At 41.5% G+C, this 144,179-nt stretch overlaps 3 protein-coding genes across 5 annotated transcripts; 1 reads left to right on the forward strand and 2 right to left on the reverse strand.

The window, feature by feature from the left end:
- Window positions 1–12,094: 12,094 nt before the first annotated feature.
- On the forward strand, window positions 12,095–53,991 carry LOC134026243 (interferon-induced protein 44-like). Of its 3 annotated transcripts, XM_062468787.1 has the most exons (9): window positions 12,095–12,270; window positions 50,890–50,927; window positions 51,019–51,555; window positions 51,666–51,720; window positions 52,092–52,287; window positions 52,451–52,603; window positions 52,836–53,007; window positions 53,252–53,352; window positions 53,446–53,991. In XM_062468787.1, exons 3-9 carry the CDS (start codon window positions 51,075–51,077, stop codon window positions 53,632–53,634), a joined length of 1,347 nt encoding a protein of 448 aa, XP_062324771.1. In that variant the 5' UTR covers window positions 12,095–12,270; window positions 50,890–50,927; window positions 51,019–51,074; the 3' UTR covers window positions 53,635–53,991. The 3 variants fall into 3 exon arrangements, with proteins under 3 accessions (XP_062324771.1, XP_062324772.1, XP_062324773.1); XM_062468788.1 differs by lacking the exon at window positions 50,890–50,927 and having other exon boundaries at window positions 51,023–51,555; XM_062468789.1 differs by lacking the exon at window positions 50,890–50,927 and having other exon boundaries at window positions 51,037–51,555.
- map1sb (microtubule-associated protein 1Sb) lies at window positions 53,980–75,538 on the reverse strand. The gene is made up of 10 exons (XM_062468782.1): window positions 75,335–75,538; window positions 74,680–74,778; window positions 60,767–60,849; window positions 60,544–60,681; window positions 59,932–60,445; window positions 58,894–58,980; window positions 56,218–58,760; window positions 55,878–55,998; window positions 55,412–55,629; window positions 53,980–55,271 (listed from the first exon to the last, which is right to left on the reverse strand). The coding sequence occupies exons 1-10, from the start codon at window positions 75,495–75,497 to the stop codon at window positions 55,116–55,118; spliced, it is 4,122 nt and encodes a 1,373-aa protein (XP_062324766.1). The 5' UTR covers window positions 75,498–75,538; the 3' UTR covers window positions 53,980–55,115.
- Window positions 75,539–76,024: 486 nt separating this feature from the next.
- On the reverse strand, window positions 76,025–76,976 carry LOC134026246 (cocaine- and amphetamine-regulated transcript protein-like). The gene is made up of 3 exons (XM_062468793.1): window positions 76,745–76,976; window positions 76,505–76,588; window positions 76,025–76,299 (listed from the first exon to the last, which is right to left on the reverse strand). The coding sequence occupies exons 1-3, from the start codon at window positions 76,871–76,873 to the stop codon at window positions 76,192–76,194; spliced, it is 321 nt and encodes a 106-aa protein (XP_062324777.1). The 5' UTR covers window positions 76,874–76,976; the 3' UTR covers window positions 76,025–76,191.
- Between the last annotated feature and the right edge of the window lie 67,203 nt (window positions 76,977–144,179).

Here is a 144,179-nt window from a genome sequence, read left to right on the forward strand (position 1 = left end):
ATACAGGCGGGATACGTTAGCATTGCTAATAACTGTTAGCGACAACATCATACTACAGCGGTTGTGATGAACATAAGGTCGGACAGCACAACTTTTCAGCAACAGCTTCATAGCAAATCATGCTATACATTGTCCCAGGTTTTCAAAACAGTCCTCGGTGAAATGTAGGTAAATGTATGTAGTTAGAGCAAATGTGTAATTGAGGGTCGAACTGCACAGGGATTTTGTCATAGACAAACATCACAGCCCGTCGAGTGTTTGGTTCCTTAGGAAGACTCTGAAAAGTGTCAGCCTTCCCTGTACCGCCTGCAACACTGCATTTACCACCATTGTCCATTTTCAATATGCTAGAAAAACCTTCTTTGTAATTCTGTGGAAGTACACAGAACAGCGCGCAGCAAATTTTGGGGCGTGACAAAGGTACAGACCAGAGCCAAAAAATGTGGAGCCTTTTCAAAACCTACCGTTTTACAGCTATATTTTTTAATTGTGAGATTTGCATATGAAAGAGGTGTCAATGGACTTTTGGGTTCACTGTATGTCCATTTTACCCACTGAACTGTCGTTATTCAAGTGTGACAAGGTAAATTTGGTTCTGCAATCAATGACCCCTTTAACAGTTTATGTTAGCTTTTGTATAGGGAAGTGTGTTGCCAGTGTGGTGATGCTATTTAGGGTTCCTCCGGTAGGAGAACCCTATTGTTATTGGTGGTATTATTATTTTTTACCCATGGGAGTCAATGGCAGCCCCTAGACCAGTACCGTAAAAAGTTGTGAAATTTGGCATGTTGAAACTGCAGACCATTAGTAACTACCATACCAAACATGGGCCATGTGAGACAATAGGTGGCGCTACAGGCCACGCCCCAATATGTCAATTTTCAAATTGATGCCATTTGCAGGCCATAAGTCCCAAAATTCTGAAATTCATTACATATGCCTTATTTCTCATGAGGAATAAAAAAGCCTCAAGAAGCTATAACGGCCACCATATTGGATTTGTCTGTACAATAAAGATTAAGGAAACGCGTTTTTTCCCTACTCCTCCTACATTTTTGGTCGAATTTTCTTCAAAATTGCCATAGATGATATCCAGACTGAGCCTCACAAAAGTTATCGTAGGGATTTCTGATTTTCAAAACCGTTTGTCCGGTAGAGCCAATCAAAATCTGCAACAAAGCAACCAAACAGGACGTTTGGTCAAATCTCAGCAAATCTTTGAGATATCAACACCAAACTTGGTATGTCACGTGGAAGACACTACAACATGTTACCATGTGCAAAGGCAACTTCATACCTCTAAAAATGATTGATATAAAGCAAATTGAATTTATTGCTAATGCTAAAATAATGCTTTACACATCCGCCGGCCAAAAACTGATACTCTGATTCAATCACTAGTTCATATGAAGACTCTTGAGAATGTTGAGTACACAAATCTGAGAAAAAGTTGACTGTAACATGAAAACTCGATTTTTAGTGAATATTTGAAACATGCATGCTTGGCTAATTTCTAGGGCTGTTTCCCCAAATCCTCTCTCCCTTTGCTCCTGTGCGCGCGTGCTCCACATTCTCTCACACACAAGGGGCCAGAGCCCCTTGACACACGCATGCTTTCTTGAAAATGTGTGCTGACCAAGCCCCCACCCTCGTTTTTTAGCCCCTGTTTCATTTCGCTTCCAATCGCAGCTCGCTGTTACGAATACAAATTATTTTTCGGCGGCCATTGTTGTTTCCCGTGTCCCGTGAAAGTCGTCTCCCGTGAAAGCCGTGTTGGAGGCAGCCACTTTCGGTAAGTCCTGGTTTTACACATTTTAAGCTAGAATTAATGATTGGGTTTGTGAAAGTACACTACTCTTGAATTATGGTGAAGGTTTAGCACTTTTAGACCTTATAGATCGTGATTCTGAAGTGACGGAAAACCAAACTCGAAAAGTAGCTACTGTAGCTCTAGCTTTTTTCCTCTGTGTTTTTAATTAGTGAGTCATTTTGCATCTCGGCGAATTGTTCATCAAAAAGGTCGAGGAGAGCAGCCTTTAGGAGAAAAAGCAATTCCCCACAGACCTGTCGGCTCATAATGGTGATTTTTGGCGTGAAAGTCTTTGTAATAAGCCTATGCGGCAGGGAGACTTTTTCAAGGCGAGCCTGTTTCATTCGTCATATGCCCTGAGAAAGCGACCTACGTTAGCCAGGCTAGTTTTGCCAATTTCGGTAAGTCAGGCTATTTAAAGGTCTCTTACAGTCAGAATCACTGTTTACAAGCAAAGGTCGAGCTGGTCTTTTGTCAGATGTGTATATATTGACCAGTTTAGAGGTAAATACTCTTGCCAGAGCCTGGAATCGAACCTGTGTTTTGAGTGACTGCATGGGTCTCCATGACGTCAACACATTTGGATTCAAGTTCAAGTAATGACACTGCATTTCACAGTCAAAACTGAAGTCTGTATCAAGTGTAGATGGGAAAAGCTTCATTTTTCACAACTGACATGGACCCTTTCTTCACTTTGACAGGTCTGGAGGGTCATGCAGAGGCCTGCTCAACAGAGTTCAACAGAGGATGCAACAGACTCGAGGATGGTGAGATCCACACAGACCCCTTGCTGGACTACCCCTCTCTAGCTGGACAGCTTCTCTTCAGCCCTGACCCCAGAACAGCTTGATCCAGCTGGCCTGCCTGCCTGCCTGCAGGCCCTGCTTGCCCCTGCCTGCCAGCCCTCCAGAGACAGTCACCCCACAGACACAGTAGCTCTGCAGCCTGCTTTTTTGAGGACATTGATGAAAAAGGACAAGCCAGCATTACTTTGATGAAAGTCTAAATGTTTAATCCTTTCCATGTGCCAGTATGCCAAGCTGCTGACTTTGTGTCTTAAGTGATGAAACTAGTTCAAGTGATAGACTTTTGACCTGAATCCAATGATTATTCATCTGAATAAAAACCACTCAAGAGAAGTACTGCTTCTTGGAGCATTTGTGCTCCACATCAGTACATCTCACACATTTGCCTTTGTTTCCATGGGATTCATGGAATTGTTAGTTTCTGCTCCACCATTTCCACCCTAGTGTAATAATAAGTATAATTTAGGACAGCAATTACATTTTTGTGTTATCCTTCCGCATTACACACATTTAGTCAATGTTCTTAAACTCAACCGATTATTGTCATTTTACCATACTGTTCATATTGAACAGACATCAGTGTTTACTTGGAAAGATGACTGTATATTTCCACTTTTGATTTGTATTTCCATCGTAAGTTTGGTCTTTAATTTCATTTGGAAGTGGTATTAAAAGGTCTTACATTTAACTTGTTTATACCTGTAGACACCCTGTGAAGCCCCCACTGCAGAGACAGTTGGTGACAGAGAGGTGCAGACATTAAGTTAAACATGCCTTAAGAATAGAGTAACAAATAGAGACTAAATGTGTAAATGGCTGTTGAAACTGAGTTGGTGCATGTCAGTTTAGGCAAAGGTAACCTTTTAAACCTCTAGGTTTAAAACAAATTCAGATTTGATTGGAACTCTCTTTTATACATTTATAGTTGGATTTGACATTTAATTCATTTAGCAAGTTGTTTAACTCAAACAACCATAACACGGTACATATGGTATACAATGCTGCAGTCAGATTTGGCGAAATTGTTAGCTTGGATGTTATCTTTACATATAGATGGGGTCTTGTTGATGCGCACGCAGCTTCAAGGCAGAAAGACGCGTTCCATTTCACTTTTACTGTACCTACACCTTTAATGTTCCCGCCATCCCCCCATTTCTGAATAAAGTTCGACTGATCTGATTTGTTGATTTCTGTTGCTATGAAAACCAGTTTAGCCAAGCTAACTAACATTGTTTTTAGCTAGCTTGCATTACCATTCAATTGCTAACAAAACATTAGTAAAAATAGCTTGCTAATCGGGCAGAACTTGAACTCGGGCAGGAGACTCTGAGACCTCAGCGCACCACTAGCATCTCGTCATATCACGCAGTCAGAGCACAGCTAGATAATCAGCGTCAGCGCTCTTGGGTACCCAGCATGCAGTGCGGCATGTTAAAAAAACAACAGCTACGCAAGGGATTTCAGTTGTTGTGTTCGTTCAGTTAGATGTTTGTAATGTTATTGGCCGGGTTTCCCAGATTCGTTAAGAAGCTCTTAACGCTAAGAGCTTCTTAGGAGCGTTCTAAGAGCGTTTTAGAGCGTTCTTAGAACGCTCTTAAGAAGCTCTTAAGAGCTTCTTAACAAATCTGGGAAACCCGGCCATTGTTTGTTAGTTAATATAATCTTGTTGGTCACCTTGAGTGTGCATGCTGTGTAGTTTAATGGGAACAGAGAGTCGGCCATTTTACTATCACAGGCTATACTTGCAAGGAGCTGAACGTGGGCTGTGCCCTAGACCAGACCAATTGCCTATGAGGCTAATCTTGATTCTGGATTGACTGAGATTCTGGAAAGAGATCTACTCAAGAAGAGAGTCAATATCTGTGGTTTTCAAGCCATCTTTGAGAAAGTTTGAAAACAATGTTGCGGTTAATATGTTTTGATTGTGGGAGGCAACTTTTGGACTACACCTAAACCTCATGCGGCCACCGCACCACCCGCACTGGCAAAGAGGGAAACAGCATGGATGGGGAAAGTGTGTGGGCAGAGCAAGCAGTAGTAGTACATAAACTACACACGTCCTTTACTAAAGTGTATTCTGACTTTCATAAAGTTATTGTTGTAATCAAAGCTTTTAAAGAATGGATCTCTGCATGATGGGCCTGACCAGAGCACAGGTGGCCTGACAGAACACGCTTCAAAGTTGTCACTTTCAAAAGGGTGGCATTTTAACCCTGTCAGTCCAAAATGTCTAAAAGTTGGTACGCATGCCTTATTGCCAATGGGGAACAAAGAAGTCTCAAGAACCCATAATGTCGGCAGCATGGATATTTCTCTACAGTGACAATTTGTGAAGAATTTCAAAAAATGACTTCAAATCAGCCATTGATCCAATTGTATTGAAATGTTGTGTACATGTATGAAATACATGTCTGTGTCATGTCAATTTTGTAATGGTTTGCAATGCTGAGGAGGAACCCGCCATTGCTGCCTGCAGCTATATTTGGTGGTATTATTATTTTTTACCCATGGGAGTCAATGGCAGCCCCTAGACCAGTACCGTAAAAAGTTGTGAAATTTGGCATGTTGAAACTGCAGACCATTAGTAACTACCATACCAAACATGGGCCATGTGAGACAATAGGTGGCGCTACAGGCCACGCCCCAATATGTCAATTTTCAAATTGATGCCATTTGCAGGCCATAAGTCCCAAAATTCTGAAATTCATTACATATGCCTTATTTCTCATGAGGAATAAAAAAGCCTCAAGAAGCTATAACGGCCACCATATTGGATTTGTCTGTACAATAAAGATTAAGGAAACGCGTTTTTTCCCTACTCCTCCTACATTTTTGGTCGAATTTTCTTCAAAATTGCCATAGATGATATCCAGACTGAGCCTCACAAAAGTTATCGTAGGGATTTCTGATTTTCAAAACCGTTTGTCCGGTAGAGCCAATCAAAATCTGCAACAAAGCAACCAAACAGGACGTTTGGTCAAATCTCAGCAAATCTTTGAGATATCAACACCAAACTTGGTATGTCACGTGGAAGACACTACAACATGTTAACATGTGCAAAGGCAACTTCATACCTCTAAAAATGATTGATATAAAGCAAATTGAATTTATTGCTAATGCTAAAATAATGCTTTACACATCCGCCGGCCAAAAACTGATACTCTGATTCAATCACTAGTTCATATGAAGACTCTTGAGAATGTTGAGTACACAAATCTGAGAAAAAGTTGACTGTAACATGAAAACTCGATTTTTAGTGAATATTTGAAACATGCATGCTTGGCTAATTTCTAGGGCTGTTTCCCCAAATCCTCTCTCCCTTTGCTCCTGTGCGCGCGTGCTCCACATTCTCTCACACACAAGGGGCCAGAGCCCCTTGACACACGCATGCTTTCTTGAAAATGTGTGCTGACCAAGCCCCCACCCTCGTTTTTTAGCCCCTGTTTCATTTCGCTTCCAATCGCAGCTCGCTGTTACGAATACAAATTATTTTTCGGCGGCCATTGTTGTTTCCCGTGTCCCGTGAAAGTCGTCTCCCGTGAAAGCTGTGTTGGAGGCAGCCACTTTCGGTAAGTCCTGGTTTTACACATTTTAAGCTAGAATTAATGATTGGGTTTGTGAAAGTACACTACTCTTGAATTATGGTGAAGGTTTAGCACTTTTAGACTTTATAGATCGTGATTCTGAAGTGACGGAAAACCAAACTCGAAAAGTAGCTACTGTAGCTCTAGCTTTTTTCCTCTGTGTTTTTAATTAGTGAGTCATTTTGCATCTCGGCGAATTGTTCATCAAAAAGGTCGAGGAGAGCAGCCTTTAGGAGAAAAAGCAATTCCCCACAGACCTGTCGGCTCATAATGGTGATTTTTGGCGTGAAAGTCTTTGTAATAAGCCTATGCGGCAGGGAGACTTTTTCAAGGCGAGCCTGTTTCATTCGTCATATGCCCTGAGAAAGCGACCTACGTTAGCCAGGCTAGTTTTGCCAATTTCGGTAAGTCAGGCTATTTAAAGGTCTCTTAAAGTCAGAATCACTGTTTACAAGCAAAGGTCGAGCTGGTCTTTTGTCAGATGTGCATATATTGACCAGTTTAGAGGTAAATACTCTTGCCAGAGCCTGGAATCGAACCTGTGTTTTGAGTGACTGCATGGGTCTCCATGACGTCAACACATTTGGATTCAAGTTCAAGTAATGACACTGCATTTCACAGTCAAAACTGAAGTCTGTATCAAGTGTAGATGGGAAAAGCTTCATTTTTCACAACTGACATGGACCCTTTCTTCACTTTGACAGGTCTGGAGGGTCATGCAGAGGCCTGCTCAACAGAGTTCAACAGAGGATGCAACAGACTCGAGGATGGTGAGATCCACACAGACCCCTTGCTGGACTACCCCTCTCTAGCTGGACAGCTTCTCTTCAGCCCTGACCCCAGAACAGCTTGATCCAGCTGGCCTGCCTGCCTGCCTGCCTGCAGGCCCTGCTTGCCCCTGCCTGCCAGCCCTCCAGAGACAGTCACCCCACAGACACAGTAGCTCTGCAGCCTGCTTTTTTGAGGACATTGATGAAAAAGGACAAGCCAGCATTACTTTGATGAAAGTCTAAATGTTTAATCCTTTCCATGTGCCAGTATGCCAAGCTGCTGACTTTGTGTCTTAAGTGATGAAACTAGTTCAAGTGATAGACTTTTGACCTGAATCCAATGATTATTCATCTGAATAAAAACCACTCAAGAGAAGTACTGCTTCTTGGAGCATTTGTGCTCCACATCAGTACATCTCACACATTTGCCTTTGTTTCCATGGGATTCATGGAATTGTTAGTTTCTGCTCCACCATTTCCACCCTAGTGTAATAATAAGTATAATTTAGGACAGCAATTACATTTTTGTGTTATCCTTCCGCATTACACACATTTAGTCAATGTTCTTAAACTCAACCGATTATTGTCATTTTACCATACTGTTCATATTGAACAGACATCAGTGTTTACTTGGAAAGATGACTGTATATTTCCACTTTTGATTTGTATTTCCATCGTAAGTTTGGTCTTTAATTTCATTTGGAAGTGGTATTAAAAGGTCTTACATTTAACTTGTTTATACCTGTAGACACCCTGTGAAGCCCCCACTGCAGAGACAGTTGGTGACAGAGAGGTGCAGACATTAAGTTAAACATGCCTTAACCCTCGTGCTGCCTTCGGGTCACATGACCCAAAGGTTCATAACGAACCATCGTTGTGTTTACCCAATTTTACCCAATACAAAAACAAATTAAAATAATTTTCTTTTAACCTTTGCAATGTGGGGGGTCTGAGACAGCCCAACGGTTAAAAGAAAATGCTTCACTTTGTCTTTGTATGCGGTAAATCTGTCGCAATACGACGGTGGGTCACAATGACTGATGGGTCAGAATGACCCGAAGATAACACAAGGGTTAAGAATAGAGTAACAAATAGAGACTAAATGTGTAAATGGCTGTTGAAACTGAGTTGGTGCATGTCAGTTTAGGCAAAGGTAACCTTTTAAACCTCTAGGTTTAAAACAAATTCAGATTTGATTGGAACTCTCTTTTATACATTTATAGTTGGATTTGACATTTAATTCATTTAGCAAGTTGTTTAACTCAAACAACCATAACACGGTACATATGGTATACAATGCTGCAGTCAGATTTGGCGAAATTGTTAGCTTGGATGTTATCTTTACATATAGATGGGGTCTTGTTGATGCGCACGCAGCTTCAAGGCAGAAAGACGCGTTCCATTTCACTTTTACTGTACCTACACCTTTAATGTTCCCGCCATCCCCCCATTTCTGAATAAAGTTCGACTGATCTGATTTGTTGATTTCTGTTGCTATGAAAACCAGTTTAGCCAAGCTAACTAACATTGTTTTTAGCTAGCTTGCATTACCATTCAATTGCTAACAAAACATTAGTAAAAATAGCTTGCTAATCGGGCAGAACTTGAACTCGGGCAGGAGACTCTGAGACCTCAGCGCACCACTAGCATCTCGTCATATCACGCAGTCGGAGCACAGCTAGATAATCAGCGTCAGCGCTCTTGGGTACCCAGCATGCAGTGCGGCATGTTAAAAAAACAACAGCTACGCAAGGGATTTCAGTTGTTGTGTTCGTTCAGTTAGATGTTTGTAATGTTATTGGCCGGGTTTCCCAGATTCGTTAAGAAGCTCTTAACGCTAAGAGCTTCTTAGGAGCGTTCTAAGAGCGTTCTAGAGCGTTCTTAGAACGCTCTTAAGAAGCTCTTAGCGTTAAGAGCTTCTTAACGAATCTGGGAAACCCGGCCATTGTTTGTTAGTTAATATAATCTTGTTGGTCACCTTGAGTGTGCATGCTGTGTAGTTTAATGGGAACAGAGAGTCGGCCATTTTACTATCACAGGCTATACTTGCAAGGAGCTGAACGTGGGCTGTGCCCTAGACCAGACCAATTGCCTATGAGGCTAATCTTGATTCTGGATTGACTGAGATTCTGGAAAGAGATCTACTCAAGAAGAGAGTCAATATCTGTGGTTTTCAAGCCATCTTTGAGAAAGTTTGAAAACAATGTTGCGGTTAATATGTTTTGATTGTGGGAGGCAACTTTTGGACTACACCTAAACCTCATGCGGCCACCGCACCACCCGCACTGGCAAAGAGGGAAACAGCATGGATGGGGAAAGTGTGTGGGCAGAGCAAGCAGTAGTAGTACATAAACTACACACGTCCTTTACTAAAGTGTATTCTGACTTTCATAAAGTTATTGTTGTAATCAAAGCTTTTAAAGAATGGATCTCTGCATGATGGGCCTGACCAGAGCACAGGTGGCCTGACAGAACACGCTTCAAAGTTGTCACTTTCAAAAGGGTGGCATTTTAACCCTGTCAGTCCAAAATGTCTAAAAGTTGGTACGCATGCCTTATTGCCAATGGGGAACAAAGAAGTCTCAAGAACCCATAATGTCGGCAGCATGGATATTTCTCTACAGTGACAATTTGTGAAGAATTTCAAAAAATGACTTCAAATCAGCCATTGATCCAATTGTATTGAAATGTTGTGTACATGTATGAAATACATGTCTGTGTCATGTCAATTTTGTAATGGTTTGCAATGCTGAGGAGGAACCCGCCATTGCTGCCTGCAGCTATATTTATGTTTTATTTTTTGTCAGGTATTGACTACCTGAGTAAAAGTTGTTAAAATAAAATAGCTTTTTTCTTTAATTTGCGGTCAAATTTACTGATTTGTAAAATCTGTAAATCAACACTTGAAATGCACCTGCTAGTCAACAGAAAGTTTGTTAAATGCATGGTACTTGTCTGTTGACACTGTGTTGAACGTCAACTGATACATTGTTGACATGATACTGAGTAGCTGCTTACAGCTTATAGTGTGCCAACAGATGCACTATCAAAATGCAACACACAATCTACAGACAGTCAGTTGAATATTGGTTTATGACCTGTTGAAAACAAGCTTTAAAAAGTCAGCAGACACATTCAGTCAAATCTGTAGATCAACACTTGAAATGCACCTGAAAGTCTACTGACAGTTGAATGCACAACTACATATCTGTTGAAACAGTTTTGTTGAATGTCAACAGATACATTGTTGACATGCTACTGAGTAGTTACTGATAATCTACAGTGTGTCAACAGACGGACCATCAAAATAAACTGTTACCTATTTTTTGTTTTGGAAACTCTTCAACTTTACACTGAGTTTATTGTCTCAAACAGTTCTAAAATCATGATTTGACCCGATGGTATTGGTAAACGAAGACTATCACTCCCGTATTCGATACTGAGCCATCTGCTTTGCAGGACGGCAATAACGCTCATCCACAAGGACCCCTATTTAAACCCCATTGTTTGCTATGGTACGTCAGTACAGCTCTGTTAAATACCATTTACGCGCTTTTTGTCGAGGCGTTTTTGAGGCAGACGCTTTTCAAAATTATTGTTAGGCTATGGGTTTTGATTTTGGTGTGACACCCCAAGATTTTCCCTTGTAACCATCTGGCCACTATGACAAATGTCTGGGGGCGCGACTGATCCCTAGTGATACCTACTTTCACTTTTACTTCGACGTTTGGTTGACCAACTTTCGTTTCTGACACCCCTGCTGTGAATTGGCTGTATTCTAGGCAAACAAAATATAATTAATTCTTTGGTAAATTGCTACAGCATCTTCACTTCAGAACGGTAGGACAACTCACCTTGTCTTCAATAGTTCATGTGAACGATATAGGTACTGTATTGTGACCTAAATCTATCAAATCGAAATATATTGATTATTGAAATAATTACATTTATTTATTTCAAAATGAAGTTTTTGAAAAAACAAAATGTATTTATTTCAAGGGACTTTTATTTCGTAATGCCACATTTATTTATTTTTTGAGACTTTTACTTCCTAACGCTGCCACATATTAGAGGGGCGTGGTTATCTTCAGACCAACGCAGCTGCACAAGATCGAAGACAGATAGGGACACCTAGATTTGGTAGATCAGTGGTTCCCAAACTTTGTACAGTCCCGTACCCCTTCAGACATTCAATTTCCATCTACGTACCCCCCCAGTTTTGTTTCTCATGTTTGTAACCCCCGCCCCCCCTCCCCCCGCGCATATATACAGCCTATAAGACTTGAAACTGTGAAATTGTCAGGGATTTCAGGACTCGGATGGAAGTTTTGATCAAACAGAGTTTTATTAGCCATACAACAAGGAGGTTGAACTAACTCACTCAGTTAGTTAACATTGTTTAACACCACAGGTTAATGAGACGGGTGTGTTTGAGAGGATGCACATAATTTTGCAATGTCTGGCTGAATTGGAGAAAGCCTTAGTCTTAAGTCGTCTTCTACACACATATGCCTGTATTTAGTTTTGTGAGAACCCACTCTCACATAAATATGTGGTTGCAAAGGGCATCAAGTCTTGACAGCGCGTTTGGCCAGTGCAGGGTACTCTGTGCACAGTCCTATCCAGAAATCTGGCAGAGGCTTCTGATTGAATTCTATTTTAATGGCTCCATTTGTTGCGACTTCAATGAGGCTCTCCTGTTCATATGCCGGTAAGGGAGCAGGCACAGCAGAAAAGGGATAACGAATCCAACTGTCCGACTCGTCAGTTTCGGGGAAGTACCTGCGCAGTTGTGCAGCCAGCTCACTGAGGTGCATTGTAATGTCGCGTTTGACACTGTCACACCGAGGTGATTTGCACACAAAAAGTCATGCAACGACGGAAAGATCTCTGTTTTGTTGTTGTTCATGCAGTCTTCCCAGAGCTTCGACTTCTTTATCATAGCCTCAATTTTATCTCGTACATTGAATACGGTTGCGGAGAGCCCCTGTAATCCGAGATTAAATTCATTCAGACGAGAAAAAATATCGCCCAGATAAACTAGTCTTGTAAGAAACTCGTCATTATGCAAATAATGTGAAAGGTGAAAATTCCATCCATCCATCATCTGCCGCTTTTCCACTATGACAAATGTCTGGGGGCGCGACTGATCCCTAGTAATACCTACTTTCACTTTTACTTCGACGTTTGGTTGACCAACTTTCGTTTCTGACACCCCTGCTGTGAATTGGCTGTATTCTAGGCAAACAAAATATAATTAATTCTTTGGTAAATTGCTACAGCATCTTCACTTCAGAACGGTAGGACAACTCACCTTGTCTTCAATAGTTCATGTGAACGATATAGGTACTGTATCGTGTTGTGACCTAAATCTATCAAATCAAAATATGCCGCTGTCGAAATAGTTTGGTAGAATTACGTCACTATATAGTCTACGCTCTTTATAATAATGTATTTGAATCATAGCAGACGGTTTTATTTAAAGCGAGGCCTATAGAACATTTGAAGCTGCAACCTTTGTCAAGTTTTCAAACTATTGAGCTATCCGATTCGTAGGCCTACATTCCGTACATTCATTTTCCTATTATGCAACGGCCATTTAAAACAAAGTATTGCCAGAGCCGGTCTACGGAGAGCCTGTCCACTCCCTATTAAAGTGGTTATTTTTTGGGGGTATTTCACATTGTTCCTTAAGGCAGGGCTCCAGACTAACGTTTTTAATGGAGCACAGTAGCCCCTGACTGAAAATTTTAGGAGCGCAAGCAGAACATTTAGGGGCACATCTTAAATCGACCTGCAATGCAATTATTAATGTAAAGAGAGGGTACAAATTCGGGTTAAATTGTGGGGTGTACTTACGGTGGTTGCAGATGGGTCCGTTTTTTTACCAGACATCCCAAGTCTCTGGGAAGTTCCAGGAGTCTCCTGCATTTCAATAGCGGCTCCCTGACGCACGCAAATGCAATACAACCTCCCGGAAATCGGGGATTTTGTATTTAGAGCGAGCGAGGGACTGTCCGGATCGGTAAATAAATAAATAAATATGGCTATGAAATAAACCCTGAAATAAAAAAAATTGTCAATAAAGATATAAATATAGCATCATATAATTATATAGCTGAATCAATTTACCTACATCAACAAATAATTACATTTATTTATTTCAAAATGAAGTTTTTGAAAAAACAAAATGTATTTATTTCAAGGGACTTTTATTTCGTAATGCCACATTTATTTATTTTTTGAGACTTACTTCCTAACGCTGCCACATATTAGAGGGGCGTGGTTATCTTCAGACCAACGCAGCTGCACAAGATCGAAGACAGATAGGGACACCTAGATTTGGTAGATCAGTGGTTCCCAAACTTTGTACAGTCCCGTACCCCTTCAGACATTCAATTTCCATCTACGTACCCCCCCAGTTTTGTTTCTCATGTTTGTAACCCCCGCCCCCCCTCCCCCCGCGCATATATACAGCCTATAAGACTTGAAACTGTGAAATTGTCAGGGATTTCAGGACTCGGATGGAAGTTTGGATCAAACAGAGTTTTATTAGCCATACAACAAGGAGGTTGAACTAACTCACTCAGTTAGTTAACATTGTTTAACACCACAGGTTAATGAGACGGGTGTGTTTGAGAGGATGCACATAATTTTGCAATGTCTGGCTGAATTGGAGAAAGCCTTAGTCTTAAGTCGTCTTCTACACACATATGCCTGTATTTAGTTTTGTGAGAACCCACTCTCACATAAATATGTGGTTGCAAAGGGCATCAAGTCTTGACAGCGCGTTTGGCCAGTGCAGGGTACTCTGTGAACAGTCCTATCCAGAAATCTGGCAGAGGCTTCTGATTGAATTCTATTTTAATGGCTCCATTTGTTGCGACTTCAATGAGGCTCTCCTGTTCATATGCCGGTAAGGGAGCAGGCACAGCAGAAAAGGGATAACGAATCCAACTGTCCGACTCGTCAGTTTCGGGGAAGTACCTGCGCAGTGCGGTTGTAATGTCGCGTTTGACACTGTCACACCAAGGTGATTTGCACACAAAAAGTCATGCAACGACGGAAAGATCTCTGTTTTGTTGTTGTTCATGCAGTCTTCCCAGAGCTTCGACTTCTTTATCATAGCCTCAATTTTATCTCGTACATTGAATACGGTTGCGGAGAGCCCCTGTAATCCGAGATTAAATTCATTCAGACGAGAAAAAATATCGCCCAGATAAACTAGTCTTGTAAGAAACTCGTCATTATGCAAATAATGTGAAAGGTGAAAATTCCATCCATCCATCATCTGCCGCTTTTCCGGGGGTCGGGTCGCGGGGGCAGCAACCTAAGCAGGGAGGCCCAGACTTCCCTCTCCCCGGCCACTTCCACCAACTCTTCCTGGGGGACCCCGAGGCGTTCCCAGGCCAGCCGAGAGACATAGTCCCTCCAGCGTGTCCTGGGTCTTCCCCGGGGCCTCTTCCCAGTGGGACGTGCCCAGAACACCTCACCAGGGAGGCGTCCAGGAGGCATCCTTATCAGATGCCCGAGCCACCTCAACTGGCCCCTCTCGACGTAGAGGAGCGGTTCTACTCTGAGCCCCTCCCGGATGACCGAGCTTCTCACCCTGTCTCTAAGGGAGAGCCCGGACACCCTGCGGAGAAAACTCATTTCGGCCGCTTGTATTCGCGATCTCGTTCTTTCGGTCACTACCCACAGTTCGTGACCATAGGTGAGGGTAGGAACGTAGATCGACTGGTAAATAGAGAGCTTCGCCTTTCGACTCAGCTCCATTCATCCCTCAATCATGAACAAGACCCCGAGATACTTGAACTCCTCCGCTTGGGTCAAGATCTCATCCCCGACCCGGAGATTGCACTCCACCCTTTTCCGGTCGATAACCATGGACTCAGGTTTGGAGGTGCTGATTCCCATCCCAGCCGCTTCGCATTCAGTTGCAAACCTCTCCAGTGAGAGCTGAAGGTCACGGCCCGATGAAGCCATCAGGACCACATCATCCGCAAAAAGCAGCGACCCGATCCTGAGGTCACCAAACCGGACCCCCTCAACGCCCTGGCTGCGCCTAGAAATTCTGTCCATATAAGTTATGAACAGAATCGGTGACAAAGGGCAGCCCTGGCGGAGTCCAACCCTCACCGGGAATAGGTTCGACTTACTGCCGGCAATGCGGACCAAACTCTGGCACCGGTCGTACAGGGACCGGACAGCCCCGATCAGGGAATCCGGTACCCCGTACTCCCGGAGCACCCCCCACATGAGCCCCCGAGGGACACAGTCAAATGCCTTTTCCAAATCCACAAAACATGTGTAGACTGGTTGGGCGAACTCCCATGCATTTTATCTGCTCCTTGTCAATGAAATAACGAACTCCCTTTATGAGGGAATAACATACACCTGGCCATGGAACAGCTGAGCAGCCAATTGTAACAGTAAAATATTTCACAGCGAGTACAAGAATTTGAAACCATTACAACTAACCAACAAGAGCAACAAGTCTCTCAATATGAGTCATTGTGATCTTGGAGGAAACTAACATCAGGTCCAGCCAAGCATTCCTAAGTGCCGTTGTACTCCCGGAACAAGTGCGTCTTGAGCCTTTTCTTAAAGGTGGGCAGACAGTCAGTGTCCCTGATGGAGGTGGGGATTTGATTCCACCATTGGGGGGCCAGACAGGAGAAGAGCTTGTGTTGGGGCCGGGCGCTCTTGAGCGGTGGGACCACCAGACGGTTGTCAGAAGAAGACCGTAGGTGGCGGGTGGGGGTGTAAGGCTGGAGGAGAGACTTGATGTAGTCAGGTGCAGTCCCGTTCACCGCTCGGAAGGTCAGTACCATAGTCTTGAATCTGATACGGGCCGTGATGGGAAGCCAGTGGAGGGAGATGAGGAGCGGGGTAACATGGGAGCGTCTGGGTAGATTGAAGACCAGACGGGCCGCCGCATTCTGAATCCTCTGGAGAGGGCGGGTTGCGCATGCTGGGAGACCGGCGAGACCGGTGATCTTACGAAGGTGTACAGCATTCTGAAAATGTCCTCCCCAGTTGACCTTGTTTCCAGTGGTTTACAGAAGAGCATGTCCTCCTTAATTGACCCTTCGTGAATGTACTGGACATATACCAGGAGCTGTGCCAGGCCGGCTACGTCTGATGACTCATCCAGCTGTAGTGCATAGAATTCACTGGCTCGTGTGTGTAGTAGCTGTTTAGAAACGTCCTCTGCCATGTCACTGAAACGCCATGAAACAGTGTTGTTGGATGAAGGCATTGTCTGTACAGATTTTTTGGGCCTTTTCCCCCAGCATTGCCCCAACCACGTGCTGGTTGAGGGGGTACATCATGCGTGCGGATTGCGTCACACCTTTCCCCTACCCCCGACAAGGAGAAAGGGGGTTTTCCCCCTTGTCCTTATCTCCAGAGCAGGAGCTTCAAAGCTTCTGGCCCAGCATGGGGTCAGACGGTAGACCAAAATGGCCTTACAGTATGGAGACAAAGGATTTTAAGGAAGAACTAACTTTTCTGGATTTACAAACATATTCTCAAGGACTACATGGCTCATGGACACTATTACAATGACAGTAGTTGATGTGTTATAATGTATGCTTTCCCTTTAATGCTGTGTTGATATAATTTGATGTTTTAATATAACTTCCTTTCCTGTTATGATAAATCAGTCAATCTTGATATCAAAATTATTTTAATCTACAAACTAAACCATTTATTAATGTTGTATTGTTATATTTTGAAGTATAAGCAATACATGGACATTTGAAATAGCTGAACTCTGAAAAGTTATCAACCACTTCACACCAATACGTCAATCTCAGGATGGACGCCCAGGTGGGAGTAACTGACCAATCAAAGAGTTCACCTCCAAAAGGATACCCCCCTTTCGCAAGGATTATAAAACCTCGACGCACAAGCAAACCTTGCTTTTTCGTAAGGATTCACCGGAAGTGTTCGCGACACATCTGACCTATCCTTCTCAATCAGCAACTCACTGGACCACTAGGAACTTGAACGAAAGATTCCTTTGCTCTAACCGTTTGACAACAACGAACAGAACTTTGACTCTTCTTCTTCAAACTGACAACAGTAACTGCGATATTGCTACATTTCTTACTTGTGAACATTGGCATATTGTGATTTAATTTGTTACGTTTGATTTTAGTTTGCAAATGATTTAACCTAACCTTCGTTAGGATTAGTTAACATACTCTCCCATTGTTCTCCAGAAGCCTATCTCTCTCCCTTCCCCCTCCCCACGCGCTCTCAACCTACCATCTTGTACCAACCCTCATCATAGTTTAGGACCTACTGTATACAGTTCAACTCAACTCTCTCAACTAACCTATAACTTCTCCGGTATTTGTTCATTATAATTACATTTCCTTAAATAAATAATTGTTTATAATACTCGCGTTATCCCTCACGTTATCTGATCTGCTCTACTTTCATAGAATTCACTACTTAAGATTAGACTGATTATTACGAAGGCTATTATTCAATAAGGTTTCCTCTGTCCCTTTAACAAATAAGAGGTGGTGCCCCTAAGAACTACATACTTAATTATAAATTAAGTATTGCTAATCTTAAACGAGCAAACCACGCTACATCGTGTGCAAGATGTACAGGTAGTGGGGGGTGATTAGTGCCAGGTAATGTTAGCTAACACAGCTAGCAACTGTACTCAACACCCAAACCCAGATATTATAATTTATGTAATTCTTCAATATTAAATCAAACCACTACCACTAGACTCGTTTTAATGACCAGTCAGTGACAAAACAGGTTTGGCTGTTCAGGTCTGTGCCAATACAGCACAACACTAGCTAGCTGAAATGGCCACACTGATGTCGTCCTTTTATTATTTTTCCAGCTAGCTAGCCGGCTAGCCAGCCACTTAGCCTACAGTTGTCGACTTGAGACCGGTGATAGCCAACATACCACCTAGGAAGACGTAGTGGTGGCAGTGATTGTTAGCTTTGCAGACGAGTTACACGTCACACAAGCTAAAGCAATAGGCGCGTTCGACATGGACTGCGGCTGCATGAAACGACCTGCAAGAGTAGCCACTTGCAGTCGGGGAGGAGTTCTTTATTTATAATTAAACGTAGTCTTTCCGTTAGTGAAAAGGCGGACTAAAACCCTTTCTTCAACACATTTTAAATTCAATTAAACTGTTTGGCCAATTTGATCATTGGCGAAACTGAAGGTGTCAGAATAATTACAAAACACGCGTCAAAGTTGTCGTGTGTGAGTCTGGCCAATCATGAAATAACTGTGTCGTCATTAGAACCTGTGCAGTTGCTCTTGAGAAAATGCGCTCGGCTATACAGACGGCATTTCTCGAATCGATCTCACGGTACCTTTGATGGCTACATCACAGTGACCTAGCCTCGGTGCTGTCTCAAGTCGGACAAAAAGTCTAACCAGAATTCTGAAGTCAGCCGCCGGCTGCGACGCTGCATGAAGTCAGTCCATGTTGAACGCACCTATAGTTTACAAAGGTAACTTCAGCGCTACGTCGCAGCTATCAAAGACCAAATCCACACCCGTAAGTTACTAGGTCACCGCTATCACTCCCATTGGGAACCAATGATAAAAAGGCAGAGACGACACAGACATTGTGGGCAAAGCTTGTCTGCATTGTAGCCTATGCTTTTCAGCAGTGCGATGGCACTTGTCACCCCCCATACAGGTAGCTCTACAGCTACCCCCTTAGCACAGGTGCTGGACAACCCGGTGTTATCGCCCTGGTTTCCAGACTACCTAGTTTCCGTAAGCATGCGAGCTGTGCGTTTACCTAACAGCAGCAGCTGCCGTTGGCCTCTATCACCAGATTAGTCACAAATTCACACAACATATTGGCGAATTTCAAGTCGCATCTCATATTTGCTGTAGGCTAAGAAAATAAAACAGTTGCAAGTTGGCATGAAGTGGAATTTGATCGCACTAGAGCAAAAATACATTATTGTTGGTCCGTTGATATACAATGCGAGCTATTCAGGCTCATGGATGAAAGGAGCTTTTAGTCACGAATTTATTGGCATTTAGGCAACATTTTGTATGGCCTGGGTTCATCGAAAACAACTGGTTATCGTTAGCCTGGGTGCTAGCCGAACTTATCCCCGCCCACAAAACATTGTGGTCGGGATGTTGGGTCTGGGGTAGCTCGGTTGTGGAAAAAATATGTCCGAACAAGAGCTGTTCGGACCAATCAAATTGTCAGGGCGGGCTTTATATGATGATGGACAGATGATCAACAGTAACGTAATCAACAACGTCACCAAAGAGCGCTTGGGTTGAATTCGTTTTCAACAAACAACATACTACGTTGCTCTGATTGGTTGTAGGTCTATCCAATTGAGCGAAGAGGCATTTTTTTTCCGGGTTCGGTTGAAACAAGCCCCATACTCACAGCCCAACAGAGCGGTATCAGACTCATATTCTGACTAGAATTATGAGTATGACAACATCAGGCTAGATTATCGTGGGCACACCAGAAAATACCCGATCGTATTTGGGGTTGTCTTGAGGCAATAGCCAAATTTCCCACGATACCACAGCCCCTTATGAAACTACATATTACAAATTACTTAAATCGTCACTGTGAACCCAGACAACAGGTTCCGATCAAAATACGCTAAACCCTAAAGGAAGATTCTTGTTGTGGCTTTCTACACTTGCCGTCTTGCACACAAACACGGTGCTCGATAAGTCTCAAACCATTTAAGACTTCGTGGTCTATGTTCTGTAAAGCACGTATCCGCCCAACCTCTACAAAATCTACAATGTGCCAAAATAATATATCCTAACAAGCCATGCTGATCAATTTGATCTATAAGGGCCAGCATGCGATCACTGACACAACTAATGTCTTCCATCATCTATTGAATCTAGGTGTCCCTATCTGCCTTCGATCTTGTGCAGCTGCATTGGTCTGAAGATAACCACGCCCCTCTCGTTTGCATGTGAGGCTGGAAATAAATACGGCACAGAAATAAATGTGGTGCTCGGAAATATGTGACGTTAGGAAATAAAAGTCTCAAAAAATAAATAAATGTGGCATTAGGAAATAAAAGTCCCATGAAATAAATAAATGTTTTTTCAAAAACGTCCTTTTGAAATAAATACATTTATTTATTTATTGATGTAGGTAAATGGATTCAGCTATACTCACTATGATGATATATTTATTGCCATATTTTTTATTTCAGGGTTTATTTCATAGCCATATTTATTTATGTATGTATCTATTTATTTACCGATTTATTTATTTATTTAACTCGGCGTTCCATAGCTAGTGCTAAATAAGTATTTAGCTGCTCAGCTCCATGACGCCGGGTAAGAAGAGCTTGTGAGACTGCTCACTCAAAAGAACGCAGGGAACCCACTTGTCTAGCAGATTAAGACATGTTCGTAGGAACCTAGCAAAAAATTGCCTAAACTTTCCAAGACTTTTAGCTAGGTTTATAGGTACCTAGCGAAAAGTAGCCTCAACTTTCCTAAACTTTTAGCTACGGTACTAATGCTGAGGGCTCGCTGATATCGCTGTCTTACTAGAACGTTGTATCTATGCGTCGTTGCTAACGTGTGCTGACGTTGTGCACACACAAAAAAATCAAAATGTGTAGGTCGCACATCCGCAAGTACTTAATACTTACTAATGCTCGCACTGTCTCAAAACTGGTCGCAAAATGCGACCATTTGGTCGCAGTCTGTAGCCCTGCCTTAAGGTCTCTGAATAGGATATGTAACATTGGGTGCTGTTCTATGCGCCCATATGCACCCTGTCAAATAGCCCTGTGAAAAAACAAGGTTTTCTCCTTTTATGGTAAGCTCATGAATATAGGCCTATAGATGAGCTGCGCGCTGACGCAACACGGCCAACAGCACTCACTGACACATCGAAGGTGGAGACTTGAAATAAAAACGTACAAATAAATCTATTGTGTCTACACAACACTGTTTTCAACAGATTGACTAGATATCATTTTAAATGATAACGTTAGTTGTTTCCACTTCTATTGTTGAAGCAAACGGGATCGACTTAGGTGGGTAACGTTACAGCAGCAACCAAACTATCGTGATTCCACTCAGCTTCAGTTAGCTATCTTGCTAGCTCTAACTCAGGGATTCCCAAAGTGTGGTGCTGCCTCTAGGATGTGCGCGAGAGGAACAATGTAATGGTTAGTGTAATAGTGTCATAATATTAATTAATATAATATTAATATATAATTAATATGGCAACGACAGTACGAGCATTCTGATTGGCTAATGGGTAGTCATGCCTATTATTGACTTCCTCACCGGTCTGATACAGATTTGTATTGCCCTCTGAAGTGACATATTCAAAATGAGCGATATCGAGGAGTCAGCTGAGTTTTACTATCCAGATGATAATGAAGACATCAACAGCGACAAAGAAATTGTTAACTTTCTAAAAGAGCAGAAAAGTGTGAACACAGAGAGAAAAACGACAAGCGCTAGGCAGATTGCTTGGTTTGGTTGCTCAGATTTCAGATTGTTTGCTAGGCAACACCTGAAACACACTGTGAGAAGACTTGAGAGCTGAACAAAACGACATGTTTTCTATTAATTCTATAAATTATCATTTATTTTCATTTACAAAATGAAAGGAGCGAAAAATGCCATATAATAAACAACTTATTAACCTCGACCGTTCGGCCATGACGGAAAATATTGTAACGATCACGACTATGGTCGTATGAACAAATCAAGGTGACTTGGATGTCCACAATTACACTTGTTTATTTACCCAACTGGGCTGTTGTTCTGGCCACAGCCCACGCTGCTAAATCATCATGTTAGCAACGCTAGTACGTTACCTCCCCCACCCTTTCCAACACCAGGCAGGGTCCCACCCAGGCACTGTCCAGCTTCAGGCATCGCCCCTTCTTGTGCATGGGATTGTGAAACCACACGCACTCACCCGCCCCAAAGTGCCTCCCTTAGCGTGTGAGTCATAGTGGTACTTTTGACGCACCCCTGCGCTCTCAAGTTGCTCTCTAGCAAAGTTGTGCGCCACTTCCAACCTGTTCTGCAAGCGACAAGCGTAATTCGGGCCAGACACAATCACGTCCTCGTTATCCGGGGGGTGGCCAAACGTCAGTTTGGCTGGAATGCGCAACTCCCGACCTAACATTAGTAGCGCTGGGGAGCAAGAGGTCGGGTCTTGAACTGCCGACCTACACGCCACGAGAATGAACGGCAAGTGATTGTCCCAGTCTCTCTGGTGTTTTGAGGTCACAATAGCCAGCTGCTGCCCTAGTGTCTTGTTAAACCTCTCAACCAATCCGTCACTTTGAGGCCGCAGCGTGGTAGTCCGCGTTTTTTCGACACCTAATCGTTTACACAGCTCCGCGAACGTCCGGGACTCGAAGTTCCTACCCTGGTCGCTGTGAATAGACTGTGGTGCCCCAAATCGACTGATTATTCCCCACACCAATGCATCCTGTCTCTGCCTCCTGATCAGGAAGGGCATAAGCCTCCGGCCATTTGGTGAAGTAGTCCATAGCAGTTAGAATCCACCTGTTACCACTGTCTGTGACTGGAAACGGCCCCACTGTGTCTACCCCCAGTCTGTCCATGGGCTCCCCTACTGGGAACTGTTGTAGGAGAGCGTGGGACTGGCCCGGCGGTCCTTTCTTAGCTGCACACTGATCGCACTGCCTCCAAAAGTCCTCCAGGTCCCTCCTGTGCCTGGCCCAGTAAAAGCCCTGACACGCGTTTTAACGTCTTGGAAACCCCAAAATGTCCCGCGCCTACTCCCCCATGTAGCTGCTGCAACACCCTTCTCCTGCAGTTGTTTAGGCACCACTACCTGCCATGTGATTTGCCCCGAAGCTGTTTTTTTCCACCCCCTCTGGAGAACTCCCTCTGCAACTCTAAGAACTGCAAATTTAGCCCACAGCCCTTTTGTGATAGGGGATAGAGGAGTTACTTCCCCCCATGGGGGTCGCCTCTTCTCCTCCACCCACTGCAGAACGGGACGCAGCCAGGAGGAGTGTCCTCCTCAGCCAGGAGGAGTGTCCTCCTCCTGGCTACGTCTCCACTCCCCGGTGCCCACAGTCACTAGTGCCCTGTACTCTGTCAACCCCAGCTGACTCACCGTGGCAGTGACCCCCTCCTCCCTGCACAGCTCCCTTTCCCGCTCCACCCGTTTGTCACAGTAACCACAGCCGTCCTCTGCACAAGGCCGTCGGGACAGAGCATCTGCATTGCTGTGGCGGAGACCTGCTCTGTGCTCCACCTTGAAGACGTACGGCTGCAGCTCCTCCAGCCAGCGGGCGATCTAACCCTCTGGCTCCTTGAAGGAGAGAAGCCACTGCAGGGCTGAGTGATCCGTCCGGACCATAAACGCCAGGCCCCCCAGGTAGTACCTGAAGTGGCGTACTGCTGTAACAACGGCCAACAGCTCCCTTCTGGTCACACAGTAGCGTTTCTCGGCCTTATCAAATGTTCTGCTGTAGTAAGCTACTACATGTTCTCCATGTAGTGGAGCCTACATAGAGAACATTGACCATGTTGAGCCAGCACAGGACCCAAGCCCTCATTGCTTGCATCAGTGTCCAGAATGAATGGGCGTTTCGGGTCCGGGGCGGCCAGGACAGGGGCCTCCGCCAGGGCGTGTTTGAGAACTTCAAATGCACGCTGGTGTCCCTCAGTCCACTGGAAAGGCGTGTCCCTTTTGAGGAGGTGATTTAAAGGAGCTGCTATACCAGCAAACCCCTTCACAAACCTGCGATAGTAGGATGCCAGCCCCAGGAAGCTCTTAAATTCTTTTTTCTCTTTTGGGACTAGCCACCCCCTCACAGCCTCCACTTTGTCTGGCACCGTGCCGATGCCCTCACCCCCCAACAGATAACCCAGGAAGACCACCTCCCTCTGCATGAAATGGCATTTTTCAGGGTGTAACCTTAGCCCCGCCCCCGCAATCCTCTCTAACACCCGCCTAAGTGCCACCAGGGCCCCCTCGAACGATGTTCCGTGCACCAAGATGTTGTCCAGGTACACGACACACTCGTGTCCAGGGACATCGGCCAACACTCTGTCCATCAGCCTCTCAAAGGTGGCAGGACCATTACAAAGGCTGAAGCAAAGCACCTTGAACTGACAATGCCCTTTGTCTGTGGTGAAGGCTGTCTTTTCCCGTGCCCCTGGTGAGAGGGGTACCTGCCAGTAGCCACTGCGCAGGTTGAGGGAGGAAAACCCTAGATCCTTGGTAGGGGGTAAGAGTCTTTTGTGTTAACAGCATTTAGGCCCCTCTAGTCAACACAGAACCTGAGTTTTTCTTAGGCACCATTACAACTGGTGCAGACCAAGGGCTATCTGATGGTTCAATGACATCAGCCCGCAACATGTCCACAATAGCCATATCCGCTGGTTCTCTCCAGGCCAGGGGAATACGACGGGGCCGAATTTTAATAGGGCGGGCGTCCCCAGTGTCTATCTCGTGCTGAGTTAGGTGTGTCTGACCTCATCTTCCCCCCAAGCAAAGCTGTGTCTAAATTCCAACAGCAGCTCCTTTAACTGTGTTGTCCCTCATCCAGGCCCTGGCGGGGTTTTTTGCCACACAGCCTCGACGGCATTGATTGTCTCCTCCCCTCCTTCGCTGGGCAGAGGGGGTGGGAGGACCAGGGTGTTTACAGCCACTGGGCTAGCCGTGCCTCTGCTATCATGGGGAGTGAATGGTGTTGCTGCTGGAGACAGCTGCTGGGATGGCACAATGACCAAGGGGGCGGCTGGGACGACTGTTCTAGTTTCCCCTACCTTGGCTGAAGATGGAGGGGCAGTCCTGCCCCCCGCAAGGCCCCCCAAAGGTGCCATCCCCACTGTGTGGCCCCCCGACAGCTTCAAGGTGCCTAAGCTAAATCCAACTGGGCCCCACATTTTTTCTAAAAGTTCATTCCCAGTATACACGGGTCCTGCACCGCTGTCACCCACACTGGACACCCCACAGTTTTTCCTCCCACAGTCACAGACAGCTGACACTTTCCCAACATGGGGGCTAACTCACCCGTGACAGTTCGCAGCTGGACGGGAGTTTGCTCCACACGTACCCCAGCTGGAAGTATGTCTGGGGGGTATTCCAGGTAGCGGGTTTAACAAACTCTGAGCCTAACCCTGAACTCTGAGTTGAGTTACTTTAAAATTGGAAACTCTGAAAACTCGGTTCCAGAAAAGCTGATTTGAATTTGTTAACTCAACTCGGAGTACGTCAACTCTGAGTTAAGCGCGCGCATGAGAACTATTAAAAGCCAACATCAATGGAGCTCCGATACTGGGATCAACCATGGCACCCAGCAACAAAAAACCTTGTCCTACTTCACCATACTTCAGATATAAGTTTTATTTCGTGTTCAATCTGAGCACATATTACGGAAAAAAATCAACACGGCTGTAGCAGCGTATACAATTGGCGTGGGAGACAAACTGCCAAGTCAATGCATACATTTGATGTAATAGCCAGTCCATACCGTTAATATTACAGAAGAAAAAGTGGGAGACTTAATAAAATAGCATGTTCAATGTTATATTAAATATAAAAACATACTACAAACAGGTAAGACATATTTTGCTTAAGCTATACGCTTGTGATTGTAGCCTCGAAGTCACCTTGGTTTTAATCATATATCGACATGATACAAAGTAAATATCAATTGGTGCCTATTTCAACTTGTAATAGCAGTTTCCCCCAACAGAATGCTTTTCAAATCAAATCAAAATGTATTTGTATAGCCCTTTTTACACGCAAGCATGTCGAGGGGTTCACATACGCCCATAGAACTGCCCCTCAACCAACCTAAACCCTCAAGGAAGACAAGGAAAAACTCCCAGAAAAACCCACTGCAGGAGAAAAAATTGAAGAAACCTTGGGAGGAGCAATTCAATGAGGGATCCCCTCATTGAATTGCTACAAAATACAGGAATTTTTGTATTTTGGCTATATTGACTATATTACGTAGATGGAAAAATGCAGTTCTGGTAATTTGCTTAATATTTTCATCAAAGGATGATGACGATAGATGACGAAGAGACATTGACTGCTGCCGCAGAAAATGGATGCAGAGAATTATGTATGGTAGCTACTGGTAGTTCTCTCCCCATGTACTTTTATTTACAGGCTTGTGTGGAATTGTCAGTTACACTGACATTATGAGAATAATGAATATAAAAAACGATTTGCACATTCTGATCCTGTTGAACAGAGCATGGATGCAGTATACAGTGATATGTTCATTTAATGGCAGGTGAATTCTGCATGTGGAACTGTGAAATGTAATGCAATCCCATGTATTCCCAGTTACAAGTAAATGAGTTGTACAAATTGCACCTCATGAAGAATTGCCAAAAACTGACCAAGAGATGGTGTAGGCCTACTTAGGGTAGAAGAATAAAGGATAATCTTGAAAAAGATTTACTGGAACACCAGTTACAGGAGGATGCATGTAACAGGTGATGTTAATTGTAGAAACAATAATCTATATCAATATTAATTGTTGAATTTGCTGAATTTCTATTTTGACCAAGAGATTGTGTACTTAGGGCAGAAGAATAAAGGCTGATCTTGTAAGGCTATCAACCTGCCCCCACCTCTCATATGGTAAAATCTGGAGTTACTGGATGGAGTCTCAACTTGATGGCTCTCACACATCATTGTGTAACTTACTGTGGCATTGCTAGTCATGTTGATAAGTAAGGGTCAAGATTGTGGTGTTATTAGTTGTTTTGGGTATAAAAGGAATTGTGAAGCATCTGTGGATTCTTAATCTCCTGAGACCTTCTCCTCAGCTCTGACTTGTCCTACTCCTTCTTCCTCACCTCTTGCTTTCTATCTCTAGTTTACAATAATCATGGTAGAGTAGGTAAGAGTTAACCTTCATTGATTTCATTAATTTGCAATATGATTAAATTATTATTAGTGGTGCACCGATGTATCGGCCGTACATCGGTAGCGTCCGATATTCGCCTTGTTTAATGTCATCGGCACATCGGTAATAAACTTGACTTTCACCGATGGCACTGGCCGATGTTCACATGTGTGCACAACAGGTAGCCTACTACATGTGCTTCATGTTTACATACAGGGTGTGTTCGAAAACTCTTAAAATGCTGTCTTACTACGGTTCGAAATCCGTTATTCGATCTCTTCCGTGTTTATAAGACACCTTCAAATCTTTAAAAAAAAATCTTAAAACATTTTTCAAGGTGAGGTCATCGATGCAGACTTGATGCTGCCTATTAATCATACATCTATGCGCCAGCTCCCTCCGGCCACTGCAAATTGTAAACAAAGATGGCGGACCAAAACTCCGCTGAGGGCTGTGTTTTGTATGTAAATGTACATCTTTTGGCGTTTTCTCGCTTAGAATTGTCAAAAGTTACCGAGAAACAGACACTGTACTTTCCGATAACACCGTTATTGTAACCAGCAATAATGGTTGATGTGATTTGCGAGGCATCAGTCAGCCAACTTTCTAAAATTAGCACGTTAACCTACGTTACATTAGCCTAACTTTCTTTCAGCGTTGTCATACCAACGTTACACGCTATCTTAAAAGACCATTCGAAATCAACGTTTTTTTTTTAGATACCTTCACGCGTAACAATATCTCGCCTCAATCTAAAAAAAAAAACGTTGATTTCACGCGCAACAATATCTCGCCTCAGAACAGCAGAAACAATGTCGGTAGCATCAGCTGTGTGGGATTTCTTCTCACGTTTTGGATGAGAAGAGAAATAGACTGGCCCCTGACAAGGCAGAGATGCTCGTCTTTGTAAAGAAAAACATGCATCTTATTAGGAAGTAGAGGCCCACTATAAGGGAAGGCTTTTTTTTGTGTCTATTTAGTTTTGTTAAAGACTGAGGCCCATGTTCAACTCCGCCAGCCTACTGCAATGGATACACAAGAAGATGAAACTGTGAAAGATAGCCCTATTTGACTTTGTATTTATCTTATTTTTCATACTTATTTAATTGTATGTTGCGTTTCTAGTCACTTTTACATTATTTAAGTGAATTTGTTTAACAAAATATTTTTATTGGGTTGTTATTTAATTTAACAAATATAATATATTTACTGTAAGTACAGAAAGTCATTTTTTTTGTCATTGAGTAGGTAGTTGTATGGCAGGCAGTTTTCACAGAAAAATATTTTTATTTTATTTGTTTTAATCTTGAATTTATATGGCATTCCCTAAGGGTTTATGCTAGTGTTTTGTAAGGCTGCATTGCAAGCATCTGTTTACAGTTAAGATGATGTCTTGAGTAAGCCTGGTGATATTATAATTATATTAAATAAAGTTTAGTTAAACTAAAGATTGTTTCATAAATCTGATTGAATTTGTGCTCATTAAAAGATAAGAGTGATAAAGGGCTGAAATTATTTAAAATAGTGCTTTTTAAATAATGATTTCATTATTTTCCTGGCACAAAAGGGTGAATGAATAACAACAAAAACAAAATAAACAAATATCGGTATCGGCTATCGGCTAGATTGTTGTTTTAAACATCGGTATCGGTATCGGCCAAGAATTTCCATATCGGTGCATCCCTAATTATTATATTATTTAACCTTACTTTGACCATTCTTGCTCTGATTTAACCCATAGAGTCGAATAACTGTAATTCCATTGGTATTGGCATTATTTGGTTAATGTTAATACACTGTTCAGTTTCCCATCTTCCTTCAAACCATAGGGGAATTAGTTTCAGTTGTTTGTCAATATTGACCCCCTACAATGTTGAAATAGATTTGCTGAAATACCAGTTACAGGATGGTACATGGTCACAGGTGAATCATGTAAATTATAGGAACAATAGCCAATAAACATACTCATTGTTAGATTTCTATTTGTAGGCAATGAAGAAGACCAAATACAATTTCAATTATTTGTCTTTATTTCAGTGCCAAAAAGCATTTGGTCAGTTCTGAGTGCACGTCCACGGCGAGTAACATTAGCGATGTTGGCCTAAGGGCTGACAATGTTGCTAAAATACATTACAGATTGTGACGGGAAACGGTAACGTTAACCTAGGTATTCATCAGGGAATTAAAGCACATCGAATCGCAGTCTTAAAATCCTCTCCCGGCGTATAACTAAGCGAATTAAATTTTGTTCGAGATCGGTTGGCTGAACCAGGAAAGGATATCCCTAGTCTGCCAACACTATCAGGCTCAGAAAGAGGGAGGGGATAGATAAAAACGCAGAGTTTGGCATGGAAAACCTTCTAGCGAGCAGGTTAGTTTCACGGAGTAAGTTACCATGGAAACTTACCAAAAGGTTTCGTTACCTCTCTTTCTGGAATGGAAACCTCGGAGTAAGCCTCTTTTCAGGGTTAAACAACTCAAAGTTTTCACTAAACCTGCTACCTGGAATACCACCCTGGTCTCACTAGGGTCACTTTAGAGCAGTGGTTCCCAACCTTGGGACTCCTAGGACCCCAACCATGCCTAGGGGTCGCATGGAATTGAAATGAGGTTGCCAATTATTTTGTTGTTGAATTGTATCAATAACAATTATAATATTAATTATTATTAAAACACCACACGCACGCTTTAAACAAACGAAACGCATCTAACATCTTCCACTTTCCCTCATAAAAATTGAGGACTTGACTAAACTCAGCATACGTTGATTAACGTGATCACATGTGACGAGGCTAACATATTTCGAGTGCAAAGTTTGAATGGAAATCAGAACGGCGTAAAACAAAAAAGAAAATGGAAATATTTCTTCACCGACCTGTGTTTTCAACGGCCCCTTCAACTACAAACAAGAAACAGACGTGTAAAACACAAAGAAAATATGATGACACCTTCCTTCAGTATGGATTTACTAGCATAACAGAAAACAACGAGGAGAAGCCTAAATGTCTGTTGTGTGTGGTAACGTCTTGTCGACAGAGAGCATGAAACCCAACAAGCTCAAAATACATTTTGAGACAACACATAAAGACTAGAGAGGGTACAATTTCTGGGGAAATTGTAGGGTGTGCTTTGATGAAGAAAGTGTTTTGTCCGTCTCTTCATAAACGGAGTGACTAAGTTCAGTTAAGTTCTGGATTTTAATACATATTTATCAATCTGCAGATTGGGAGAGAAAACCAGACCTCTGACAATAAATGACAACACAACACCAGGCTTAGGTCTCAATCATGTCTCTCTCAGCTCTGAAAGCCGGAGGACCATCTTTTATAGGGCACAGGAATGTAAACATAGATAGTGACAGTCAGGCAGTAATGACGTTTCAAAAGTCTCAGAGAAAGAGATTCACTGCTCCCAACACATGACAACTCTCAGACTAGAGAGTTCATAGTTGGAGCTCTCCTTGTAGTCATGACAAGGAACGTTTAGCCAGTACTTTCTCCTGACCCCGAACATATATTAACCCTGACACATAGACACAATATACTCTTATTAATAGCAAGCTTACATGAGAACGTACTAACTAGTATCCAATGACTAGTTCTATTGATTAGTGAATAATGTAAGCACACAGGAAATCCCAATTTCTTCCACAGTCCCCCCTTTTGACGTTTAACGTCAACACAACAAACATTTATCAACTGTTTATCTGGGGCCTGCTGTAGTGCCTTACATTTCACAAGTTTCATAACATTTCAAAACCTTAACAATCAAACAATACTTTATCTGTTACTACTCAGCACAGCATACATGATTATAGGATTTGAAGAAGTATTAGGTACTACCCAATCAGGTGAAAAAGTACAAAGTCAATGAAGTGAATAGCATAATGTTTAGCTCTCTAGCTAGGGCTCCCAGAAATGACCTTAACGCGTTCTAGTAACACAGGCACCCCCTATGACTCTACAAAAGAACTAGCTTATAGCTATTCACTTCATGAGCAAACAGCATTATGACAGTTTATCAATGATACCAGAAACATAGGCATATTTCTCTCCTGGACATAACCAAGGGTCATGCTCTCATGAGCTCAACACAGCATGGTATAGATCAAACACTGTTCATAAATTCAGATTATTTCAAACAGTATAAAAGTAATAAAGTAACCACTATCTTTAATTATTGTTCACCGATCTGTGGTTAAGGACAGATCTATTCAGATTGCACACAGCATTGTATATCAGTTGGAAAATAGAAGGAGGCAAATGGCCATCTTTCTTACATTGGCAAAATAGTCACTTGGTACTTGAGATTACATATCCGACATATCAATCATTCCCAGGGCAATAAAGTAATCATCAGTCTTGCTTGCTTTTGTCTGTGGCTTGATTTGAGCTACCATAATCTTACTGGCAGCCTTCCGAGAGCCTACTGCACAGCACTGTACACAGCAGGCAGTACACATCTTCCAAGCACAAACCACAATCAGCACAACAACGATTAACATGCCCAATCCAGTGATTCCCATTTGAATGATAGTCGAAAAGAAACCCCCCACAGAGGAGGTCAGCCAGTCAGCAAAATTCCAAGCTTCAGGTTCCCCCAAAGCTGAAATTATCTCTTTAATGTGCGCAGCCATATTTGTGATATTAGTAGATTCATCTGGGATAAAAGTACAACAGTCATGACCTATCACAGCACAGGTACCTCCCTGAGCTGACAACAGATAATCCAGTGCCATACGGTTCTGTAGCACTACCTGCCTCATGGCCTTCATCTCAGAAGCAACCGCAGTTAAGGCATCGGCTGTCTCATTACCAATGGACTCCAACCCTACTGCTAAGCTCCTAATATCTCTAAAGGCAGTGATAACACCATACACAGGGAGAATGGCAGCTGAAAAACGTGAAAAGTGACTGTGTACTATTGAATCCACGTGATGTGATCCCAGCTTCTTAGCATCTGCATTAATAATACTTCTCTTGTGGCGGTGCCACCAATGTTTGGGAAAGGGGTGCAGGGGCAACCCATCTACAGGTCTGAGGGCTCCTACAATAAACCCAAGGTAACACTTTCCTGACCAGTCGGCCGGCAGGAAATAATAAGCACTCTTACCACATACCCACATGGTGCCATTGTTAGCTGCACGAGGAACCCAAAATGGTGATGCCCTTATACTTACAGGTCCATCTGCAACAGGCAAATCATGCAACAGGCTGTTAGCATACATACCACAGTGTGGTTACATGTATTTTTCCAAATACCTTCCCATAATTATTTAAACATTTAATCAACCATATACTACATCTTCTGTAGTATGCTAAAGGTGTAGGAATAACATAGTTAGCAACATCAGGAATTTATGTCACCTGCCCAAATGGTATACAGGACAAGTAACATTGAACTCAGATACAATTGAACTTACAAATCATCCAGTAGAGTGTGAGCATACATAGAAACCGTATCCTTACATGTATTTTTTCACTCTCACTGTACCACTGTGCCATACACATAACCATGCAGGTGGGGCATATTCAAGAGATGACTGACTCATTCGACAGAACAGTCACATGTGTAACATCCAACCCTACACAAGGCCACTTCTTGACCTTACACATATCAGCTATTGACAGAGGGACAGATCCCTGGATAACCTCCAGAATGCTTGGGACTCTAACCACAAACCCTGCAAGGTCTGTCCCCTCTAATGCTGCGTCCAGTCATTTTTCCCGTCCACGGTAAGGTGTTGTTGTACAGATTGTTCTTCATGTGTGCTTTATGATGAATCTCAATGTTCACATCAGTATAATTGGGAGCGTGCAATAGTGACTCTCGGTGTGGCTCATGTATGCGATGTCTGGACTCGTGCGTCCAGTATCAGTAAATGTCTGTCAGGTGTGTGCGTCAGTATGTCTGGATCTCATCTCTCATCGTAGCTCAGGCAGTGGCCTCGGTTTCCTTGAAACAACCGAGGGCCTCCACCACAGTATCCTCTCGTCCCCATTCTGGGTGCTGTCATCTGCTTCATGTAGAGGCCGGAGGAAGACTGAAAGTGTCTTCCCCTCTCCAGGCTCCTCTCTCTGGTTTCCCGTCTGGGTGCTGTCATCTGCTTCATGAATCACACATGGGGAAGAGAGGCATGGTAGCAACAGCAGCCCCTCTCTGGCTTTCTCCTCATGTGACTCACCTTTCGACGTCTTCAACACCTCCGGGTGGGTGCTCTTTGGGACCTCCTTCTCCAGAGGCGTACGTAGCCATTTTGCACTCCGTTGCATGAATCCATGTCGGACGACCTTCCACTTTTACAGCTGTGTGAGTCACCAAGAGAAACCAGGTATGGACCGGTCCATCTCGGTGAGAGGGCAGTCCTCCGTTTGTGCACTTTCACATAGTCTCCCGGTTGATAGGGATGACATGGCTTCCCAGCGGGCAGCTTTCACCTGTGAATGCACAACCCTGGTTGCTCTAGTTAAGGCAAAACAAAAGTTTAACATTGTATCATCCATCTGGTGGATATCCATCTGTTTCAATGATAGTGGGGGAGAGACAGGCAATTTCATTGGTCTCCCTAAAACTATTTTGTGTGGGGAAAGTCCATTCCTCCTCTGGGCTCATGGCCATATGAGCTAGTGGGAGTGCATCAGGCCATTTTAGGCCATTCTCTTCACATATCTTGGCTAGTTTGTTTTTCAAAGTTCCATTTTGCCTCTCCACTGCCCCTGCAGACTGTGGGTGGTAGGGACAGTGGAAATGCTGGTTGATCTGGAGCGCTTTACAAAGTACAAAGTTCAAACAATTTGACCTGTGAAATGTGAACCTCTATCACTGGACAGTCTTGTGGGGATCCCATATCTACAGATCACATCTCTCATGAGAATCTTGGCTACCGTGGTAGCATCAGCTTTCCGACATGGATAGGCTTCTATCCATTTCGAGAACATGTCAACAATTACAAGCACATACTCAAAATTACAACACTTGTTCATCTGAATAAAATCAATTTGTAAATGCATAAAAGGACCACTTGGTGGCGGGTGGGCTGCGTCTCTTCTCTTTGGTCCCTTTCCGGGATTATGCTGCTGGCAGGTATGGCACTGAGCACAATGTTGCTCAGCCTTTGTGGAAAAACCAGGTGCAAACCAATCAGTATTTACTATTGAGACCATACCCCCCTTGCTCGTATGGGCACAGCCGTGCGCCATGCGAGCCAACCAAGGGAAGAATGCACGTGGCGCCACCACGCGGCCGTCGGGGTGGCTCCACACTGCCGAAGTTGGATCTTTCACACAGCCAACGGATAACCAACCATCCCTCTCAGTGTTATCAGCAGCGGCTTGAAGGTCCGCCACATCTTGAAGAGAGGGAGTGCGTGTTTCCGGTTGCTGAGACACAGAAAAAATAGAGACCTGGGACACATCAGGATTTGGCCGCAGCCTTTGCTGCTAAATCAGCTCTAGCATTTCCTCTTGAAACATCATCTGTATTGTTAGTATGAGCCTCACACTTAACAATAGCTAGCTTTGTCGGTAGTAGTATTGCAGATAACAAATTATCAATCATCTTTCCATTCTTGATTGCTCCACCTGAGGAGTTAATGAAACCTCTTTCTCGCCATATGGCACCAAAATCTTGAGTAATTCCAAATCCATACCTCGAGTCAGTGTAAATATTTACAACCTTGCCTTCTGACAAACAACATGCCCTTGTCAACGCAAACAACTCTGTCTGCTGTGCAGTGCATTGTGGAGATAGTTTACCAGATTCGAATGTCTCACTGTCCGTGCAGACCGCATATCCGGAGTTTAGGGAGCCATCCCATGCTCGGGACGAAGATCAATCTACGTACAACACAAGTTCAGCATTATCCATAGGTTTGTCAAACAAATCAGGTCTGGGTGTTAGCACTTTATCGACAACCATCTCACAGTCATGTGGTTCACCATCATCAGGGGTGGGCAACAATGAAGCTGGATTCAATGGGGAGCATCTATGGATCGTAATGTTACTTTGAGTCAACAAAATCAATTCATACTTTGTGGCTCTGGTGGCTGACAGGTGTTGAGTTTTGGTGCGTAACAGAAGAGCACTTACTGCGTGAGGAACCATCACTGCCAAGGGCGACCCCAGCACTATATCTGTAGTTGCTTCCACACATGTTGCACACAGCACAGACTGCTCGTAAGCACGGGGGGAAACCTGCTGCCACGGTATCTAAAGAAGAACTCACATAGGCGATAGGCCTCCTAAGATTACCATGCTCCTGGGTCAGTACACCCTGGGCAAACCCTTTGGCCTCGTGGCAGTACAGTGTGAATGGCTTGGTGTAGTCTGGCAGACCGAGAGCTGGCGCCTGGGCCAAAGCCTGCTTGAGAGATACAAATGATTTATCAGCTTCAGTGTTCCACAACAAGTGAGTATCAGTCTGGCCCTTCATTAAATCAAAGAGAGGTTTAGCCAACACGGCATAATCAAGGATCCACTGACGACACTACCCGGCTGAACCTAGGAAAGACTTGAGTTGTTTTGGTGTTCTAGGCTTCGGTATCCATCGGATGGCCTCCACTCTATCAGGTGTCAATAGACACTCTGTACCTTTGAGTGTATGGCCCAGATACTTGACCTCCTCAGACCATAACTGCAGTTTTGCCTTTGAGGCCTCGTGGCCCTTCTCAGCCAGTGCATGTAATACAGCAATAGTGTCCTGTTGGCAGGAGGCAAGATTCTTAGAACATATCAAAAAGGTAATCAATATACTGCACCAGAGTAGAGCCGGGTGCTAAAGTGACATCCTGGAGGTCCTCTCGTAATGCTTGACTAAACAACGTAGGTGATTCGGTGTACCCCTGTGGTAGAACTGAAATGTATAGTGGACCTGGCGAAACGTGAATGCAAGCAGATACTGGCTCTCTTCTGCAATGGGAACAGAGAAGAAAGCAAACAATAGTCATTCACAGAGCAAGAAAGTAACAAGGTTACTTGCTAAGTATCGTAACAGGGTTAGGCACAACAGGATGTATAACACAGGCATTACCTGCTTATAAACCCATAATAAACTTCCAAGTATTTTATTAACCTTAAAGGATCAAATTGACCTTAAATCTACCTATGACTCCTTGTTTCAACAAAGCATCAATAACTGGGACAATACCTTTCCCTACTTCTCTATTACTAGCATACTGAGGTACGGTTCTCAAGAGTTGTACTACAATCAATGATAATAACAACTTGGGTAGCATTCTTAATGCGCCCAATATGATTAGCGTGTGTGGACCACAGTAGCTCAGGCCCAGCTTCTAGCAAGGCCACATCTGCGGTCGCTAAAATCTCTGCATTCCACTGCTGGGGGATGTGTATGGGATTGCTAGGCCAAGTGTTCTTTATCCTAAGGAATAGATAAGAAAAAGTCAGTAGTGCATTTCATTTCGGTTCAGTTTGCACAACAAATTCCTTTCCAACAGATTTACTTGTTACTTACTTTTACATAGTTGAAAGAAATACATGTTCATCTTTCAAAGATCCATCTATCCACCCATAAGAGCTAACTGACAGTTGTGTCCACAGGAACCCCAGAAACTACCACTATCATCTCATTGATTTGGGTACTGTGTACTGTTGAACTGGCTAACCTAGTAGCTCTGTGTCTTACTTGAAAAAGAGGAGCTCTCTGCCTCCCTATTCTTGATTATTATTATTTTTGATGGTGGCTGTTTACTGTCTGAGTGTCCTTGAGCAGGCCACAGCAAGCTCTTCGTTCTGAAGAAAACGGGAGGGGTTGAGTGCAGTAGTATGGAGTATATGACTGAAGGGTACTGACTATTTCTGTATACTGTGACAATAGCCTGCCCTGTGGCGTATCTGTTTACAGAGTATGCACATATCCCTGTCTATCTCTTACTCCCCTTGCTGCCTGCCCCTGGCTCTCCTTTTTCCTTTAAACATATTATTTTCTTTCTGTAAGACATTCATTTGCAATGTCATTAATTTCTCAACTTTCTTTTCTGCATTCTCCTGCATCAATGTACAATTATGTTTGACATAATCCATAATCATATCAACAGTTTTGTTCTCCCAATGTAGAACCTGTTTCTTAACTTCTACCTGGAGTTCAGAAAGCAATCCACATATGAACACATGACAAAGTGGCATGGGGATGCAGCTGCTGTAAAACCAGAATGTTTTTCAAAAATCCTAGTAAGTCTTTCCAGATAATCTGTAGGATCCTCATCTTTTCTCTGTTTGCAATCATACACTTTGCTCCAGTCAAGCAACACCCCTTCAGTATTACTGCCATTAAACACCATCAGGAATCTATTTCTCAACACACCGGGCTGGAGTGCAACCTCTAACCCTTGATTCAAATCAATAAAAGTATGTATGGCATTGATAACTATTTGCAAATCTCTTAGAAATGTTGCTGAGTCCTCTCATGTCAGGAAATCCCTTTCCTAGCTCCCTCAGCTCAGTCACTGACCATGGGCAATAAGGTACATAGGCTGTTATACATCAGGACGTGGATATGCACACATAGGGTTCATTGATACCTGGGGTTCAACTGATAGTTACAGGCCCTTCATGGTTGGGGCTCTCTCTGCTTGATTGACCTGAACCCTTTCCTCAACCTCATAAGCAGTAGTGCTTCTTCTGTTCTTAGGCCTTCCTGACTAACCTCACCAATCATATTTTCTGTGGTATGAACCTCAACCTTCTCTTGTAGGTTCTGTGCTGGTTGCACCTGACCCGCTGCTTCCACTAACACTGCATTTTCCCTTACAGTTCAGAGAGCCCCTTTCATCTTTTCTGCCCTCTCACCTGTGTTAACTTGTTCACACTTAGACAAACACACACACACACACACAGTACAAGTGATATTTTTCATCCAGTAGAGGAGATTCACCCTCTCTGTGCTACACTATATTGTGCTCTAAGTGGAGTGTGTGTGTGTTTAGGTGTGAGAAAGTGTTTTCATGTGTACTGTGTGTATGTGTTTGTGGGTGGTGGGGTGGTGAGGGCAGGTTTCTCCTCTGCATAGCCACAGCTATAGCAACAACTGATCACGTTTTAACAATGACTCCTGGACACTGTCTCTCAAACTGCTCTAGTTCAATTCTAGCAGCCTCTTGTTTGTCTTGCTCAAAACGTTCTAGCTCACTTTTCTGTTCATCTTGTCTCTGTCTCTCAAGACGCTTTGGCTCATTCCTAGCTTCTCTATCAGAATCAGTTTTAGCTTGATCTGACTGTATTTTCTCAAGATAGACAATGCCACGTCGTCTCGTAGCTTCAGTTAACCATATCATAAACATTGGCCAGCTGACAAATTGTTTACACTTCCCACTTGTTTCCTTGTCTTTCAAAACCGCTTTTAGACTCTCCAATATTTTTACGTCAAACGTTCTCTCATGATTAGTCCACGCATGCCATTTCTCAATGCTTGACACTGCTTGAATTCCATGTAGCTCAAACATATATCTGGCTGGACTGTTCACAGGTAACAACGTCTCTATCGTTCTCGTAGTGGAAGCTAAATTACCCATACTGAATTACAATGTATCTGAATACAAAGTATCTGTAACCAATCTCATAACGGTAGGCTATGTAGCCAACTCTTATGATTTACTGCAGCAAGAATCACACAGCACTTTAGAATATAGTCACACAATCTCATAGCACTGTAAAACGGTCACAATATTGAAGAATAAAAATAACTACAATATCATGTGGTAGTGAACTACAAATATGGCCTTTTTCAAGCCAAACTATCCTCGCCCTCCGGCGCTCGATCTTGGGACGCGCCTACAAAGACCCAACCCTTTTGGGAACGCGCATACAATAATTTCCTCAACTCCGTTACCTCATAAGTAACAAAATAATCACAATTCGTGCTTAAGAGAGACAAGTTAATCCATAAACTGCCAGTCTATCTTTCCCTCAGTATTTGATTGTGTCCCTCGCTGATCATTTAAAGCCAAGTTTGTCAGTAAAAACCTAACTGTCCCTTAACATTGTCAAAGTATCCCTAACTTGTTTAAAACACTTTACCCTTAAAAGTTGGTCTCTCGCATAAAGCCTTTGACCCTAATACATTATGACCGCCCACCTACTGTGCTTGGTCTTAAGAAAAACTCAAAACAACACTTAATACAGTTACAATTCCAACAAAAATACAAATCCCAACAAGATCTCTGTTTAAAAGAGAAAAACAACTTTAAACATGCATCTTAAAAGTAACATATACATTTGGTTCACCCCTGGTCTGTATATATAAAACCATACACTCTGTTAACAGATCCTTTCCCCAGGTCAAGAGTATGGGCCGTATTCTCTGTCAACAGATCCTTTGCCTCAGATCAAGAATACAGATTGTTTTACATATTTCTTTAAATACTTCACGCGACCAGAGTTCTTGTACGCTATCAGAGTTCGCCAACTCTGACCTAGACAAAGTAAAAATAGCAAGTCAATTAATGACCCAAATTTACTAAACCAAAACTCTAATATTATCTTCCTCCTGTTGAGGCCTAGCAGACTCTGGTCTGCTAAGACCAGGCTCCCAACTGAACGTCACAATAAAAAGTTCTTAAATTGTTTACGTTACCAGCATCGCAGAGGGACAGCAGGCGCACCAAGCATAAAGCAGTCCGTGAATGGGGTTTTGGAAAAGGATCCCCTTACCTTTTAGTTTTGTGCACCACGGGTTCTGCTTTATACTGGTGCCGCCGTGGGTCTCTCCTGGATCTGGTTCTGTAATCCTGCTGCTCGACAACGCCAATTGATGAAGAAAGTGTTTTGTCCGTCTCTTCATAAACGGAGTGACTAAGTTCAGTTAAGTTCTGGATTTTAATACATATTTATCAATCTGCAGATTGGGAGAGAAAACCAGACCTCTGACAATAAATGACAACACAACACCAGGCTTAGGTCTCAATCATGTCTCTCTCAGCTCTGAAAGCCGGAGGACCATCTTTTATAGGGCACAGGAATGTAAACATAGATAGTGACAGTCAGGCAGTAATGACGTTTCAAAAGTCTCAGAGAAAGAGATTCACTGCTCCCAACACATGACAACTCTCAGACTAGAGAGTTCATAGTTGGAGCTCTCCTTGTAGTCATGACAAGGAACGTTTAGCCAGTACTTTCTCCTGACCCCGAACATCTATTAACCCTGACATATAGACACAATATACTCTTATTAATAGCAAGCTTACATGAGAACGTACTAACTAGTATCCAATGACTAGTTCTATTGATTAGTAAATAATGTAAGCACACAGGAAATCCCAATTTCTTCCACAGCTTGCTTGCGTCGGTTGCACAGGGGTCCGTTTTTTAATGACATTTTTACAACTGATATTTCTGTATTTTATATAAAAATGCATACTTATTATTTATAAAGATAATAAGCATTTTTTTTGCTGCTCATTTACAACTGAAAATACGAGTGAAGTGTAGAATGAAATAGATGTCTTCTCATTTCCCCTACAAGAGGCAGCCTCATCGTTGAATAAAAACGAATAAATTTGGCAGACCGGTGTAAATATTGACCTAATCTCTATGACTTAAACGTCCTTTTAAGTTTTTCCCTTCTCGTGATATTTTCATGCATTTAGCCTACTCATTGCATTCATTCATTAATAAAGAACCCCCTTTGAAGATTATTCTACGACGTTACCGGCAGTAGAAGATGGAATCGCGATTCAAACAGTACCATCTGCTAACTGAAAATATGCCCCCCAAAACGTAAATAAGCTTGACATTTATTTAGTGGAAAATCGCTCATTCATAAAAAGCTCGCTGGTAGCGATCATTGTCAGTAACAACGCAAAATGCGATATAGCCCTGTGTGGAGAAGCTGCCCCGGTAAATTGTACTAGTACAGTACAGTACTAGACTACTGCTGTGTTTGTCTTGGTAGCGATTGCGTTGGTTGAATTCGATTTAACGTTCCGTTGTACGGTTTAGGCTGAAATTAATTATTTTCATGAACAGATTGACAACGTTTAGGCTGTGGCAATGAAGTTCAGGTTAGTAGTTAGATAGACTTTTGATTTAAGTAAGGGGAGTGCCGAACATGTTCTGTCGCCGTTTGACTTCCTACAGCTGTGTAGATGTTTTTGTAGTGTCTCGCGTAGGCTACAGCGTTGCAGTGAGCAACACTGGTTTGAAACCACAGGTAATGATAATTTCACCCACAAATCGTTTACTTGTAATGTAATGTCATAATAAATCCTACAACGAAAATGTATTTGTGAGGAATGTTTATTTTAAAGATTGAAAACAGATGCATCATAGACCACTGTAGTATGTGTTGCCCGGGCAACAGAGGCTAATGTCATGATGCTAATGCTTCAGTGAAATAGTAGACTACCGTTTCCAAAAGTAGATGTGGGCCTACTTCCTTAATAATATCAGCTAATATTGTACATTACATTTCATAATTGTGTTTCACATCACAAAGTAAAATGAGTAAATAGTTATCACCCTGGCTTCTTTGCTTGTGGCGTTCCTGCAGCTGCCTTGCAGTAAAGCTATAGTTAGCCTAGCTATCCCCCAAGTTAACAGATGTGAAACGAATGTTCTGCTACAGGTAGTCACGCGTGTTTTCGTGACGTTAGTAACGTCAGTGACTGTGGCTAGCAAATTAGCCACCGTTAGCTTCACTTTTCACCACAAAAACACAATTTCTACTTAAACCATGCAACGGAACGTAAATAAAAATACAACCAACGCAATCGCTACCAAGACGAACCTTTTGACACCGCCGTTGTGTATGTAGTCCAAATATTGACTGATCTTAGGGGGGCGAAAATAAATAATAATAAATAAATATATATGGGAGAGAACAAAGGTTGTGCTCTCGCCGAAGGCTTGAGCACACCCAAATATGTGGGAAAACCTTTCTTTGAAAAGAAACATGCTGAACTGAATAAGCAGCAAGTCTATTTAAAAAAGGCAATGACAATGGCAATGAGCGAGCCTTAAAAGCATCTTTTGAGGTGAGCTATCTTGTTGCAAAGGCTATGAAGCCGCATACCATTGTAGAAACTTTAGTTTTGCCAGCAGCTATGGAAATGGTAAAAACGATGTGTGGGGAAGGAGAAGCACAAAAACTGAAGGCAATACCAATGTCTGATAATACAATAAAAAGAAGAATCGATGCGATCGCTAACGATCGCTAACGATCAAGAGAGCACGGCACGCTAACGGAACGGTTGCGAAATTCCCCCGCCTATGCTCTACAAATGGATGTTAGCACAGAAGGGAAAAATGCCCATGTTTTGACATTTGTTCGTTACATGCAGCATAATACTATTCACAAGGATATTTTGTACTGTCTCCCTCTTCCTGAGAATGAGACTGCCAAGGCCATGTATATGATGTCCTCCACAGCTATATAGAGAAAAACAACATTCCATGGGAGTGTATAGTAGGATTTTTCACAGACGGGGCTCCGTCTATGGCGGGACGGCGAGCAGGCTTACGGACGTTAATCGTGGAATGGCCCCCTCTGCAGTATGGAATCATTGCATGATTCATCGTGAGCAATTGGCATCTAAGAAACTGAGTGTGCCCATCGCAAACGTATTGCAGCAGGTTGTAACCATGGTTAAATCCATCAAGCCACATCCACTGCGTGCACGTCTGTTTGCTAAATTATGCGGTGATATGGGATCTGAACACGACAATTTGCTCTTTCACACAGAAGCACAGTGGTTATCCAGAGGTAGGGTGCTGGAGCGATTTTTCAAGCTGAGAAATTAACTTTTAGCGTTTTCCATGGATGTGAAAAAGACAGATTTTGTCAACTTTTTGTGTGACCAGCAGAAAATGTGCCTCCTCGCATATGTAACGGATATCTTTGGAAAACTTAATGAACTTAACGTAAGCATGCAGGGGAAAAACAAGAGTATCCTGCAGTTGAGTGACCGTATTGATGGATTTAGGGGGAAACTTTCATTCTGGAGAGAAAACCTTTTCAAAAGCAAACTTTACCCCTTTTCCTCAGCTGAATAAGTTTCTGACAGACAAAATCGATGACCAGTGCTCCACAAAGGTAATGTGTGACCACCTGAAACGCCTAGAAGAGCACTTTGCCACCTACTTCCCAGACTTGGATGTCAAAGTTTGACTGGGTAAGGGACCCATTCCACTGTGATGCAAGCTCAGTGCATCTGCCTGTCATCGCTGTTGAACAGCTGATTGAACTGTCATGTGACAGAACGCAACAGGGCCTGCATTCGCGAGTGGCGGTGGAAGAATTCTGGTTTGGAGCAAGGGAAGAGTACCCAAATATCTCACAGTGTGCTTTAAAGATTTTGGTACCTTTCGGAAGCACATATGTGTGAATCTGGATTAAGTGCTCTTGTGTGCATGAAATCAAAATACCGTTCGCGGCTGGATGTAACGGCAGAGATGAGATGCGCTCTGTCAACTACATCACCTGACTTTGAAAGGCTGCAGCAAGATGCGCAAGCTCAACCGTCCCATTAAGTGTGGACATAATAAAGACATAATACAATTAAATAATAGAAAAGTATTTCTGCAGTAAGGTAGTGTCTGTTTATGAACTAAGTTAAACTGAATGGGATCCAAAATTAAAAATTCACTTTGATCACTAATATGTGTCTTGTCCTGGCTACACAATAATCATAAAATAACCTAAATGCGTTTCATTCGTTTTTTATTTTACAATTAACATTTACTTAAATATATCATTACAAGTTATATTACATGATCAAAAACACTTCTGTAATATATTCTGTTCTGAATGTTTGGGGTCACTTGAGTTTTGTGACATCAAATCGGGGTCACAAGCCAAAAAAGGTTGGGAACCACTGCTTTAGAGCCTGTGTCAACCAAGGCTAAACATTCTACCCCCTCTACCTTGACACAGACATTGCAGAAGTCTCCCACGGTAGTGCGTCCCACCACAGCTACTGGACTAGGGGATGTGGGGACAGCCGTAACAGGTGGAAGCCCACCTGCACTGACTGCACTGCTGGGTGTCTCCTCTCCTTACTGCGGGTTAGTGGGCTGATGGGCGGGCCGGCTGGCCACAACCCCAGCAGACAAAGGGAGTTGAGCTGACATTTTGTTGTTGCCTGGGGCCCTGCTCAATGACGAGTGAAGCAGCCTTGACCAAACTGCCCAACTCGTCCATCCACTCTGGCTTGGCCGTCCCCGGTGCCCAGACTGCTGCAGCATTCACCTCTGGTTGGCCGGCCACACCCTCTCTCCCTCACCCCAGATCAGCTCCCTCTTCCTGGCTATCTCCACTGCAGCCCGCAGAGTCTGTGGTTCCGCCATCTGAACGTGCTTGCACAGTTCGGTGGTGGAGAGCGCCCTGACAAAACTGTCCCGTGCTAGCTCATCCTGCACCTGACATGGCATAGTTGCATACGTCCGCCGGGTCAGGCTCAGAATACAGCTCGCTAACGCCTTCACCGATTCCCCCGGGAGTCTCTTTTTGTTACTCAGTTCAATCCGCAACATGTTAGCTCGCGCGTCATCACCGAAACGGCTCTCCAACGCCACAAGCGCCCCAAAGTCACCCGTCTCGCTAGGGGCTAGTGTCCGATGCCTCCTCTGTCAGGCTTAGAGCAAGCTGTAGTGATTTAGTCTCATCCGACCACCTTCCAGCTCTAGCCAACAGCTCAAATTGAGTGAGAAAAGCCTCCCATTTGCCATGTCCATTAAAGTTCGGCGGCTTAACCGCTACTGTGGCTAACGGGACTAGGGCGCCGCCATCTTTGTTTACATGGCTAGGCCCAGCTGCGACCGCCCCCGCTGACGTCAAAGCCTCCGTCAGCTTGACATCCGGCCTGGACGTGTGGCGCGAAGGGAACCCCGCCAGTTCTGCCATCTTGCTGACCGACAATTTTACCTTCACCAACTGGCCCTCCAGGGCCCCGTTCGTCGTAAGGGTTGAAGCTAAGTTAATCAATTGTCCCTTTAGCCCGTTAACATTAGCGAGCTAATTGAGAACAGCAAATATCTGTTCGTCGACGGCTGATCTGCATCCAAATCATCTGGTTAATTTCAATCAGGCTAAATTTATCAGGGCAAGTGCACGTGCACGTCCTACTTCAAAAGGCAGGAAAGGTCGATCACCAAAACCGTGATTTTCTAACGGTATGATGGCGGAAAAGACGAAAGAGAGAGCGGTGATATTCTCGCCATCCGAACAAACTATTATAATGAGTCTCTATGAAGACAATAAGCATAATGGCTAAGTCAAACACCGCCACCGCTGTCAGAGCAAGACAGGCAGCTTGGCAAAAAATTGCTGATAAGCTAAATGCGTATTTTGGTAAAATGTATAGGCTCATCCTAAGTGCCTTATTACCCCAATCAATCAGATCACATTTCCTGTGCCTGCTGGCAGTAGGCTTAACGAATGAGATCTTGCTAGCGAAAATAATGATATCAACTCTTTCAGAATAGGCTAAGTATTAAAAACAAGGCCAAAGAGTATAATTGATACGAATTCATAGACACTTATAAGGATATATGTATGCCTACTGAAAGCGCTTATATCATGTAGTATATATGTGTATATGCATGTAGGACTATGTGTAAATCCCTCTTTGATTTCATTGACTGGGACATGGCCAGGGAATATGATGAATTGATTCATCAGCTGGTTAAGCGCCAAGTAGCCTACACTTTTCTTAGCAACGCATGCTGCGGCTTTGCCAATGTTTTCTGCATCGCCTATACTGTATGAAAATGTACCTGACGCAAAAAACCTCAAGGCTATGCAGAGAGTCTGAAGCACAGGAAATGTTTCAAGTAGCTTTATTGTCAATTTCTTCACATGTCAAGACATAAAAAGGAATCGATATGACGTTTCCCACTCTCCCACAGTGAAACATAAAAAGCACAGGCACAACAGATAAGACAAGACATTTCTTAAAACATAGCGTTACATATTCACATACAGCAGCATAAGCTCATAAAGCATAAAGCTTGCTGCAGCGTGTGATATTTGCAATGTACGGCCCGAGAAAGTCTTGCAAATAAATGAGTCCTTGTCGGCTGAATCGATATCGCTCAAACAAGAACTCATCCGTGTGAAATAAAGGATCTTGGCGATTGCGAAGAACTCTATTGGTATGGAAAGCTAATCGAACTAGAATATATCTCCTTGGTCAACTGGGTCTCTCAAAAAGGGAGCTGCCAATTATTTTCCGGGGGTGTGGAAAGCTTATCCAGCTACACTTACGTTAGCCTGCTCTGGAGCAGGTTAGTGCTAATTGATGTTACTTGTGGAAGTTTTTGAGAGAATCAATCGTTTAAGCTTAAAACATGACTTCAATAGATAGCTCATACAATTCCAAAATATCGCAATAACATGTATTTGTGAGAAAGAAAAAATTCGGTAACTAGATATGACAATTTCAACCAATCCATTTACAGATCAGGATCCACTGTGAGTTTCGAGAACATTCCACATTACCCATACACTCATCCACACACCCATGGATGGACAACCATATGCACTATGCATATGACAACTGGCGCAGCAACAAATGAACTGGCCATCTGCATCTTTGAACTACACAAAGACTAAACACAGACCACAACTGCATCTTTGAACTACACAAAGACTAAACACAGACCACAACTGCATCTTTGAACAAGACTAAACACAGAGGATTTACAGTAGGAATGTAGCAATATCACAGATAGAATTGCACATCTATTTATCGGACTATAATTGTACCATTCAAACAAAACCCCATCAAATTCAACAATAACTTTAACCTCACCATAACTTCGCTCAAAGTAATCGATCTCAGTAACTCACCACTTTCCCCTGTTCAAAATGCTGCATCAAACCACCTGACCCTGAGGAAGAATCCCGTTCTTGCCACTCACGAGTCCATGTCGGATCTCAATGAACATCCTAGTGCCCCCTCCAAAACTGTCGTGGAAGTTTTTGAGAGAATCAATCGTTTAAGCTGAAGTCGGGTGAAGTACAGAGTTAATGTTTATTTGACGTAGATTTGAACATAATAACGTTATCAACATAACATCATCGACACACAAACATAAGACAATAACACAAAGACAATTCCATACAGCTCCATCTAGCATTCTAGAATGGAACCGGGAGAATCCAGCCCACCAGCACTACCCAGCTGATGGCCCTGAACCCCCCAGAACATTCTTCAACAGACCATTTTATAGATACGACAGTTCTCAAAAGTCATTGGTCCATCCTACAGACATGCAGCTATACCAAATCTCTTCTGTCATTGGTTAAAACCTTAGAACAATACAGTTGAATCCACATTGTCTTCAGACCAACTGTCTCTTCCCCCCAGGTGACAAGAACTCTCTCAGGTCACCCAGACTTCCCGTCTCTTAGACTTCACGTCTCCTAGGTAGGTGTCATAAAACTGCAAATAGCATCTCTACCAAATGGAGTTGAATCAACATTCATTGTATCAAGATTCATTGTACATAGGCCCAAAATTTCTTTCCCACTTCCACGAACCAAAAAGAGGGGCGTTTTTTAACTTAGCCTGAAAATTAGCTCGCTAAACCGCTTAGCGAGCTACGACGAATACCCCCCTGAACTCTGAATGCATGAAAACAATAAAACAATAACACAGGGTTGTTACAATATCAAACTTCTGCTTTGGCGTAGGCTACGTTAAAGCCTCAGTCTGATATTTCCCGGCATGACCTCACTCTCGGTTAGTAAGTAGTTAATATAATTTTAACAAATTAAAGTTGGATTTTTCACAAAACTAAAACATGAATTTGTTCGGTTTGTGTTTACACTGCAACATTTAACAACGGACTAAATCTTGTAAACAAACTCCACGCGCTAGCAAACTGTTCTCTCATTGGTCCAATTTTAATGCAGCTATAAATAGGCTCTGTTGCTTTTTTTTTTAAGGTGTGGGGGAGTGGGGGTACGTGAACCCGGTCGGGATGTAGAAGGGGGTGCGTGGCCTAAAAAGTTTGGGAACAGCTGCTCTAACTAATAAAAAATAACCTGACAAATATCTGGACAAACATGCATCGTGAATTGTAGATTTACATGACAACACAGGTTATTTATTCGAATGAAACACAGTCAGGAACATGAAATAACGTTAGCCCCATTGCCAATAAACTAAATCATCACACATTCTACCTATGATAGATACAGTACAGGATACGTTAGCATTGCTCATAACTGTTAGCGACAAAATCTTACTGTAGCTTGCGTTTGTGATGAACATAAGGTCGGAACAACACCTCTTTTCAGCAACAGCTTCATAGCAAATCCTGCTTTACATAGTCCCAAGTTTTCAAAACTGTCCACGGTGAAATGGTTGGAGCAAGTGTGTAATTGAGGGTCGAACTGCACAGGGATCTTCACATAGACAAACATCACAGCCCATCGAGTGTTTGGTTCCTTGGGAAGACTCTGAAAGTGTCAGCATTACCTGTACAGCCTGGAACACTGCATTTACGACCGTAGTCCATTTTCAATATCCTTGAAAAACGTTCTTCTTTGTAATTCCGTGGAAGTACACAGAGCAGCACGCAGCTAATTTTGGGGTGTGACAAAGGTACAGACCAGAGCCAAAAAAGGTGAATATAATATAATAATGTCTTTTTTTTAAACCTACCGTTTTACAGTAAAAAAATGTTATTGTGAGATTTGCATAGGAAAAAGGTGTCAATGGACTTTGAGGTTCACTATATGTCCATTTTACCCACTGAACTGTCGTTATTCAACTGTGACAAGGTAAATTCAGTTCTGCAGTCAATGACTCCTTTAAGTAGCCTGGCCCTAACCAGACTCTCGTACATTTCATTTGTATAGAGAGTCTGGGCTCGCTCCATTGACAAGCGTTAACTTCCTTGAAGGCGAGTGTCTGTCGAAGTTTAAAACTATTGGATCTGCCCAGAGCCACTCTGGATCTTCCATAACCAATCGCTAGCGTTCGCCTTAGCCAACTCCTTACGGAGCTAGCTGGAAAATCAAACAAACCCTGTGGGGATCAAAGATTGTTCTTGCTCCGGTTTTAACTTCTGGATATTCGGCAGCGTTGCCACAACGGACCGAATGGCTTCGCTCGCATCTTTCTCCCCCGCCATTACGGAACTACAACTCAAACTAGCGCACAACATCAACGTCATTGTTCTCAGTCACTCCTTCTGTTCGCTGATTGGACCGGTAAAAAGTTTACCGGAGACATCTGAAGTGGATTTTGAGGGGTATAGCTCCATAGACCTCCATTCATTCTGCACTGGCCCGTTAGTGCCCTCATATGAAACTAGAGTGGAACTGCAACTAGTTCAGAAGCCGTAAGTTTCCAGAGAGTGGCAGTTCTCCCCATATTAGACATTCTCTGGTATTGCTCACTTTGTCATACTTTTCCTTCTGTTGACTCGTGTGACATCAAATCGGGATTTCTGGTTTCCATCCATTCAATGGATTTGATGAATTGGAACACAGGGCTGGGACTGGGAAGTTTAAACAGTCCCCCCCCCCCCCCCCGGTACACTTTATGTCCAGAATATGTCACATTGACCATATTCCTTTATCCCACCAGTCTTCTGTAAATAAAGATTTTCTATTTGATAATATACATCTATTGTTCCATATTGTCATATTATGTGGGCTAAAATGGTGTTTGAATATTGTTTCCAGTATAGACGGACCGGTTGGTGGAAAGTCTAAAGTTTCAAAGGCAGTTTAGAAATTAGAAAAAAGTCACATGTAATACCCCCAAAGGAATTTTATACCAAAATTATGATTAATTTTTTACGTTTAGCAACCATTTGAATTTTAGCAATTGTGTTCAGTCCACCATCTTCATAATCTTTTAGAATGTCACCTTACTAATGAAATTTGTTTCAAAATTAATCTTATGAAAAGAAAAATATTTTGACATTGCCAGCGAATAGCTTGGGTAAATAACTCTTGAGAGGCTCTCCACTTTAGAAAGTATAATTCTTCCAAATATTGTAGTCTCTTTGGAGCCTGTTATTAAAGATGCTGTAAAGAAGAACTGAAAATGAGTTTTCAGTTCATCACACCACAGAAGAATTTGTTGTTAATCACCGCTCCAAATTCCAATGGAAAAAAACACAGACAAGTATGTTAAATTAGGCTTTGAAATCGTGAGAAAATCAGCAGTCTTCTCTGCTTGATACTGGGGGGGTGTGTCACCTGAAGGAGCTGAAGCTCCGCCCCCTCGAATGTATTGAATTTAGCAACAACAGCAACAACTAGCTAAATCAATTGCAGATATTAGAACAGACCTACCTGCAGTCTCTGAGTGTTTTATGTGTTAATTACTTTGTCTTTGCATCGTACCAGCTGAGTAACAGAATGCAGGTTATATAAACCGTCTGTGATCTGACATAGATAGGTGGCTGTGACGTAGATAGGTTGGGTTTTGCCCCGCCTATACAAACCTGAGCTGAAAACGGGTGAGAAACGGTCTTACTCCATATTTCAGTGCAACAAAGTTTTTGCGCTTTGCACATGCTTTCAGCAACTCATTTCACATGTATATAATGTACTGAGAAGCAAATCATGGAATTGCTTGGACCACTGGTTACTACCACTGGGGGCACTGTGTAACCATTTTGTGTTTTCGGAGCCAAATAAATTATTAAACAATCAGACAAATCATGTTTGATGATAAATGGCTGCCTCATACCTACATTTACATTTAGTCATTTAGCAGACGCTCTTATCCAGAGCGACTTACAGTAAGTACAGGGACATTCCCCCGAGGCAAGTAGGGTGAAGTGCCTTGCCCAAGGACACAACGTCAGTTGGCATGACCGGGAATCGAACTGGCAACCTTCGGGTTACTAGCCCGATTCCCTCCCCGCTCAGCCACCTGACTCCTACCTACAATTGAATCACAGCAGTGCTGATATTCAGCAATATCTCAGTCCATCTTGTGGTATTGATTAATTATGCTGACAATGGAAATTCAATACAATACAATTGTCTTTTGTTTTTATTATTGTATTTATGAAATCTTACATCTACCCATCCCTACTGCTAAGTGCTGCTTCGCTGCTCTTGGGCCAAGAAAATATAAAATTCATATTAGTTGTTGTTCAGTTTGTCAAATATCTCAAATGTCTTATCTTTTTCAATGTCTGATATCAAAATTGACCATCAACCCCTGTCTCTCAGTCTCCTACCTGCAGGATTCCATATTCCATTCCAAACGTTTCTGTGTGTCATCATGAGTGCAGTCACCTCCAGACTATCCGAGGACCAGGAAAAGCAGCTGTTGTCTCTGTTTGGCCAGGCCAGGCTCTGTCTGCTCTACAAAGCCAGTGTCCATGACTACACTGCTGTTGACTTCCACGCTCGTTGTGATCGCCAGGGACCTACCGTAACTGTGGCCTACAACCAATCTGGGTTCATTTTTGGGGCATATGTCTCCAAGGATTATACTATAACTACCCAAGACATCAACGATGATAAAGCCTTTCTCTTCAGCATCCACAATGACAGAGAGAAGCCAGTGAGGGTGTCAAGCACCAACGGCCTGTATGGTTTTACCAACGGAGACACCGGTCCTAATTATGGTGCATTGGTGTTCCTGCATGATAATGTAGCTAAAGCCCAATCTCAACCTGGAACTCAATACAACTTTGATCCTGCACTGATGCATGGGAATGACCTCGAGCTGGCAGAGTTTGAGGTATACAGAGTAGAAGGTAAGAGACTCTTGTATGTATAAGAAATGGACCAGTAAAAAAAGAACTGAACAAAAATGTATCTCTGTTTCCGTAAAGAATCTATGCCTTTGTTCTTTTGTCTTTGATAGACTGTGGAGGCTTCCTGGAGAAACCTTGGAGAGAAATACCCTGGAACAGTGAGGGGTATGTGTGATGTACACTCCCACAAAATGTCCTATGCGAAGGGAATACTATCGATTTTTATTACTATTAGAGTATTGAAACTACTGTTACCCCATTAGTACTATTGATACTACTGGCGGTACCTTTGCTTCAGTTTAACAACCTGTGATGAAGTACTCCTTCATTCTGTACCAGTACTCCTTCATTCTGTACCATTCTGTTCATGGTTCTGTGATTATATTGCTGAGCAGGTTTACTGTTCCAACCACATCTTACTGGCAGCATGTCCCACATTGTGTACTCCACCCTGCTCTCATCCTGTTTTGTTTGTCTACCTTTTAGCTCTGTATCTAACCTTCCATCTATCCATCCATCTATCACTGATTTGACAGGAAATGTAAGGAGCTAAAGGAGTATGTGCAGAGTTCCAGACCTCTCATCAACTCTGTGGAGAAGGCCAAGATTCTGCTGGTGGGGCAGGTCGGATCTGGCAAGTCCAGCTTCTTCAACTCCATCAACTCCGTCTTCAGAGGAAATGTGACTGGGCAAGCAATCACTGGCATTGCAGGCACCAGTCTGTCTACCCAGGTACTTGATGTGTATTTGTGTATGTTGTTTGGTTTATTTCTCCAAAATACTAACTTTCAAACACAGCATGGTATAGTATTAGATTACTTTAATGTGGAGCATGTTACTGAACTATGCTCTAGTATTACTGTTGTGTAACTACTGTAGTTACTGTTGTCTGTAGTTCCGTACATACAACATCAAGGCTGGCAGAGGGGGAAAGCCTCTCCCTGTGGTGTTGTGTGACACCATGGGATTGGAGGAGGGGCTGAATGCTGGCCTGGATGTGGATGACATCCCCACCATTCTGAAGGGCAATGTCCCGGACAGGTACCAGGTGAGTGGAATGGTCAAGTGGCCAAACTCGTTATATAAGGTGCTGGTGTCTAAGATAAGTGTTATCAAACATTATCAATATAATGTACACCTTGTTTTGTTCCTACCTGCCTTTTTCTCCTACCTCTTCTTCACTTCATTTCTCTGCCTTTTTATATTTTTCTCTTTTTTCTTATTTCTAACTAGTTGTTATGGTTAATGGCTGATGTCCTGGCTCTTTGTGTCTTCCTCAGTTCAACCCCATGGTCCCTCTGCAGTCAGACGACTCTGCATTCTATAAGTCCCCGGGACTGAAGGACCGGATCCACTGCGTGGTTTACGTAATGGACGCCTGCAAAGTGAAACTGCTCTCCCCCAAGTTGTTGGAGAAATTAACTGCAATCCGCAAGAAAGTTAATCATATTGGTAAGAACATGTTCACTTCTTCTATTGGTCAGTTATGTGAGCTAAACAGGCCGCTACTAAGGTTTCTCATCTCTGGGGTCATCGCTGGGTGTTTATTGAACCCATATTCACTTTCTTGAGAATATTCAAACACTCATCTGCCTTTTCCTATTCCTATATATGGTGGCAGTGGTGGAGGAGTAGGGTCTCCTATGCCTCGTCTGTGTGTGTTTTCCCTTAAGTAAACATCAGTTGTGTTTTGCAGGTGTGCCACAGCTGGTGCTCCTAACCAAGGTGGATGAGGCTTGCCCCTTGGTGAACAATGACCTGACCAAAGTCTATTACAGCCATTACATAAGAAAAATTGTGAGTTCTGACACAGATGGTAAACAATCACAAATGTCCATTGGGTACTGTGCCATTTATAGATTCAAATATAACAAGTGTGTGTGTCTTCAGATGTCTGAGGTCAGTGTATGTCTGGGTGTGCCCGAAGCCTCTGTTCTCCCAGTGAAGAACTACAGTCGGGAAGTGGATCTGGACCTGAACATGGACATCCTGCTGCTGAGTGCTCTGGTCCACATGATGCGCTTCACAGACAACTACTTTGATGATGTGTCTGAGGAGGGTCTGGAGAAAGGGGACTAGGAAGCCATGTAGCCATAATAACCAGTCAATCATGTTGAGACTGTAGCCAACAGCACATTGATCAGTGTACTTGCACACAAATATTTTAGTTTGTAATGGGAAAACAACCATATCATTCTGCTCATCTGTCTGTCTGTTTCATTGCCTTTGTTTACATAATGCTCTTTGGTGGAGTGTTTGAATAAACTAATATTCATGTTTAAAAATAATACTCATTTTGCATGTCATCATCTGAAATATATAATGTTAAATTTAATTTTATGTTTTTGTCCACACAAGACATTTCCCAATCTAAAATATGCTCACAAACATTACTGCTAATTTCTAAACAATTAATGAAAGAGACCCTGTGATGAACTTGTTTTATTACTTATTTTAACCTTTAATCACTCCGACAGTGCAGTACATACTTGAAGACAATGCAGACATCAACTTATGCTTGAACAGTTGTTTTCCTGTATTCCTCCTAAAAGTGCTCTCTCAGTTCTAAGGTTAGACTTTCCCCAGTGCTCTCACAATGTCTCTCCTCATGAATATCATGAATGAAACAAACATATGTGTTACATGCACGGCACATGAGATTAAAGTTCACTTTGCTACGAAAAGGCTCACTCCATTTTCTTGGATCACTGATGTACTATATTGAATTATTTATGACTTCTGAATGCCTCAAACACCAACCTGAACCTTCACAACAGATGAGTATAAACTGACCAGGGCCCGTCATTGTTTCGGTCATGTAAAGCATTGTGGGAAGCAACAGAGTTGTGTAGGACAGACATGACTACCAACAATAGGCATCAGGAATTACTTGAGCGATATTCATAACATCTCACCTTGCTACTCTCCTTTGTGTGCATAAATAGGCTACATTTAAGCACATCTACAATCAAGTGCAAAAAAAAAAGAAAAGCTATTGATTGATTATTATTCAACATTCAGACTAAGAGTGATCTTCCAAAAAGAACCAATAACAAATGTTTGACAGTAATTGATCTGTAATGTTACATGATTGGGTCTCAGGAATAAAGAACTTTGGACTTTATTCTGTAAGTTAAATACAAAGTACAAAAAAAACAATGTATTATAACATATTTTTTGTTTTTGTGTTTTGATTTCGAAACACTTCCGATTATATGTTTTTTATAATCAAATTCTGTCTATAACATATATAGTGTAGATACCTGTCAGATAGTTACTTCATTTCGACTACTGTTTTGGCTTTTAGTCATGGCCTCGCCTTTTCTAGTGTTGTTCCCCATTTGGCCCCTGAGACTCCCGAGTCATGCAATAATACAACTCTCTAAACCTATTTACTGAACCTCCTTCATATTCTGTTTTTTCGCAAACCCTGTAGAGAGCAGTGGATGGAGGTGAACACACATAACAGCCCTGTGTGTGAAAGATCTGGCCAGAAGTATCTGTACCAATCCCTCCCCGTCTCTACCAAGTTGCCCCACTCTGCCACCTTGCGCTCTCCCTCAAAACTCAATCTTGCAGGCAGGAAAGGTCTCATCCTGCATGGCCACAGTGCTGTTGGAGCCCAGCACAATAACAGCAAGCTCCCTCTGTCTGTGCAGAGTCTGCTGGTACCACTCCTGCATTGCCCCCGACTCAAAGGTAGGAATCAAGGTGACCTGCAGGGGAGAGAGAGTGGAGAGAGGAGAACAAGATGACAAGTGAGAGACAGAAATGGTAGATGGGCAGAGGTGAGGAGACGAGATCAGAATGACACATGGTAACTGTCTTATTGTCTGGCGGTGTGTGTGTGTCTAACCTCTACAGAGTCTGGCCAGGAGGCCTTGGCATCCAACAAAGCGTCCAGAGTAGGCCTCATAAGCCCCTCCCCCTCTGGTTTGTCCCCACTGATGATGTAACATGAAGAGCGAACACGCTTGAAGAACTCCACGTCAACAGTTGAAGAGGCAGGGCCAGAGGGAAGGTAAGCAAGGTCCACATACACGTTGACCACACCCTCAGAACCAGCCTTAGACCCTATCAGAGAACAAAAGAAAACCAAAAAGTGTTGTTTCAACAACGTACAGTTTGTGATCCATGACACAGAAGTTCTTGGAATTGTTGTCAAGTTTTTATTAATTATTTAATTAAAATGGTGCGGTATTCCTTAAAACATTTATCAGGCTCCCCGCATCATATATATTGCTAAGTTATTACTATAGTTATTCGGATAGTTATAACATCAAAACAGCAGCAGTGCAACTATGATCTGCAACAACTCCAACCTGGTTTGCCAGGCGCTATCTTGAGACTCTTGACCCCCTTAATGGCTCCAGCTTGGAATCCAGGTCTGGTTTTGGCGGTCAGACCTCCGCCCACCCCAGGCTTCTGGGGGGCCTCCGACACCTGTCAGAGAAAACAATTTAAACTAACAACATGCTGGTCACAAGGAAAAAGCTGGACAATATGTCTCCATTCGCTCAAATAAAACATGCGTAACGGGGACTTCAATTCCTATTATGCTGCAACTGAAACAACTGTCTAAGAATTACATTTGAATAATGTATAATGTCTTTACAATGAGTTATTTGTATTTCTTATACAATTAAATTGACTCAAACTCACTATGGAGAGCTTCTTCCCTCGCATTGCACCACTCTTCACAACCTTCCCATGAACCACAGTGTCAGGAAGGGGTACTGGCATGCAGGATCCAGGCTGGGGGGGCAAAGGGGGGATGTCCATAAGGGGCACAGGGGAAGGATCTGGAGAGAGAGGGTGATGGGCGGGAGGGTCATGGAAAGAGTTGGATGGGTCACTACACGACTCATCATCTGAATCCAGAACTCCATCTGCTGTGGTAGAGGGACAATCCTCGGTGCCCAGGGGGGCATTAGCTTCGCTAGTAGACTTGTCCCTGTTGTTGTTGCTGTGGCTACGAGGCACAGATACTTCCTGGGAGCGATTGCCTGCATCTGACGGCTGGGGCTGCTGGGAAGAGTCTGGCGGTTTGAAATGTTTGAACTCGCAGGGTGAGACAAGGCACAAGTCCACGTCATGAGCTGGAGAGTCGAAATGGAGGGTGTTGGGACCTGAGGGACGCCCCATCTCAGAGCCCGGTCCCAGAGGTCTATGAGACTTCTTCAGTGGTAGAGACATCCCCACTCTGAAGTCTGCCTCTACAAAATGGCTGCCATTAGATTGTGTCTGTGAGTTACTGTCCTCCCCCTCTATCTGGCTCACAGTGGTAGGACCATGCTCAAAGGACATGGACAAGGACTCATCCACTTCAGTGGACTGAGGAGAACTGACCTCGGCTGGCAATGAGTGTGTGGTGGTGGTGGTGATGGTGGTGGCGGTTACAGAGGGAGAGACATCGAGCCCTTCTTTCAGCGAACCCAGAGACAGGAAACTCAGATGTTTCTCTCTGGAATTTGCCGTGGTTTTGGAGTCAGATGCGGGCTGCCCCTCATCCTGCCTGAAGGACTCTGGGGTGGAGGACTTTGCTACCAGACTGCCATTCTCATTGTCCCTACAGCCCCACACATCATCTGGTGACAGACAGTAAGGCGTATGGCCTGCACTGTTGGGTCGTGACTCCGGAGAGGCCAGCTCCACGGTCTCCTCGTCAGGATCGGGGCCTGGTAGGCACTGATCTTCAGGGGTGAGCCGGGGGGGGGGGCTCTCCTGCAGGCCCCCTTCCAGGAGGGTGTACTCTGTAGGGGTCAGATCCTGGATGATGCTGCAGTCACCTTTGGGTGGCTTGGTCAGAGCAGCTGGAAACCCCACAACTTTGGCTGGAGGCTTCTCTGGTTGATCACGGTTTTCAACCCGATCCCCTTCATCCTCTCCTCCCATCTGACGATCTCCATTCGTCTGTCCACCTACTGCACTCACCTCTTCTTTTGTCACACTGCTGTCTGTCTCTTTACCTAAACCTTCATTAATTACCTCTCCGCTTTTCTTCTCTCCTTTATCGAACCCCTTCTTCTTCTCCACCTCTTCTTCCTCTGCTTCTTTTCTGATTCTGAGGGAATCAGCTGTCATGTCTTCAGGAGTGGACATCTTGGTGATTGAATCTCCCTCAATCTCTAGGTTCTGGTCGACCTTCAGGCACTTCCATGGTTGGGTACTTTCTGTCTTAGAGATGGTATTCGACACGTTTGCTTTAGTTTGCTTTAATGAGCCCCCTTGAGTCTTCTTGGTGTCTAAATTAGAATCTGTCTTGATCTCTTTTGATGGTTTAATTGTCATTTTTCCTGTCTTCAGATCATTCTTTATCATTTCTTTTTTTGGCTTGCTTTTAACATCATTCTTTGGTTTTGAAAAGACAACCTCCTTTTTCAGAAGCTCTTTTCTCTTAGGTCCATTCTCCTCTTTCTTCACAACCTTCTCTTCCTTTTTCACATCTCTCCCTCCCACTTTCTTGACACTCTTTTCTGAAAGGCTTGCTTTCTGCTTCACACTTCCTTCTCTTCCTCTGACTTTATCAACCTCTTTCTTGAACTCTTCTTTACCCCCATTTCCATTAGTCACTTTATTCTTCTCTTTTATTGTCCCATCCTTCTTGCCTTCCTCTCGATTCCCCCTGTCTTTCCCAGTACCACTGCCAGGCTTCACTGGAACCTCTTTCTCCACAGACCTCCCACTGTCCTGGCTCTCTGTTTGCCTGGCCTCCCTCGCCTCCATCTCCCCCCATCCCTCCAGCTCTCCAGTGGTCATGGTGGGTTTCTGGAGGAAGGCCAGGCCCCTCAGCTTCTCTAGTCCATCTAGGAGCTTTGACTGTGGGGTGACTCCAGGGAACAACACTCTGACAACCTTCTCCTGGGGACAGGATGGGTGCCATACCAGCAGGGCACACACAGATGCCAGAGTCGTGACAGGATGGGTCAGAGGGGGTGTCTGTGCCGAGGAGGACGTGGTGGAGGATGTGGTAGAGGTGGGCATGTCGGGCCGGTTCTGCAGCAGTGTTTGATACTCCTGACTCTGTTTGGCTGGGTTGAGGACGTACAACTCTAGCCGGCCCACCCCCATCTTCTGAAAGAGGGTGAGGGGCTCAATAGAAGCTGCTTGTGGACGGAACAGAGGCTGTGGTGTGATGTCTAACTTCTTGAGCAGCTGCAAAGTTAGGGCCGCCTGGTCTTTGCTACTCAGAACACCATCTACACCTAGGAACAAGATGAGGAACTATTCAAGACCATAATAAAGGAAGTGTGTATTTAAGTTGTTAAATTTACTAAAAATTCTGAGGTTTGAAAACAGGACAGAGTGTTTTGTATTGTTGATTTGCAGTCGGCTCACCTGGCTGTAGTTCTGTCGGAAGGCTGCTGGGGGCGTTGAAGAACACCACTCCAATTTCTGGAGAGATCAGCCTCTTGGCCAAGTCACCTATAAAAAAACAGACGGAAGAGAAAAGGTAATCGAAAAAGAGTAAAAATGTGAAAGGTTAGAGAGACTGTAATCATCATTCCCATCACAGACCAGTGCCGATGATGCCTGTACATGTGATGCAGCTGGTGATTAAGATGTTGGTTACTGCTGTTGACTGCTGTGTTAACTTTGTTTGATAAGCCAATTGATAGCCAAAGCTGAATAACCTTGTTATTCACTCAATTTTATTTGAGTGATTTATTTGTCATTCAGACAACGTTTATTTGGGTATTATCCGAGTTGAATGGTGATGACGATTCAATACTGTAGCTTAATAGAGCTCAATGAATACATTGATAATGACTTACTCTCAGCCTGCTAGCTACCAAGTTATAGCAGTCAAGTGCCTTATCATTATCTGCTAGCCACTAACCGCTACGGGTGGGAATCTTTTGGTACATGACAATTCGATTCGATTCTTGGGGTCACGATTCGATTAAAAATCGATTCACGATTTTTCCAAGATGAAAAAAACTAAATATATATATATAGATTTTTGTAAGTTGTGAATCGATGTGAATCACTAGAAGACTGAATCTGCTCAACGTCCCAACTCTTCATTTACTGTCAGTTAAAAATTTAAGAATGGTAGTTAGCTTCGGAAATCATGCAAGTTTGTCTAACTTAAAAAATAGCCTACATAAAACGGACGTTTGTAAGCCCTCAGGGACCCCTTAACAGGCCGTGGCCTGCCTTCTCTATTAAAAAGTTGCACATTTTATATTATTTCAGATATTTTTGGCGCTTCCGAAAAGCTTTACCAGCTTCAATGCAAGTCCTTGGGTCCAGAGCCATACACCTGTACAACAATTTCAACTTCATAAAACGCCCTGTTTGCAAGATAATCGAGCCACAGACACGCACAGAGACAGACACAGATTCCTGGAATTATAGTATGATTAATGTCACCTTTGACATCTGAGCCCATCTCCAACTCAGCCAGCTTCCTCTCGAGGAGGGCGTTGATCCCGGGGAGGTTCTCGGTCCCAATGTGAGTCAGCAAAACCGCATCGACTCGGTCCAAGTGTCGGACCAGCTTCCAGAAACAAGCCTGAGGGTCGGACCCTCCATCCACTAGAATGGTGAATCCGTTAACAGCAAAAAAAGCGCAGTCTCCTCGACCGGCGGGGAACACATAGCAACAGGGACGAGAGAGCTTGAGGAAGCCCACAGTACTGGGGGGTTGGAGGCAGTCAAAGGGGGACGGGGGGGACAGGGTACCGGTGAGCAGGGAGGTAAACTCCCCTAGAGCCTCCATGGTGGGAAGCCCTACTGGAGGGTTGATGTTGAGAGACATGGGCCCCTGGAAGGGTTGGCTCTCCAAGAGGGCTTTTTTCCACTGGCCAATGTTAGGACAGCTCAGAGTTAGGACAGCTTTGGAGGTGGAGAGTGATGAAAAAGTGGAGCTGGCTGTATCTATAAACTGAGGGAATGGGAAAACAATTATTTGACCTGTAATGGAAAAAGTATTCTTGAAACGCTTGTGAGGTTTGGGACCATTTGTTTTTTTGTGAGTCTCACCTGTTCTGTGAGAATGTGTGTAAGGTGGTGTGGGGAGAACAGTCCGCTGTGTATCAGCAAGTCTCCAGTATCCTCCCAGCTCTGTCCAGCAAGGACCAGCAGTTTATGCCCAGACTGACTCTCCAGGAGCCCACACACCTGTCAAGGGAGATCCTCTCACTGTAAACAACTGTCAAACTATAATAGATGTAGGTTGTATGAAGGAGACAGCTTAGGCCCTGACCTCAGAGTAGAGGATCTCTTGGGATGGGCTAATCAGCACCTGAGTGTCCAACACTCCTGAGCTATACCGCAGGCACTTCTGCCCTGAGGATGGGGAAAGAGGGAGGTGAGAGAAATGCAAAAACAAGCATTTTCAGGGGTTGGTGAACATTTTGACATTATACCAGTGTAGAGAAGAGAGTGTCATGAATATTCTTCTACGTCTTCAATCAATATCAAAATGTAAAAAACAGCACTGGAACTCAGCAAAGTTTGACGCAAATTGTTTATTGGAATTCAGAGTGACAGAGATTACAACAAACGTCAGAAAGATCCCGGGGATCAGACTGAAGTTTTCTCCGGACATTTCACTTTTATAGTCTTCTCCCCATTGTATGGTAATATGGTACAATACTTGTTGGTTACATATACATTATGCATTCTTACCCAGTGGGTCCCTTGTCTTAGAGGATTCAAATGTCAGGTACTTCCCATAGACAATTCTCCCAATTTAGGCCCACTCTGACCTTGAACAACCAGCTGCACTAGGCTCCTGGGCGAAAGGCCACAAATATGTCTCATAAGTTATAGCTGGGCTTCCTGGTTCTTTATGGAAGCGCACACATATATTTTTCTCCCCCACTCAGCCCCTAATTATCCAGATCTTAGGTTAACCCTTGTGTTCTCTTCGGGTCATTCTAACCCATCAGTCATTGTGACCCACCGTCGTATTGCGTCAACTTTACCGCATACAAAAACAAAGTGAAGCATTTTCTTTTAACCGTTGGGCTGTCTCAGACCCCCTACATTGCAAAGGTTAAAAGAAAATTATTTTATTTGTTTTTGTATTGGGTAAAATTGGGTAAACACAACGATGGTTCGTTATGAACCTTTGGGTCATGTGACCCGAAGGCAGCACAAGGGTTAAATCTGCGCACAATGAAATTGTGCAGTGGGGTTCTGCTCGCAGAGTTTTGCTCACGCAGTAAATTTCTACTTGTGCAGTGAATTTCAGCTCCCCGAGTCTAAATTCTTTTTGACAGTTTGAGGGCAGAAATGTACCTATGGACGCACTGACCCTCTTATGATTGGTCGCTTTAACCCTCGTGCTGCCTTCGGGTCACATGACCCAAAGGTTCATAACGAACCATCGTTGTGTTTACCCAATTTACTATTTCCTACATTGTCTATTGCTTATGTCATGTTGATAAAAATGTCTTATATTTGTTCTCTGTAAAATTGTCTAACCCCCAAAAAACTAAAATCTAGACATTTAGTCATTACATTTACAATAGTTAAGCCAGTTGTTATAATTGAATGCCTAATTCACCATACAACGCTGCATGTACATTTCTGCCTAAGGGGTGTTCGCTAGGTTTACATTAACATTTGTAATTTTTTCTTTTGTGCTATGCAGTGCTATAAAATAGTATTGTATTTTCTGCATCGCATTCACATAAATAAGACACAGACAACCAACCGAGAAGGCTAAATTCGTAAGAACATAGTTGTCCATGTATGTCCATTTGCGGCCCGCTATATCCATGCCTCAAGAAACCGATCGAGGAGCAGGCCCTAATCATCAAGTTACAGACCTCGTGCAGTGCCCATGATGCAGCCTGCAATTAAGATGTTGCTTAGACTATACCCCCCCCCCCCCCCCCAAAAAAAAAAAAAAACGTATTTGTGAATTGCCAATTGAAAGGTAGTCCAGCAAGTAAGTCCTTGTTTGATGATGCCTAAAGCAATGGAAATCAAATCCTCGTAGAGGGTTTAGTCTAAACTACGGTTTAGACTAAACCGTAGTGAGTGGTTTGTGTAGTCTACACTGAAATAAAGTATCCACTTAAAATATTGGCAAAATATTAAAGAAAACCCTGCTCACCTCATAACTTGCAATCTTTTGCATAGTACGCTTGCCTTATTGAGTTTGTCATAGAAAGCAATGCGCTTTATACGACTATTACATGTTCACAAACCACTCATCAGAGCAATACACAGTATTTCAACTTCAAACTGTGTCGCGTGAGATCCGTTGTTCAAGCGCTTAGTGGAGCTAAGCTTAACGCTGTGTAGCCTATAATGCAGCTCAACGCTATGTAGTATTTAGCCTTTGGCTAAATCCGGTACAATGCATAAAATTGAAACATTTTACATGATTAACATGTAAACAAATTACATGGTCCCTTTTCAAATAAAAAAAATCATAATAACAACTAGAAAAGGTACATTTCCTGAAGAAAATGTGTGTGTTTGCTGAAAGCAGTTGAAACTATTTTATTTAGATAGCTTGAATAGTGATGAAGGTTTAATAAGGTTTAGAGCTGCAACTAACGATTATTTTAATAATCGATTAATCTGTCGTTTCTTTTTTCGGTTAATCCATGAATCGGATAAAAAAAACAAAATCAAAAAAGCATTAATTTCCAACCATGTATTAAAAAACAGAACTGACAGTGCAAATTCACAGTGCAAAACATCGTTAGAATGTGCACAAACAGGCACACAATTTTGAAAAAGTTATTAATATTAGCATGGATTTAATGCTATTATCCAAGATGAGCAATTTGTGAGTTTTGTTTAAAACTTTATTGAAAATTGAAAGGTTGTGGAAGTAGGCCAGACTTTATTAGAATAATCTGGTGTATATTTAAGATTTTTTGACACAATTTTGAAAAAAGTTACGATTTGCGAGGATTAAGCTATTTTCAAAGATTAGTGATTTTCTATCTTCACTTTCTAAACTTCATTGAAAAAGTAAAGGCTGTGGAAGTATACCAGACATTGTTAAGATACTCTGGTGTATGTTTGAGGTTTTATATTCCTAAAAATATTATAAAAGTCTACATTTTTCAAAATGGTATGGATTGTTTTCACCCGGTCCCTAACGCGATGCTGCAAAGTAGCGTATTCCGAATGTGAGACGAATGTCGAATATGAAACTAACTTCACCTCGGTATATTAACACACTGTTTCGATGTATTTAGTGTGAAATGCTCCCACACCTTGGATGACTTGGGTCGTACTGATTTCTCAGCCTCCGCCATGTGTTTCAGAACAACGTTACTCAACAACGTCTCTCCGATGGCCTTTCCTCTACCTCCGCTCCGCTCCGCGCTCAACTAAACTTGTTTTTATACTCAAAGAAATCTCTGCGACATATTGAGTGGCGTAATAATCGCGCGACACAACGAATCGATAATGAAATTCGCTGCCAACGCTTTTAATAATCGATTTTAATCGATTTAATCGATTTGTTGTTGCAGCCCTAATAAGGTTTTTAAAAGAGGTATGTGCAGTCAACAGTGTGAGAGTATGTTGTGGAAGTATGTAGGTGAGAGTGTTGAAAGTATTTATTGACATCACAAGAGAAAAATATTTCTTTATGCATTGCGATATTTTCTTACTGTTGAAAAAGGAGAAAAAAGTATCTTATTTACTTTAATACATTTTAAAGCCCAAAAGTATTAAAGATTGAGAAACAGAAAAAAGTTTGAACATTGGAACTGTGTTTCTAGCTCACTAGTTGAAATGAGCAAATATAGTGATGCAAAGAGTATATTGCATAACAGTTATCAATGTCATAGCAGACAAAAGTATGTCAGCAATAATGTTGGAAAGGTGTTTAAACAGTGTGAAAGTATGAAGGTGAAACGTTAAAGGAGCGTTAAACCCTAGCGTTGTCCAATCAGATTGGTTCCTTGTTTCTTGTAACGTAGCAACCGTTGGTCATTGTTAATATTTCTAGGTTTCACAGTTTCAAGATAGAGAGGAGAAACTAATCATGTGTCGCTGCACACCCAGTCCTGTTGAGAACAAAGTTACGTCATGTGACGAGACTGAATTGAAAGATTACATTAAAGGGGTCGTTGACTGGGTCTTTTGGGTATTTCACACTGTTCCTTAAGGTCTCCGAATAGGGTATGTAACATTGGTTGGGCTGAAAATGGCCCGGGTGCTGTTCTATGAGCCCTGATGCATCCTGTGAAATAGCCCTGGGAAAAAAACAAGAGGTTTTCTCCTTTTATGGTATTCTCATGAATATATAGATGAGCTGCACGCTGATTGGTTGGTTTACAACGAGTGAAGCTGCGGCGCAAAGACGCAACACGGCCAACAGCACTCACTGAAACATCGAAGGTGGAGACTTGAAGGATAAAAACGTACAAATAAATCAAGATGAACATTTTGACACCAACGTTGTCTATGTAGTGCAAATATTATAAAAAAGTTTTTTTAGGGGTGGGAAAATAATAAATAACTAGAGAGGGTACAATTTCTGGGGAAATTGTAGGGTGTGCTTGCTTGCAGATGGGTCCGTTTATTAACTGATATTTTTACAACTGATATTTCTGTATATTTTATATAAAAATGCCTACTTATTATTTATGAAGATCGCATAGATTTAAAAGCATAGCCTACATTTGTTGCTGCTCATGTACAATTGAAAATACAAAAAATGAAGTGTAGCATGTCCCTGTACTTACTGTAAGTCGCTCTGGATACGGGCGTCTGCTAAAATGACTAAATGTACTGTAAATGTAGAATGAACTTAACGTATAAAACGTCACCTTAAGTTTTTCCCTTCTACAGTAGTGATATTTTCAAGCATTTAGCCCACTCATATTGTATTCATTCATTAAGAACCACCTTTGAAACAAGCTTTTCTAAGTAACAACATTCTCACCGGCAGTATTATTAGCTAGATGGAATCGCGATTGAAACAGTACCATCTGCTAACTGAAAATATGCCCCCAAAAAACGTAAATAAGCTTGACATTTATTTAGGCGTAAATGGCTAATTCAAAAGAAGTTTGCTGGAAGTGATCATTGTCAGTAACAATGCCAAATACAACCATTTGATCTTACTTAGACTAGAGCCCTGCACAGTGGAGAAGCTGACCTCAGTAAATTGTGCTACGAGCAAGCTAGCCTAGCTGCTGTTGCTAGCCAAACTTAAGGGGATTGTTTGACTGCGCTGGAAATGAACATCAAGTTTAGGCTGTGGCATTGAAGACAGCGACGCACCACACAAGCTTGAGTTTAAATACATTATTTAATGTGACATTACTTACTGTACATGCAAGTCTTGATTTGCTTAAATGTAACCTACATGTGCTGCTAGTACACCACGGCACGATACTCGCTGTGTAACAGCACATCCATGCACATTGTATCCATGCGTCGTTGCTAACGTGTGCTGACGTTATGACGTAGGCTAGCACTGAGTACCCTTTGTTGACAAAAGGCACTTTTTGCCACAAAAACGTAATTTCAACTTAAAACATGCAACGGAATGTAAATAAAAATACAAGCAACTCAATCGCTAGCAAGACAAAACTTTTGACATCAACTTTGTCTATGTAGTCCAAATATTGACAGATCCTTAGGGCTGGGAAAATAAATAATAATAATAAATATAGCTGCAAGCAGCAATGACGGATTCCTCCTAACATTGCGAACCATTGAAAAATGTATATTCTTCACAAATTGTCACGGTATAGAAAAATCCATGCTGTAGACTTACCAATGGGATACCAAATCTGAAATGCAATACCATCAAGATCCACAAGGGCTTTTATTTCAAGCCAAGGAGTGAAGGGAGGGGGCTTGGTGAGCCTACCCATTCCAGAAAGCCTTTTATCTTTGTGTATCAGGGCGTGGCCTGTAGCGCCTCCTATGGGTAATGGTGGGTCATTTGTGGTGTGGTAGTTAATCATGGCCTATACTATCAATGTTTCAGAATTTTGAGAACTTTTTCTAAAATGCATTACCATCAAGATCCACAAGGGCCTTCACTTCAAGCCAAGGAATGAGTGGGGGCTTGGTCAGCCCACAATTTCCTGAAATGTTGTGTATGCGTCTCGCCAAGCTTGCGCGTGTGTCAAGGGAAAGGCTGAGTGTGTGAGAATGTGGAGGAGCAGAGGGACATTACATTGGAAATTTCCTTAGCATTAGCCAAGCATGCATGTTTCAAATATTCACCAAAAATCTACTTTTCATCTCACAGTCAACTTTTTCTCACATTTGTGTACTAAACATTCTCAAGAGTCTTCATATGAACTTGTGATTGAATCAGAGTATCAGTTTTTGACTGGCGGATGTGTAAAGCATTATTTTAGCGATAAATTTGATTTGCTTTATATCAATCATTTTTGGAGATATGAAGTTGCCTTTGCACATGGTAACATGTTGTAGTGTCTTCCACCGATATACCAAGTTTAGTGTTGATATCTCAAAGATTTGCTGAGATTTGACCCAAATTCCTGTTTGGTTGCTTTGTTGCCAATTTTGATTGGCTGTACCGGACAAAGGTTTTGAAAATACAATATAAAAGTAATACCTGAGTGAGGGTTGCTCTGACGATGATGTGTGCCAATTCTGGGGAAGATTGGAAAAAAATTGTAGGAGGAGTAGGCTTTCAAAGGTTTTTGATAAAACCGGAAATGGCGGAAAATCTATATAACCGGAAATTGACGTCATATGGTGTGTTGAACTCGTCTTGATCCAGGGAAACCAATGGTGCCTCATTTTTGAACATCAGTCATATGGTTCAAAAGTTGCGTGTGTAAACACAAGTCCAACTTTGACCCATTGGTGGCGCTAGAGTGGTCTAATGCGAGACATGAAACTTGGTGTGAATAAAGAAGGGACTGTCCTTAATGAGTGTGCCAAATTTCACAAAAAGTTACCGTATGGTTCTAGGGGCTGCCATTGACACCCATGGTACTATAATAATAATAAAACCTACAATAACAATAGGTTTCCTCCTCACGGAGGAATCCTAATAATAATATATATGTGAGAGAACAATGGTTGTGCTCGCCGAAGGCGTGAGCACACCCAATTATAAAGAATAAATATATATGAGAGAGAACAATGGTTGTGCTCGCCGAAGGCTTGAGCACACCCAATAATGCATGGTGCAGGTTTGCCAATGTTGTTGTTGTTCCTGGTGTGTTTTGTATACTTTTAAATTCAATCTCATCACATTAAATGACTTTGTTCTGTGCTACTGCTACAACTAGCTCGCTAGCCCAGCCGACACGCGACTGGTTGAGTGACCGGTGGCGTAACATGTACTGTAATTTTTCACTTCACGAAAAAGAGTCAGAACCATTATATGGTATATAAAGTCATGCTACATAGCCAGCGTATCGGATTTATTGCATTGTTATATATTCTATATCGATATTGTGAGACTACATTGCACCTAGTGGCGTTCACGTCAGGTGTTGGGCCGAAATTTCACTCCCCTCCAGAATTCCGCGCGCACTGCCTTCCTAGCTTATTGCTATGTGTAGATTGTTAAGCCTAGGTTCCCTCGTCTTAGGCTTTGAGGAAACTGTCAGTAGGCTATTTTATTCATGTTTCATTCAAATATAAGTGATGTTGCACTGCACTTAAGAGGATTGGCGGAACCAGACTTTTATATATGGGGTGGCCAAGGGGTGGCCAGAGCTACTTCAGGGGGTCCACAGACCAAAACTGAAAATGTGTGTGTAACCTTAGCCTGGCATCTAAGCAGTGTAAATTATTTATATGATTGCTGATGAGAAATAGAAATTCAAATTCACTTAAGCCTGAGTTCTTCAGTGTGGCTGAGTATGGTCCACTAGTGTTACTTTAATCAAATTCTACATTTACTATGCAGTGGCGTTTTTATATGTAAAAAATTGGTGGGGCAAGAACCATTTCAAAGTATAGGATACATACCAGTAAAGCTACAAAACTCCCTCTTGCTACTGATGTGTTTATTTAACACATCAACAAACAGCATGGCTCCACAAAACACTTTTAACAACAGAGCGGCTTGCTTCTACCAGGTAAGTAAGTAAGACTTTATTTATATAGCACATTTCATACAAGAATTGCAGCTCAAGGTGCTTTACATAAAATCAATAAAAACAATAATACAAGTGATAAACAATTCAAACAAAAATAAAAATCCCAATAAGATCTCTGTTCAAGAGAGAAACCAACTTTAAACATGCATCTTAAAAGTAACAATAATATAATTAATAAAAGTAGGAAAACCCTTTTGAGATAAAATTACTTAAATGCTTCGGTAAAAAGGTAGGTTTTAAGCTGTCTTTTAAAAATGTCTAGAGTGTTTGCTTCCCTAATATTTATGGGTAATTTGTTCCATAGTTTTGGGGCGTAATTGACAAAGGCCGAATCACCAATCTTCTTATGACTGCTTCTGGTGACCTCTAATAGGCCTGCATTTGATGATCGCAGTGTTCTAGCTGGTGTGTAGTTTATAAAGGAGTTAGCAATGTAGCTAGGTCCTTGTCCGTGTAGAGCTTTGTATGTGAGGAAAAGGACCTTAAAGTCAATTCTGAAGGTAACAGGGAGCCAGTGTAAAGTAGCTAGGACAGGACTAATGTGTTCTCTCCTTTTAGTTTTGGTTAATAATCTAGCTGCAGAATTTTGAATGAGCTGTAGTCTTTCAGTGGTTTTCTTGGGAATACCAGTGAAAAGTGCATTACAGTAGTCCAGCCGGCTGGATATAAAAGCATGAATTAACTTCTCTGCATCATTTTGGTTTATGAATGGTCGTACCTTTGCTATATTCCTCAGGTGAAAGAAAGCTGTTTTGGTCACTTTATTAATGTGAGAGTTGAAATTCAAATCTGAGTCCAGGATTACACCGAGACTCGTCACCTCTGGTTTAAGACAGGGGGTTAAACCTCCAAGATTCTTAATAAGCATCTCTCTTTTGGATTTGGGGCCACATAGTAGGACTTCGGTTTTGTCTTCATTTAATTTAAGAAAGTTAGCGTTCATCCATTTGTTTATTGCCAACAGGCAGTTGGTAATGGAATTGATGGCCGTTGCATCGTTGGGTTCAGTGGATATATATAGTTGTGTGTCATCCGCATAGCTATGGAAATCTATGTTATGTTCTCTGATTATGTCGCCGAGTGGTAACATATAAAGAGAAAAAAGTAATGGACCTAAGCAGCTTCCTTAAGCAACCCCGTAGCAGTTCTCATGTTTCTTGGACCTATGGTCACCTAAACTAACATAAAACTTCCTTCCTGTGATATATGATTTCATCCAGTTCAATACACTATCCGTGAACCCAATAAACTTTTCCAGTCTATTGATTAGGATGTCGTGATCAATTGTATCAAATGCTGCACTGAGATCTAACAGGATAAGGATAGAGACTTTATTTGCATCAGAGTTTAGTCTGAGGTCGCTAATTATTTTGGTGAGAGCAGTTTCAGTACTGTGATATAGTAGGTGTTGTAGTACACAAACTGGAGAGAGAGAGACCTTCTTGTGTAATTGCTCTCCTTCTCTCTCACACACACATGTAAAATTACCACTGTCATATATACAAACCTAAATTAGAAATGCAACCAAGCTCAGAACCAATGTGCCTACAGAGCCATACGCGAACAGCAATGTGCTCAACACCACTTAAGGCCACATTGAAGCAGAAAGACAACTTTTTAGGGATACAGATCCATTCTATGACAACAACCTTAATAGATAAGTATGGACACACTGACACTTGTCATTATCTATATCGATTGATCCAGCTCAGAAATATGACCAATGCACGGACCAGCACCACAAAGGCAGGATGATAAAACATGCTTTCACTCACCAAGGCTGAGAGCTCACTTGGAGAAAGGTGCCTTCTTTTGTATGCTAACCGTTAGCCACTTTTTTTCAAAAACCACTCCACGTTAAACCTGCGGTTACTTTTACCAGCAGTTTGAGCGATGACAATATTGTGGCTAATGGGCACCACCAAGTCGCTTTACTTCAACTTTCTCCTCCAAATTAAGGGTTTAGAGGGTATATACAAGGGTATATAACCGCTGCTCGAGTATGAAATCCACTTTATGCATTTTCTCAATTTATCTGGAGTTTGTGAAGCTAACAAGCTAGCTAAGACAATCTACCCTCCTCGCTCTTCTTGCCGACTAATGTTGGCGCTAGACAGACAGCCAATCAGGTCTGAAATACAAAATGACGCTGTGGTGGGGCTACCGGTTGCCTGCCCCACTTGGCATCAAATTTGTGTGATCCACATTACATTACATTACATTCTGAGCATGCGTATTAATACTTTCCCACGTCCAATGTACATTGCATTGTGAGAGAGGGGCTAGCCCCACCAGAGCCCCACCTTCACGATTAGCCTATGGCCGACTACTGCAAACTCGAATCGGCAGAACGCAGTCTGAAGCAGCAAGTCAGGGACCAATGAACATGAAATAAAATAATGGGTGGGGCAGGTGGGGCACTGCCCCACCCATTAATGACCAGTCGCCACTGTTACTATGAATATACTGTGTCTCTACATCTGAATTGCAACTCATTTCTTTCTGACACACGCTGTACTGTACTCACAAACTGGAGAGACTTTGGTCACTCTGTTTTCAAGAATATATAATCTGGGTCTAACTAGGTTAGAAGTTAGATCCTTTGATGAATCTTTTACATTAAAACATAACTATTAGTGTATAGCTTACTCCTCACACAAAAAATGCCACAGCCCAGGAACACTCGATTGGACGATTGTTCCTTTCTGACCTAGTCAGGTCATTACAATAGATTTCAAATGGCTAAATGATACTGCTGTTGTTTTAAAAGTGTGCTATATGAAAATAAAAAAAACGAAATTGATTCAACAACACCACAGTACGACAACTGCGCTGTTAGCTACTAAGGTAGTGCTAAATGCCAAACAAAAACAGAGACATGAATTTGTTATGGGATCAAATTGCCAATATGCATATTTTTCTATAGCTCTGCAGCCCAGCAACTCAACTTTCATAACACTTTGTTCAGGAAGCCTCAACCCCAATGCTAAACCTTAAAACGATGACTGTAATATGATGCTCTTGTCTTCCGTCGCTGGCGCTGTATCAGATGCTGGCGTAGTGATTTATGACTGACTGGTAAACTTTGGAAATATCCTCGATTGAAAAAATGCGCTGCCAGATGTCAAAAGAAACGCTTCTTTTAACAAGATAAATTAAATGTCAATCAGCATCCAATTGCCAGGGATAGCGAATTACATTTTGGGGTGGCACCTGGGGTGGCCAGTCAGATATCAAGGGGGTCCAGGGTGGGAGAGTGCAATCATCCAATCTACCAAGCAACTCAAAATGAGAGTGAATACCAACAGAAAAATATTACAGGGGATTTTAGCACATTATTTCGGGCAGCTACCCACACGGTTATCTGTGTTGCTCATTCCACGAATGCACGATCCTTACAAGTTGTACCTCGTTGTAAAGGTGACTAATCAGGCTTTCCAACGATATAAAATACAATACCAATTGGTATTATTAAAGGGTAGGAATAATCGACCGAAATAACGTTTCCGAACTTTTTTTGAGGAGTTTAGTATCAAAAGCTTTTTATGGCTAACTTTAGAAGGCATGAGGAGCCACCAATTTAATTTAGGGGTGTGTCAGATCTTATAGTCCCAAGATATGAGGGGGGGGGAGGGTTTCGGCAAACGAGCAGAACTACTAGAAAGTGCATTTCCTGCTGAAAATGCGATGAAAAATATAAATATAATATAATAAAATAAATACATAAATGAGAAAATACCCGCAAGCTGAAAGCTGAAATGAATTTCAGAAATGTGTGAGTCACACAAAAGAGGGAGTGTGGAAGCTGAACTGCATCATCTAACAAAGCTAAGAGCTGAAATAGGCTACAATGCGGGAGAAGCTGAAAGCGGAACTGTTAAACTGTAAAAGTATTAGAAGAAGTAGTCATAACAAGAATATTAGTTTTAGTAGCTGAAATTATAGTTGGGATAGTAATAGCAATAGCAGATACAGTAGTATCAGTGGTGTAGTAAAATAAAACAGTTCCATTAGCAATAGTAGTAAAAGAGATATTAGCAGCATCTGCAGAATTAGTAGTTGTAGTAGTGGCATAAGATATAGCAGCAGGTGCAGTAGTAGTAGCAGCACTTGTAGTATCAGTAGTGGTTGTAGTTGTGTAGTGGTGCTCTTAGTCTTTTAATGAGACCAGTTGACTAAATAGCGAGTTGACTGAGTGGTGCGTGTCTGTGTGGTTGCCACGGTGATGGCGCAGCTGTGATCGTTAATGAGCTTATCAAAGGGCAGAGAGAATAACAGACATTTACCTAGAATCCACACCTCAAACAAGTTAACCTAGACACAAAACTATACGTCCAATCCAATATCCAAAAATATTTTCAGAGACCCAAGATTCTTCCAAAACCAAAGATATCCTTTATATGTCTGTGCGGTCAGAAATACGACTCTACCGGCAGTTTCAAAAACGTGTACCTTCTGCTTTCTCTGAGAAATGTGTCACCCGATTTGCATTGGTCTCTATGGGGCGAGAGTTGGACTTTGGTCTCGCTCTCTTGCGGCTCTGAACAAATGTGTAAGTCTGTTGGATTCCACAGACAACTGTCTATGACCAGCACAAAGTGTTCTATCTTTTGATCCAAAAATGAAGCATGAAGAGTGAAAATTGTAACCAATTTAACCAGATTCCAAAGCTCCTCTCCACTGTAGCGTTTCAGTCAGCACTCTAGGCTCTCACATACACACCCATGTACATTTATATTTAGTCATTTAGAAGACGCTCTTATCCAGAGCGACTTACAGTAAGTACAGGGACATTCTCCCCGAGGCAAGTAGGGTGAAGTGCCTTGCCTCGAGTGGGTTTTTTTGGGCACGCCCGGGAATCGAACTGGCAACCTTCTGATTACTAGCCCGCTTCCCTAACCGCTCAGCCACCTGACTCCTTTGTAAATCTCAGAAATGGTCTAAAACACTCATGAAACATAATCAGTGATATTGAAAAAAGTTGAATAGATATCAAAAAGCTGATTTTTCCTTTAATAGTTTAGGGTTTGGTCAACATTTTTTGTTTAAATGGTGGCTGTAGCTGAAAGATTGAGGAAGAAGAAGGATTTGAAAGTTGAAGAAGTTTAAGAGGATTTCGAGAAAAAAAACTCAATTGGAAAACCATGTAAAAAATATTATGAAAATTGATTTATATTAATTCAAGCATAAGAGGTAGAAAGTTGAAAAGTCACAGCAGTCATAGCCTGAAACTGCAGATTTTTTTGATAGCTGAACGGTTTTAATAGCTGAAGATTTGAAGGAGCTGAAAGGTGCCACGGAAGAAATAGAATAATAATATTAAAAAGTTGAATAAAGATTCGAAGCAGCATTCCAACAATAAGTATGCAGAATAACAGTAGTGTCTTTGCTTTCAGCAAACACTAATAATAATAATAATAGTGTCAGCTTAACATGGCTGAAAGGGATCAATTGCCAAATAGCATCAAACGCAGCACCACGCATCTTCGGGTTCTGAAACTGACACCTACAACTTCAAACACTGCCATCGTTAAAACAATCGCTGCCCTGAAATCTCACTATAAAACATGCACAGACAGACAAACATGATTATAATGTAGACAGAGAAACCAACATCAACCGACATGTCACCAACATCTTACTCCCCGACCGCATCACAGCACTGTTTCCTATCTATAATTCTCTGATTCTCTCTGTGTGTGTGTGTGTGTGTCACCGACTGCATCACGGGCACTTTGCTCAATAAACTGAAATACAAAAAGGTGAATTTTTATAACACTATTTACTTTGTCTTTGCTAAGGGGGAGCCCGTCATTTTGGAGCCCTCTGTACATACTTAGGAAAAGTTAATATGGCCATTAACAGTCGGCCACTTCGCACACACACAAAAACTCTCAATTTTCCTTTTTTCTTCCTCTGGGGAACCTAGATAAGCCGACATAGCAGGTTACTTTAGCACCTGGTATTTCAAAAATAAATATGGTTTATGGCTTGTAACAGACAAACACACCTGCACATTTACCATTACACACGCACACACACACACACACCTGCTATACAACTAACATGCACAACACTGTGAGCTCACCTGTACCCTTGAGTATCTGATGGGTGTGGTGAGAGAGGAAGTCTCTGAGGTGCCGATTCAAGTTGCAGGAGGTCAGGTCCACATCCCATGAACGTATACCTGGACAGACACATGACACAGTCAAGAACACACACACACAGTCATGAGACAGAAAGAGACAGAGACTGAATTGTACACAGGCCTGCACCCACAGAAGCAGGCCATTCGTCTAAGAGCTCCTACAATAGCCGAGACAGTCCACAGAACACACTCCCCTAGGCACATGAAGACCTCACAACGCATGTATTACAGGCAATGTCTCCAGGAGCAGGATATATCACTGGACAAAGGCCACTGTGAAAAATCTGACCAAAGGCCAGCACATAAATTGAGATATAGGGTAGGGATATTGTATAGCTGTTTGTTATGCATCATATCGGCTTAAACGGAAACGACGAGAAGAAAGAGGAAACAATCTGCACACGACGAAACACTGCCTCTTGACGCAGCATTGTAACTTGCAAATTGTAGGCTATGCAGTTGTACCGCCACGGGCACTGATTTCAAATCAGTTGTTTTTTAATCCAGGGTAACGTCGGCTGTGAATTCAGGAACAGCGGTATCTGAAAAAAAGTCTCTGCACCCAAATAATTCCGCCCCTCGTCAGTTGCCATACCTCTTTCGATCTCCTGGGCGATGTGTTCCGCCTGGTTTGCGTGCTTGATCTGTCCGATGATGATGAGGACGGAGTATTTATGATCGGAGAAGTCTGGGTTTCTCGCCGCATCAAGTCTAGGCTCCTCCTGTACTCTCCCTTCCACTACCCAACTGGACGCCATATTGGACAGTAATTCAGGGATATGATGTCATTGGTAAACCTTTCAGCGCTAGGAGCGCTAGTCTCTCTCCTAGTCCATGTGCAAGAGGCGGGCCATTGTCCCAGACATTCCAGTGGAATGCAATGAAACTCGCTGAAGAATTGAGAGCATTTGATAAATCTGGTCATTTATATTTTGATGCACATCCCTTAATGTTAACGTTTTTACAACATATCACCGATTACTTTGAATTAATTATGGCACTGGCCATGTTACTGTATTCAGAGACATTATGTTGAATTAAGCTATATTATACGTAGCCTGTATTTTAATGCACGTCCTTAAAGTTTATGTAATTTAAGCAACAAAGCACCGATCGCTTATATTAATTATTGCATGTTATCATATTATTAAGCCTTTTTCACGCACAGACGCTGCAGTGCATCAGGTTCGTTCTCTTTTCTTTTTTCTAACACATTGTACGCTTATCTCTTCCTTTGCACAAATTCAACATATTGAATAAAAATAGGTATAAGCTATCGCAGTTTTTATAAAGTCATACTTTATTAATCCCATTGAATTTGTTTTGGTCAATTCTGTCAAAAATGGAAATATAGCAGAGTATAAGGGAACACAATATTAATACAATAATTTCCATCATCAACTGTTTACTCAATTTGTGTGAAGGCTAGTTACATTTCTGTTATTCAATCTTTCACAAACACTTGAGGACGTAGAAGTTGCAAGACGTTCCTCGAGGACAGCCGCAGAGCGTTCCAACTCTTGCGCCTTTACGCACGGCGCACTGTTCGCCCGCGTCACACTGAAAACAAACAACAAAGCATGCCTATCAGTAATTGTAGGCCTACAGCTCTGACAATGACCTAGAAAAAATAACAGACAATACAAACTTAGAAAATGTTCTACGTTTAAAAAATATATAGTGAAAAATCAACTAAGTTATTGTGGTACAGAATGATTAGGCACATATTTGTTCTTTTGGACTATATGCTAAATTAGTCTCTTACCGAAGGAAGCCATCCTAGTTTTTTCTCCGATGATGGCATTTGTTTGTTTTTCAGTTTTTCCAGGACTTCTTGCAAAGCTTCAATCTACAAGGGAACCATTCAAAGCATGTGTTTACCGATGTTTGTTTGCTATCCATCAATGTGTATTGAGTTCTATTCAGCCGCTATTGGGGAACCCTTCGGTTAGGAGTCATTCTAAACACACACAGTAAGACAAAGACCCATTTGAACTGTTCCTACCAGATCCTTTTCTTCTTGAGTCTTTGGCGGGAACTCCAAAGAACGGGTCTCAAACGATTCCTCCCCGTATGCAAGGCATAAATAGACACAACAGGTGGCGGCGAGAAAAAACGTGCTGACGCTGGCCATGGTGCTGAAGACGGCCTGAACAAGTCTGCGGAGGACTGTGGGTTCCGACGGGGGCTCAACAAGGTCTGTATGGGTTTGGTGGGCTCAGTGGCTCAGAGAGTAAACGGGGCCCACACTTTATAGCTGTTTTTGACATCAGCCATCTACTACAATATTGATGACAAATTCCACATGATGTCAGGACTGACACAAGGTTGACCTACAATTTCCTGGGAAGGTCGTGAGTCTTGATAATGTAATGTAACACCCGAATCTCATTTAACGGTCAAGTGATGGCTGTACAGCATAAGAAACATACATTTATATGAATTGGGGGGAGGGGGGACGGTTCTTCCACCCCAATAACCTAAGATCACATCTGACCTTCACATCAATCTGTAATCAAGATCCAATTTCCTGCTGTGTGCATAACCTCTCTGGACCACACTGTGTGTGCATATGTGTGGTGTCTCGCACAGAACCTCAATTTGGCCTTGGGGAATGTCTTGTACACAATGAATAAGGCCACACAATGTCTCAACAGACAAATGGATCTACAAGGCTCCATCCGATTTATCTTTTTCTATTCCACAGAATCAGAATCAGAATTCGGTTTATTCGCCATGTATGTTATACAAACACAGAATTTACTGTGGCAGGGAGGTGCAAAACACTAAACATATACAGATCTTAAATTAAGTAAAAGTACAAAAGTTTAACTATTTCTAAGAACTAAAACAATCTAAGAATACAACAATTTAAATATAAAATAAAATATATATAAAAATAAGAATAATGAGCAGCGTGAATGGTCAACATAGTGCAATCGGATACTGAGATAAAGTGGCTTATGCATACTGAAATTGCCATTAGATGGACTTATAATAGTTAAATAAGTGAATGAATGTCAATGGGAGTCTTTGGCCTTGTTGAAGAGGCCAGTAGCAGATGAAAAGAAACTGTTCTTATGGCGTGAGGTTTTGGTCCTGATGGACCGCAGCCTTCTGCCAGAGGGGAGTAGCTGGAACTGGGAGTGAACAGGGTGGGAGGGGTCGGCCACAATCTTCCTCACACTCCTCGAGGTGTGCAGGTCCTCGAGGGTAGGCAGATTGCAGCCGATCACCTTCTCAGCAGTGCGGATGATACGCTGCAGTCTGCTCTTGTCCTTGGCAGTGGCAGCAGCGTACCAGACGGTGATGGAAGAGGTGAGGATGGACTCAATGATGGCTGTGTGGAAGTGCACCATCATTGTCTTTGGCAGGTTGAATTTCTTCAGCTGCCGTAGGAAGTACATCCTCTGTTGTGCTTTTTTGGTGAGGGAGCTAATGTTCAGTTCCCACTTGAGGTCCTGGGAGAGTATGGTGCCCAGGAAGCGGAAGGACTCCACAGTGTTGACTGGGGAGTCGCACAGGGTGATGGGGGTGAGTGGGGCTGTATTCTTCCTGAAGTCCACAACCATCTGTTCTGGCTACACCAGGTCACCAGGTTGTCAGCTTCCCACCTATAGTCAGACTCATCCCCGTCAGAGATGAGCCCAATGAGGGTGGTATCGTCCGCAAACTTCAGAAGTTTGACAGACGGATGACTGGAGGTGCAGCTGTTGGTGTACAGGGAGAAGAGCAGAGGGGAAAGGACGCAGCCCTGAGGAGATCCGGTGCTGATGGACCGGGAGTCAGAGACTTGTGTTCCCAGCTTAACGCACTGCTTCCTGTCAGACAGGAAGTCTGTGATCCACCTGCAGGTGGAGTCGGGCACGTTCAGCTGGGAGAGCTTGTCCTGAAGCAGGGCAGGGATGATGGTGTTGAAGGCAGAGCTGAAGTCCACAAACAGGATCCTGGCATAGGATGCTGGGGAGTCCAGGTGCTGTAGGGTGAAGTGGAGGGCCATGTTAACGGCGTCATCCACAGATCTGTTGGCTCTGTAGGCAAACTGCAGTGGGTCCAGGAAAGGGTCTGTGATGGCTTTGAGGTGTGCCAGCACAAGGCGCTCAAAAGACTTCATTACCACAGAGGTCAGGGCGACGGGTCTGTAGTCATTGAGTCCTGTTGGCCTTGGCTTTTTGGGCACAGGGATGATGGTGGAGGACTTGAGACAGGCTGGCACATGGCATGAAACATATTAATCAAATAGGCTAGATCTAGGGGAACATCTCAAATTCAGAATCAGTCAGTGGGCTCATTTCTATGGACCTAAAAAACTGACAAAAGTATCTGTATTTGAAAATGAAAGATCTGAAATATTTGTGTGTCGAATTTCATAAAACTTTAATATTTTGCTGTTGAATATATCATATCTGAATTATTTGTATGCCGAATTTAATAAAACTGAATTATTTTGATCCAGAAATATACATTTCTGAAATTCAGATAGCGGGAATTCAGATTGTTGAAATTCAGATTGCTGAAATTCTGACTGCAGAAATTCTGATTTTGTATGAACTAGGCCAAAGGTTAAACAGCTTGCTTTCACAGGGAAAAGTAGATGATTTCAGATTGACTGAACTTTACCTCTTTACAAAAACTAAGAGTTTCTCTTTGGATAGAGTTGGAGGATGGAGCCCAATGAGGTAAGTGCTTTTGAAACGTGTAAAACCTGTGTCTTCTCCTCTGCCAAATTCAAAGATTTAAATTACAAAATGTAGCTTCCTTTTCAATGTTTATGTTCAATGTTTATGGCTTTATAAAGTATAACATATAGTATTTTCCCTTGCCTAGTAGGCTATGAGAACATGTCAAAGTAAGGGGGTATGTGTTTTTCTTTCCAGAATCTGACATTACTGTTCAATTTTGTGAAGGAGAGGCTTCACTCACGTATGGAACATGCCCTTATCAGGGTGCCTTTAGATTTAGATTATTTGTCTGTTCCCAAGAGCTAGTTTTCCTCAGTGCTATATCTCCTCAAATGCCTGTGCCTCGTGATATAGCAGATTCTTTAAGACAGCTGCATAATTCCATTGATGTGGCTAAACATGACAACAGGCACACGGTAGTTGCACAGCTGGAACAAGGAGGGATTGGGCAACCTAAAATGGCCATAGGTCGTGAGTATCTGACTAGTTTGCTCGAGATGAATTTTCCTGTGTCGTGCATCGCTGGCCTGTTAGGAGTTTCTTACGAACAGACTGTGCATATGGGGGTCAGATGGCTGAGCGGTTAGGGAGTCGGGCTATTAATCATAAGGTTGTTGGTTCGATTCCCGGCAGTGCTAAATTGGGCAAGGCACTTCACCCTACTTGCCTCGGGGAGAATGTCCCTGTACTTACTGTAAGTCGCCCTGGATAAGAGCGTCTGCTAAATGACTAAATGTAAATGTAAATGCATATGCATATGGCAGAATATGACTTGTCAGTGAAGTCACTAAACAGTAGACTTTCAGATGAAGAGTTGGACACACTTGTCAGTGGGATAAAATCCAGAATGCCACATTGTGGGTATAGGATGGTGAAGGGCGTTTTGAGGGTTGATGGGCACAAAGTACAGTACGATCGCGTTAGAGCTTCGCTTCATCGAGTGGATACATTGGGACTCCTGTCCAGAATGACTGCATTGGGTTGTGTTGTTCGAAGAACATACTCAGTTTCAGGCCCTAAATCTCTGATGCATGTTGACACCAACCATAAACTAATCAGGTACTCTTCATTGTGTGTTTTGTCTGAATGTCCAATATCTACACGATTCTATGCATTATCGGCAGGGTAGGTGTACTTTTCCACAGAATAAAACACACAGTGCATCAGCTTTGGTGTCACATCGGCGCATCTCATTGGTTGTCATATGACAGCACATAGCCTAACTAGTATTAGTTTCTCAACAGTAGTACCTGTAATATCAGGATTTAAAGTTTATTTCAGCAAATATTACAAAAAGTGCATCTCAACAACATTACCGACCCGCCTTTAATGTCACTATTATACATATATATAATTGTACACCGGGCCACATCCGGCCCGGTGTACAATTATATCCGGCCCGCGACGATATGAAGCACCAATAACACACAAACTACAAATCCCATAATGCAGCGCAACAGCTGCCTTACGCCTGGGACACACTGCCTGCGATCGGCTGCGATCTGCTGCGACGCGCCTGGAAGCGCCTCCTTTTTTCTTTCGGCGCCCATGTTATCAAATGGGACCGACCACACTGGCTGCGAAGCGCCGCGATTGCCTGCGATCTGCACCAATCGTTTCGGCAGCATTTTTTCGCGAGACGCTTGCGAAATCGGCTGCAGTGTGATGAAATACACCAAATTAGTTGATATATTTGAATAAAAAAACATGTTATTAAGATTTTACTCCAGTAATTGTAGATTACGGTGAACATTTGTAAAGTTGTAGACTTTATAATTACACAATGTTGGTAACGAACGTCCTTTACATGTGGTTACCCTGATGAAAACAAATGAAAATAAACGGATTGATCCGTTAAGCTAGCATGCCCGTAGTTGTTTTGTTTGTTTGAGAGAAACGAGTTGTCACGCGTTGCACACAACACACACACGTGCAGACATAGCCTACCGAGAGAGAACCCCCAAGTCGATTTCTAAAATCAGCATCAAATGAATTCTCGAAGTTGAAAAGCACAGGGAGTTGTTGTATGACCCCCAGCAACAATTTTACAAGGACAACGTAGATAAGGATCAATGCTGGGATATAGCCAATGCCATGTTTATGTACCATTTCAGCGTAAAGGAAAGCTCAGAGTAGCTGAAAGGCTTGGTGACCGGCGCGGAGAAATGCGCATCTGGTGTGAACAGCTTTTGATCAGTCGTAGCCAATCGTAGCCGATCTTGGCGCTGCGCGACGCGTCCAGGCGCTTCGCAGCCAGTGTGTCCCAGGCGTTATGCCTATTTGCCTGGCATTAACTGTGGAAGTCATGAAGGATTCAAAATCTTTGTGTCTATTCCAATATGTAATGATGGTAATTCAATGACACAAATCTGTGTTCTAGAAAGAGTGGTCTGGAGTCGCAGAGGTCCGATAATATCAGCTTTAATGCAGCAGTTGGAAATCAACAAGTACAGAGCTCTGGGGTTGTCTACGTTTCCCTACCCGCAACAGAGTTTTGGGCTGGTTCACGAAGTCCAACTCCCTATCTGTCCCTCCCCAGCATATATTTATACAGTGCAATTGAAACATAAGTATCAAAAAGGGTTCATCTTGTTCTCTCGTGCGTCAAGGAGTTGTTCTTGCCTACGCGCGTCCCACCTGTTCGGGTGCCATCTCCACCCAGTTTCAAGGTTGTTTCTGAAAATGAAGAGATAGAGACACAAAGAACAGCCTGCTTCCCACACTCAGTGTGAGACCCTATGTTTAAGCCTGAGCACACTTCTAAGTTCATAACTTTAATAAGCACAATGCATAACTTTAATAAGCACAATATATTCTTTAATCCCTCTTTTGATCTCTGAAAACACCAGAGATCAATCAACATAGCCCGGACCAACCACCGCCTCCTCATCCTGGTCAGCCAGCCCCAGCAACGGCATTTGGAACCCCTTCGTCGGGTTCTCCACAGCCGAGACAATGATCCTGTTACACAGGGACCTGATACATGGGATACAACACCCACACAGAGCAAACATGCACAACATACCAAATATGGAGAGAAAGACAGAGACAATCATAGTCTTCCAACGACCAAAAGTGTTATTTAGCCAATCGTTGAGGGGATTCTGAATTCCCGAATTGTCGTGCATTTCTTTGGATAATGTACGCAAGCCTTCTAAGGCCCTAGTCACCGATCCATCCGGGGCAGTATTATTGGGGATAAATGTACAACAGGCTTCACCAAACATCGCGCAGACCCCCCCTTTCTCAGCTAATAGCATGTCTAGCGCCAAACGGTTTTGAACAGCCATAAGTGAGGTGGCAGAGAGTTGCTCTGCCAGTCCTTCTACCGCATCCCTAGTCAGATTCGCCAGTCGCAAGACATTGTAGTTGACATAATTAATACGGTCTACGTTTTTGTTTGGGGTGATGGGAAACAGAGCACTCAACAAAGGTATGTTTTCGAAACCTGCGGCGATTTGGTCAGCCAATTTAAATTTGTCGGGAACCCCCCGGGGAATTCCAATAGAGTCTATGTAGGTAAGGCCATCCTTGGTTAGATCAAAATTGGTGCTCCTGCGCTGCCTAGCGGATACTGTATTACTTTGTTTATGACCTAGGAAGAAAACCGGTGTTGCCAGGCGAACGAGTGCACATCGACCCCACCATCCTATTGGTAGTCTGGGCAACAGAGAACCTCCCCCACAGGACCAATATAAATCCGCGCGTGCCCAGGACAGGGTGTATTTACTGATGTTCATGGTATAAGTTTTGTTACACCTGTCTCTAGGGATTGTCCCCACCGCCCGAGTGGCACTAGCAGACCTGTTACGGGAGAAGCAAATCAGTAGGTGAGGCCCCGGCCTAAATGGTGGAGGACGGGTGTAATTAGATATGGGTGGGAAGATCTTACTGAGCTGACTACAATTGCGAGACTCTATCCCGGACAGTAGTTCTATCATGCATCTAAACCCTGGTTTGTCTGTTTGTGGTAAGAGGGGTGCCGGTTCACTGTATAAGATGGGTCGCCCAACTGAACAAGCCACACAGTCGGCCATGTGGTTTTCTTTTGCCGTTGCCGTCAGCCACCCCAGCCACAGGTTCTGCCCCACTCCTCCGGTAGCCAACATGATAACGTCCGAGGTACTAAGTTGGGAGTAGTCGACAGAGTGGATGCCAGTCATTTGATGTATTAAAATTGGTTTAGTAGTGGAGTTGTCCGGTCGAGTAACGGGATCAAGTATATTAATTTTAATCATGCCCATGGTGTCCCCCCCAGGTTGTTCTACCCCTAAGATCAAGTACACAGTGTCCTTCCCCTCACTCGTGCCCCCTAAGCCGTATGGGCCTTTAGGGAGATGTTTAAGAGTTAACTGCACTGGGTTGGACTCCGTCGTGCCCCCTCCCCCCAAACGACTGAATGTGACGTTTTCCCAATATTTGTCCGCATCCGAGGTCCAGTGGGGACCCGTATATTTAACCACAAAAGCCCACGCCGGGCACCACTTTTCATGGATGAGTCGCCCCTGGGCGCAACGGGTATGGAAATATGGTTGTGAGCATAGGTAAAGGTCATACCCCCTCCATAAACTGTTCTGACCGTTACACTTGATGACGCGGCAGAGGTCAAAGGTGAACGTGGTGGCACTCCCCCTGGTGTAGTTCAATTCGATGCCCTGATAGGCGGTCATGCATACCTCCGGTGGATTGTTCTGTCTTGCCCGTCTCTCCAACTGTTGTGGTAAATACAAAAAATAATACACTTGCAAGCCTATGACTAAGCTAAGCAATCCCAGCCAGGCTAACCCTGTAACACACTTCATGTTGATATTGATAAAACACACTCTTAAGCAAAATAGCGAAAACTGTCTTAGTCCAGTACAACTCTAGTGTGATCAAGCAGTATTACTCTTGACCTCGTCGTAACCCTCTTTTCCGGACTCTCACATTCGTAGCAAATAGCAAACAGTTCACTGGCCCTCCTGGCCCTTCTCCACCAACTCCTGCAACGTACGACTGGGTTCTGGAGCAGCAGAACACATGCTCCAGTGGTACCACGTACTTCCTTTCCCCAGCACCCTTAGGGCGTGCAAGGTTCTCTCGATGACCTTGAATGGTCCTGTCCATAAATGTACAACAGGCTTCCCCGAACATCTGATGACGTAATGGGGCAGGTGGGTCAGGTGGGGCAGGGTCTTCAAGGGGAAGGGGGGGGGGGGGCAGACCACTCCTAGGTCTGATGGGGCATAGGGGCAGATGGGGCAGGGTCTTCAAGGGGAAGGGGGGGGGGCAGACCACTCCTAGGTCTGATGGGGCATAGGGGCAGATGGGGCAGGGTCTCCAAGGGGAAGGGGTAGATCATCCAGTGAGAAGGGGGGGGGACAGGGTCTCCAGGGGAATGGGGCCTTAGAACAGGGGTTAGGTAGTCAGACCCGCCGGTCTGACTCGTCCTGAAGCAGAAAAGAGTTACAGTCCCAGCATCACCTTATCTCCCATGATCAAGCAGTAACTGAGTCAAATGAGATGCGAACAGTCGAACACCAATGATTAAACACAGATATTGAAATCAAGAACCCAAATAAATCCCTCCTTTCACACCCTTATAGGGTGTGACAACAAACCCAAATTCAAAAAATATCCCATTACCGATTACACAATGTTGACATACAATAATGATGAGACTATGCAGCGTTATAGCCAAGTGGTGTGGACACACTGGACACAGTGGGAAAACCCTAATGATGTTATAGGGGAAAACCCACCGTCACTCCAGAGTGGACATTCGACATCCATGTATCCACGGCAGACCTGGACATGCTCACAGGCCCCCTTCACCACATACATACAACTTTAGCCAAGCTTTTAGAATTGTAATAAAATAAACTAAATTCGAAACAAATAGAAAAACCAGAAATTAGACAGGATATTTTAAAGTCTTCATAAGATCCCTCCTTTCATTGATAACTTTAATCAATACCCAAACTCCTCGTTTGACTCCTCCACTCTTTCGTTTACTGCTTCACCTGGAACAGAATTTAGCAGAAGACATCTCTTTTCTAGTTAGCATTTTTTATAAAATTGGTTAACCATTTGATTCGCCTCTTCATCATGCTATGTGAAATGTTTAAGTTGTGGTATTACATATGATCTCCAATAAATCAATTCAAATGGTGTTATGCATCTGGTATAGGACTGGGAAAGACTTCAATTCACATAGTAAACATACTGTATCTATAATTACCAGGCAGTATTTTCCCTTCAGTTTTCTTATTGTTGAGCAAACACATGTAACAGCATCTAATAACGAGCCCCCATATTCAACTCCTATTAGTCATGCCTAGAAATGACAATCTGTTTCTTTGTTCCCTTCTTTAGAAAATCAACTGTTAGTCTAATTTCTTTCACTCCAAAAAACCTTTTCTGTCTTTTAAAACAGTTAAGTTTAAGACCAATATTGTTTTAGATTCTCTATTTTACCAAATCACACCTCTTTTTATCAAAGATATGATAAAAGCAATTTTCATTATGCCAAACCAGAATCCGTATGCTTCTTAAATGAAATATAGACCAAATAATGTTCTTAATGTAGCTATTAACCAAACATTTTTCCCAAATATATTTTCTATAAAGGTCAGATAGGTAGAACTTCATAACTCGTTTTGCTGCAGTTCAAAACGAGCCAATTAGCTCAAACCATCATAACCACAATTAATCAGACTTGATGAGTGTTCCCAAATTATTTCAGAACTGAATGTTATAATAATCCTCTTCATGCACTAATACCATTTATTAATACAACATTATCACAGCCTAACTGTTTATCCCAAACAGTATGCCAGGCTCTGATAAAACTCTCAAATAAAACTTGAAACCAAATTACAATTAAACTCCAAATAAAAGTACATTTAGTTATGTTCTCTTTCTCATTTTTAACCAAATTACATCTAATACCTTTATCAAAACTCTTAAAAACCCTAGATTTTACTATTTTGACTTAAAATGTTATCCCATATACCTTTCCAATTGCTTCCTCATAATTTTTCACATACATTTCCTCAAACCATTCTTTGACCAACACAGCTGGTTTGCTCTAGTATAACTCTTCCAATTGTATTAGAACCAATTTATAAACCAGGGGTTCAATTTCTGCATTTTTACTGAATACCCTCACACATCACAGATTTTCCGCCTATAAATCCAAGTTCTGGTCGGAAAGGCTTCAAAAAAAAAAACCCTCCCTGTTTGGCTAGGAATTATAACAAATGTTGATCACGCATTTGTTAACCACCAAACTTGGGATTCATCTAAACGAACACATCTATCAGCATTAATACTCACATAATTATGCAGAACTATACCCTCTGGGATCACCTTTGTAAGATCTCAAGTAACAGGACTCTTTTAGCCCCCACCTTTCTCCAACTCTCCTCGGGATTTCTGTAACTTCTTGGTCAAAGAAAAAAGCACGAGATTGATAAAAGTGAGTGATTTCACAATTTAAAAACTTTTTTGACTTTGCACCGAAGGCAATAATGGTCCTTGGAGGACACCTAGTGGATCTTTTTATTTTTTATTTTATTTTTTAAAGAACGACAGATCTGTTTAAAATACCGTTCAGCTCAACCCGACTCCACACAAATATTACTTTTTCACAGATATGTTTAAAATACCGTTCAACTCAACCCGACTCCACACAAATATTACTTTTTCACATCAATTCAATTCTGTAACCCTCTTGTACCGGAGAGGACAAAGAAAAGACACCACACTCCTCTCTATTTTTATTAAACTCAATCTGACTCCACACAAATAGACAGTGAAAAAGACAAAGACAACGAGTTTAGGGACTCTAACCCCTGGAAAGGACTCGAACCTCCCCTTGGACAAGGACAACGAGTTTAGGGACTCTAACCCCTGGAAAGGACTCGAACCTCCCCTTAGACAAGGACAACGAGTTTAGGGACTCTAACCCCTGGAAAGGACTCGAACCTCCCCTTAGACAAGGACAACGAGTTTAGGGACTCTAACCCCTGGAAAGGACTCGAACCTCCCCTTAGACAAGGACAACGAGTTTAGGGACTCTAACCCCTGGAAAGGACTCGAACCTCCCCTTAGACAAGGACAACGAGTTTAGGGACTCTAACCCCTGGAAAGGACTCGAACCTCCCCTTAGGCAAGGACAAAACCCCAAAACGGTTGATTTCCCACCACTGTTGGTTTGACTAGGTACGATGAAACATAGTAATCGTCTAAATTTGGTTCTCAGTTCCGAATAGCAGTACTTTGAATTAACAGGTGTCTGCTTACCTTTTTTTATGTTGAGGCCTCTGACGATTACGTCTGTCTCCTCGCGCCGGTGTATGGGTCTCTCCCCCGATCCGTCGGTCGGGCCGGAACCCTCTGGACTCCCTCTTTTCAGCGTCGGGGTCACCATTTGAAGGATTCAAAATCTTTGTGTCTATTCCAATATGTAATGATGGTAATTCAATGACACAAATCTGTGTTCTAGAAAGAGTGGTCTGGAGTCGCAGAGGTCCGATAATATCAGCTTTAATGCAGCAGTTGGAAATCAACAAGTACAGAGCTCTGGGGTTGTCTACGTTTCCCTACCCGCAACAGAGTTTTGGGCTGGTTCACGAAGTCCAACTCCCTATCTGTCCCTCCCCAGCATATATTTATACAGTGCAATTGAAACATAAGTATCAAAAAGGGTTCATCTTGTTCTCTCGTGCGTCAAGGAGTTGTTCTTGCCTACGCGCGTCCCACCTGTTCGGGTGCCATCTCCACCCAGTTTCAAGGTTGTTTCTGAAAATGAAGAGATAGAGACACAAAGAACAGCCTGCTTCCCACACTCAGTGTGAGACCCTATGTTTAAGCCTGAGCACACTTCTAAGTTCATAACTTTAATAAGCACAATGCATAACTTTAATAAGCACAATATATTCTTTAGTCACTAGGTGTGTTAGACTTCATGCAGCGCCGGCTGTCCGACTTGAGACGGCGCCGAGGCTCGGTCACTGTGATGTATCCATCAAAGTACCGTGAGATTGATTCGAGAACTTCCGGGCTGTGTAACCGAGCGCATTTTCTCAAGAGCAACTGCAAGGGTGCTAATGACGACACAGCTATTTCATGATTGGCCAGACTGGTATTGGTATTTATTCTGACACCTTCAGTTTCGCCAATGTTCAAATCTGGACAAACAGTAGGCTACAATTGAATTAAATATTTGCCTTTATTGACAGACTGCGATAGCCTACTATTGTTGAAGAAAGGGTTTTGGTCCGCCTCTTCACTAACATAAGTGTAACTGAGTTCTGGTTGTATTATCAATCTGCAGATTGGAGAAAGAGTTTAACAGCCCAATACATAAAATGACAAATTTCAGTGCACTGGTTTGTGCAAGTTCTAATGCGAAAACAATTAAATTCGCGATCATGCAGTTCTTCAACGATAAAGTAAGCAAACAGTGCTTGATCGGCCATGACTGATGTCAACGTAGCAAACCACGAGAAGCTGGAATGTCCGACTTTACGGAGCTGTTTTGAACTCCTCCCCGACTGCAAGCAGAAACTCTCGCCGGTCGTTTCATGCAGCTACAGTTGATGTCGAACACACCTAATGTCTAATAAGGGGAGAACTGCCACTCGGGAAACTTACGGCTTCTGAACTGGTTGCAGTTCCACTCAATGAATGGAGAATGAATGGAGGTCTATGGAACTATCAGATTCAAGACTCTGGTACTGACCTTCCAAGCGGTGGAACGGGAAGGTGAACGGGACTGCACCCGACTACATCAAGTCTCTCCTCCAGCCTTCCACCTCCCCACCCCCCGCCACCTACGGTCTTCTTCTGACAACCATATGGTGGTCCCACCGCTCAAGAGCGCCCGGTCGCAACACAAGCTCTTCTCCTGTCTGGCCCCCCAATCGTGGAATCAACTCCCCACCTCCATCAGGGACACTGACTGTCTCCCCACCTTCAAGAAAAGGCTCAAGACGAACTTGTTCCGGGAGTAAAACGGCACTTAGGAATGCTTGGCTGGACCTGATGTTAGTTTCCTCCAGGATCACAATGACTCGTATTGAGAGACTTGTTGCTCTTGTTGGTTAGTTGTAACGGTTTCAAATTCTTGTACTCGCTGTGAAATATTTTACTGTTGATTGTTTTTTCTACAGGTACACTCTTGCACTCTTGTGGGGAGTTTCATGTTGCTCAATTGTAAATTGTTTAACTGCATGCTCTTATGGTTCTTCCCTTTGGCACTTGTTTGGTTTTCCACAATGTGCTTCATGTTTTGGCTGCTCGCAATGTTTGGGGCTATCTCGTTGTTATGATCAGTGACCTATGCTCTTTTGTAAAGCTCTCTCTTGGAAGTCGCTTTGGATAAAAGCGTCTTCTAAATGCATAAATGTAAATGTAAACTATACCCCTCAAAATCCACTTTTCTCAGGATATATTTTTTTATCTAATAATTTGAATGTTGCATTCGAAAGGGGAGGCAAAGAAAATACACACTGCTGGGTGTTAGATTTTTTGTCCTTTTTTTGTTCTAAAAAGTACGGTGGCCGACATGTGCAAACGCGCTGCAAATTAAAGATACTGTAAAGTGGAATAGAAAACAAGTTTTTACATTACATTTAGTCATTTAGCAGACGCTCTTATCCAGAGCAACTTACAGTAAGTACAGGGACATTGCCCCTGAGGCAAGTAGGGTGAAGTGCCGTGCCCAAGGACACAACGTAATTGGTCTCAGCCGGGAATCGAACCGGCAACCTTCGGATTAATAGCCCGATTCCCTAACCGCTCAGCCATCTGACTCCCGTTTTAAGTTCACCAAACCACAGAATAATGTGTTATTAACTACCCATCCAAATTCGAATGAAAAAAACCCACTGACAAGTATGTTAAATTAGGCTTTGAAATTGTGAGAAAATCAGCAGTCTTCTCTGCTTGAGACTGGGGGGGTGTGTCACCTGAAGGAGCTGAAGCTCCGCCCCTCGCTGCCTACCTACGACCCAGATAATGGACGCTACGTCAAGCTGAAAAAAACCGTATAGAATTAGAATTTATTTGTTCAATGAGTGAAACATACAGATGCATATAAATGAAATGTTCCCCAGAGCTGTAACAGTAAAAATTGACACCAGACAGCAGACAGTGAGCTCTCCAACTAGGCTACTTCTAGCACATTAGCTACCATTTCACCAAAATACCATAATTATACACCGAGTAGCCTAATATCAAGATAGCGGTTTGCACTAACTCATAGCCGAGATACCTCTGGAAAAGTTATCTAGTATAATTATAACAAGCACACAGAACTGAGTGATGAACTGCTGGCGGTGGTGGATGGTCCAGGTGTGACCGGAGGAGGAACGGCCGGGAGGGCGATGCTCGGTACGGCTCCGCGCTGCAAGAGAAGTCGTTTGTCCACGAACCCCGTCTGTCTCTGGTCCATGTTAAAACTATCCGCCGTGAAATGGTCACTGCAGAGGCGGCTGTTGGAGTTTATCTGAAGCTTTCCATCAGTGTGGCTCTTCACAAAATCAATCCATCTATTTTTTCTTTCCTCATCAATAGGGAAAGTAAATAGCGTTGCAGCGCAGCTGAAGTTTTTGCATCCAGGGAAGATGCAGTTGCGGGTGGAGGGAGACATCCTGAAGCTGGCTAGCTAGCTGATGTAGGCTACAATAAAAGTACAGCAGGAGGAGCCATTCAGTGATCTGACGTAGATGGGTCGAAATTACGTAGATGGGTAACTTTTTGGCCCCACCCATTAAAACCTGATCGGAATACTGAAGAGAAACTGTTCTACGGTCTAACTCCACATTTCAGTGCGACACAGTTTTAGCGCTTTGCACATGCTTTCAGGATCTCATTTCACACGTATATAATGTACTGAGAAGCAAATCATGGAATTTACTTTACAGGATCTTTAAGAAAACACATGCAAATAGACAAAACACAAGCAAATTAAGAAAACATCTTCATTAATTTGACAACACATGCGCAGCACTCAGCAAACGTGCAAATACACACAACATAACCAAATACATAAACGCGCTGCAAATACATAAACGCGCTGCAAATACATAAACGCGTTGCAAAAACGAAAGCATGCAAACCAAAAACGCTGCATCCAGTTTTCACAACAGAAGTTCTCCAGGCCTCTAGGCGGAGCGCTAAGTGGAAAAGCTTGATTTTCGGCCCCACGGAGCGAGAGAGAGAGAGCATATGAGAAGTTTGGACCAACGTCGAAATAAGGAGGCGACATAAAAAGGTTAGTAGGCCTATTCAGTTTTACATGTGGCCCTCCTCTTTTACAGTTTTTCAAAAGAGCAACTTCGATTTTGCCGGCGATCACCCCCAGTGGAACACCGGTGAAACTGCAGCCAAATTCGGTAAAATGGGGCTTAATAGGGAATGGACCAGATCCCCACCCCTCGGCTTGAGGCAACGGTATGGCGTGAAATTAGTGCCAGGAGAGGAAGCTCCGTAAAAATTATTTGTGTACTTGCAAAAAAGGTTTGTTTACTTGCAAAAAATATTTGTGTACCTGCAAAAAAGATTTGTGTCTCTGTAGAAAAATGTTTTCCATGTTGATAAGAGTATTAAAATGAGAAAAAATTATTGGACAAAAATAAATCAAGGGACATTTAGAATAGATACAAATGTGTGATTAATTGCGATTACATTTACATTTATTCATTTAGCAGACGCTTTTATCCAAAGCGGCTTCCAAGAGAGAGCTTTACAAAGTGCATAGGTCACTGATCATAACAACGAGATAGCCACAAAAACATTGCGAGTAGCCAAAACATGAAGCACACATTGTGAACAACTAAAGTAAGTGCCCAAAGGGAAGAACCATAAGAGCATGTAGTTAAACAAGTTACAATTAAACAACATGAACTGCTATAAGTGCAAGTGTACCTGTGGAAAAAAAGACAAGCAACAATAATAAAAAACAATATATCACAGCGAGTACAAACAATTTTAAATCAGTTACCACTAACCACAAGAGCAACAAGTCTCTGAGCAAGAGTCATTGTGATCCTTGAGGAAACTAACAATGGGTCAAGCGAACCATTCCTAAGTACCGTTGTACTCCCGATTAATCGCGAGTTAACTATGCCATTAATGCGATTAATTGCGATTAAATATTTTAATCGTTTGACAGCACTACAATAAATATATAAATATAGCATCATATAATTATATAGCCGAATCCATATACCTACATCAATAAATAAATAAATGTACTTATTTCATGGGACTTTTATTTCCTAATGCCACATTCATTTATTTTTTGAGACTTTTATTTCCTAACGCCACATATATTTCTGAACACCACACTTAGGTGGTGGGCCGAGCCCGCGTATCTGCTTTAGTTTTTTAAATGACCTGTCCCCGTCGATGGAGGAGCTGGATTTTTGATATTATCAACATTGTTTTTTTCTTAAAACATTTTCGTTTGTTGGCACATCCAATTCTTGCACATTTTTTTCGTAGCTTAGTTCAAAGTTAGCAAATTTATCAGGCAATCGTCTCAACTACCTAAACTCTCCAACCAACCAGAACTCGTGTATCATCTTGTTAGCTAATCGAATGGTTCGTAACAGGATCAGCTAATAGTAAAAACAACCTAAGTGACCATGCGTACAGTTAGGTCCATAAATATTTGGACATTGACACAATTTTCATCATTTTGGCTCTGTATACCACCACAATGGATTTGAAATGAAACAATCAAGATATGCTTTAAGTGCAGACTTTCAGCTTTAATTTCAGGGTATTTACATCCAAATCAGGTGAACAGTGTAGGAATTACAATACATTTTATATGTGCCCCCCCCCTTTTTAAGGGACCAAAAGTAATTGGACAATTAGCTGCTCAGCTGTTCCATGGCCAGGTGTATGTTATTCCCTCATGGGAGTTCGTTATTTCATTGACATGGAGCAGATAAAAGGTCTAGAGTTCATTTCAAGTATGGTATTTGTGTTTGGAATCTGTTGCTGTCAACTCTCAATATGAAGTCCAAAGAGCTGTCACCATCAGTGAAGCAAGCCATCGTTAGGCTGAAAAATCAAAACAAACCTATCAGAGAGATAGCAAAAACATTAGGTGTGGCCAAATCAACTGTTTGGTACATTCTTAAAAAGAAAGAACGCACTGGTGAGCTCAGCAACACCAAAAGACCCGGAAGACCACGGAAAACAACTGTGGTGGATGACAGAAGAATTATTTCCCTGGTGAAGAAAAACCCCTTCACAACAGTTGGCCAGATCAAGAACACTCTCCAGGAGGTAGGCATATCTGTGTCAAAATCAAAAATTAAGAGAAGACTTCACCAGAGTAAATACAGAGGGTTCACCACAAGATGTAAACCATTGGTGAGTCTCAAAAACAGGAAGACCAGATTAGAGTTTGCCAAAAAACATCTAAAAGACCCTGTACAGTTCTGGAACAACATCCTATGGACAGATGAGACCAAGATCAACTTGTACCAGAATGATGGGAAGAGAAGAGTATGGAGAAGGGAAGGAACTGCTCATGATCCAAAGCATACCACCTCATCAGTGAAGCATGGTGGAGGTAGTGTTATGGCGTGGGCATGTATGGCTGCCAATGGAACTGGTTCCCTTGTATTTATCGATGATGTGACTGCTGACAAAAGCAGTAGGATGAATTCTGAAGTGTTTCTGGCAATATTATCTGCTCAGATTCAGCCAAATGCTTCAGAACTCATAGGACGGCGCTTCACAATGCAGATTGACAATGACCCGAAGCATACTGCGAAAGCAGCCAAAGAGTTTTTTAACCCTCGTGCTGCCTTCGGGTCACATGACCCAAAGGTTCATAACGAACCATCGTTGTGTTTACCCAATTTTACCCAATACAAAAACAAATAAAAATAATTTTCTTTTAACCTTCGCAATGTGGGGGGTCTGAGACAGCCCAACGGTTAAAAGAAAATGCTTCACTTTGTTTTTGTATGCGGTAAAGTTGTCGCAATACGACGGTGGGTCACAATGACTGATGGGTCAGAACGACCCGAAGATAACACAAGGGTTAAGGCAAAGAAGTGGAATGTTCTGCAATGGCCAAGTCAATCACCTGACCTAAATCCAATTGAGCATGCATTTCACTTGCTAAAGACAAAACTGAAGGGAAAATGCCCCAAGAATAAGCAGGAACTGAAGACAGTTGCAGTAGAGGCCTGGCAGAGCATCACCAGGGACGAAACCCAGCGTCTGGTGATGTCTATGGGTTCCAGACTTCAGGCTGTCATTGACTGCAAAGGATTTGCAACCAAGTATTAAAAGTGACAATTATATTTATGATTATGTTAGTTTGTCCAATTATTTTTGGTCCCTTAAAAAGGGGGGGTCCATATATAAAATGTGTTGTAACTTAAAGCACATCTTGATTGTTTCATTTCAAATCCATTGTGGTGGTATACAGAGCCAAAATGATGAAAATTGTGTCAATGTCCAAATATTTATGGACCTAACTGTAGCTATCCTAATAAGCCTACAAGTCTCGGCACCACAATGGTAGCTCGGTTGAGCTAAAAAAACGTGCTTTCGGTGTCACTGTCTGTTTTTAATTTACCTTATTTTCTTCATTTTTAAAATCAGTGGCGGTGATTAAAACTGTTGGGTACTCACTGACACTGGAGATTTAGCTGGCTGTGCTCAGGATAGCCAAACAACACAAAGAAACATGAGAACATTATTGAGACGTTTTTATACAACGAATACCATAATATGTATGTTGAAAGTGTTTATGTAGTCTTGGCTCTTCCTCTTGTTGTGTTTAGTGGAGACTTAAAATCGACACTGGCTAACACTGAATGGGGTAGCCCTTGCAAGTGATCCCCAAAAACCCTGTAAAAAGTAATACACAACATCCGAATTGGACTGTTTTTAAACATCTGATGCTATAATGTGTTCCAGGTAGAGGGTGTAAGCTGTCTTGTGTCTACCTCTTGTTGAGTGTACTGTAGACTGAGAGACATCCCAGGTCTCCCGGGAGGTCCGGGAGTCTCTTGCATTTCAATAGCGGCTCCCTGACGCCCGCAAATGCTGTACAATCTGAGCTGGCTGGTGAAGGGACCCTGAGCTGACTGGAGATAGTAGACTGAGCTGGCTGGTGATGGGACCCTGAGCTGACTGGAGATAGTCGACTGAGCTGGCTGGTGATGGGTCCCTGAGCTGACTGGAGATGGTAGACTGAGCTGGCTGGTGATGGGACCCTGAGCTGACTGGAGATAGTAGACTGAGCTGGCTGGTGATGGGACCCTGAGCTGACTGGAGATAGTAGACTGAGCTGGCTGAAGATGGGAGACTGAGCTGTGTCAACATAATCAAATGAGCGATAGGTCTCCGTCTGCTCTAAAAGTTATTTCCCGACCTTTAACCTTCGTCATTGTCTTTCTTGCTCTGTCCTTAAACATATAGGGCCAGTTTCCCAGACATGGATTAAGCCTAGTCCTAAAGTAAGAGAAAAATTAAATGAAGATCTCCATTTAAAACGTTTTTAGTCTAGGACTAGGCTTAATCCATGTCTGGGAAACTGGGCCCTAAAGATGTTTTTTAATCTCTTCACTCTATAGCCTTTATTGTACAAACTCTACAAAGGCATTGTCTCCTCTCTCTTCAGCCTCAAAAATATCACTGACAACAGCATCTGAAGCTAGTTTTCATGATGTTATGTGACTTTCTCCCTCCAATGTCTGGTCAAATGGGTTGATCATACATTTGATTGTTAACATGTTTTGAATATCCTTTTTATTGTACCTGTAGGTATATACAAAATGTGTGTCCTCCAGACTGTTCATCTCCAGCCAGTAAGAAGAAAGGCATCTTGCATAGTTTACCTTATTGAATGAAAAAAAAAACATACGAGCAGACACTCCGACGTCTAGAGGGGTATGGTATTTCCACATCAGATTATAAGTTTTCTTTGTCCTGCCCATCCTCTCCTATGCCCTGCCCGTCCTGTCTGTGCTTTTAATAAGCATGCTATGTACTGTATGTCAACTAATTTATAAATTAAATGTGGTGCACTTAGATTGTAACAGCAAAATTGATTTTGCTGTAGGTTATTTATATACACTGACCCCACTGTACATCTTGCCATACAAAATACAGAATTTCATACACACCTTCTGTTTGGGAAACCTTCTCCAGACCTGAATTTTCACTCCTCTTACGTGCTTTAGCTATATTTGTTGTGTTGGTGAAGTTATTGTAACACCCCTGTGAAATCCAGCATTACCTAGCATATGGTTCTGAGGTGCTGAATTTAAGTTGAATCTTTCCACTGCTTTTTCTGCAAGAATGCTTTCCTTGCTGTCAAAATGTTGCAATTGCAATGGACTCTGAACAAACTTGGACCAACTAGCTTCAGTAAATGGGTAGATTAAATATTTTGGTTTGCTACCTACATGCATACAGAATGATTGCAACTACTTGTGGCCTTGAATACACTGCTAGCAATACAATTAATTGTGCACATGCGTGTATTATGCTAATGAGGTTCGTTTTCCAACTTGCCAAGTGTGCAGAGATGTCAATATGTATTGATAAGTGTTACCGATGTGGTATACCTACTCTTGGCTAATTATAATCACATATGTCATTGATTCATGTCATTATTATATGTTTAGGCGACACACACTTAAAACAATACTGTATAGTATTTATTTGAACAATGTTCTGCACATTTCATTATCACTTAACTGTTAACTTGCTCTGATGACTAATAGCAGCGCAATAATATAACAAATATGCTCTATTAAGTGGATTGTTGCAATGATTCTTTAGAGAATACCTACATTTTTTCCATACATTTGAAGCACAGTCACCCACTGACAATATACCGGGGGCCTGTACTACGAATCAAGATCAACATGCTCTGGATCACTTTCAGTTACCCGGCTACGCGAAGCGTAACAATCGCAATCACGATAAGTGGTATCACGACGGCGGTTATCAACTCTCTAACAGTGCGTTCACACTGCAGCGTTTTTTAACGCTCTGCATCGCTTGCCTTCCCACAGTACACCACGCTCGGGGGCGTGTTAGACAAGTTAATACAGAGTTGTAGTTCTCTAAGGTCACTGTTGTAGTCATGGCCAAGCGTGCAGATTTGGGTTCATGTACTCACAATATCGATCAAAATACCACTTTTACACAACATTTATGTAAGTGCAAGATTTTACTAGTGCAAGATTACAGTAGAATACATGTTACGCCACCGGTCACTCAACCAGTCGTTTGTAGGCTGGGCTAGCAGTGGCACAGAACAGTCACGTAATGTGACGAGACTGAATTTAAAAGTAGGCTATAAATAGGCTCGTCACATTAGTAACTTTGTTCTGAACAGAACTGGGTGTGCAGACACATACGAAAAGTTTCTCCTCCATCTTGAAATTGTGAAACCTAGAAATGTTTATCATGACCAAAGGTTGCTACGTTACAAGAAACAAGAAAACAATCCGATTGGCCAACGCTAGCGTTTTCACGCTCCTCATTTACATAAAGTTGAGAAAATCCAACTTGCAACGCTCCGCTCCGCTCCGCTCGCCTTCCCACAATGCCCTACGCGAGCGTCAACGCCTGGTTTCATTGAAAATGAATTGGAAGCCGACGCCACGCGTCGCCCGCTCCGCTGCAGTGTGAACGCACTGTAACTCAACCCAGATCTTTCCAATCTAGAGACGTGCACGTTCACATAAAGGGGCGGTGTTTGCACCGTATGTCCAATCGCAAACATGGACAAAACAAGAGCCGCACATTTCACCCAGGAGGAGCCGACAATAATCTTCCAAACTTTGTCTACTCCTCCTGCGTGAAATATTGTAATACAAACATCAGGAATACAGACATATAATACAGACAAAAATCAACAAAGTCGCTGCTGCCAAGCTGGCAGAAAATGGCAGACGCTGTAAATGCGTAAGCTACATGACTTATTGATAAGATGTGACCATAATTACACGTGTGCATTCCATAACGTTAAACTTTTGTTGCTGTATTATTTTAGTTGCAACCCTGGCAGTGGCAAACGATCGTGGGAGCAAATAAAAAATAAATATAAAACCATAATTCAAAACGGTAAGTAGCAGTAGGCAATACCTACTTGCACATATTTTAAGGCTAACAAGTACAAGGCTGAATTGCCTGAGTCAGTCCCTTTTGTAGGATATTGGTATAGCTACAAAGGGCCTATAGAACAATGAAATTGCTTGCAGCCAACAGGAAGAAAAATAAGGCATGAAAACTGGGGGGGCCCTCCTCCACAGGACTTCACTCCTGCTGAGGAGCTGGCCCTCTCCAGCTATCAGGGTCGCCCCATGATGGAAGGAGTGGAAGGGGGCATTTCTTCAGACCCTGGTGGCAGCAGCTCGGAATCCCAAGCATATGTATGTTTCAAGTATGTGACTATCTATGTGGTCTATGTGACCATGTTCATTCAACAATTATTTATGAATATTGTAGGAGTGAAATATATTACTGTTCTCTGCAGTGACAGGAAATACAGTGGTGTTGCTGCCACCACCCATTGTTGTCCCACTGTGCCATACAGAGGTAACAGTGAAACTAATAGTCATACGCCAGTATGTATGCCATATGTGGTTGCTGAATATTGATCAAATATGCCATTTACTTTCTCAAGTGGAGGTCCTAGATGATCAGGAAACTGTGTCTGCCTGCTCAGAGAGCATTTTGGGGGTACACTTTTGAGTTTTATTTACCACTTGCAACACAGATGGTGAGAGTGTGTGAACGTGTGGCTGTGATTGAAGTGTCTGTAATGACTTGCTAATGGTGGTGGTCTGAACATGAGACACAAGTCCTTACAGTGCTCATTTCAAATATGACTATATTGATTAAATTGCGATGTTAAAGGAACGTCTTCCTCCCCCTGAGCCTATAGGCCTCCACTTCAAGGCCAAGACAAAGACACAAATTATAAGCAATGAACCTTGAAACACAGTAGTCAAATGGACACCGTCAACTTTCTCCAAGTGTGCCTTGCAAATGGACAATGTTCTTTGTTTCAGGTCAGAGCAGACAATGTGAGAGCCCTGTATAAAAGAACCCTGGAGCTCGATATAGAGTATAAGAGGCTTTTAATAAAAAAAAACAAGGCTGGCGTTTCTGTGTTCCTAGGGAAGGGAGAACACATAAGGATGTATTTGTTAAACTTTGTTCTACGTTTTGGTCTTTTTATACCTTTTTGTGGCTTTTTTTGTTGTGCATTTTGAGTCTTTTGTGGGGGTTTTCACCATTTCTTTCTTTCAATGTCCTATTTATTCTTTTTGAAAAATGCTATAAAAGTGAATGAAACATCCAAATTCAATGAAAGTAGTGAAATTATAATTTATTTAACTTGTGAAGAGCATTGTATGGTACCATACACATTGTTCTTTTTGGTTTGAAATGTTTTGGTTGAAAGAAACACACATTTCTGATATGGAAATTATTAGAAAAAGGCTCAAAGCAACCCAAGGACAACAGAATGGGTTAAGGGGAGACACCCCAGGGATAACATATGAACATGAAACCTCCCCAGTTGATAACTAATATTAGGTCAAATATTGTTTTCATTACTAGTTTCCTGTAAATGTATGTTTAAATGAGCAAATCATGCATTAAGTTGTAAAATATATAATTTGCATACATTTCCAGAACGGAAATCAGAACATTGCATGAAAATCCTTGTTTCATTTTGTCAAGATATTAGAGTCCAAAGTTTTTACAAAGGGCACTTTGGATATCTCTTTTTCATCACTCCATTAATCAGAATATGGTGGCAACAGCCATTGAAGAAAAACCTTTGCAAATTGCGAAGCAGACCGTGTTCTTGCTCAGGTTCTCCGCATCACCCACACTATAAAAGTAGGTAGCGAAATAACGAAACGCTATAGCTATATAGTGGGACTGTGAGCGCACGGCTTCGATGTGTCGCATTGGCAACATATATACGGCTCAAGAAGCTGGCAAAGATACGTAAGTCCCTCTGCTGAGAATCTATATCTTTCATAAAGATACTCATGAGGGAATGCGAAAGGGTTTTGTCGGTCTCTAAATGTTCTTGCTCTTCTGAGCGCACCTCTCACTATCCGCGCACCAAGCTCCACAGGATCTTCTATGAACGGTGACGGCATTATCCTCAAGAATGAGTTAGTGGGCAGGGCCCCGTTCGTCGTAAGGGTTGAAGTTAATCAATTGTCCCTTTAGCCCGTTAACATTAGCGAGATGAGTGAGAACAGCAAATATCGGTTCGTCAACGGCTGATCCGCATCCAAATTATGTGGTTAATTTCAATCAGGCTAAACTTATCAGAAATTGCACGTGCACGTCCTACTTCAAAAGGCAGCAAAGGTCGATCACCAAAACCGTGATTTTCTAACGGTATGATGGCGGAAAAGACGAAAGAGAGAGCGGTGATAGGCTATTCTCGCCATCCGAGCAAACTATTATAATGAGTCTCTAGACAATAAGCATATTATCATGGCTAAGTCAAACACCGCCACTGCTGCCAGAGCAAAACAAGCAGCTTGGGAAAAAATTAAGCTAAATGCGAAAGTTTTGGGGAAATGTATAGGCTCATCTTAAGTGCCTCATTACCCCAATCAATCAGATCACATTTCTTTAATTGTGCCTGCTGGTATAGGCTTAATGGAAATTAATAATCGAATGAGATCTTGCTAGCGAAAATAATGATCTCAACTCTTTCAGAATAAGTAGGCTAAATAAAAACAAGGCCAAAGAGTATCTAATTGATACGAATTCATAGACAATTATGAGGATATATGTAGGCTACTGCGCTTATATCATGTACTATATATGTGTATATGCATGTAGGCATATGTGTAAATCCCTCTTTGATGTCATTGACTGGGGCAGGGAATATGATGAATTGATTCATCAGCTGGTTAAGCGCCAAGTACACTTTTCTTACAGCAACGCATGCTGCGGCTTTGCCAATGTTTTCTGCATCGCCTATACTGTATAAAAATGTAGCCTATAGCCTACCTGACGCAAAAAACCTCAAGGCTATGCAGTCTGAAGCACAGTTAAAGTTTCAAGTAGCTTTATTGTCAATTTCTTCACATGTCAAGACATAAAAAGGAATCGATATGACGTTTCCCACTCTCCCACAGTGAAACATATAAAAAGCACAGGCACAACAGGACAAGACATTTCGTAAAACATAGCGTTACATATTCACATACAGCAGCATAAGCTCATAATAAACCATAAAGCTTGCTGCGGCGTGTGATATTTGCAATGTACGGCCCGAGAAGGTCTTGCAAATAAATGAGTCCATGTCGGCTGAATCGATATCGCTCAAACAAGAACTCATCCGTGTGAAATAAAGGATCTTGGCAATCGCGAAGAACTCTATTGGTATGGAAAGCTAATCGAACTAAATTATAGCTCCTTGGTCAACTGGGTCTCTCAAAAAGAGAGCTGCCATGTTATTTTCTGGGGGTGTGGCAAGTGTATCCAGCTACACTTACGTTAGCCTGCTCTGGAGCAGGTTAGTGCTAATTGATATGTTACTATGGTGATTTATCGAAAGTTGCTTCCACGAACCAAAAAGAGGGGCGTTTTTTATCTTAGCCTGAAAATTAGCTCGCTAAACCGCTTAGCGAGCTACGACGAATACCCCCCAGGACTTTTATACCGGTTGATCTCTGATCTCCAACTTAACCTGCTCCCGACCAGGTTAGCCGTTCAGCATGTGTTACCATGGCGACCTACCCCGGTAACAAGTGATCCACCGTCGTAGTACAGAAAACCCTGGGTTGAACCTGAAGTTACCTCGCTAACGGCAAATCTTGATTCGTAGTACAGGCCCCTGCTTACCAAAATGCACATGTGAATGTTTACTTCCTAATTTACTCGCCTTGAATATCGGGGTATACGATTGGTGGATTTTATGAAGGTGTCATGTATATGAGCTCTTATTGGATGTGGACCATAGTTGTCCGGAAAATATGCCTGTGTCGATAAATAAACAAAATGTTGTTCCTTGAAAATGTGCAAGAACTGGACATGCCAACACATTTGTTAACGGTTGTAGAAAAGTTTTAAAGCGATACAGAAAAATCCAGCTCCTCCATCGCCAGGGATCGTTCAAATGCACGATTTTGAGCTTCAACCCACCACCTAATTTATTTCTGTGCTGTATTTATTTCCAATCCAACATACAAACGAGAGGGGCGTGGTTATCTTCAGACCAAAGAAGCTGCACTAGATTGAAGGCAGATAGGGACACCTAGATTGGAGAGATGGTGGAAGACATAAGTAGTGTTAGAGATGGCATGCTGTCCTTAGTAGATCAAATTGATCAGCATGGCTTGTCAGGGGATATCATTTTGGCTCACATTGAAGATTTGGGGGGGTGCTCGTGATAAATCTTGCCTAGGGCACCAAACGTGCTGGGACCGGTACAGACCCGGCGCTATGGGCGGGCCTTGGGGTGCCGGGCCCGCCCTGGGACTCGGTTGGGCCCGCCCTTGACGAACGAGCCAGTCAGTCACTTATCACACGTAAAAAAAATATTTCCAAAGTCCAAAACACAGGAGGAAAGGTGCCGGCTGTGGATTAAACAGTGTGGGAGACCCCACTCCCAACTAAATATATCGAAAAACACATGTCTGCACCGAAGTAACTAACCGGTCACAATTCTTTCCTGAAATAACTCACGTTACTGCTACAAAAAGGTGATTTCAGGCAGCCATTTTTTACAAAAACTTTAACTACTAAAACTTTAACTTTAACCACTTTAATTACAAGATGGAGAAATACTTTGAGTACGTGGAATATCCACAAATCTGTGGGCAATGTAGAACAGAAGACAGATTAGAAATATCATATTTTGATTAAAAGTTATGACCATTCTAGCGACTAGTGGAAACATTGGGTAAACCGGAATTCTCCTCCCCTTAAAGTAGCTAGCGCTATGGCTGGATACTCCTCTCGATAACTAAAAAACGTTGGAGTTTCTTCCACAATCGACCGAATTGGCCAAACAAGGCATGTACATTTAGCTTACAGTGTACATAATCTAGCTAGTTGGGTGTGCTCAAGCCTTCGGCGAGAGCACAACCTTTGTTCTCTCACATATATATTATTATTGTGAGAATGCTGTTAAGCATTCTCACTATTGTTTTCCTGTTTCTCTTTATTGTGAGAATGCTGTTCAGCATTCTCACTATTGCTTTTCAACTTCTCAGTTCTTCCGCCGTTTTTTGGCCTTTAACTCGTTCTGCATACTTTAACCGATTCCTACAACTTTTGTATCAAAACGTTCAGCTCCTTCAGGAGATGATGGCTATGACTTTTGGTATTTCTCACTTTTATACTTTTTAAGACATTAAGGTTTTTGTGCAAATTATTCTCCCATTAAAAGTAATGGTAAATCCTTTCAAATCATTAAAAAGCTTCCTCCTCTTTCAAACGTAACTACTTCAGCTTACTTTCAGCTAGAGACACCATTCAACCTTTAAAATGTTCACAAGACATTCAGCTATTCCCAAATGATTCAGCTCTTTCAAATGTTCAGCCAATTTTGAATTATGACAGTTTGAAATACATTAAAATGTTTGCTCCTTCTTGATTTTTATGAATGGGCAGCAAGCAGAGTGGCACACTCTGCTGGCTGCTCTTTTTCTGATTTTCAACTAATTTGTCAAACAAATTCCTCTAACGTTCATATAGTTTAACTTACAGAAACAAGTTATACCTTAAAATATAGGAAACATTGTCCTCTTTCAGCCAATGTAACTACTAAAGAGCTCACATTTACAGATTTTCAGCTATGAGCCTTGAAGCGAGAGCAGCCTTTCAAATTCTCTCACTAACTTCAATGGAGAGGTGAGTAAAATCAGTCAGAGAAAGCAAGAAGGAACAAGATTTTGAAACTGCCGATAGAGTCGTATTTCTGACCGCACAGACATATAAAGGACATCTCTGGTTTCGGCAGAGTCTTGGGTCTCGGAAAATATCCTTATATTTTGGATTGGACGTATAGTTTTGCGTCTAGGTCAACTTGTTTGAGGTGTGGATGCTAGGTAAATGTTCGTTTTTCTCTCTGCCTAGCTCGTTAGCTATCACAGCTGCGCCATCACCGTGGCAACCAAACAAACAAGCACCAGGAAAGCAAAAGGAACACGTTTTTGAAACTGCAGGTAGAGTCGTATTTCTGACTGCACAGACATATAAAGAATATCTCTGGTTTCGGCAGAGTCTTGGGTCTCGGAAAATATCCTTATATTTTGTATTGGACGTACAGTTTTGCGTCTAGGTTATCTTGTTTGAGGTGTGGATTCTAGCTACATTTCTCTTATTCTCTGCCCTCAGCGCGTTAGCAATCATAGCTGCACCATCACCGTAACGACAGACACGCACCACTCAGTCTCTCACACAGGTGATTGGTACGTTTACTTGACCATGAGAAACACGATTACTAGCAATTGTCGGTTTATGCCAATAATACGATTACTCCGTTTACATGTGTAATTAGTTATGCGATTACTCAATAAACACGTCTACATGATTCTTTTTTATTAATCGTTGTATGCTCCACGGACAAAACTTGCACCATCATCCTTCTGCAACAAAGTGTCGCCGTGTCTTCCTGTATCGGCCCTACTGCTGTATGTTTCATTCCATCAACACATTGAATCCAACTAAGAAAGCCGAGTAAACGCATAGGCTACATCTGCTACTGCTAATACTATCCCAACTATAATTTAATCTGTTAAAACGATAATATTCTTGTTACGACTAGGTAGCCTACTTCTTCTTCTGTTTAACAGTTCAGCTTTCAGCTTCTCCCACATTGTAGATTATTTTAGCTCTTAGATTTGTTAAGATGATGCAGTTCAGCTTCCACACTGCCTCTTTTGTGTGACTCACACATTTTTGAAATTCATTTCAGCTTGCGGGTATTTTCTCATTTCTCACTTTTATACTTTTTAAAATATTAAGGTTTTTGTGCAAATTATTCTCCCTTTAAAAGTAATGGTAAATCCTTTCAAATCATTGTTGGAATGCTGCTCCAGCCCCTTTCAAAAATACCTTTCGGTTGCTTTGAAGCTTCAGCTTATAACTTTCTACTAAATTTTCACTATTTTCAACTTTTTTAGCATGGTCAGCTATCCCCATTCAGGTTTTCAGCATTCTCACTGCTGTTTCGCAGGAACAGCCTTTTCTAGTTATTATTTTTATTTCTTTTTGCCCCCCTAAAACTCAGTCAATATTTGGCCTACATAGACAACGTAGGTGTCAAAAGTTTCTTCTTGGTAGCGATTGAGTTGCTTGTATTTGGATTTACGTTCCGTTGCACGGTTTAAGTAGAAATGACGTTTTTGTGTCGAAAAGTGAAGCTAACGGTGGCTAACTTGCTAACCACAGTCAATGACGCTACTTACGTCACTAACGTCACGAAAACTCGCGTGACTACCTCTAGCAGAATATTAGTTTAGCAGCTCGTTAACTTCTGGGAGATAGCTAGGCTAACTATAGCTTTACTGCAAGGCAGCTGCAGAAACCCCACAAGCAAAGAGGCCAGGTGATAACTATTTACTAATTTTACTTTGTGATATGACACACAATTGTGATGTGTAATGTACAATATAAGCTGATATTATTAAGGAAGTACATCTACTTTCGGAAACAGTAGTCTACTATGTCACTGAAGTATTAGCATCATGACATTAGCCTGTGTTGCCCGGGCAACACATACTACAGTGGTCTATGATGCATCTGTTTTCAATCGTTAAAATAAACATTCCTCACAAATACATTTTCGTTGTAGGATTTATTATGACATTACATTACAAGTAAACGATTTGTGGGTGAAATTATAATTACCTGTGGTTTCAAACCAGTGTTGCTCACTGCAACGCTGTAGCCTACCCGAGACACTACAAAAACATCTACACAGCTGTACAGTAGGAAGTCAAACGGCGACAGAACATGTTCGGCACTCCCCTTACTTAAACCAAAAGTCTATCTAACTACTAACCTTAACTTCATTGCCACAGCCTAAACTTTGTCAATCTGTTCATGAAAATAATTAATTTCAGCCTAAACCGTACAACGGAACGTTAAATCCAATTCAACCAACGCAATCGCTACCAAGACGAACGAACACAGGAGTAGTCTAGTACTGTACCGTAGTACCGGGGCAGCTTCTCCACACAGGGCTATATCGCACTTGGCGTTGTTACTGACAATGATCGCTACCACTGAGCTTTTTATGAAAGCGATTTTCCACTAAATAAATGTCAAGCTTATTTACGTTTTTGGGGGCATATTTTCAGTTAGCAGATGGTACTGTTTGAATCGCGATTCCATCTTCTACTGCCGGTAACGTCGTAGAATAATCTTCAAAGGGGGTTCTTTATTCATGAATGAATGCAATATGAGTAGACTAAATTCCTTAAAATATCACGAGAAGGGAAAAACTTAAAAGGACGTTTAAGTCATAGAGATTAGGTCAATTTTTACACCGCTCTGCCAAATGTATTTGTTTTGATTCAACGATGAGGCTGCCTCTTGCAGGGGAAATGAGAAGACATCTATTTCATTCTACACTTCACTCGTATTTTCAGTTGTAAATGAGCAGCAAAAAAAAAAGCTTTTAAATCTATGTAATCTTTATAAATAATAAGTATGCATTTTTATATAAAATATACAGAAATATCAGTTGTAAAAATGTCATTCAAAAACGGACCCCTGTGTAATCGACGCAAGCAAGCACACCCTACAATTTCCCCAGAAATTGATAATTAATAGATTAAAAGATCTATTAATTAAAAGATCTATTAATTAAAAGATTAATAGTTAATGTTGTTTTTCCAAGTTTTTTATAAATCTGCTCAAATCGAGGCTAAACAGTGCTACTACCGTCATAGCTGCCTGTCACGAAATTATTTCCTAAAAAAACTTGCATCACTTCCACAAACAAATTCTTTGTAAGTAAAAAGTTTAGACTTTTAATTGACAATATTGACAACACATATTAAGAAACTTGTCTTTACTCATAATATCGTCTCCGATTTCAATTCGAAGCTGTAAATCTAACACAGTTCCCAGGTAGCCAAAATGGTTTGGCCCGATCGTGGCCCAGATACGGCAGGCCAGAATAAATTACTCGGCATAAATTACTCGTCATTCAAACCAGATTCGGCCCGAGTCCGACAGCGGCCCAAGTACACTGGCCCGGGTCCGGCAGCCGAAACTGAACCAGTATTTCCAACATTGGGCCGGAATCACCCCGACAAAACTGCCAGAACTAGCCCATATGTTAGCCAGTTGACAGCCTGTAAAAAGTCATGACGGATCAATGCCAGAATATTTCAAAACCACATATATTACGTTGCCAACTTGCTTGAAGCAGGTCCTGGAGACTGCATGAATAAAAACGGGCTCTTCCTTTTACCAATGCAATATTAGCTTTAAAAAAAGAAATTGACACTTAGGGCCTACACAGAGCACAAAATAAAAAAAGAAAGGTGTTCATTGTAACACTGAAACTCTAGTTGTAATGATTATCTTTTGATATTTAGAGTTAACACAAATTATGATAATATTGTGGCAATCCCTCCTGCATTACCCCATACCTAACCCCATAATTACCATGTGCTACTTTTCAGTATCAAATATTACACCATGCATATGCATTTTTAAGAATTTATTTGAATAAATACAGTTTGTGTATGTGTGTGTAAACAACATTTGGAACACATCTTACTAAGAATTAGCTTGTCTCATTGCCCGCTCTCGTCTTCCTCCATCTCGGTCCGATGCAAGCTGCAGCCACCTTTTAATAAACTTTTCTACATCTCCATCGGATGCAGATGCAGTACTTGCATTGCATCGCACAGATTCTTAAGAAACAAACAAAAAAACGTAATGGAACAGGCAGGTTAAGGCCATTCACAAGACAGGAAAGTGAATAAGCATACTAGGCAAAATGTTTGTTACTTTATGGTGTTTCTTATTTCTGCCTTATAATACTAAAATAAAACTTACTGAGGACAACATCTTTAATGGCAAGTGGCTCAAAGCCATACTTGCCATTTAACCCTCGCCAGTTGATTTGCTTTGCTAGTTTATTAGGTTCCTCCGGTAGGAGGGAACCTATTGTTATTGTTGGTATTCTTATTCTTATTCTTATTTTTCTTCTCCTTGCGCCCCAATATCTCAAAAAGTCCCTGGTCATAAATTTTCTAATTTGGCACATTGATACTACATCCAAGTGGGTACCCCCACACCAAATATGGGCCACATCGGACCATAGGGGGCGCCACAGGCCACGCCCAAAAGTCCGATTTTCAAAGTGATGGCATTTCCACCCCATTGCTCCAATTCTTCTGAAACTTGGTGTGCATGCCTCATTGTTCATGAGGAACAAAAAAGCCTCAAGGACCCATAAGGTCCGCCATGATGTATTTTCCTGTACTGTGATAATTTGGGAAAACCTTCAAAATTCCTCTTCTCTTGAACCAAAGGTGAAATTGACTTGAAATTTGGTACAGATATGTATCATTGACGTATTTAAAAACGTTACTTAAGGCAATTGAATCAAGTACAAAATGGCTGAAATGGGTGTATTTATGTAAATGTACACATTGCCTCAATATGTTTGTGTCACTAAATCAAATGTATTTTTGAAGGATGGTTCAAACTTAATAGGCTTTAAGGTGAGATGCCCCTGAAGTACCATGCAAAGTTTCAATTTGATATGTCGAAATATGACTGAATTACAGATGTTTGAACTTCGACCAAATCTGACAATGCTCGCCATAGGAGAAACAGCTTTTTTTATTATCCAGTTTTGTGTAATCCATGTCTGGGAATGGCTCAATTGGCTGGTAAGCAAATGGTTGTAGGTTCAAAACCAGTCAGAAGCATAGTTTTTAATTTATTATTCTGGCAAAACGGTTTCTAGTCTTCCGATCAATCCTCCGGTTGTAAAAACATAGCAATGCGTGTTTATTTGAGCCCATCACAACACTCTGATCATCTGTTTAGCGAGACTGTGTAAACCACTGCAAAAAAAGCCAGGTTCACCACAGTAGCTAGCTACTTGTAGTCTACGCATGGTAGAGATAACTCTAATGGTTTTCTCTAATGAAGTCAATTGATTGTTCAGGTGGATCCCTTGCCTGTTGCACAAATTCATTTCAGTAACCTAAGCCAGGACACATTCCCACTGATGCTAGGCATGATTTAAAATTCCCTTCCATGACAAGTTATGGCACTCCAAACAACCTGTTAAAAAAAAACGATGAGAAAGTTATTCTTTACAGCAGCAACCCAGTCATCCCGTTTTTATAGGAAATGTACAAGCAGTTTCAACTTAGGCTGAATCTAACAACACTTACCACAGGAGAAACAGCTTACTTTTTTATACAGTAACTGAACATGACAATATTCAACACTGATAATAGGGCTGGGATGGTGACCTGTAAAGTATAAGGTTGTAGGTTGGAATCCAGCCATAGTCTTTTGGCCTGTCATAATTTTGATTATCTGTTTAGTTCAACAGGATGACATCTTTCTGAAGTACCACAAACAATTTCACCTTGGTATGTCAAAATATGATTGAATTAAAGCTGTTTCAACGTTGGCTGAATCTAACAACGCTTACCACAGGAGAAACAGCTTACTTTTTTATACAGTAACTGAACATGACAATATTCAACACTGAGAATAGCTCAATGGGCTGGCATGGTGACCTGTAAAGTATAAGGTAGTTGGTTGGAATCCAGCCATTATCTTTTGGCCTGTCATAATTTTGATTATCTGTTTAGTTAAACAGGATGACATCATTCTGAAATACGATGCACAATTTCATGCAATTTCACCTTGAAATGTCAACCGTTTCTTAACCTTTGTCCAAAAGCTGACCAAAGCTAATACTCTGCCCTTTCTATTCATACAATCTCAACAGTTGGTGTGTAGCAGAGAGGATAGAGAGACTGTTGTTGGCCAAACATGAAGTAGTTTTGCTCCCTTGTTGTCCAACTCTCGATCTTCTGCAGTGTACATGTTTATAATATTTTGCCATTTTGCGGAGGAACCCGCATCGCTGCTTGCAGCTATATTTTGTCATTAGTTTGGCCATTATTCTCCACACTGTCTCCTTTATTGTCAACCCCCCCGCCAGCCCAAAAAAGGTGACCTGACAGAGGAAAAGAATTGCCCCCATTAGCTTATAATATTTTTTATAGGCACTGAATCTATAATATCACATATCTTTATTTTTTCCATTAAAAAGAACCATAGGTCAAAAGTCTCAGCAAATATCAATTCAACATGAACATGAAATACATGAACATTCACATACCAATTTTCGTTTGTATTCCACCTGTGAAGCAATGCTGTCCTCAAGCTTGATCAGTTCATCCAGCGATGTTAATGGAATGCCAGAAACATCTGGCACCTCCATTGGTTGACGAGTTGTTTGCAACTGTAGCAAAATCATTTGCTGTTGATGCTTGATAGTCTCCATTGTTGTCAAAATGTCACGGAGAATTGCTGACAAATACAACAAAAACACCCACCAAGTTAATACCTGGGCATATACTAAGGGCAACAGGTTAAGACACAAGCAGTCAGACATGTTTTTAAAAGTATATTCAAATACAAATTAAGCCCATTACAAATTAAGCCCCATACAACCTTTTTGAGAAATGAATACGTTTTTTTGTAATAATTGCTGTTTAACACTTACGATCACATGGCCCAACATGGCCTGGTTGTTTACCCTGGGCCGGTCAGGGGTTGCCATGCTCAAGTTTTGTCTGGGGACACTTGTAGCTATGGCTGGTCTGGTGGGAGTTGGAGGAGCAATAACTGGTGCTGGGGGTAAACCTAAAGGTGCCCTGGTGTTTACCCCTCTGGGTTGAAGATGTGTGCTGTCATCTTCGCTCTCTGAGTCCCAAATTCTGTTTGTGCCTCTATTGAACAAAATAAGTTGTGTTTTAGGGATGATCTGCATTGGTTACTACCTCATTTATAATTATGAAGAGAGCAAACTCTGTCTTACCTTCTCTTCCTTCTCCTATACGCTGGACGTTGGTCCTCCTCATCTTCAGTTTGAAGATCTGATGTCAGCAGTGCCCTTGGTAGCAGCAGCCGTGCCTCACTAAATGTATCTGCATTAAAATGGAAACAATTAATTAAATTAAATTAATGCAATTAAATGCTTAAATAAATCTAATGTCAATTGTGGTTGCTAACACTTTAATCATAATGAATTAAATTATACTTTTAGTTGCCCGGATCCTGATGTTATGATTTGCCCACGATTCTTCAGGTGGGTCTGCTCCCATTATGGCCCTGTTGCATCGCTCCCTGGCTTTGTAGGGAGGCCAGTAGCTTCTTCCATTTTCCACCCAAGAGGCTGGAACAACTTCTGTGTCTCCCGTGTCCAAAAAGTCAACAATATGGTACATTGTCTATGAACAGAAAAGGAATTAGTCTACAGAATAAGGTCCTACTACAGCTAAACGTATTTGTGGATCAAGTAAGTGTTAATTACTTCAAAGTATCTGTTTACTGAAGTCAAAGGCAAAGCTGTGTTCTTAGTTTGTGGAGAACAGGTCGCTGTGTTGAAGGATTACAATTTGAATCGGCACTAAGGGACTAAACACGCAGACAAATACAAGAACTTGACTGATTCAGTGGGTGCGGGCCACTGATGGTTTGCTAGTTAAGCTGCAGACCCTTATGATCACCTGTCAGCTGTCCTTCGCATATCCACCTCAGACATTCAGCCAGATTTCGATGCACTTGTTCAAGCCCACTGAATTTCTTTCACTGAACAAAATTAACTGAAAAAAGCATGTATTGCTTTTTGTATAAAGTTTATCAATTGCATATCTTTAACATAGCCTACTGCAAAACAACTTTTCAGTGTTTGTGTAGATTAACTTGTTAGAAATAAAATGAAACACTGATGTAATGATTGTTTTTGTTTTTACTGTGTATTACATCTATAGTCTTTTCCTATTTGACCTACACCACAATTTCATATATTTATTTAAATATTTACAGAATATCCTTATTCTTCTGATAACCAGTAGCAGCTAATGAAAATATATACTTCACTGAGAAAATGAATGAAAAGCAGAATTAAGTTCAAGTTATCGTTGATGCAGCCCTCCAACACATTTCAGGTTTCTCATGTGGCCCCTTGTAAAGATTAATTGCCCACCCCTGACCTAGACCATGGTATAACAATTTATTTTCATTGGTTAAATGCAGGTGCAAATAACATTAAACAGTTAACACAAATTTTGTTTTACATGCCAAATGATTAAAAAACAACTAACATATATGATTGTAGAAAAGTTTCAGAAAAAGTATAAACTTTTACCTATGCTAACTTTATGTACAACATCTTTTGATACTCTATGCTAGACATTTTGTTCAGCACAAAAATAATTCAGGTTTTATACTCAGCCCCAACACAACACAACACTCAGCTCCCATTCATGACAAATGGAGCAATGGCATGCCTACAAATGTGTTCCTGAATGGAAGTAGTACATACTTGGTCACAGTCTCATCCATCCTAATGCATTTTAGTTCCTGGGACAAGTCTTTGAGAAGGAACACTCCCAACTGGCATGAATTTATCGGGTAGTCAAAGAAACTTGAACAATTATTAAACTCATTATACACCAAATATGGATCCCCATCAACCACAATGATATTCTGGACAATGCCTACCATACCATTATAACATATACAGTTATCTCCATCTTTCGCACCTTGACACAAAGGTGCGAAAGATGTATTTCTTTGTACTGCAGGACTGGATATGTGATGTGTAATGGCAGTGGACCCTCACTGTGTGGCTTTCTGAGTTTGGTTTCATTTGGTGTATCTGCACTACAATCTGCATTTTCAAACTCTGACATGCGCCTTACAACTTGCGCAACTGGAACTGAGGGCTGCGAATCATTTTCTTTATTTGACCAAGGTAGTTCTCAAAGGGAAACCCAGAAATGTTGTCCAAACACTGGCCATGTTCTTTAACGTCATCACTGAGATGAATAAGGCCGTGCACATTGTACACAAGATTCTCCCTGCCATAAAGCTGTCCAAAGTGTTGTACAAAAGATACAAGCAAAGTTTTTGCAAAATCGCAGAACTCCACACACAGTTTTGGACATGCCAATATGGATATGGCAGCATAGAGCAGCATGAAGTTGTTGTAAACTGGTGCGCTAACAACATCAACTAGTGCAACCGGCCCAGTATACAATAAAAATTGTCTATATTCAGTTGCCTTCCATCTATGTCTCTCTTCAACAGATCTGGGCTTTCTGGCAAATTCTGTAGGCATGTGACATTTGAATGACAAAAGTGTTTCTGACAACTGACTCACTTTTTTTGATGGCAAGCGGCACTTAAGACGGCCATTGCTTCCTGCCCACAGCTCTAGGAGCTTCCGTGTGACTCCAAGGCAGACAAGGTGCATGTAATCATGGGGAAACATAGAAACCATTCCAATTCCAGTTTCAGTAAGAGGGGAGATGTCTCTGTGATGTTCCTCATCCATTTGAAGTCTGAAACTTTCATCAGTTCTAACAGGGCCTGCATATCCAGTGTGATATTTTATGGCTTTTATGTATGCTCGTGCAGGAGCATCACACATCACTGATGTTATTTTTATAAACAGTGTTTTTCCTTTAAACGTAAAGCCAGCTGCTAAGATTTGTATCTCTGTCACTAGATCTCTCAAGTATTCTCCCAGAGGAAGAGGTTTTGATTTGCCACCAAACAAAGCAATCAAGCAAGGTTTTTTTAATCCTTGCACTAACCCCAAAATTGGCCACAACTGGATACATGAACTCTTGTAAAGAGGCAGCCCATCAAAATGTAATTGTAGTTTGATTGTGTGCCGATCTGGAATTTTCAACCAAGTATTATTCAAGAAACGTGACAGAGCATTCACAATCCCAAAGTAAAAGTATGCACCACCTGCAACTTGTTTGATTAAGTAATTTCTATTAGTATGGAGGAGTGTTTTTGCATCCTTAGGTAGTGATGGGTGGTGATGCCTTAACACTGACAACAAGGCAGTCAATGCAACTAAAGTGATACTGTACTCCACAGCCCAGTTCATCAAGCTAGAAATTAGAGTTGGCTGTTGAATTTCATCATCGCTCTCAACCACATTTTCAAAGTCACCCACTGTCTCAGGATAGGCCTCTTCTGTGCACTCAGTGACCATCTCCTCCAAATTCTGACCACTATGATCATCATTTTCCACTTCATCACACTCAGCAACTTGTTCAACACAATCAGGATAAGCACTTTCAACAGGATCATTAACTTCATCTACAGATGTAAGACTATCGGTAAAGTATGATTCTAAACGTGTCTTGACTGTGGCTGTTGACTTTCTTCGCAGATTTGATGACTTAACGTATTCAGAATAACGCTCAGTCATTATGGCCAAAGGGTAGACTACAGATGGTAAAGGAGATTAAATTTGTGACAACTAAGAAGTCCAGATGTGCAGATGAATTTCAGAGCACCAGTCTTGGGCAAAACATTGAAAAAACATAAAAATGATGAACTTACAGTAGCCTACAAGGTTCCTTTGCCGATTGCGTTGGGCCTAGGGGTTAAACACATTAAGAAAATAAATGGATTGACCAAAATACACTTTAGAATTAAATATTGCCAAATGAGCTGATATTTTTCTACTTCTGTTTACTTACAACAAGAACGACTGCTCCCTCTGATTCCTGAGGTTGGTTCTGTGGTCAATTGTGTTGGTCCTAGGAGTTAAACACATACACAATTAGTAACATGAAGAAATGGATTGACCAAAATACACTTTAGAATTAAATATTGCTAAATGAGCTGATATTTTTCTACTTCTGTTGACTTACAACAAAAACGACTGCTCCCTCTGATTCCTGAGGCTGGTTCTGTGGTCAATTGTGTTGGTCCTAGGAGTTAAACACATACACAATTAGTAACATGAAGAAATGGATTGACCAAAATACCCTTTAGAATTAAATATTGCTAAATGAGCTGATATTTTTCTAATTCAGTTGATTTACAACAAAAACGACTGCTCCCTTCGATTCCTGAGGCTGTTTCTGTGGTCAATTGTGTTGGGCCTAGAAGTTAAACACATAGACAATTAGTAACACGTTTAAGCATTTATCATTTGAGAATGTCATTTATTGTTTGAATTTTGACAGGAATAATCTTCCATAGGCTACTCCTTCTGATGTGAACATAAATTACCTTTTAAAGTGGGCGCCTCTGACTTGAGCGCGAATCTCCTGCTCGAGAGGACGTTCTCGAGCAGTTTTGTAACCAGCATCAAGTCAGAGGCGATTATGGCTACCAACACATTATACAACGAATACAGATCGTTTTCAGCTGCTTTCTTCAATACTCAGTCAAATAAGCGGACGATCCGCTTACTTGAATGAGTATTGAACGTTTCTTGTGTTAAAGTGTACAAGTGGCTATCGAGTTTTCACCCGCTTCTGTAACATGTTAGACATAGATCGACTAAAAAGCTGCATCTCAAAATGAAGCAAAGTAAGAACGTTTCAAACTGTATAATGAATACAACTAGAGAGGGTACAATTTCTGGGGAAATTGTAGGGTGTGCTTGCTTGCATCGGTTGCACAGGGGTCCGTTTTTGAATGTCATTTTTACAACTGATATTTCTGTATATTTTATATAAAAATGCATACTTATTATTTATAAAGATTACATATATTTAAAAGCATATATTTGTTGCTGCTCATTTACAACTCAAAATACGAGTGAAGTGTAGAATGAAATAGATGTCTTCTCATTTCCCCTGCAAGAGGCAGCCTCATAGCTGAATCAAAACGAATAAATTTGGCAGAGCGGTGTAAAAATTGACCTAATCTCTATGATTTAAACGTCCTTTTAAGTTTTCCCTTCTAGTGATATTTTCAGGCATTTAGCCTACTCATTGCATTCATTCATTAATAAAGAACCCCCTTTGAAGATTATTCTACGACGTTACCGGCAGTAGAAGATGGAATCGCGATTCAAACAGTACCATCTGCTAACTGAAAATATGCCCCCAAAAACGTAAATAAGCTTGACATTTATTTAGTGGAAAATCGCTCATTGATAAAAATCTCACTGGTAGCGATCATTGTCAGTAACAACGCAAAATGCGATATAGCCCTGTGTGGAGAAGCTGCCCCGGTAAATTCTACTACGGTACAGTACTAGACTACTGCTGTGTTCGTCTTGGTACTGTAGCGATTGCGTTGGTTGAATTGGATGTAACGTTCCGTTGTACGGTTTAGGCTGAAATTAATTATTTTCATGAACAGATTGACAACGTTTAGGCTGTGGCAATGAAGTTCAGGTTAGTAGTTAGATAGACTTTTGATTTAAGTAAGGGGAGTGCCGAACATGTTCTGTCGCCGTTTGACTTCCTAAACAGCTGTGTAAGTTAGATGTTTTTGTCGTGTGTCTCGCGTAAGCTACAGCGTTGCAGTGAGCTACACTGGTTTGAAACCACAGGTAATGGTAATTTCACCAACAAATCGTTTACTAATGTCAGAATAAATCCTACAACGAAAATGTATATGTGAGGAATGTTTATTTTAACGATTGAAAACAGATAACGCTACATCATAGACCACTGTAGTATGTGTTGCCCGGGCAACACAGGCTAATGTCATGATGCTAATACTTCAGTGAAATAGTAGACTACTGTTTCCGAAAGTAGATGTACTTCCTTAATAATATCAGCTTATACTGTACATTACACATCACAATTGTGTGTCATATCACAAAGTAAAATGAGTAAATAGTTATCACCCTGGCCTCTTTGCTTGTGGCGTTTCTGCAGCTGCCTTGCAGTAAAGCTATAGTTAGCCTAGCTATCCCCCAAGTTAACAGATGCGAAACGAATGTTCTGCCAAAGGTAGTCACGCGTGTTTTCGTGACGTTAGTGACGTAAGTAACGTCAGTGACTGTGGCTAGCAAATTAGCCACCGTTAGCTTCACTTTTCGCCACAAAAACTTAACTTGAGCCTAAACCATGCAACGGAACGTAAATTCCAATAGAAGCAACTCAATCGCTACCAAGACGAAACTTTTGACACCTACGTTGTCTATGTAGGCCAAATATTAACTGAGTTTTAGGGGGGCAAAAAGAAATAAAATTAATAATAATAACTAGAAAAGGCTGTTCCTGCGAAACAGCAGTGAGAATGCTGAAAACCTGAATGGGGATAGCTGACCATGCTAAAAAAGCTGAAAATAGTGAAAATTTTGTAGAAAGTTATAAGCTGAAGCTTCAAAGCAACCGAAAGGTATTTTTGAAAGGGGCTGGAGCAGCATTCCAACAATGATTTGAAAGGATTTACCATTAATTTTAAAGGGAGAATAATTTGCACAAAAACCTTTATATTTTAAAAAGTATAGAAGTGAGAAATGAGAAAATACCCGCAAGCTGAAATGAATTTCAAAAATGTGTGAGTGACACAAAAGAGGCAGTGTGGAAGCTGAACTGCATCATCTGCATCATCTTAACAAAGCTAAGAGCTAAAATAGCCTACAATGCGGGAGAAGCTGAACGCTGAACTGTTAAACAGAAGAAGTAGGCTAGCTAGTCGGAACAAGAATATTATCGTTTTAACAGCTGAAATTATAGTTGGGATAGTAATAGCAGTAGCAGATGTAGCCTACCATTGAGTGCGTTTACTCGGCTTTCTTAGTAGGATTCAATGTGTTGATGGAATGAAACATACAGCAGTAGAGCCGATACAGGAAGACACGGCGACACTTTGTTGCAGAAGGATGATGGTGCAAGTTTTTTCCGTGGAGCATACAACGATTAATAAAAAAGAATCATGTAGACGCGTTTATTGAGTAATCGCATAACTAATTACACATGTAAATGGAGTAATCGTATTATTGGCATAAACCGACAATTGCTAGTAATCGTGTTTCTCATGGTCAAGTAAACGTACCAATCACCTGTGTGAGAGACTGAGTGGTGCGTGTCTGTTACAGTGATGGTGCAGCTATGATTGCTAACGCGCTGAGGGCAGAGAATAAGAGAAATGTAGCTAGAATCCACACCTCAAACAAGATAACCTAGACGCAAAACTGTACATCCAATCCAAAATATAAGGATATTTTCCGAGACCCAAGACTCTGCCGAAACCAGAGATATTCTTTATATGTCTGTGCAGTCAGAAATACGACTCTACCTGCAGTTTCAAAAACGTGTTCCTTTTGCTTTCCTGGTGCTTGTTTGTTTGGTTGCCACGGTGATGGCGCAGCTGTGATAGCTAACGAGCTAGGCAGAGAGAAAAACGAACATTTACCTAGCATCCACACCTCAAACAAGTTGACCTAGACGCAAAACTATACGTCCAATCCAAAATATAAGGATATTTTCCGAGACCCAAGACTCTGCCGAAACCAGTGATGTCCTTTATATGTCTGTGCGGTCAGAAATACGACTCTATCGGCATTTTCAAAATCTTGTTCCTTCTTGCTTTCTCTGACTGATTTTACTCACCTCTCCATTGAAGTTAGTGAGAGAATTTGAAAGGCTGCTCTCGCTTCAAGGCTCATAGCTGAAAATCTGTAAATGTGAGCTCTTTAGTAGTTACATTGGCTGAAAGAGGACAATTTTTCCTACATTTTAAGGTATAACTTGTTTCTGTAAGTTAAACTATATGAACGTTAGAGGAATTTGTTTGACAAATTAGTTGAATATCAGAAAAAGAGCAGCAAGCAGAGTGGCACACTCTGCTTGCTGCTCATTCATAAAAATCAAGAAGGAGCAAACATTTTAATGTATTTCAAACTGTCATAATTCAAAATTGGCTGAACATTTGAAAAAGCTGAATCATTTGGGAATAGCTGAATGTCTTGTGAACATTTTAAAGGTTGAATGGTGTCTCTAGCTGAAAGTATGCTGAAGTAGTTACGTTTGAAAGAGGAGGAAGCTTTTTAATGATTTGAAAGGATTTACCATTACTTTTAATGGGAGAATAATTTGCACAAAAACCTTAATGTCTTAAAAAGTATAAAAGTGAGAAATACCAAAAGTCATAGCCATCATCTCCTGAAGGAGCTGAACGTTTTGATACCTAAATTGTAGGAATCGGTGAAAGTATGCAGAACGAGTTAAAGGCCAAAAAACGGCGGAAGAACTAAGAAGTTGATATAACTAGAAAAGGCTGTTCCTGCGAAACAGCAGTGAGAATGCTGAAAACCTGAATGGGGATAGCTGACCATGCTAAAAAAGCTGAAAATAGTGAAAATTTTGTAGAAAGTTATAAGCTGAAGCTTCAAAGCAACCGAAAGGTATTTTTGAAAGGGGCTGGAGCAGCATTCCAACAATGATTTAAAAGGATTTACCATTACTTTTAAAGGGAGAATAATTTGCACAAAAACCTTAATATTTTAAAAAGTATAAAAGTGAGAAATGAGAAAATACCCGCAAGATGAAATTAATTTCAAAAATGTGTGAGTCACACAAAAGAGGCAGTGTGGAAGCTGAACTGCATCATCTTAACAAAGCTAAGAGCTAAAATAGCCTACAATGTGGGAGAAGCTGAAAGCTGAACTGTTAAACAGAAGAAGAAGTAGGCTAGCTAGTCGTAACAAGAATATTATCGTTTTAACAGATTAAATTATAGTTGGGATAGTATTAGCAGTAGCAGATGTAGCCTATGCGTTTACTCGGCTTTCTTAGTTGGATTCAATGTGTTGATGGAATGAAACATACAGCAGTAGGGCCGATACAGGAAGACACGGCGACACTTTGTTGCAGAAGGATGATGGTGCAAGTTTTGTCCGTGGAGCATACAACGATTAATAAAAAAGAATCATGTAGACGTGTTTATTGAGTAATCGCATAACTAATTACACATGTAAACGGAGTAATCGTATTATTGGCATAAACCGACAATTGCTAGTAATCGTGTTTCTCATGGTCAAGTAAACGTACCAATCACCTGTGTGAGAGACTGAGTGGTGCGTGTCTGTCGTTACGGTGATGGTGCAGCTATGATTGCTAACGCGCTGAGGGCATAGAATAAGAGAAATGTAGCTAGAATCCACACCTCAAACAAGATAACCTAGACGCAAAACTGTACGTCCAATCCAAAATATAAGGATATTTTCCGAGACCCAAGACTCTGCCGAAACCAGAGATATTCTTTATATGTCTGTGCAGTCAGAAATACGACTCTACCTGCAGTTTCAAAAACGTGTTCCTTTTGCTTTCCTGGTGCTTGTTTGTTTGGTTGCCACGGTGATGGCGCAGCTGTGATAGCTAACGAGCAAGGCAGAGAGAAAAACAAACATTTACCTAGCACCCACACCTCAAACAAGTTGACCTAGACGCAAAACTATACGTCCAATCCAAAATATAAGGATATTTTCCGAGACCCAAGACTCTGCCGAAACCAGAGATGTCCTTTATATGTCTGTGCGGTCAGAAATACGACTCTATCGGCAGTTTCAAAATCTTGTTCCTTCTTGCTTTCTCTGACTGATTTTACTCACCTCTCCATTGAAGTTAGTGAGAGAATTTGAAAGGCTGCTCTCGCTTCAAGGCTCATAGCTGAAAATCTGTAAATGTGAGCTCTTTAGTAGTTACATTGGCTGAAAGAGGACAATTTTTCCTACATTTTAAGGTATAACTTGTTTCTGTAAGTTAAACTATATGAACGTTAGAGGAATTTGTTTGACAAATTAGTTGAATATCAGAAAAAGAGCAGCAAGCAGTGTGCCACTCTGCTTGCTGCTCATTCATAAAAATCAAGGAGCAAACATTTTAATGTATTTCAAACTGTCATAATTCAAAATTGGCTGAACATTTGAAAAAGCTGAATCATTTGGGAATAGCTGAATGTCTTGTGAACATTTTAAAGGTTGAATGGTGTCTCTAGCTGAAAGTAAGCTGAAGTAGTTACGTTTGAAAGAGGAGGAAGCTTTTTAATGATTTGAAAGGATTTACCATTACTTTTAATGGGAGAATCATTTGCACAAAAACCTTAATGTCTTAAAAAGTATAAAAGTGAGAAATACCAAAAGTCATAGCCATCATCTCCTGAAGGAGCTGAACGTTTTGATACAAAAGTTGTAGGAATCGGTTAAAGTATGCAGAACGAGTTAAAGGCCAAAAAACAGCGGAAGAACTGAGAAGTTGAAAAGCAATAGTGAGAATGCTTAACAGCATTCTCACAATAATAACTAGAAACGGCTGTTCCTGCGAAACAGCAGTGAGAATGCTGAAAACCTGAATGGGGATAGCTGACCATGCTAAAAAAGCTGAAAATAGTGAAAATTTAGTAGAAAGTTATAAGCTGAAGCTTCAAAGCAACCGAAAGGTATTTTTGAAAGGGGCTGGAGCAGCATTCCAACAATGATTTGAAAGGATTTACCATTACTTTTAAAGGGAGAATAATTTGCACAAAAACCTTAATATTTTAAAAAGTATAAAAGTGAGAAATGAGAAAATACCCGCAAGCTGAAATGAATTTCAAAAATGTGTGAGTCACACAAAAGAGGCAGTGTGGAAGCTGAACTGCATCATCTTAACAAAGCTAATAGCTAAAATAGCCTACAATGTGGGAGAAGCTGAAAGCTGAACTGTTAAACAGAAGAAGTAGGCTAGCTAGTCATAACAAGAATATTATCGTTTTAACAGATTAAATTATAGTTGGGATAGTATTAGCAGTAGCAGATGTAGCCTATGCGTTTACTCGGCTTTCTTAGTTGGATTCAATGTGTTGATGGAATGAAACATACAGCAGTAGGGCCGATACAGGAAGACACGGCGACACTTTGTTGCAGAAGGATGATGGTGCAAGTTTTGTCCGTGGAGCATACAACGATTAATAAAAAAGAATCATGTAGACGTGTTTATTGAGTAATCGCATAACTAATTACACATGTAAACGGAGTAATCGTATTATTGGCATAAACCGACAATTGCTAGTAATCGTGTTTCTCATGGTCAAGTAAACGTACCAATCACCTGTGTGAGAGACTGAGTGGTGCGTGTCTGTCGTTACGGTGATGGTGCAGCTATGATTGCTAACGCGCTGAGGGCATAGAATAAGAGAAATGTAGCTAGAATCCACACCTCAAACAAGATAACCTAGACGCAAAACTGTACGTCCAATCCAAAATATAAGGATATTTTCCGAGACCCAAGACTCTGCCGAAACCAGAGATATTCTTTATATGTCTGTGCAGTCAGAAATACGACTCTACCTGCAGTTTCAAAAACGTGTTCCTTTTGCTTTCCTGGTGCTTGTTTGTTTGGTTGCCACGGTGATGGCGCAGCTGTGATAGCTAACGAGCTAGGCAGAGAGAAAAACGAACATTTACCTAGCATCCACACCTCAAACAAGTTGACCTAGACGCAAAACTATACGTCCAATCCAAAATATAAGGATATTTTCCGAGACCCAAGACTCTGCCGAAACCAGAGATGTCCTTTATATGTCTGTGCGGTCAGAAATACGACTCTATCGGCAGTTTCAAAATCTTGTTCCTTCTTGCTTTCTCTGACTGATTTTACTCACCTCTCCATTGAAGTTAGTGAGAGAATTTGAAAGGCTGCTCTCGCTTCAAGGCTCATAGCTGAAAATCTGTAAATGTGAGCTCTTTAGTAGTTACATTGGCTGAAAGAGGACAATTTTTCCTACATTTTAAGGTATAACTTGTTTCTGTAAGTTAAACTATATGAACGTTAGAGGAATTTGTTTGACAAATTAGTTGAATATCAGAAAATAAAAATCAAGAAGGAGCAAACATTTTAATGTATTTCAAACTGTCATAATTCAAAATTGGCTGAACATTTGAAAAAGCTGAATCATTTGGGAATAGCTGAATGTCTTGTGAACATTTTAAAGGTTGAATGGTGTCTCTAGCTGAAAGTAAGCTGAAGTAGTTACGTTTGAAAGAGGAGGAAGCTTTTTAATGATTTGAAAGGATTTACCATTACTTTTAATGGGAGAATAATTTGCACAAAAACCTTAATGTCTTAAAAAGTATAAAAGTGAGAAATACCAAAAGTCATAGCCATCATCTCCTGAAGGAGCTGAACGTTTTGATACAAAAGTTGTAGGAATCGGTTAAAGTATGCAGAACGAGTTAAAGGCCAAAAAACGGCGGAAGAACTAAGAAGTTGATATAATACATAAGAAACGGCTGTTCCTGCGAAACAGCAGTGAGAATGCTGAAAACCTGAATGGGGATAGCTGACCATGCTAAAAAAGCTGAAAATAGTGAAAATTTAGTAGAAAGTTATAAGCTGAAGCTTCAAAGCAACCGAAAGGTATTTTTGAAAGGGGCTGGAGCAGCATTCCAACAATGATTTGAAAGGATTTACCATTACTTTTAAAGGGAGAATAATTTGCACAAAAACCTTAATATTTTAAAAAGTATAAAAGTGAGAAATGAGAAAATACCCGCAAGCTGAAATGAATTTCAAAGAGCTAAAATAGCTAAAATAGCCTACAATGCGGGAGAAGCTGAAAGCTGAACTGTTAAACAGAAGAAGTAGGCTAGCTAGTCGGAACAAGAATATTATCGTTTTAACAGCTGAAATTATAGTTGGGATAGTAATAGCAGTAGCAGATGTAGCCTACCATTGAGTGCGTTTACTCGGCTTTCTTAGTAGGATTCAATGTGTTGATGGAATGAAACATACAGCAGTAGAGCCGATACAGGAAGACACGGCGACACTTTGTTGCAGAAGGATGATGGTGCAAGTTTTGTCCGTGGAGCATACAACGATTAATAAAAAAGAATCATGTAGACGCGTTTATTGAGTAATCGCATAACTAATTACACATGTAAACGGAGTAATCGTATTATTGGCATAAACCGACAATTGCTAGTAATCGTGTTTCTCATGGTCAAGTAAACGTACCAATCACCTGTGTGAGAGACTGAGTGGTGCGTGTCTGTCGTTACGGTGATGGTGCAGCTATGATTGCTAACGCGCTGAGGGCAGAGAATAAGAGAAATGTAGCTAGAATCCACACCTCAAACAAGATAACCTAGACGCAAAACTGTACGTCCAATCCAAAATATAAGGATATTTTCCGAGACCCAAGACTCTGCCGAAACCAGAGATATTCTTTATATGTCTGTGCAGTCAGAAATACGACTCTACCTACAGTTTCAAAAACGTGTTCCTTTTGCTTTCCTGGTGCTTGTTTGTTTGGTTGCCACGGTGATGGCGCAGCTGTGATAGCTAACGAGCTAGGCAGAGAGAAAAACGAACATTTACCTAGCATCCACACCTCAAACAAGTTGACCTAGACGCAAAACTATACGTCCAATCCAAAATATAAGGATATTTTCCGAGACCCAAGACTCTGCCGAAACCAGAGATGTCCTTTATATGTCTGTGCGGTCAGAAATACGACTCTATCGGCAGTTTCAAAATCTTGTTCCTTCTTGCTTTCTCTGACTGATTTTACTCACCTCTCCATTGAAGTTAGTGAGAGAATTTGAAAGGCTGCTCTCGCTTCAAGGCTCATAGCTGAAAATCTGTAAATGTGAGCTCTTTAGTAGTTACATTGGCTGAAAGAGGACAAATTTTCCTACATTTTAAGGTATAACTTGTTTCTGTAAGTTAAACTATATGAACGTTAGAGGAATTTGTTTGACAAATTAGTTGAATATCAGAAAAAGAGCAGCAAGCAGAGTGTGCCACTCTGCTTGCTGCTCGTTCATAAAAATCAAGAAGGAGCAAACATTTTAATGTATTTCAAACTGTCATAATTCAAAATTGGCTGAACATTTGAAAAAGCTGAATCATTTGGGAATAGCTGAATGTCTTGTGAACATTTTAAAGGTTGAATGGTGTCTCTAGCTGAAAGTATGCTGAAGTAGTTACGTTTGAAAGAGGAGGAAGCTTTTTAATGATTTGAAAGGATTTACCATTACTTTTAATGGGAGAATAATTTGCACAAAAACCTTAATGTCTTAAAAAGTATAAAAGTGAGAAATACCAAAAGTCATAGCCATCATCTCCTGAAGGAGCTGAACGTTTTGATACAAAAGTTGTAGGAATCGGTTAAAGTATGCAGAACGAGTTAAAGGCCAAAAAACGGCGGAAGAACTAAGAAGTTGAAAAACAATAGTGAGAATGCTGAACAGCATTCTCACAATAAAGAGAAACAGGAAAACAATAGTGAGAATGCTTAACAGCATTCTCACAATAAAGAGAAACAGGAAAACAATAGTGAGAATGCTTAACAGCATTCTCACAACTAGAAACGGCTGTTCCTGCGAAACAGCAGCGAGAATGCTGAAAACCTGAATGGGGATAGCTGACCATGCTAAAAAAGCTGAAAATAGCGAAAATTTAGTAGAAAGTTATAAGCTGAAGCTTCAAAGCAACCGAAAGGTATTTTTGAAAGGGACTGGAGCAGCATTCCAACAATGATTTGAAAGGATTTACCATTACTTTTAAAGGGAGAATAATTTGCACAAAAACCTTAATATTTTAAAAAGTATGAAAGTGAGAAATGAGAAAATACCCGCAAGCTGAAATGAATTTCAAAAATGTGTGAGTCACACAAAAGAGGCAGTGTGGAAGCTGAACTGCATCATCTTAACAAAGCTAAGAGCTAAAATAGCCTACAATGTGGGAGAAGCTGAAAGCTGAACTGTTAAACAGAAGAAGAAGTAGGCTAGCTAGTCGTAACAAGAATATTATCGTTTTAACAGATTAAATTATAGTTGGGATAGTAATAGCAGTAGCAGATGTAGCCTACCATTGAGTGCGTTTACTCGGCTTTCTTAGTAGGATTCAATGTGTTGATGGAATGAAACATACAGCAGTAGGGCCGATACAGGAAGACACGGCGACACTTTGTTGCAGAAGGATGATGGTGCAAGTTTTGTCCGTGGAGCATACAACGATTAATAAAAAAGAATCATGTAGACGCGTTTATTGAGTAATCGCATAACTAATTACACATGTAAACGGAGTAATCGTATTATTGGTATAAACCGACAATTGCTAGTAATCGTGTTTCTCATGGTCAAGTAAATGTACCAATCACCTGTGTGAGAGACTGAGTGGTGCGTGTCTGTCGTTACGGTGATGGTGCAGCTATGATTGCTAACGCGGTGAGGGCACAGAATAAGAGAAATGTAGCTAGAATCCACACCTCAAACAAGATAACCTAGACGCAAAACTGTACGTCCAATCCAAAATCTAATGATATTTTCCGAGACCCAAGACTCTGCCGAAACCAGAGATATTCTTTATATGTCTGTGCAGTCAGAAATACGACTCTACCTGCAGTTTCAAAAACGTGTTCCTTCTGCTTTCCTGGTGCGTGTTTGTTTGGTTGCCACGGCGATGGAGCAGCTATGATTGCTAACGCGCTGAGGGCAGAGAATAAGAGAAATGTAGCTAGAATCCACACCTCAAACAAGATAACCTAGACGCAAAACTGTACGTCCAATCCAAAATATAAGGATATTTTCCGAGACCCAAGACTCTGCCGAAACCAGAGATATTCTTTATATGTCTGTGCAGTCAGAAATACGACTCTACCTGCAGTTTCAAAAACGTGTTCCTTTTGCTTTCCTGGTGCTTGTTTGTTTGGTTGCCACGGTGATGGCGCAGCTGTGATAGCTAACGAGCTAGGCAGAGAGAAAAACGAACATTTACCTAGCATCCACACCTCAAACAAGTTGACCTAGACGCAAAACTATACGTCCAATCCAAAATATAAGGATATTTTCCGAGACCCAAGACTCTGCCGAAACCAGAGATGTCCTTTATATGTCTGTGCGGTCAGAAATACGACTCTATCGGCAGTTTCAAAATCTTGTTCCTTCTTGCTTTCTCTGACTGATTTTACTCACCTCTCCATTGAAGTTAGTGAGAGAATTTGAAAGGCTGCTCTCGCTTCAAGGCTCATAGCTGAAAATCTGTAAATGTGAGCTCTTTAGTAGTTACATTGGCTGAAAGAGGACAATTTTTCCTACATTTTAAGGTATAACTTGTTTCTGTAAGTTAAACTATATGAACGTTAGAGGAATTTGTTTGACAAATTAGTTGAATATCAGAAAATAAAAATCAAGAAGGAGCAAACATTTTAATGTATTTCAAACTGTCATAATTCAAAATTGGCTGAACATTTGAAAAAGCTGAATCATTTGGGAATAGCTGAATGTCTTGTGAACATTTTAAAGGTTGAATGGTGTCTCTAGCTGAAAGTAAGCTGAAGTAGTTACGTTTGAAAGAGGAGGAAGCTTTTTAATGATTTGAAAGGATTTACCATTACTTTTAATGGGAGAATAATTTGCACAAAAACCTTAATGTCTTAAAAAGTATAAAAGTGAGAAATACCAAAAGTCATAGCCATCATCTCCTGAAGGAGCTGAACGTTTTGATACAAAAGTTGTAGGAATCGGTTAAAGTATGCAGAACGAGTTAAAGGCCAAAAAACGGCGGAAGAACTAAGAAGTTGATATAATACATAAGAAACGGCTGTTCCTGCGAAACAGCAGTGAGAATGCTGAAAACCTGAATGGGGATAGCTGACCATGCTAAAAAAGCTGAAAATAGTGAAAATTTAGTAGAAAGTTATAAGCTGAAGCTTCAAAGCAACCGAAAGGTATTTTTGAAAGGGGCTGGAGCAGCATTCCAACAATGATTTGAAAGGATTTACCATTACTTTTAAAGGGAGAATAATTTGCACAAAAACCTTAATATTTTAAAAAGTATAAAAGTGAGAAATGAGAAAATACCCGCAAGCTGAAATGAATTTCAAAGAGCTAAAATAGCTAAAATAGCCTACAATGCGGGAGAAGCTGAAAGCTGAACTGTTAAACAGAAGAAGTAGGCTAGCTAGTCGGAACAAGAATATTATCGTTTTAACAGATTAAATTATAGTTGGGATAGTAATAGCAGTAGCAGATGTAGCCTACCATTGAGTGCGTTTACTCGGCTTTCTTAGTAGGATTCAATGTGTTGATGGAATGAAACATACAGCAGTAGAGCCGATACAGGAAGACACGGCGACACTTTGTTGCAGAAGGATGATGGTGCAAGTTTTGTCCGTGGAGCATACAACGATTAATAAAAAAGAATCATGTAGACGCGTTTATTGAGTAATCGCATAACTAATTACACATGTAAACGGAGTAATCGTATTATTGGCATAAACCGACAATTGCTAGTAATCGTGTTTCTCATGGTCAAGTAAACGTACCAATCACCTGTGTGAGAGACTGAGTGGTGCGTGTCTGTCGTTACGGTGATGGTGCAGCTATGATTGCTAACGCGCTGAGGGCAGAGAATAAGAGAAATGTAGCTAGAATCCACACCTCAAACAAGATAACCTAGACGCAAAACTGTACGTCCAATCCAAAATATAAGGATATTTTCCGAGACCCAATACTCTGCCGAAACCAGAGATATTCTTTATATGTCTGTGCAGTCAGAAATACGACTCTACCTACAGTTTCAAAAACGTGTTCCTTTTGCTTTCCTGGTGCTTGTTTGTTTGGTTGCCACGGTGATGGCGCAGCTGTGATAGCTAACGAGCTAGGCAGAGAGAAAAACGAACATTTACCTAGCATCCACACCTCAAACAAGTTGACCTAGACGCAAAACTATACGTCCAATCCAAAATATAAGGATATTTTCCGAGACCCAAGACTCTGCCGAAACCAGAGATGTCCTTTATATGTCTGTGCGGTCAGAAATACGACTCTATCGGCAGTTTCAAAATCTTGTTCCTTCTTGCTTTCTCTGACTGATTTTACTCACCTCTCCATTGAAGTTAGTGAGAGAATTTGAAAGGCTGCTCTCGCTTCAAGGCTCATAGCTGAAAATCTGTAAATGTGAGCTCTTTAGTAGTTACATTGGCTGAAAGAGGACAAATTTTCCTACATTTTAAGGTATAACTTGTTTCTGTAAGTTAAACTATATGAACGTTAGAGGAATTTGTTTGACAAATTAGTTGAATATCAGAAAAAGTGCTCTGCTTGCTGCTCGTTCATAAAAATCAAGAAGGAGCAAACATTTTAATGTATTTCAAACTGTCATAATTCAAAATTGGCTGAACATTTGAAAAAGCTGAATCATTTGGGAATAGCTGAATGTCTTGTGAACATTTTAAAGGTTGAATGGTGTCTCTAGCTGAAAGTATGCTGAAGTAGTTACGTTTGAAAGAGGAGGAAGCTTTTTAATGATTTGAAAGGATTTACCATTACTTTTAATGGGAGAATAATTTGCACAAAAACCTTAATGTCTTAAAAAGTATAAAAGTGAGAAATACCAAAAGTCATAGCCATCATCTCCTGAAGGAGCTGAACGTTTTGATACAAAAGTTGTAGGAATCGGTTAAAGTATGCAGAACGAGTTAAAGGCCAAAAAACGGCGGAAGAACTAAGAAGTTGAAAAACAATAGTGAGAATGCTGAACAGCATTCTCACAATAAAGAGAAACAGGAAAACAATAGTGAGAATGCTTAACAGCATTCTCACAATAAAGAGAAACAGGAAAACAATAGTGAGAATGCTTAACAGCATTCTCACAACTAGAAACGGCTGTTCCTGCGAAACAGCAGTGAGAATGCTGAAAACCTGAATGGGGATAGCTGACCATGCTAAAAAAGCTGAAAATAGCGAAAATTTAGTAGAAAGTTATAAGCTGAAGCTTCAAAGCAACCGAAAGGTATTTTTGAAAGGGACTGGAGCAGCATTCCAACAATGATTTGAAAGGATTTACCATTACTTTTAAAGGGAGAATAATTTGCACAAAAACCTTAATATTTTAAAAAGTATGAAAGTGAGAAATGAGAAAATACCCGCAAGCTGAAATGAATTTCAAAAATGTGTGAGTCACACAAAAGAGGCAGTGTGGAAGCTGAACTGCATCATCTTAACAAAGCTAAGAGCTAAAATAGCCTACAATGTGGGAGAAGCTGAAAGCTGAACTGTTAAACAGAAGAAGAAGTAGGCTAGCTAGTCGTAACAAGAATATTATCGTTTTAACAGATTAAATTATAGTTGGGATAGTAATAGCAGTAGCAGATGTAGCCTACCATTGAGTGCGTTTACTCGGCTTTCTTAGTAGGATTCAATGTGTTGATGGAATGAAACATACAGCAGTAGGGCCGATACAGGAAGACACGGCGACACTTTGTTGCAGAAGGATGATGGTGCAAGTTTTGTCCGTGGAGCATACAACGATTAATAAAAAAGAATCATGTAGACGCGTTTATTGAGTAATCGCATAACTAATTACACATGTAAACGGAGTAATCGTATTATTGGTATAAACCGACAATTGCTAGTAATCGTGTTTCTCATGGTCAAGTAAATGTACCAATCACCTGTGTGAGAGACTGAGTGGTGCGTGTCTGTCGTTACGGTGATGGTGCAGCTATGATTGCTAACGCGGTGAGGGCACAGAATAAGAGAAATGTAGCTAGAATCCACACCTCAAACAAGATAACCTAGACGCAAAACTGTACGTCCAATCCAAAATCTAATGATATTTTCCGAGACCCAAGACTCTGCCGAAACCAGAGATATTCTTTATATGTCTGTGCAGTCAGAAATACGACTCTACCTGCAGTTTCAAAAACGTGTTCCTTCTGCTTTCCTGGTGCGTGTTTGTTTGGTTGCCATGGCGATGGAGCAGCTATGATTGCTAACGCGCTGAGGGCAGAGAATAAGAGAAATGTAGCTAGAATCCACACCTCAAACAAGATAACCTAGACGCAAAACTGTACGTCCAATCCAAAATATAAGGATATTTTCCGAGACCCAAGACTCTGCCGAAACCAGAGATATTCTTTATATGTCTGTGCAGTCAGAAATACGACTCTACCTGCAGTTTCAAAAACGTGTTCCTTTTGCTTTCCTGGTGCTTGTTTGTTTGGTTGCCACGGTGATGGCGCAGCTGTGATAGCTAACGAGCTAGGCAGAGAGAAAAACGAACATTTACCTAGCATCCACACCTCAAACAAGTTGACCTAGACGCAAAACTATACGTCCAATCCAAAATATAAGGATATTTTCCGAGACCCAAGACTCTGCCGAAACCAGAGATGTCCTTTATATGTCTGTGCGGTCAGAAATACGACTCTATCGGCAGTTTCAAAATCTTGTTCCTTCTTGCTTTCTCTGACTGATTTTACTCACCTCTCCATTGAAGTTAGTGAGAGAATTTGAAAGGCTGCTCTCGCTTCAAGGCTCATAGCTTAAAATCTGTAAATGTGAGCTCTTTAGTAGTTACATTGGCTGAAAGAGGACAATTTTTCCTACATTTTAAGGTATAACTTGTTTCTGTAAGTTAAACTATATGAACGTTAGAGGAATTTGTTTGACAAATTAGTTGAATATCAGAAAAAGAGCAGCAAGCAGTGTGCCACTCTGCTTGCTGCTCATTCATAAAAATCAAGAAGGAGCAAACATTTTAATGTATTTCAAACTGTCATAATTCAAAATTGGCTGAACATTTGAAAAAGCTGAATCATTTGGGAATAGCTGAATGTCTTGTGAACATTTTAAAGGTTGAATGGTGTCTCTAGCTGAAAGTAAGCTGAAGTAGTTACGTTTGAAAGAGGAGGAAGCTTTTTAATGATTTGAAAGGATTTACCATTACTTTTAATGGGAGAATAATTTGCACAAAAACCTTAATGTCTTAAAAAGTATAAAAGTGAGAAATACCAAAAGTCATAGCCATCATCTCCTGAAGGAGCTGAACGTTTTGATACAAAAGTTGTAGGAATCGGTTAAAGTATGCAGAACGAGTTAAAGGCCAAAAAACGGCGGAAGAACTAAGAAGTTGATATAATAATAAAGAGAAACAGGAAAACAATAGTGAGAATGCTTAACAGCATTCTCACAACTAGAAAAGGCTGTTCCTGCGAAACAGCAGTGAGAATGCTGAAAACCTGAATGGGGATAGCTGACCATGCTAAAAAAGCTGAAAATAGTGAAAATTTAGTAGAAAGTTATAAGCTGAAGCTTCAAAGCAACCGAAAGGTATTTTTGAAAGGGGCTGGAGCAGCATTCCAACAATGATTTGAAAGGATTTACCATTACTTTTAAAGGGAGAATAATTTGCACAAAAACCTTAATATTTTAAAAAGTATAAAAGTGAGAAATGAGAAAATACCCGCAAGCTGAAATGAATTTCAAAAATGTGTGAGTGACACAAAAGAGGCAGTGTGGAAGCTGAACTGCATCATCTGCATCATCTTAACAAAGCTAAGAGCTAAAATAGCCTACAATGTGGGAGAAGCTGAAAGCTGAACTGTTAAACAGAAGAAGAAGTAGGCTAGCTAGTCGTAACAAGAATATTATCGTTTTAACAGATGAAATTATAGTTGGGATAGTAATAGCAGTAGCAGATGTAGCCTACCATTGAGTGTGTTTACTCGGCTTTCTTAGTAGGATTCAATGTGTTGATGGAATGGAACATACAGCAGTAGAGCCGATACAGGAAGACACGGCGACACTTTGTTGCAGAAGGATGATGGTGCAAGTTTTGGCCGTGGAGCATACAACGATTAATAAAAAAGAAGACGCGTTTATTGAGTAATCGCATAACTAACTAGAAAAGGCTGTTCCTGCGAAACAGCAGTGAGAATGCTGAAAACCTGAATGGGGATAGCTGACCATGCTAAAAAAGCTGAAAAGTTAAAATTTAGTAGAAAGTTATGAGCTGAAGCTTCAAAGCAACCGAAAGGTATTTTTGAAAGGGGCTGGAGCAGCATTCCAACAATGATTTGAAAGGATTTACCATTACTTTTAACCTGTTTACGCTCCTGTTTCGCCCGCGAGACAAAAATGCTGCCTCCCCCTTCCTCAGTTACGACGCACTAAATTCTAAAAAATATATTTTTTAGACGCTACACATGTTATACATCGTTGGAAAGCTACGATTCTTGTGCTTCCATTGAAATAAACCAATTCAAGATCAAGTCGCAATAGCAAGCAAAGTCAACGTCTTTTTCCGGTGAACATTCCTTCAACAATGCCAAAGAAAAAAGTTGTACTCACCCTAAGTTGTTCAAATAGGTCCAGGTGTGCAAATCATGCCATCAAAACTTGATCTGCGTAAGTCCCAAGGGTTCAAAGTATCTAACCATGTAAAGTAATTCGTCCAAATACAATGTTTTACGTTCATGAATAGCCATTATCCTTTGTTTCATTATGCAAGTTAGCCGACGGAAGAAACAACTTGTTCACATAAAAGTGTTATTTTCTCCGATTTATCAACGGAGTATTTACAAAATGAAGGTCTCAAAATGTCCGTTGAACCCTCCCCTTTTGATTGACACCTTGTTCGACCCAATAGGAGCTTCCATGCCCCGTTGACAGCCCTCTAAAGCCAACTAGGTCTGTGCGTCCTGCCCCCCCCCGCCCCCCCCCCCCACACTCGTTCTAAACAAATTTCTCGAACTGGCTTCGACTGGCTCTGAAATTAGCTCGTTAGCCTTGTAGCTGACAGCTAGCTGAAAATGCCAATACCTCATTTGTATGCGTCTGTGGAGCCTTCAAAATAACAGTCGATTGCGCAATATGGTTGACAGAATCAGTGTTCTTTGTGCGCCAATCCTTGGAATCAGATAAAGCACTCCAATGTGTTCATGCTTCAGTTTTTGTGTTTCAGTATTACTAATTAGGGATTTAGCTATTATATATGATATTTCTAAGTACCAGAGATGGGCCAGAGATAACAATTATGAAAAATAATACCTTTTTATTTGACCTTGACCTTGGTTACAAAGGGTCATTTTGGAGTCTCCAAAAGACCCTTTTAGAAAATTCCTGGATGTACTCTTATAAAAACATGTGTCAAATATGAATATATTGTGGTATTATGTTTGACTTTTGATTTGAATTGGGTAAGGCTTCAACCTGTGGTCCAATTTAGTCTTCCAGATAATACCTACCACCTCTAGGCCTCTTCAGGCCTCTGTTTTCAAAACAAAATCTAGGCGGAAATAGAAATTTTCACTTTCCTTGTGTTCAAGCTTCTATTACTCAACACTAGAAGGACTGACAGGGGTCCTGACAACAGGGGACATAACTTCAGAGTGTCAGCTTTCAAAAGAGATCATTTACATGCATGTACTCCAAATGGTTCAAGAACAGCTTCCAATTTACTTTGGGTATGCTGTTTAGGCGTTTTCAGGCAAATTTAACAGGAACATGAAAAGGTTAAAGGGAGAATAATTTGCACAAAAATCTTAATATTTTAAAAAGTATAAAAGTGAGAAATGAGAAAATACCCGCAAGCTGAAAGCTGAAATGAATTTCAAAAATGTGTGAGTCACACAAAAGAGGCAGTGTGGAAGCTGAACTGCATCATCTTAACAAAGCTAAGAGCTAAAATAGCCTACAATGTGGGAGAAGCTGAACTGTTAAACAGAAGAAGTAGGCTAGCTAGTCGTAACAAGAATATTATCGTTTTAACAGATTAAATTATAGTTGGGATAGTATTAGCAGTAGCAGATGTAGCCTATGCGTTTACTCGGCTTTCTTAGTTGGATTCAATGTGTTGATGGAATGAAACATACAGCAGTAGGGCCGATACAGGAAGACACGGCGACACTTTGTTGCAGAAGGATGATGGTGCAAGTTTTGTCCGTGGAGCATACAACGATTAATAAAAAAGAATCATGTAGACGCGTTTATTGAGTAATCGCATAACTAATTACACATGTAAACGGAGTAATCGTATTATTGGCATAAGCCGACAATTGCTAGTAATCGTGTTTCTCATGGTCCAGTAAACGTACCAATCACCTGTGTGAGAGACTGAGTGGTGCGTGTCTGTCGTTACGGTGATGGTGCAGCTATGATTGCTAACGCGCTGAGGGCAGAGAATAAGAGAAATTTAGCTAGAATCCACACCTCAAACAAGATAACCTAGACGCAAAACTGTACGTCCAATCCAAAATATAAGGATATTTTCCGAGACCCAAGACTCTGCCGAAACCAGCGATATTCTTTATATGTCTGTGCAGTCAGAAATACGACTCTACCTGCAGTTTCAAAAACGTGTTCCTTTTGCTTTCCTGGTGCTTGTTTGTTTGGTTGCCACGGTGATGGCGCAGCTGTGATAGCTAACGAGCTAGGCAGAGAGAAAAACGAACATTTACCTAGAATCCACACCTCAAACAAGTTGACCTAGACGCAAAACTATACGTCCAATCCAAAATATAAGGATATTTTCCGAGACCCAAGACTCTGCCGAAACCAGAGATGTCCTTTATATGTCTGTGCGGTCAGAAATACGACGCTATCGGCAGTTTCAAAATCTTGTTCCTTCTTGCTTTCTCTGACTGATTTTACTCACCTCTCCATTGAAGTTAGTGAGAGAATTTGAAAGGCTGCTCTCGCTTCAAGGCTCATAGCTGAAAATATGTAAATGTGAGCTCTTTAGTAGTTACATTGACTGAAAGAGGACAATTTTTCCTACATTTTAAGCTATAACTTGTTTCTGTAAGTTAAACTATATGAACGTTAGAGGAATTTGTTTGACAAATTAGTTGAATATCAGAAAAAGAGCAGCCAACAGAGTGTGCCACTCTGCTTGCTGCTCATTCATAAAAATCAAGAAGGAGCAAACATTTTAATGTATTTCAAACTGTCATAATTCAAAATTGGCTGAACATTTGAAAAAGCTGAATCATTTGGGAATAGCTGAATGTCTTGTGAACATTTTAAAGGTTGAATGGTGTCTCTAGCTGAAAGTAAGCTGAAGTAGTTACGTTTGAAAGAGGAGGAAGATTTTTAATGATTTGAAAGGATTTACCATTACTTTTAATGGGAGAATAATTTGCACAAAAACCTTAATGTCTTAAAAAGTATAAAAGTGAGAAATACCAAAAGTCATAGCCATCATCTCCTGAAGGAGCTGAACGTTTTGATACAAAAGTTGTAGGAATCGGTTAAAGTATGCAGAACGAGTTAAAGGCCAAAAAACGGCGGAAGAACTAAGAAGTTGAAAAACAATAGTGAGAATGCTGAACAGCATTCTCACAATTACACATGTAAACGGAGTAATCGTATTATTGGCATAAACCGACAATTGCTAGTAATCGTGTTTCTCATGGTCAAGTAAACGTACCAATCACCTGTGTGAGAGACTGAGTGGCGCGTGTCTGTCGTTACGGTGATGGTGCAGCTATGATTGCTAACGCGCTGAGGGCAGAGAATAAGAGAAATGTAGCTAGAATCCACACCTCAAACAAGTTAACCTAGACGCAAAACTGTACGTCCAATCCAAAATATAAGGATATTTTCCGAGACCCAAGACTCTGCCGAAACCAGAGATATTCTTTATATGTCTGTGCAGTCAGAAATACGACTCTACCTGCAGTTTCAAAAACGTGTTCCTTTTGCTTTCCTGGTGCTTGTTTGTTTGGTTGCCACGGTGATGGCGCAGCTGTGATAGCTAACGAGCTAGGCAGAGAGAAAAACGAACATTTACCTAGCATCCACACCTCAAACAAGTTGACCTAGACGCAAAACTATACGTCCAATCCAAAATATAAGGATATTTTCCGACACCCAAGACTCTGCCGAAACCAGAGATGTCCTTTATATGTCTGTGCGGTCAGAAATACGACTCTATCGGCAGTTTCAAAATCTTGTTCCTTCTTGCTTTCTCTTTTACTCACCTCTCCATTGAAGTTAGTGAGAGAATTTGAAAGGCTGCTCTCGCTTCAAGGCTCATAGCTGAAAATCTGTAAATGTGAGCTCTTTAGTAGTTACATTGGCTGAAAGAGGACAATTTTTCCTACATTTTAAGGTATAACTTGTTTCTGTAAGTTAAACTATATGAACGTTAGAGGAATTTGTTTGACAAATTAGTTGAATATCAGAAAAAGAGCAGCCAACAGAGTGTGCCACTCTGCTTGCTGCTCATTCATAAAAATCAAGAAGGAGCAAACATTTTAATGTATTTCAAACTGTCATAATTCAAAATTGGCTGAACATTTGAAAAAGCTGAATCATTTGGGAATAGCTGAATGTCTTGTGAACATTTTAAAGGTTGAATGGTGTCTCTAGCTGAAAGTAAGCTGAAGTAGTTACGTTTGAAAGAGGAGGAAGCTTTTTAATGATTTGAAAGGATTTACCATTACTTTTAATGGGAGAATAATTTGCACAAAAACCTTAATGTCTTAAAAAGTATAAAAGTGAGAAATACCAAAAGTCATAGCCATCATCTCCTGAAGGAGCTGAACGTTTTGATACAAAAGTTGTAGGAATCGGTTAAAGTATGCAGAACGAGTTAAAGGCCAAAAAACGGCGGAAGAACTGAGAAGTTGAAAAGCAATAGTGAGAATGCTTAACAGCATTCTCACAACTAGAAACGGCTGTTCCTGCGAAACAGCAGTGAGAATGCTGAAAACCTGAATGGGGATAGCTGACCATGCTAAAAAAGCTGAAAATAGTGAAAATTTAGTAGAAAGTTATAAGCTGAAGCTTCAAAGCAACCGAAAGGTATTTTTGAAAGGGACTGGAGCAGCATTCCAACAATGATTTGAAAGGATTTACCATTACTTTTAAAGGGAGAATAATTTGCACAAAAACCTTAATATTTTAAAAAAGTATAAAAGTGAGAAATGAGAAAATACCCGCAAGCTGAAATGAATTTCAAAAATGTGTGAGTCACACAAAAGAGGCAGTGTGGAAGCTGAACTGCATCATCTTAACAAAGCTAAGAGCTAAAATAGCCTACAATGTGGGAGAAGCTGAAAGCTGAACTGTTAAACAGAAGAAGAAGTAGGCTAGCTAGTCGTAACAAGAATATTATCGTTTTAACAGATTAAATTATAGTTGGGATAGTAATAGCAGTAGCAGATGTAGCCTACCATTGAGTGCGTTTACTCGGCTTTCTTAGTAGGATTCAATGTGTTGATGGAATGAAACATACAGCAGTAGGGCCGATACAGGAAGACACGGCGACACTTTGTTGCAGAAGGATGATGGTGCAAGTTTTGTCCGTGGAGCATACAACGATTAATAAAAAAGAATCATGTAGACGCGTTTATTGAGTAATCGCATAACTAATTACACATGTAAACAGAGTAATCGTATTATTGGTATAAACCGACAATTGCTAGTAATCGTGTTTCTCATGGTCAAGTAAATGTACCAATCACCTGTGTGAGAGACTGAGTGGTGCGTGTCTGTCGTTACGGTGATGGTGCAGCTATGATTGCTAACGCGGTGAGGGCACAGAATAAGAGAAATGTAGCTAGAATCCACACCTCAAACAAGATAACCTAGACGCAAAACTGTACGTCCAATCCAAAATCTAATGATATTTTCCGAGACCCAAGACTCTGCCGAAACCAGAGATATTCTTTATATGTCTGTGCAGTCAGAAATACGACTCTACCTGCAGTTTCAAAAACGTGTTCCTTCTGCTTTCCTGGTGCGTGTTTGTTTGGTTGCCACGGCGATGGAGCAGCTATGATTGCTAACGCGCTGAGGGCAGAGAATAAGAGAAATGTAGCTAGAATCCACACCTCAAACAAGATAACCTAGACGCAAAACTGTACGTCCAATCCAAAATATAAGGATATTTTCCGAGACCCAAGACTCTGCCGAAACCAGAGATATTCTTTATATGTCTGTGCAGTCAGAAATACGACTCTACCTGCAGTTTCAAAAACGTGTTCCTTTTGCTTTCCTGGTGCTTGTTTGTTTGGTTGCCACGGTGATGGCGCAGCTGTGATAGCTAACGAGCTAGGCAGAGAGAAAAACGAACATTTACCTAGCATCCACACCTCAAACAAGTTGACCTAGACGCAAAACTATACGTCCAATCCAAAATATAAGGATATTTTCCGACACCCAAGACTCTGCCGAAACCAGAGATGTCCTTTATATGTCTGTGCGGTCAGAAATACGACTCTATCGGCAGTTTCAAAATCTTGTTCCTTCTTGCTTTCTCTGACTGATTTTACTCACCTCTCCATTGAAGTTAGTGAGAGAATTTGAAAGGCTGCTCTCGCTTCAAGGCTCATAGCTGAAAATCTGTAAATGTGAGCTCTTTAGTAGTTACATTGGCTGAAAGAGGACAATTTTTCCTACATTTTAAGGTATAACTTGTTTCTGTAAGTTAAACTATATGAACGTTAGAGGAATTTGTTTGACAAATTAGTTGAATATCAGAAAAAGAGCAGCCAACAGAGTGTGCCACTCTGCTTGCTGCTCATTCATAAAAATCAAGAAGGAGCAAACATTTTAATGTATTTCAAACTGTCATAATTCAAAATTGGCTGAACATTTGAAAAAGCTGAATCATTTGGGAATAGCTGAATGTCTTGTGAACATTTTAAAGGTTGAATGGTGTCTCTAGCTGAAAGTAAGCTGAAGTAGTTACGTTTGAAAGAGGAGGAAGCTTTTTAATGATTTGAAAGGATTTACCATTACTTTTAATGGGAGAATAATTTGCACAAAAACCTTAATGTCTTAAAAAGTATAAAAGTGAGAAATACCAAAAGTCATAGCCATCATCTCCTGAAGGAGCTGAACGTTTTGATACAAAAGTTGTAGGAATCGGTTAAAGTATGCAGAACGAGTTAAAGGCCAAAAAACGGCGGAAGAACTGAGAAGTTGAAAAGCAATAGTGAGAATGCTTAACAGCATTCTCACAACTAGAAACGGCTGTTCCTGCGAAACAGCAGTGAGAATGCTGAAAACCTGAATGGGGATAGCTGACCATGCTAAAAAAGCTGAAAATAGTGAAAATTTAGTAGAAAGTTATAAGCTGAAGCTTCAAAGCAACCGAAAGGTATTTTTGAAAGGGACTGGAGCAGCATTCCAACAATGATTTGAAAGGATTTACCATTACTTTTAAAGGGAGAATAATTTGCACAAAAACCTTAATATTTTAAAAAGTATAAAAGTGAGAAATGAGAAAATACCCGCAAGCTGAAATGAATTTCAAAAATGTGTGAGTCACACAAAAGAGGCAGTGTGGAAGCTGAACTGCATCATATTAACAAAGCTAAGAGCTAAAATAGCCTACAATGTGGGAGAAGCTGAAAGCTGAACTGTTAAACAGAAGAAGAAGTAGGCTAGCTAGTCGTAACAAGAATATTATCGTTTTAACAGATTAAATTATAGTTGGGATAGTATTAGCAGTAGCAGATGTAGCCTATGCGTTTACTCGGCTTTCTTAGTTGGATTCAATGTGTTGATGGAATGAAACATACAGCAGTAGGGCCGATACAGGAAGACACGGCGACACTTTGTTGCAGAAGGATGATGGTGCAAGTTTTGTCCATGGAGCATACAACGATTAATAAAAAAGAATCATGTAAACGTGTTTATTGAGTAATCGCATAACTAATTACACATGTAAACGGAGTAATCGTATTATTGGCATAAACCGACAATTGCTAGTAATTGTGTTTCTCATGGTCAAGTAAACGTACCAATCACCTGTGTGAGAGACTGAGTGGTGCGTGTCTGTCGTTACGGTGATGGTGCAGCTATGATTGCTAACGCGCTGAGGGTAGAGAATAAGAGAAATGTAGCTAGAATCCACACCTCAAACAAGTTAACCTAGGCGCAAAACTGTACGTCCAATCCAAAATATAAGGATATTTTCCGAGACCCAAGACTCTGCCGAAACCAGAGATATTCTTTATATGTCTGTGCAGTCAGAAATACGACTCTACCTGCAGTTTCAAAAACGTGTTCCTTTTGCTTTCCTGGTGCTTGTTTGTTTGGTTGCCACGGTGATGGCGCAGCTGTGATAGCTAACGAGCTAGGCAGAGAGAAAAACGAACATTTACCTAGCATCCACACCTCAAACAAGTTGAGCTAGACGCAAAACTATACGTCCAATCCAAAATATAAGGATATTTTCCGAGACCCAAGACTCTGCCGAAACCACAGATGTCCTTTATATGTCTGTGCGGTCAGAAATACGACTCTATCGGCAGTTTCAAAATCGTGTTCCTTCTTGCTTTCTCTGACTGATTTTACTCACCTCTCCATTGAAGTTAGTGAGAGAATTTGAAAGGCTGCTCTCGCTTCAAGGCTCATAGCTGAAAATCTGTAAATGTGAGCTCTTTAGTAGTTACATTGGCTGAAAGAGGACAATTTTTCCTACATTTTAAGGTATAACTTGTTTCTGTAAGTTAAACTATATGAACGTTAGAGGAATTTGTTTGACAAATTAGTTGAATATCAGAAATGCTTAACAGCATTCTCACAATAATATATATGTGAGAGAACAAAGGTTGTGCTCTCGCCGAAGGCTTGAGCACACCCAATTATTGATGTCTCTCTATTAGAGGATGGTGGTAGGCTACTGTAACAAGTCCATCCAAACCTGACACATTGTAGCTAGCTAGCTGCAACACATCATTAGACTAGGCTAGCTAAGTTACTATTACTAGTAAGCTAAATATCATAAACATTATCAAACGTAAGATAGACTTAGCAACACATTATTATTGTAATATTAAATATCCCGAAAAGTATCATATAGTGTATTTTTCTATTTAAATGGCCTTACCTGACAACGAACTGCTCCCTCTAATGACCGTTAACAGAATGACAGTTGAAAAATGTGAGCGCCTCTCACACACAGGCGCTGGATGGGTGCGCGAGTAGCCTATATTCCCGCGGCCAATTCAAATTGTGTTGTTTTTCAAATTTTGTGCAACATATGATACATACGTATATCAAGAATACGATACACACAAAAATTATCCTTATTTTTTTAATTATTGAAATAGGCCCTACAGAACAGAACAAGCCTAACCCACAACTCCCAACACTCAAATAAACTGGTCCAGATAACTCCATAATTTGGTCGAAATATGCCAGTTCTCGGCCGCAATCGGCCCATGTCCGCACATCCAAAACCTATCCAAATCTGGCAACCTATTCTGGGCCAGAGCCGGCTCAATTTAGGCGATCCGATGCCAGACCACAGCCGAGTGCGCCGACAATTACCCGCAATCGGCCCGATTCGGCTGGCTACCTGGGTTGGCAATCTCCCATGGTATCCGCCTCGGAAAACAATCTGCAGTTGCTGACGATACATTTATTTCCCCCTCCCAGTAACCCCTTAACCAATGATATGTGCTTTGAGCTTAAGTTGTCGTGAGTATCTGGCAGTTTTCAGAAATAAAATAAGTGATTGGACGGCAATGATATTAAGGCGGGAACCATGGGCATTTTAATGCCCATATTTAAATGGTCCGGAAGCAAAGGGTTTAAGTGAAAACGATAGAGATAAAGAAATAGAGATAAAGAGATAGAAATAGAGATGAAGAGATAGAAATAGAGATAAAGAAATAAAAGATGGATATAAGACGTTTCTTTAATAAACCACGGAGTGTCTCTGAGGACGGGGACAGAGAGTGTGAAAGCGAAGGACAGACGTCTGAGGAGATTGACAGCTCCAGAGAAGTAGGCCTAAACGTTAGCCGCTCCAGAGAAACCGTTAGCCACCCCATCGATATAGCCAGCACTAGCAGGCAGAGGTCCTCACAGGCATCTGAACCAGCAGGAGATCTGGGCATTGATCAACCCAATCAAGTGGTGATAAAAAATTACCCCTCACGCCTATTTTCAGGTAAAAAGAGATCATTCCACAGTGCCTGGTACACGAATAGAAACTGGCTGGAGTATTCTGTTAATGCAGACGCTGTATACTGTTACCCCTGCCGAAAGTTCCGGGCGCCCGGGTCTTCCGTGGACTCTGCCTTTACTGTCAATGGATTTTCCGATTGGAAGCATGCAGTGGAGATGGGGAAAGGGCTGAACAAACATGCAGCATCCAAAGAACATATGCTTTGTGAAATTATGTGGAAAGACAAGGGAATGAGGATTGCTACAGGAAGAGAGGTGTCGACTTTGGTTAACGCTGAACAGTTGCAGCGCAACAGATACTACCTGTCATCAATAGTAGATGTAATTGAGTTTCTCGCCGTCAGCCACTTGCCTTTCAGAGGTGATAATGACTCTTATGCGAGTATGTCTGATCATGGCTGTGGTTTGTTCTTGTCTATGTTTGAGTATACTCTACGGAAAGATCCTGTGTTGGCCACTATTGCCCAGTCCATTCCACACAATGCCAGATACACCAGCCATGAGATCCAGAATGAGTTGCTGGACATCATGTCCACCATGGTCACAGAGCACATCGTGACAGAGGTCGGGGAGTCGTTTTACACGATAAAAGTGGATGGTACTCGAGACCCAACAGGAACAGAAAACATCTCAATAGTTGTGCGCTTTATTAATGAGTTGTATGAGCCAACCGAACGTCTTCTGACAATTGCCAAAGCTGACCAAGGGGATGCCACTACACTGACTGACACGATCGTGGAGGAATTGTCTAAAGTTGGACTGAGTCCGAAGCGAATAATTAGCCAAGTGTATGACGGTGCTTCTCTGATGTCCGGTAAGCACGGGGGGGTGCAGAAACGGTTGCAAGAGAAACTGCAGCGAGACATTCCTTATGTCCATTGTTTCAACCACCAATTGCATCTCGTGGTCTCGCATGCCCTGGCAGCAGAAAAGGCTGTGTTGGATTTTTTCAGCACCTGCAATATCCTCTACAAATTCTGCAGGAGACCAACAGTAGCCCTCCTGTACAAGGGAGATAGGTTGAAACGCCTCTTGGAGCAACGCTGGACGGGTCACTTTGGCACTGTCTCTGTTGT

This window comes from Osmerus eperlanus, chromosome 9 (assembly GCF_963692335.1).
Source record: "Osmerus eperlanus chromosome 9, fOsmEpe2.1, whole genome shotgun sequence".
Lineage (NCBI taxonomy): Eukaryota > Metazoa > Chordata > Actinopteri > Osmeriformes > Osmeridae > Osmerus > Osmerus eperlanus.

Bases quoted from the DNA above. Each gene is read 5' to 3' on its own strand.
- LOC134026243 (XM_062468787.1), top strand. From the start codon at position 51,075: ATGAGTGCAGTCACCTCCAGACTATCCGAGGACCAGGAAAAGCAGCTG. The intron at 52,288-52,450 runs GTACTTGATGTG...TGTTGTCTGTAG, and splicing joins GCACCAGTCTGTCTACCCAG to TTCCGTACATACAACATCAA. The intron at 52,604-52,835 runs GTGAGTGGAATG...TGTCTTCCTCAG, and splicing joins ATGTCCCGGACAGGTACCAG to TTCAACCCCATGGTCCCTCT.
- map1sb (XM_062468782.1), bottom strand. From the start codon at position 75,497: ATGGCGTCCAGTTGGGTAGTGGAAGGGAGAGTACAGGAGGAGCCTAGA. The intron at 60,446-60,543 runs GTGAGACTCACA...CCATTCCCTCAG, and splicing joins CACACATTCTCACAGAACAG to TTTATAGATACAGCCAGCTC. The intron at 58,761-58,893 runs GTGAGCCGACTG...TCTTGTTCCTAG, and splicing joins TCCGACAGAACTACAGCCAG to GTGTAGATGGTGTTCTGAGT.
- LOC134026246 (XM_062468793.1), bottom strand. From the start codon at position 76,873: ATGGCCAGCGTCAGCACGTTTTTTCTCGCCGCCACCTGTTGTGTCTAT. The intron at 76,589-76,744 runs GTAGGAACAGTT...GTTCCCTTGTAG, and splicing joins CTCAAGAAGAAAAGGATCTG to ATTGAAGCTTTGCAAGAAGT. The intron at 76,300-76,504 runs GTAAGAGACTAA...GTTTGTTTTCAG, and splicing joins AACTAGGATGGCTTCCTTCG to TGTGACGCGGGCGAACAGTG.